Below are 144179 nucleotides of genomic sequence, written 5' to 3' on the forward strand. Positions count from 1 at the left end.
TTGACAAATTTTTAGCTGAGAGGAAATGAATGAATGAATGTATTTTTTTTCCTATGTGCGTGGGAGGCACCCCCCCAACCGAGCGCCAGCTGACGTTCACGAGGCTTTATAATACTATACTCTCATGCGTCTGACGAATTATCTCTTGAGAGGAAATAGTTAACCAAATTTGCACCTGGCTCCCTAACCATTGTAAAATGAACGCATTGTCAAATTTTTATGAAATTAAAGTAGAGCCATTTTAATAGGCAACATTTGACAGTTCAACAAAATTCAACAACGTAACCTAGTAACGACGACATAGAATAACATGATATTTCGTTTTGTTAGAACTGCACATTTGCTTAACTTTTTTCAATTACGATTACATATTTATAATAATAATGACCGATACAACTAATTTTAGGATTTGATTTTACTGATAAACCATTCTAAACATAATAAACAATTTCTGATTTTTATTCCCAAGTAATCAATGCATTCGATTCTAGATGTCAGATTTCGATTTTTAGAGTAACGTCTCTGGTATTTAAAAAGAAAAAAGTTTTATTGACACAAAATTGTACGTCGCTACAATTTTGTGTCAATAAAACTTTTTTCTTTTTAAATACCAGAGACGTTACTCTAAAAATCGAAATCTGACATCTAGAATCGAATGCATTGATTACTTGGGAATAAAAATAAAAAAATGATCATAAATTATTGACATGTGTTTCAAGTTCGATTGACAAATGTTTCAAGTTCGTATCGATTAATTCACTTTAATCGATGTTTTTAAGCAGGTTACCACCCTATGAAGATAAAATTGATAGACGTCAAATGTTGCCTATTAAATTGGCTCGACAATAGTTCAGGCGGTTTCGTGACGTTGATGAATGAGGCAGGACATGTTTTTAGGTCTATTCATATGCAATAAATTATATATTATATAAGCTGTAAGTACCATTCGTGAGCAATCAAGGCCTAAACTATTCAAATTCAAATTCATGGTCTCAACAGCTTATGTGTCGAAAATATTTACATAATTAAAAAAGCTTAGATAAACCATTTAGTTTAAACTAATTTGACCCAATGAAGAGAAATAAACAAATTATTACAATATGCATTGATTAAAAAGTAACTATATACTATTTTTCCATCCATCTTCAACCCGCAATACAAAGGGAAACTAACCACTGCAATTACTACCAATCAGTCAGCCATGCTAATCTATCAATATTCATTCAGATGACATACAATATTCATTACTTTACAGCTTTGCAAATTTACATTATAAGAAAAACCACATAAAGGGACTATAATGGTATAGTTTTATTGCTATTTTTATGGATAAGAGACGATATAGTCATACCTATGTATTTGCTATTTTTTTAAATAAAAAAATCAATAAACACAATTTTTAGTATTTTTATCTTATTTTAAGAACTCCAATGGAATATTATGTAGACTGTAGACTATTAACGTAACGATATTCGATTTTTTTATTGCTAGCGGCTTTACCCGTGGTACATCATATACACATAATAATATATAATGATAATGTACTAAGGTATCACCTTGTATCACGTACATATCCAACTGTGAATGAATTTTAGAAATCGGTCCTGTAGTTCCTGAAATTAGCGCGTTCAAAGAAACAAACAAACTCTTGAGCTTTACATAATCAGTATAGAATTATAGAAGCTCCGTTGTAGTTCCCATGATTAATACAATAGCACTGTGGAATACAGACTTGTTTGACCGATACATCTCGATACCTACGTAGCCGGAGCCGAAATCAATATTCATATAGTCTGACTATGGAATACATGTAACGCGTATGTATATATTATCTAGATCCTTGCAGGTACACGGTATGCATAATAATAATTAAACAATATTCTGTATTTTACACAAAGTATAAATAAGAAAACAACATCGAGCTTACAACGAGAATTTTTCTTTTAACCGCATTATTAAGCTCTTAATTCTTAACATTAACTCAATAAAATCAGTTAATTTCTGTTTAATTCCTAAGATTTCTCTCATCAATCTAAAAGCAATACGAATAAAATCAAGACAAATTTCCAAATGATTTTTCATATTCACCCAGCCTTTACCTGCCTCGAGGAAGGTGATGGAGGTTTTGTGCTCCGAATACGAAATGAGATCAATGTATGCGGCTATGTCGATTGAACCAAAGGGTCCGTTCATTGCAAAGCCTCGTTGAACATAAAGTTACATTGGAAAGGTTCTTATTAAAAAGTAAAAGGATGTTGCCAACTTTAAGTGCTAAAGTTACATGCGCCAATGAGAGCGAGGTTTTAATATCTGCCGTAAACAGTTTGTTCATTAAAAATATGAGTTTTATCCTCATCATTTTATCATAGCGTAGTAAAGAAGCTGTATATAGCGTATAAATAAAATATGAAAAACTGAATTCATAGTAGACGATTTGTTAATAAATTTCCATCGTGACAATTTCAGACTTCGTCAGAAATACTACTTGTATATTAATAAGCTGAATTATATCCACCTTATAACGTATTTGCATAATGCTACCAGTTTTCATAATATTACTTATAATTATGGTCGCCTGACTGGTCGGCATGAAATCATTGACACGACTCATAGCTTTCAAGACGGATAAAAGTTCATGAAAATGGCTTTTATAGGTCTTTCTAGGAACTTCATGTTGTTAAAATATATTTGACGACGCCTACGATCACAGGGTTTTTGAACAAAAATATAAAACTAAAGGACGATGACTTTACTATTACGACTACTTCTTTTATTCACAGTTTTAAGCTATAATATTATTCGGTTATTATGTGTATAATGACCACATTTTAATCAAATCTTTATACAAACTTTATGCATTATGTAATAGATATTCAATACTGACTCTATATCTTTTTCTTCTGCCTATAATACAAGCCAAGAAGCTTATATCTAATACACTGGAGATTGCACTATGACCATTAACTTGTAACAAGAAAATATGACCTTGAATGACGCCTGTATGTTTTTTTATCCCTTTCACACCAACTAGCCAAGTTAGGTGTGAAAGGGATAAAAAAACATACAGGCGTCATTCAACGTCATATTTTCTTGTTACAAGTTAATGTTCATACTGAAATCTCCAGTGTATTAGATATAAGCTTCTTGATACAAGCCATAACTTGATTTTAAAAAGTATTTACTAATTATAAGTAAAAAGGTTAAGGTTATTAACGCTCCAGGAGTCGCACGTCGATTCTTCAGTTGCCTCTTTTTCACTCACGATATCTTTGAATCATGCCATCTTTAAAAATCGTTAGTGTGCAGTTTTTTAAAATTGAATGTTTTGATGGTCACCTATCTACTATATATTTTTGTTTATAATATGATAGCGTTAAGCCCTTACCCTAACTCAACAGATTCGCCCGCATAACTATTATTTATATAGGGTCAAGAAGTCGGAACAAAACAAACATCTACAAATCTATGGCTAGAGTGTTGTTGACACAGCAGTGCTTATATTATTGATGAGTATAATTTATAGCATTGGACTGTATTGGGGAGACACTGAGTGTAAGAATTTATGGTCCCCGCGCTGGGCGTTCCGTGACTACTAATTTTTTAGTTGTATTCCGAAGGGTGCTTTATTTGCTTCGTAAATTATTGGTTATTTTGGTTAGTAGAGTGGCTATATTATAAGGAAGACTTAGTTTATACATCGATAAGAGTTTGTTGTATATTCAAGTTATATATTTTCTAAGTATTAAATGTCGGTCCTGCCAATGTATAAATAGCTATAAATAGTGGTGAAAAACGATATTATAATATAATGTTTTTTACAACCAACATAACTTTTTCCACGAAACTTAGTGCACATACAATGGCTTACTGCATTTTGGAAGATGAATATTTCACTTTCAAATCTCGCTATTACATTATTAGATCCACTTCATTATCCAACAGATATTATGCAAGTATTTATAATTTATTTATAATACTTTATGGTACAAAACAATGTAAGGAAATCTAGTATAATCTAATAAGGTAAATAAAATATACTAAATAAATGATCCTTATTACAATCACAAGATTTATTAAGATTCACATAAGCGAAGTCAAGTAAACACAATCATTAATTACCATCAAATTCCCTTCTAATTCCCGATGCATCAAGAAAAAGATTTATTGGTGCGGCATAAAAAAGCGTACGGAAGTTGTAAGAGGATCTGGGCGAAAAGTAATGTGCCATGAAATTACGTGTTTACCTACTTATCTAGTCAGATAGAAAATTGGCATCCAAATCCAACGCGGCCATTTGCCAGTGCGATCGGCGTTTGACGGCCCCTGTAGGCGTAGTCTCGACACATTAGTCGGTAATTATCGACAACTAATTTATAGTCCCGTCTTCAGCAATGAAAATGATGTCGCTTAATACCTCTCCCTAATTTGATGGAAGAATACAATGGATACATATTTGTTTATAATTTTTATTCTTCACAAAACTTTCCGTAATGTGTCAAAATATTTATATAATAATAGCCTTGTATTAATGTATTTTTATCTAAATTAATAACATCATTATTTCAAATCCGTAGATATATGAAAAATAAATAAAATATAGATTTCATGGATTTGGAAAATCATTTCTTTGCAACACATTCGAATATTGTCAAAACAAATTATTCTTTGACATTGTCAATCGTTATGATACCGACGTTTGATCTCGACAAGATCTCGAAGGCCCTTCTCCCATTACGCTACCGGTATCCTACACGTCCGCGACTAGTTTAATTGGTCGCTTTTGCGTCGCGTTTCGGGCGTATCTCTTTGGTAGAAAGATAAAAAAATCTTATTACAATTTATGTTTCTTTCAATATATGGATGAATCCAGTACCTACTTCCTACTTTTACGTCGTCACTGGAATCGTTCGACATAGCGTCCGTCTACAAAAACGAGGCACAATAATGATGAATTTAGTCATTTTTCAGTCGCATAATATGCGAGCATCGGGCAGCGAGCAAATATCTAACTAGTATTCTACTCGAGTATCGTATTCTAGAAGTATCGTAATGGGAGAAGGGCCTTACGGTTTGTGTGGGTTTGTAGATACGGTTGATAATGTCGGAAAAATTAAAGATTATTATAATTTTATAATAAAAAAGATATTTCACACTTCCGATGCTACACGATTTAACGCAATATTGTTTTCTCTTATTTAATGTTATTGCAATTAAAATAAAATAAACAAATAATGTTTTATTTTTAAGATGGTTTCAAAATTTTATTGAAAATGTTAAGAAGCCTCTTATATTATATTAAATAAATATTAAAATATGTAGTGTACTGCTGTCTGCATTTATTCAGCCTAAATTATTGCATTCATATTCGATTAATTTCTTTCTGAACTTCTAGGATAATAAAATTATACAGATGAATACAAATAAAAAACGATCGAATTAAGAAAAAAAATTATTAGAAAAATTTAATTTAACAGTTTATAATAGCGTAGTTGGCTCAAAACCATCATCTCTCATCAACATAATTCTAGTAACTTGTTCATCTGTAAATTATAAAATTTATAGATAAATATTTATATTTATTACATAAATAATTACCCGTGAACCGCTACATCAATTGCATATATTCATCTTTTGCTTATTAACTGTAATAAAATATACAATGATGCACATAATATAATATAATAATACAAGCTAAAAATACAAGTGATACAAATTATCCGTTCCGTCCTTAGTTTTAGTTCCGTCAATTTCTATGATGTCTTAAAGATTTCTCGAAAGGCTTCGAATTGAGCAGAATTATCTTGTAGAGCTTTTAGAGTCTTTTGATTAGAATTTTATTGCACTTCACAAACAACAAAATATTACTAAACTAAAACTAATAGCTTTAACTATATAAAAACATAACGCAGATTGATATTTTCTTAGGATATTTGTTATCCAATAGATTTATAGGATTTTTATATAAATTATCCTCTTGAAAACACAAAATTTATATTTATTTTGATAGAAATATTATTTTGATTGATTGATGTCAAATGTCAAAAAAGTAAATAAGGAGATTGCCATACATGGAATTTTGGATTCCATGAATATGTAATAAATAGAACATTAATTAAACGATTGATATAAAAAAATATCGAATTTGATTAAAATTAAATTAACTGCCATGTTTTTTGTGCATAACATGTGCTTTTTTCATATGCAATTGTATTTGTAATAATGCGAAAAATTTATGTAACTAATTTTAATTTACTATATATTACATAATATCAAGGTAAATTTCTTGGAAAAACAACACTAAATTTTTTAGGTCTATACTATAGTTACTGAAAATCGTTAGTTACCGACCGATTTCGGTCGAGATCGATGTCGACTAATGTGTCGAGACTACGCCTATTTTCTTATTTTTATCAAATTTAGAGAGGGAGGATTAAAATCGGTTTAAAGTTATTGTATGGGGTTCATTATGTTTGTTCTGAATAAAATTTCAACATTGATTGTAGTGGAAATCTCAAAATCAACAATGAAACAAAATTCAAAGTTTAAAGAGTTAAAGTTAGAAGGATTTACTTTCGTATTTAAAGTTGAATGGGAACTATAGAAGGTAAAACATATTACAATAATGTATAAGTAAATAGTAGCACTAATGTAATACGACATAATCAATACTCCATTCCTACGGCTTTCTAGCTTGTCATTTAAACATTTCCCTTAAAAGCTTTCAGGCACGTACATTATTAATGCAATTGAAAAGTATTTACATATTTAAAGTATGGGCAGTGGAACTGCATAAAAACGTATAAGCTTCGAGTACAGTCGCGCACATTCACATTTAAAGGTTTAAATTTTATATTTCAAATTGGAAATTGAAATGTATATGGAATCACGTACTCTTGCTGACTGTACATGTCACGAGGCGGTACTCTGTCATCGACGAGACAAATTGACACGCATGTCTGCCGTTTTAATTACCATCTTTTATCGAACGGTTACAACTGGAATAAACTTATTTAATGAGAATCTTACTGCTTATGAAATTTATTATCGAGTTTAAACTTTGTTGCTAATTGGACGAAACTTTGTGAGATTTTAGGTGAATGTGGGGAGTTAATTAATGTATGTGGCAATGATAAGATTTCTTTAATAAAATATGTTACATTATACTGAATTGTAACTTTTTTTAGTCTGTAGAATTAAAGCGAGTTAAAGGTTTTTATGGCGACAAAAGGTTCTACTTCTAACAAGCTTTAATTTTATTATTAATTGAATTTATCATACAATGATGACTCTACCTTATTCTATAAACTTTACCATGATATTTAAAAAAATGTTGTGTGGTTTTATGAAACCACGGTAAAAGTGAAACTGTTCGAACGGTTCCGAACACTGCTTTGTGTAGCGCATGTCGCGTGACGGTCGGCTGCCGAGTAGGTATACCTACTCGGCAGCCGCGATACACGCGACATGCGCTACACAGACCAAAAAGTTTGAGACGATGTAATAAAAGTTTCACTTTAAAAAACACGATTTTTGAGATATTTAAAATTTATTTCAGTCAGTGTTGTATGTTTTGACAAAAACACTTTAGTAATTCCGTAAAAATACAGGAATTCATAACTTTAATGTATCAATTATTTTTCAATAATAATTGACAATGCATATATTTTGTACTTATCTGTAAAAAAAATGTGAAACAGAAATATTTCTTTCATTGAAGTAGACTGAAAGAAATCACTTATATTTAGTTGAGTAGTTTTTGAGTTTTGAACATTTGAGTTTTATAAGCCGTAAAGTCGCATTTTGTACATTTTACTACTCTATTTATTATGAACTAGCTGCTCCGCGCGGTTTCACCCCCGTGGCTCCACTCCTGTTGCCCGTAGCGTGATGAAATATAGCCTATAACCTTCCTCGATAAATGGGCTATCTAACACCGAAAGAATTTTTCAAATCGGACCAGTAGTTCCCGAGATTAGTGTGTTCAAACAAACAAACAAACTCTTCAGCTTTATAATATTAGTATAGATTTTACAAATTTTACAAGCGGTACAGTAAATATTTCAATAAATAAAGAGGTTACTATGCATCTACCGCATAGCAGACAAGAGGACATAGGTCTTAACATGGTTTTAATGCACCATACGGTACCTATCTAGCTTACAAATCACTTCAAATTTTCTTACAAACTATCTGTGTACCGATGCACGAGCTCAGCTGTATTATACAAGTTCCCCATTATATTCATTACCTACTTCTTGACATATATTTACTGTTCCTTTGTTTCTTGCCGTAGCGCAGTCGCTGTATGCACAGAACTTAACTGTCGACGTTTGTGAACGTTTAATTATGCCGATGTTTTAATATGAATTTAACTTGAGAATGTAATGGTATTCTTTTTAAAGTTGTGTTGTAAAGTGATGGTATGTACTGAGTGATGTAAAATATTTTATGTACATTTTTGGTGTTAAAAGATGATTGATTTATAAAAGAAAAAAATTACGAATGTATATAACCGAATTTACTGTGACGTAATGTTAATAAAAGTTACTTCGTACATTGGTACCATGTTGTCGGTACATATCTCTTATTTTTCCAAATCAATGAAATAAATAATTAACCTTGGTTTTCAACAAAAACATACATTTGAAAATAAGTTCAAACCTTTCAATATAACCTGAATGCTAATGCTTTAATCGTCTAGAAAATTCATATAAAAATTGCATTTATTACACGAATTAGAAGCAATTGTGTTTAATGATTTCATGACCCACACGAATTACCCCACAAAACTATTAATTCATGATTTCCCTGAAGTTTTAAACCCGCAAAGGGCAATGCATATTTATTGTCATCTATAACACTACAAGAAACGCGGGAAATAATTTTTATGGCGCCATTACGTATAATATGCAAATATCGAAGTCGCGTGGTTCCAGTGACCTGAAATATCGAATGGTTGGCCACCACCTCAAGAACACAAATCTGGGACACGATCTAAACGTATCACGCTATTTAACGTTTTCCGACTTTACGTAATTATTGGTATTAGTTTACTGGAACCGTGCGAGAGCTTAATCCAGCACTCGCATGAAAGTGTCGTGTGCAAACATTTTTACTAAATTATAGCTTTGGTACATTATTTTACACGTATTTTGTTGAATGTAATGGAAAACAAATAGTGCCTTATAAAATTTGAACTCATTATAATATATAAGTAAGCTTATCAACATTAAACAATTCAAAATTTACATAAAACTATAGTCCTCGTATCTTCATTTCATTTCAATATTATAAAATCACTAGCTTTCCGCCCGCGGCTTCGCCCGCATTTTCAAAGATAAACCCGCATAGTTCCCGTTCCCGTGGGATTTCCGGGATAAAACCTATTCTATGTGTTAATCCAAGTTACCCTCTATATGTGTGCTAAAATTCATTGTAATCGGTTCAGTAGTTTTTGCGTGAAAGAGTAACAAACATCCATACATCCATACAAACTTTCACATTTATAATATTAATAGGATTGAAGTATTTTGATAATATACTTCAAAATGCAACCACTTTAAGTTCGCAACTAACGTATACCAGAATACCTATAAGATAGCAGTACGAGTATAATTATGGCAAACTTATTGAATTTAACTGTGTTTCTCGGTTAATCCTTCTCAAGTCCAAAATACTAATGATCTTCGGTGTTCGGGATAAACTTTGGTACTTAATGTATTTGCTACAAAGTGAGTTTACTCACTGAACTACTGCAATAGCGTAAAATACTAGGATATAAATCAAAGCTTACACCAAAACCTAATGACGTGGAGTTAATATTTATGTATCTGTTTCGACTAGAAATTGAAGCAATATGTTAGAATTTATCGTCCGCAGAGCTATGTGTGCTGGCGACGTTCGAGAACTACACTTCGAAACTAATTCAAGGCAAATCTATCTTATTCCTTGTAAGGTAAAACGTATTCTGGCGTGGGGAAGTTTTTGAAAGAAAAGTATTTTGTTCCTTTGTTGTTATATCGTTTCTGTTAAGCTTTATCCACCGCGGTAATCCAGATTGGATGCTGTGTGTGTTTTTTGTTATTGAATATTATTTCGTGTATCAAGCCGCATGTAGATTTTAATTTAATCTAGTTATAACATTGTTATAATTTTTGTTTTAAACTTTCTGCTTAAAAATAAGAGCAGCATGGGTTATATTTTACTTTACTTCGAACATAACGAATACCTATAGACCGGGAGATATTGACACAAAGGAGAATGACCACGGGTGGTATCGGTAAAATTTAAGTTGTGCCACGTATTCGTGATATTGTTAATTCCTATTTGTATTTATAATTATCATATGTATCACTATTAAGTCTTAATTATACCGGATAAATTGAAATAATAATAAAAGTTTGTGTTTTGAAACATGTATGACCACGTATGGTATCGGTAAAATACTAGTTGTGTCACATGTTTGTGATATTGTTAATTCCTATTTGTATTTATAATGATCATATTTATCACTATTAAGTCGTAATTATACCGAATAAATAGAAATAAAAGTAAAAGTTTTTGTTTTGACACATATATCTATCTCTCTTGCAAGCGTCCTGCGTCATCTGTCATTGTGTTCGACGCATTGTTCGATGTTATTTATTTTGAAATAATGTTTATTACGATTTAATTTTCACATTTGTCTTGTAAATTAAAATATTACCTATTTAATAAATGTAAAACTTAACGTTCATCGTTAGTTTAAACTCGATAAAGTATTTTTTTAAAGTGTTGAATAACACTATTGTTTTATTTTTACTGTCGCGAACTGCGGCTTATTTACATAAAAACTTTAATCGTTTCTAAAAGTACTAACATCAAGCTTTAAATTGAGCTATATTTCATCTTGACACAATAAGTTTGATTGCGATACCAAGTGCCATAGTAACTTGGGCAATCTCCTTTCGAGTAATTTGTAACAGGATGGCGGTTCTACAGGGGTCTTAGTACGCAATGACAAAAAGAAAAATGATGGTGTGAACGCTGGTACCGGTGGCTTAGTCGCGTGGGCGTTAGTCGAACTCGTCGGAAAAATAGCGAAAGTCAAACGATTTGTAACACAAAAATTTTAGAATTTACCGATAGCCCATAAAAAAGAAGGAGGCGGTAGTGTCATGCCATACTTTTCCGGTGTGACGTAAAGCCCGCCATACCGACGCGAATGTATTGATTTAAAAAAAAACAATTCAACCATTTGTACCAGGATAACTTTTGCACAGGTAACCATCGTCGTGCAGCCATTTACGAAAATCGCCATGCCATACTTTTCGGACGATTCCAAATGGTCGCCATACCGCCGAAAATCTGCAAAAAATTTTTTTTTCGCCAAACTGTTTCCTGTTAGAACCGCCATCCTGTTACAAATGACTCGAAATTTTGTGTCAATATCTCCCGGTCTACTAGTATTGTATTCGGTTTTAATTTACACATTTCGGTTACATTACATGAATCAAAAAGTTTCTAAAGTCAATTTTGAAATATATGCTCATTATAATGTTACGTAACGTTGTTATTTTCATTCCTCATCAAGTATTATCAGTCTTCAAAACGATTTTTAACAAGTCATTACGCCGAGTTGATGTTTGTCTAAAATATCGGGGGTAACTTGTTTTCTCGGATCAAAAGGCAGAAATGTTTTTCCATTTTTCAAGGTGGTGAATAATTTGATTTCCAAAGAGGGTTGGGAGTTGATTTTAAATTTAACTTCTCTTAATTCAGTGGGGCGAATGGATTTTTTATTTACCTTCGAACATTAACTGTTTATTTCGACTTTGAATTATTTGGATAGATTAAACGGGGAGTTTAATAAATTCCGTTTTCCGTTCGCTATAAATTCGAGTTAGGTTAGGAATTGTAGATTATGGTTCTAGACTTACGCGGTAAGGTAAAACCATGTACTGACTATAATGCGTCGGAATTTACTACAATTGGCTTTGTGTCACATTATATCTCGGTGCCTCGGTTCTACATATCACTGAATAGCTATTATGGCAGTCAATGGAAAGCATTTATAGGTGAAATCTGAGGATTTAGAAATTGTATGCTTATAGGTCGACGTATATTATTTATAATAATTATTGTAGAGAAATAAAAGTACAATAGTTCAAGTTGTATAGTTGAAGAAAGCAGATGTCATTAGCAAATAAAGTTTTATTAAAACTTAAATCTGAGAAATATAAGCCTATCATGTATATTCGCGTTAAAATATAGCGTTGCAACATAATATGAAAACTTTACTATTGAACTACATTTAATAGCTCTCGTTTTGCCAAAATGTAAAGGAATGTGAAGACTTATTTATCGTTGTTCAAAACATACAGAATGGTAATTCCCACACTTTATACGCCTATTTAAGAATGCTTAAGGTGTGTAAATAAAATAGACGCCGCTAATGGCCTCGTAACGTACATTTATTTATAAGGGTGTTCGTATGTCTAATAAGTTTCGATGTTCGTAACATTTGTATGTAATTACCCATTCAGCGTTTATTTCCTCGCATATTTTTGCTTCGGTGAAGGATATGGGGTTTTGTTATGGATGTGTTGTTGTTGGAAATAATAAATGTTGGAGAGTATTGCTTTGAAATACATTCTTAAATAATATTTATGGAATGTATTTGTTGGTAAAATATTCTGAACATTACTTTTAGTTAATAAGTGGATAATTTTCTGATAGGTATACAAGTTATGGATGCTGTAGAGTTTAGAGTTGACTTATTTTTTAACACTAAGTACTAAAATAATTAATTGTACTTATACATTTCATGGACGATCAAAATAAACGAAAGATACCAAGCTTTCACGCATTAAGCATCCACACACTCTCAAGATATTTAACTGCTAAAAATATCGCAAAAAAAGCTGTAATATTAGAGCCAGCGCGCACGAGCAACTTTGTCTCCGCAACTATTTTGTCTCTCCCATCAATTTGTATGGGGAGTTGCGTCGCTACGTGCGCGCACTTTCATACTAGCCCATGGGTGGGAGAGACAAAATAGTTGCGGAGACAAAAAAGTTGCGGAGACAAAGTTGCTCGTGCGTGCTAGCTCTTAACGTTTAAAACACCCTTATGAAAAAGTGAAATTACAAATTATAATCCATCAAATGAAACTAACCCTCTAAACTGAACTATAGCTCCAACAATGAAACGAATCCGACATAATTTTATTTCCTCAAAACACTATCATGTCCTTATTATAGAATCCACTTGAAATCTGCCTCAAAAAACAAACAATTCTTTACAACGGAAAAATAATAGTGCTTTTGTTCATACTCCAATTTTTATGTAAGTTATTGATAGGACTTTTAGCATTGCTCTTTTTTACGACCCTACAATTGTTTGTCATGTTTCCATAGGGAAAATTTATGGCGATGCACAATGGACCAGTTCGTATATTGGAAGCCATTTCTACGTAAATAAGAGAATTTATTCCGTCGAAATGAATGAAACGAGATGAGCTATTGTCTCAGTTATTTAGGGGATATTACAGAATAAGTGACGCTAATCACGATGCTATTTAATTCTTGAATAATTAAGAGTAAATAATGTTCTTTTATTTTGGGTTTTAGCTTTGACAAATTTTCTTTAAAAATCTTAATAACAAGCAAGGTTCTATTCAATTAGTACGATGAGTTTCATAGAAGTTGTAATGAACGCTGTATTTTTTTAGCCCTACACTGTAGTCGCGTGGTCTACATGTGTAATCCTCACTGGACAAAATTGCAAATTTCTAAAAATCGAATAGCTCCAGTTATTTCAAATGAAAATGCCATGCAAAAGCCATGCAAATGCCATACCATGCAAATGCCATGCCATGCAAATACAAATGCCATGCCATGCAAATGCCATAGACAATGGACATGCCGGCGGCCGGCGGCACGGCTGTGCCAGTATTTAGTACCTACTTTGGTATTTTGGTCGGTACCATGACTGCGTTAGAGCCCGTAATTGAAACACACGAAAGGTGTGCAGTACGTGCAAAAAGATTATATGTTTTGAAATTGTAATTGCTTATTTTGTTTGCAAAATACTGATTAGACTAGGTTTTTTATGAATATATTTTTTTGATCTCATATTATGATGTGTATTATGTGATATTACGACTGAAAAAGAGGTATTTTTTGTTGTAGTTGTTTTTTCTAATCATAAAAGATATTATGGTTGTATGTTTTGTGGATTATTTTAAATAGAAAATATATAGTAGGTAATGAAGATTTATAAATAAATAAACTTTTTTTATATTTATTCCTCTACTGTACCAAAGGTTGTCTGGAAGAAATCGCTCTAAAGCGATAAGACCGCCATTTGTACTTAGTTTAAGCTATCTTTAAGTGTTTGTGTTTCTTCTTTCTTATTCTCTTTGAGTGCAATAAAGGATTGATAAATAAATAAATAAATAAACTTTTTAATTTATTTGTGTACTTTTTCTTGTATTACATACTCTTGTACACGTGACCTCATACATCACTTTTCGATACACGAACTACTACTGTAGGGTTAATGGTACACGTTGTAATTACTATATCGAAATATTATTAACTAGCTTTTCGCACGCGGCTTCGCCTGCGTTTTCAAAGAAAAACCCGCATAGTTCCCGTTCCCGTGGGATTTCCGGGATAAAACCTATCCTATATGTTAATCTAAGTTACCCAATATATGCGTACTAAATTTCATTGTAATCGGTTCGGTAGTATTTGCGTGAAAGAGTAACAAACACACACACATACATCCTCAATCAATAATTATTAATAGCTTTCGCCCGCGGCTTCGCCCGCGTGGTGTTTTGATAAAAGGTAGCCTTTGTTCTTTCTCAGGGTCTAAAGATTGTCTGTGCCAAATTTCATCAAAATCGGTTGAGGGGTTTAAGCGGGAAAGCGTAACAGACAGACAGAGTTACTTTCGCATTTATAGGGAAGTAGGGATAGTAGGATTAACTTACACTAAATGGTTCTACTTTATCTTATACACTAAGGTTGTAGTAAGTATATTTGTAAGCACAAATTCATTACATAATTAAAATTACCTTATCACTTCTAAACCTAATTACACATCTCTATCTAACGCAACTCTAAACAATAGAGTACGTTACTAAACCCTGTACCGCTGGTACTTATATCAGTACTGCAAATCGAGTTGGTTCTCTACCGTCAGCATATTGCCCAGACCACGTTCCACTATTATGAAGTCCTATTTTGCAGTGACATTTTTCGTTCAGGAACACCGATTGGATTTTTGAAATGTGTAAATTCGATAAACGCGCAAGGCGTGCACGGAATTGTCACGGTCTTGTGACGTTTTGTTGTAATATTTGTTACTTGCCATTGTGGAATATTTAAATGTATTACATTTTTGGAGATAAATAATGTTCCTAGATTAGTGGTATTGTTTCGTTTGTAATATAATACAAAATTAGGAATGAGTTTGATAGCGAAAGAATACTTACTTTGCAAATGGTACTTTGGTATGAAAATCAGCCTTTTACTTACCTTTCTCGGCCGTTTTACACGGACTTAGAACTTCTTAATAATTATAGCTCTCTACCTATATCTCTACCAATAGATCCAGTTAAAAATAAACATGCGTAACCGACAATTACTTGCGCAGAAACCGAAAAATAGCTCCAATGTCTGCACCAAGCATACGGATACGCGACAATCACACATCGTGAAAACGATTTGAGTAAATCGCTTCAGAATATTCAAAGTCAGATAGATTTGAATTTCACAACGATTCTAGTCGCTTGCACGATCTGTCAAGAAGCTTTGGATCATGAGAAATGTGTTGTAAACGTTGCTTTTTATTATTCTAGCGTTGTAGTCATGCATCGACATTTAAATTATTTTATTTAAAAAAATTATAATCATACGCACCTCTATGTAAAATTTAAGTCTGTATGGTCAGTGAACACCTTTTAATAAGTACAACCTTTATATTTTATCTTATGATTCAATTTAGGTTAACAAATTTGTTTGAAAATGTTTCGTTTGAATTTTTTCTTTATTTCTTTAACGACTATGAGTCATTATTCTGATTCAAATTCCAGATTCAGTGAATTACAAGAACAAGAAGAGAAATAATAAATCAAGTAATTCGATTCAAAATATATTGCCAAATAAAAAAGTAGGCTAGTCAAGTAAAAGTGTTATAGTAATAACTTTGAACTTCATTCTATTTACACCATAATCTTACTATCCTAAAAACATCCCAACATATTACCCACATATTTGCGTGGTCGTGCATAATATCAATAATCTTATCCATTTCTATTCGCCGTACGCTTTGTAAACATTTTCCACTGCAATGAAAACGTTACGTGCGCAGAGATGTTTCTGGACAATACCTATTACCTGAGTCAACTGCAATATTATATGAAATTTGAATGCTGCTTGGACGCTGCAAGAATCCAAATATTCTCTTAATATCTATGAGTTTTGGAATTAAACGTCCCGTGTGATATAACACGTTTTTATGATTTTATTAATTTGAGAATACAGTATTTATTTAGGAGTATGTAAAATCTAAGCAAAATTGGCAACTTGGTCTTTAAATTTTACTCATTTAATGATTAATTTGATAACCCTATTGGAATAGTTTCAATAATATTTTTTATATATAATATGTAGAGCCAAAATTTCGCAGGCTATAAATACAACGTGTAAATCGGCGGGTCAAACCGACAGCAATTTTTTTTAATATTTCGACAAATTAATAGTTTAAATCAGTAAAATCTCATCCAAGGTTACAGAAACTTAAATTAGATTGCCCCCGAGTATGTTTTTCCCAGAGCAATACGTAAATAACAATTTTTAAACGCCTTCCACTTTTCACTAAACCCATGTGAAGCGTAGTATATAAATGAAATCGTTTAGAAAGACCACGAGCATTATTTAAAACGGCAATAGGTACGTGACGTTTAAATTGACTAATATATCAACGAAATTACGGCCAGCTGAATTATATTATTCGGTTTGAAGAATTTAAGCTTCATTCACTGCGGGTTTATTTTCTAAATCGAATTAGGTCATGTGAAGTCAAGATTTTTAAGGAATTTTCGTTTAAAAGAAAATAATAATTATATTACTTGTACAGCATTTTAATATTACGTTTACTTACGTTTCAAAAACGAAATGGGTTGGTAGAGTTTGTTGCTATCACATTTTAGCAAGTCCATAAATTATTGATAGTGATAAAAGTAAAAGTAAAACAATAACGTGATCTTAAATGTATCTATAAAACCAAAATGTTTTATAAACAATATTATATTATTAACTTGTACAAATGCCTCAATTGGTAAACACAAACATAATAAAATACCAAACAAAACATATCTTTCTATTCAATTTTATCATACAATCGTCAAGCGATTCAAAGCTATCTACCGTCAATAGCAGAATGTCTAAGCGACACCCCACTCAGCTCTAATGAGGCCGTTCCATCCATTTAGGTACTTAGTAATTAGGTGCGAACTTAACAGCTACACTCTGAATGAACCAGAGGTTATTAAGATCAATGTTGAGTTACTTTTATTGTAATTTAAGAGACTAGTTCATTGGAATGTAGTTAAAGCACTGGATCTATTTCTTCGGTCCTTATATTTATAGTCCTTAGTTATTCAATCTTATCATGATATTTAAAATAAAATAAATGAAAAGGAACCAACGGACTACTATTTGGCAATACTTGTATTTGTCATTCTTGTATTCAGTATTCATCATTTCACACTGGATCACAGAATAATTTGTGTGTTACAAAGTCGACAAATTGAACTTTAATAGAGAAACCACTAATGAACCACATGCACTTATTATAATTGAATGTTTTAATGCAGTATTTCGCAATCAAATTGTAACAATGTAATACCTACATTACGTCTCATAATATGATCTAAACAGATGTAATCTTATCAGAAACGTATTAAGTGTTTCCTTGAATGGTTGGAATAAAAAAATCAATAAATGTGCAATAACCAGTGGCCAGAGGACGACATCAAAATTCCATCAAGAGGGGCGGGAGGGATTTGTGAGGGCTGATCTGAATTCGATGTGCGTACGGCAAGTTCACCGCTTGCGTAGTACAAATATATGCTATAAATGTATAGAATATTGTCAAAGTTGAAAGGTTTAATTATAAATTATTATGTAGAGTTAAATCTTTATTAAATAAATTTAATAGGAAAGATACTACGAAGAGTATAGACTATCTTTTATTATCTTGTTAGTATATCCAGCAATTATTGCAATAATTTCATTACTAGAATAAAAAAAAACTCATCATTAAATTATAATATTTAAAGTTAAAGGTTTGCAAATTATGATAAAAAATGTATGACCACTTTTACTAGCTATAAGTAACAATAATTTAACATTTTGAGGATAATGCTAAAGCTCTAAAGCTTTTCATTCTGTTTAAGTCGTTACTAAAATACACAATTGAATACAGTAATATTTCTGAGATCAATAATAACGGCAACTGTAGCGATATGGATATCTTCCCACTTGAAGTGTTCAGCGAATCTATGAATTCCTTATTTGGTATACATGAAAAAACACACGCTCACATTGAGGTGGAATCGTCAAGACTTTTCGTGGAACAGTGATTTGTAACGGTAATTTTGTTTACCGCATCTCATCTCTGGAAACCAATTTGTTTGTTCTTGAGGACTTCCTTGAAATATGGTACGAGATGATCAGGAATTTGTCACGTTTTTCCTTATAAGTATAATGTACTTATCTTTTATCTATACATCTATACAAATATTATAAAGAGGAAAGGTTTGATTTTTTGTTTGTTTGTTTGTTTGTATGAATTGAATAGGCTCCGAAACTACTTGGCAGATTTGAAAAATTCTTTCACTGTTGGAAAGCTACATCATTTCTGAGTGACATAGGCTAGGTTTTATCCCGGAAATCCCACGGGAACGGGAACTATGCGGGTTTTTTTTTAAAACGCGGGCGAAGCCGCAGGCGGAAAGCTAGTAGTGTATAAGTACAATAACATTTTTAATTGCAATAACATGTTGTATCTACGTTTTAGCAAATATTTTCATACTTCTGCCTTCAAAGCAGAAATTTTCAAAACACATTATGTTAATTACTTATTGTGAAGTTTATTTAATGCCTTATTAATGCCTTTTCAACATTTAGCTGTTTGCTCGCAGCTTCGCCCGCGCGGTCAAAGGAAATTCCTATGAGAATGAGATGTTTGACCGCGGTAAAAAATAGCCATTATGACTTTATAGACTTCTAGCAATCATGGACACAAAAATTATACCATGAAATAAATCCGTTCCGACGTAAAATAATAACAAACACACGAAAATAAGGATGTTTATTAAATATTCGTTTTCAAATACAATTTAACCAACATTTCCTTATAAATGATTCTATTTCCACGTGAATCGAGCTAAATCGCAATAAAAATTCTAACATTTACTTCGCAAGAGTTCGTAGGGCTTCTTACGGAGTTGTCACAAAAAAGGTTCAAAGTTCTCTTAGAAATAAAAAAATCTTGCTTCAACGTGATTATTTCTTGAGAGTTACTTGAAGAATTTTTCAATTTAATTTTAGCTATAAAGTTAAATTTCTAGGAACAGATGTTTCCTGCTTTTGGTTTTATTACTTTAGTATTGCGGAGGTATAGTTGTCTTCTCTGAAAGTAGGTACATTATAGTGAAACGGGTAATGCATACATCTTACTTTAGCTTTAGTAAAGCTAAAATAGAATACGATTCAAAGAAGTATATTTATACCATATCTGTTACTATAAAAGCTTCACTGCAAATATTATAAATGCAGAAGATCTTTATAACTTAACGATTTAATTTTGCTTGAAAAGATAAATTATATTTTTCAATTAATTCAATTCCATTTTACATTTACCTGTAATTTAGTTTCAAAAATAAGACTTTCAAAATTTGGAGTTGCTTGTTAGAACTAAACACAGAGATCGTATTGTACAGCATAATAAAGTAGAATTGTGGTTAATTAATTCTGCACTGCTTTAATCATAATTTTAAGTAATTTCGAGTTCTCTTTGATACGAATATTTTCAAACAAGTCTATTTACTGCAAAGTCAAAACAACTAACTTGATATTGAACTCAATGAAATAAAAATTGTGAAATCGTAATCGTAAATAGTAACTATTTCTTTTTTTTTTGGTTATTACGGGATTAGGTAACTAATAGGTATATTATTTTATGAATAAACCATTAACAAAAGCACATTTGAATTAAAAAGGCATAAGGTACCCACAGTCCAAATTGAGAACCTTCCATGGTTGTTTATGTAGCGGCGCTGGACATAATATACACCTACATCTTATGGAAAAATGCACATATATCAAAAACCTTGCTCTTTTCCTCTAAATGTACAATTGAGTGATAATTAGTGGCATTCGCGTCCCTCATGCGGCAGAGCCACAGCCTACAAAGTTGAACACGTTGCTTGACCGCAAATTCGAACTTTGTAGAGACACCGCAGCTCTCTGGGTTTTATAAGTGAGCGAATTCTGACCTACTAAATATTTTACTCAGTAACGTAATACTTGACGCTTGGAATTTTCATGTGTATTTCGGTTTATAACGTTGTGGCCTATTTCAGTTTTACTTTGGCGAATTTAAATGCAATTTAGTTATTATGAATAATAGATAAGAATTAAAATCAACATGAATTTACTTTCTATAAGTTTTAGGGGTGTATTCGTATAATTTAAAAATTAAATTTTAATTTTTAACGTTCGTTTTGTGTAATAATTATAACGTCTAATAAATATTGAAATCTCTAAAATAGTTTCTTAGCAGCCTATCATCATACAAATTATATCATAAGAAAGAAATAAATTTTATAACCCGCGAACAATAAATCATTTGTTTTACTATCCTAATCTAATACCCGATCAATGGACAATAAACCTCGTATTTAATGATTCTTTAACGGGTATACTGTGAACGGAATATAATGAGAAATTAACTACTTACCGATATTATACGGCGAGAAAATGAGCTTATAGCGTGATAGTTATTCACCCTAATTATAAAATAGAGGTATTATGGCTTGGTAAAACATTTTTATCTAAGCTCGTGGAATTTAGATCTAGTGATTTAATTATATTTTAAAGTTTTATTACTTGGTAGTTGAGAATTACATTAAAGTTCGTGTTTTAATTATAAAATTTGATTAAATAACTTAACTACTGTAAGTTTAAGGTCATATTTTACATGCAACTGTTTAACTGGTGTTACGTAGGTACAGCATACATAATATTTTTAAATATTACTAGCTACGCCCTGCGGTTTCACCCGCATGGCTACGCTCCTGTTGGTCTTAGCGTGGATTATGTAACATAATCGGACCAGTAGTTTCTGAGATTATCGCGTTCAAACAAATAAACAAACTCTTCAGCTTTATAATATTAGTATAGATATTGGTGGTGTTTATTTTTAACATAATCATCAATATATTATATAAAAATAACTACAATTGTACAAATTAAATAATTATAATGCTTTTTTCTTTTCATAAGTGAAATCATCCGTTGTTTTATTGTGGCATTTCGTTCAATATCACGCGTGAATTCATAACATTGTCACAACGTGGTTGCGGGTTGCATTTCAAAATATTATATTTATTAAAGCATCCGATATTTCACACTCAATGAGTAAGTACTTTCATTTCTGTTTTATTATTATATTATACTAAGTTTCAACGTGAACGAGGAAACAATATTTAAACGTTTGTGAATTTCTTCGTCTTCTTAAATTCCTTGTAATAACGTCAAAGAATAATTTTTTGTCAAAAAAGTTCCTTTTACCAAACAGCGACAAATGATATGTATGTGTTATTCCTAATAAGAATACTTCGATTCCAATCTAAAAACTAGTATTTGTGTATCGATCTAAATAATTAATGTACCATAATGATATACTTACTTAGTCTAATGAACAATTTTGTTGAGATCTTTTAATTCAGAATTATGCACGAATTTTGTCATTTCGAAACCATATTTTCTCCAGCCTACAGAATCTGATACTATTTTATGTAATTTATGAGAAAATAAATGATAATCTTAGGTTAATTAGGAAAGTTTTCTGGTCGCTGTGACAACGAGGACCGGATCTGAGGAAAATAAATCAATGTGCCCTTCAGCTTAGAGGAGCCCCAAAATTTTACTTTTAATGATTGTTAAAGAATAGTTTTTAGAACATTTGTGTGTATTAGTTTAAAAATAATATTATATTACATGGGTATGACAAACATCGTTCAATAATTAATAATCTAATATTACATGGGTATGCTATCTCCATAACCCATTGAGCCCCGAACGGCCCGATCGGTCCACGACACAATAGATTTTCTATTGTGTCTGTGATTCCGGGGCCTGAGTTATTATACAGCGTAAAAACAACAATCCATGTATGTTCCATTAAACTGAAGAAAACACAACATAGTATATACCAAAGTCTGTTTGTCCCTATGTACGCTTAAATCTTTAAAACTGCCAAACAAAGTATGATGAGCGGCTTTTTTAATAGATAGAGTGGTTATGTTTATGTATTTAAACTAAATTGGACTTTTTGTTGTTCATATTTACATTTCATTATTTGAAATAATCAATCCACTTATTTCAATAAACTTAAGATTGAATTTCATATTAATTACCTACTTACCAAAATTTCATCATTAATCTAAATCACGAAAAATCCGCTTGATTGTTATTATGTGCGTGATTACGAGCTATTATCTATTTTCAATGATATAAGAGCCAATCTAATCTACATAATAGGATATTAATTATAAAGAATAATCTTTGTTTTATAATTTATTTAAGTGAGTCAATGCATTCTATAGGTAAATGTATGGACATAAGTTCCTATTGTTTCTTATAATAAAATACGTCTCATTTATATATGTATAATTCTTGTGTCACAATGTTAGTTTCCATACTCCTCCGAAACGGCTAGACCGATTCTCATGAAATTTAGTATGCCTATATATCCCATATCTGAGAATCGGCCAATATTTTTTATACCTACGTGAAATACATGAAAAGAGCGTAAAGATAAACTAGGATAACATAGCGCGCCCCTCCAAATTACTGTTTCAATGTGTGTAGTGAAATACAAATATTTAAATATTATATTATTATTATTTATAATAATATAATAAATATTATATTATTATTATTTATAATAATATAATAAATATTATATTATTATTATTTATAATAATATAATAATTAAATTATTAATTTTTATTATTATATTATTTATTATGAATTTCACAAATACTTTCAAACGTTTGAATTTTGGAGGGGCGCGCCATGTTATCGTAGTTTATCTCTACAGCAGAACAACGTTTGACAGCTATTATATTACATTAAACTCGTAGTTACTATTAATTAATGCCCTATACATTCGAGCTCAACTAGAATTCCATGTCTACAAAAAGTGAATTTTAGAGAGATAAATTACATGAGACTAAGTACCCTCATAATATATCGTCTGAAATATATTTTAAATATGTCATCTGAAACTAGGCCTTTTAGTGGCTGTGGTCTGAGTAATGCCTATGTAAAGTATATTTTAGACTAGCAGTTGCCCGCAGCTTTGCCTGCGTGGTAAAGATAAATTTTCATGGTACAAACTTTCATCCCCTATTTGATCCCCTTGGGGGATGAATTTTTTTTAAAAATTCATGAATTTTTTTTCTTAGGGGACGCCTACGTTATGACATCTACCTGCATGCCAAATTTCAGCCCGTTACGTCCAGTGGTTTGGGCTGTGCGTTGATAGATCACTATATCAGTCACCTTTGAGTTTTATATAATATATAGATTTGTTTCTCGGCTTAAGTTTTAGGTTGTTCTCGTGTACTGTTTACAAAATAATACGAAAAATTTATAAATTACACATCGATTTAGAAAAGTGTCAAAATACCTTTATAACATGGCATACTCACACACAAGGAGTCAGAAAGTGAAGGTATAAATTTGTTCTAATTACTTATATTTAAATTCTCATCATTATATCTGCAGTTGTAGACTACAGGCCCATGTTGAAAAAATTATGGGTCATTTGACCCACCACCTGACCTATCTAGAATGATATAAGAGCATAAAATAATAAGATTCAGCACTATGACGTCACTCGTAAGCTGTCCACCTGAGTGCAGGTGAGAATTCGAAAGTTCAGGTAGAGATTTTCTCCCCTTGTCTCCATGATTTTTGTACGGCGTTGCGGAATAATGGCTTAAAAGCAGTATAGAAATAGTATGACACAGATGCCGTACAAAAATGGTGGTCCACAAAGTCGGAATTTATTTTTATTTTTCGACAGTTGCCGGGGTAAATTTGGTCATTTGATTTTGTACGGCATCTGTGTCATACTATTTCTATACTACTTTTAATCAATTATTCCGCAACGCCGTACATAAATCATGGAGACAAGGGGAGAAAATCTCTACCTGAACCTTCGAATTCTCATCTGCACTCAGGTGGACAGCTTACAAGTGACGTCATAGTGCTGAATCTTATTATTTTATGCTCTTATATCATTCTAGATAGGTCAGGTGGTGGGTCAAATGACCCATAATTTTTTCAACACGGGCCTGTTGTCTATTGCATACTATTTCTCAATACATAGTTACATCTTATTTAATAATACACGTGTATAATTTTCAGTAATTCACAATTTTGTACAATCAAAAAGCCCATAACAAGTGTTCCCAATTTCGTTTCAAATGCTCTACATCTTTAACTAGCTTTCCGCCCGCGGCTTCGCCCGCGTTTTCAAAGAAAAACCCGCATAGTTCCCGTTCCCGTGGGATTTCCTGGATAATGTAGCTTTCGAATGTTTAAAGAATTTTTAAAATCGGTCCAGTAGTTTATGAGCCTTTTCATTACAATCATACAAACAAAGTTTTCCTCTTTATAATATTAGTGTAGATAAGCGTCTGTTTCATATACCTAATTAGTTGAAAGCTTAGTATAATATAACTTAGGATATAATATATAATATATATCTACTATCGTTAAAATTACTGCCTACGTCAGTATCTATTAATAAGCGGAACTTAAATTTTCTAAAATATATTGAAATCCTATGTAAGCTTTTCAAGAAAGTTCTCGAGCGATCTCTTTATAACTTGAAGTTACTTTGAAACGCTTATTTGTGCAAGATCGGTTTCCAATAACCAATTAATTGATTAAATTGTGGTCCATGAGTTTGATATTTAATTTATAAATTGCAAATTAATTAGATTGACCGATCTCTGCAAACTTTGTATACCTATTAATGGAGTGTTATTTTAATCGTCAAAATTAAATTATGAAATGTATTCGCGTTACACTGTGGACAAACATGACAATCAGGATTCTGTTAAAATAATTATTTTAACTTTAAACACATGTGAACGGACACGTTAGGCTTTATTATAAATTAATTTCACATCTGGGTCGAAGTAATTTTATGGGTAAGTAGCACTGTATTTCAACCATCTCTAATGCAATGGCTTAGTATGGCTTGCACCCATCTTCACCCCAATATTATCAATTAAACTGCTAATGCGCCCGCACAAATGTCCTCCTTAACCCTAAAACTCATTTGACGTCCCCTCGGAATGTCAAGTGAAAAGAACAAATCTATGTACAACGCTCCCTTGGGACGCGCTAATCCTAAGGGGTTCTATTGGGGCGAATTTACACTCGATCTCAGTCAATACGCAAAAGTGATATTGATTGATACAATCTAACAAAAATAATTCTTGAATGGAGTCAAAAACTCTATATACAAAACACTTGCAGTAGGTATTAAAAAGTCATTGAAATTGGTATCTGAACATCGTTGAAATTTTAATCCTATCATACCAGCTTTTGTTTGTAGAAACAACATCCCGAATCGATGTTAGATAATTCCCATATTGACCAAAACATCTTCTAAAAGTAGTCTAGTTCAATAATTAATAAATGTTTGAGTTTCGATACAAATAATTGGCGTAGCAAACGCAGTTTATTCGTCCCTAACATTACTAAAAAGGTCCCAAAATGTAAAGGTCTATTTTACTCCTCTTGCACGCCGAATCCCTTCCAAATGAAAACAAGCTCTTAGGCCCTTCGTACACGAGGCTACTCAAATCTCCAAATACTCTACGATTTTTGTCTCCAAGCGAGTATACAAAATCCATTGAGATTCGTACACAAGTCGCGTCGCAGAAGCCGGACGGATGGATTTGTATGGCAGTAGTCGTTTAGAGACCATTGGAGATTTGAGTAGCCATGTGTACGAAGGGGCTTATAATTGCGTAGCCGGGCGCGTGGCTGCATCTGAAATCTCATTGAGACTTTCTTGATATGACATATCATTTTCTCCTCGATTACGCTCGATTAATTTCAAATGAAGGAGTCAATTCGATAAATGTTGAAGGGAACTTGGTAAGTAACGGAAAAATCTTGAAACGCTGTTTTATTCTATATAGATGTACCTTTGCTATCTTTAGATTCAATTATAATTCTAAATAATCATGCTCTACACTTGAATCGATGTCCAATGTGAACACATATATAATACCTTGATGTCTAAAATATATATATGTATATATGTATATGTATATATATGTATATGTATATATGTATATGTATATATATGTATATGAATATATTCATATAATATATTATTATATAATATCTAATATATCATATAATATATAATATATCATTATAATATATTCGTGTTTAATTTTCACCTTTATTTTCATTAATGAAGCATGTTTCATATATAATATTCTAACAAACATATTCTGCTTATATTTTAAGTTTATGAATAATAATGATCGACAACACATTATGTTTACTGTTTATATAGCACTGCACGAAAAAGCTAGATAGTTTATATTGAACTTTTTCATAAAAGAAAGCTAGATAGAATGCAACGAAAACGCAATATTATACAAAGTTTAGTGCAATCAATATCGTTCAATTAGAACCTAAGTAAATAAGTATACTATGAGGGTTTAGCTAAGGGAGAGATATCTCACAGCTGCTCAGTGTCACTCACGCTTATGCATTATTTAAGGCGGTTGATGCGCTTTACGCGTCCCATCGCCTTATTAAGGGGGAGCTTTCGTTTCCGTTAAGTTCTAATTATTTATTCATGATCGTTTGCATTAACTTTGTTTTAGGAGTCTCGATTGAGGCGAATACGGTTTGGAGTTGGAATAAACGTCTCATTGGTTTTAAATTATTCACTGTTTTGTGCTTGAGGAGTAGATATTATGGTTAAAATTTTTAGGGTTCGTTTGGTATATTTTTATGTCATGTATTAAGACAATTAATGATGGAAATTAGGAAGCTTAGCATACAAGTCGCTTAATTATATTCAAAATTAAAGATATTGGTATGTATCTTACCTATTGTTTTATTCAGAAACGTTAAATTGGAACTGATGATAGGTACCTACTGCATTTTGTTTATTTCCCACCCGATACAATTAAATTCTTTCATAACATCAGTTCTAAATCTCAAGAAATACTTAAAAAAGATTAACAGTCCAGGGTTAACGATGATTGCTATTTCGTCCATTTAAATTGGCTAAAATCACTAAAACGTTTTATTTACAAAGTGAACGAACAGTTAACGATAAGCGATTAGTCCAACACATTAAAAAGTTACAAGCAATAAAGACTTAATTACCATAGTGAAGCGTCTTTAAAATTTCTTCAACGTGCGTACGATAAACCCTTAAGTACCTACGTTCCTGTCGAAAACTTGTACTTATCTCGCTCACGTAGTAGGTCGTTACGTACGAATTATTGCCGTGGTTAAACACATGGTACATTTACTCGTAAGTTCATGTTACGCCCGAATAATTTCCAGTTAGGAAGGGGTAACTATTTTGTCCGCACGCACTTTTTGAAGTTCCAACCCGTATCGGTGATTGGTGACGTTGATTTTTCTTTTACGTTTAATAGGGGATTGATCGTTTATTAAATGTTTTTTGTTCAGATTCTTTTAGTAAAGAGACTCCTTTTAATGATGTATGTGTACTGTGTAGACAATGCTCTTTTGTCTGTTTATACATTGTATTACTATTTGTACTAAAATACTAGTTATACATTTGTTTTTCTAACAAATGTAATTCGGAACATATAACCAAACTAAGAGCGTGTACAAAATAAAACTGGGACCGACTCCCATAGTGGTCATCCATCAATTGTTAATCGCACCATGGATTGCGTAACCCCCAAAAGCAACTATAAGATCGAGTTAAATCACGTGAAATAAACGGTTAAATTCCGAAGTAAACAACGATAAGAGAATTACATACCACATTTTCCAAATTCCAATCATTTTCCAAATTTTAAATAACAAAATACTTATACATTCACGATGGCATGAATAGAATACGTACCACGGTTCAGTTGGTTTTACTCAAAATGCTGGGTGATGTTCATCCATTGTTACATGAAAGCTACAGTACCAGCTATAATAGAAGAATAAACAGGCAATGTACTTACAACAATTTTACGTAGACTTTATTTCGAATTTTGGTGCTTTTATCACGAACAACAAATATTATATGGTCCTACGAACATGATGGAAATCGTACTCGAATTTTTATTAACGTTAAATATGTCTCAATTCTGTAAAATAAATAAGAATTGAAGGTAATGGATATGGGATAAGGTAATTATAATACATCTTGATTGATAATTATAATGAATTGCTGACTCTATATATTATGTAAAACGACTTACATAAGTTAGGGAACTCTACATTACCTAGGTAGGTAGACATATTTTCTTATTTTGAAAAAAAATCTATAACTAAAACCTCATAAATAAGAACATATTTTTAATAATAATATAATGTACTATATAAAAACCTACTATAGGTAAAACTTATAAACAACCAAAAATGTCCACTCGTCACGTAGCGGTTACACTTGAAAACTCAAGTAAATCGCATTATAAATTAATAGCAATCGAATGAAAAACCATTAAACTATTGCCGGTCAGTACGAAACTAATTATAATACGCCAATATTGCGCACTCAGCAGAATTTATCAGTGCGCGTAGTCCAAAATGCTTGTAATTAACAAAATAATATGAAGCACATTGGAATATGCAACATCACAGTAAAATATTGCTCATTGCAGCGGGTGATAGTTTTATTATGACAATTTATTACGGAGATTGTTAATACAAACATAATATCCGTGCTGTGAAATGGCTTCCGCTCGGCGTATGTGTCAATCAATATTAATAAGCACATTCAGGTGTGGCTTAAATTTTAAAACAAACAAGCGAATTAATCAAGCTGATATTTGAATGGAAAAAACGGTCTCTCTAGTGAATTTTTAATTGTCAAAATCCTGGAGTAGCTTTGAAGTTTTTGTTCGAGCTATAAGCACAACTTACACAATTCTACGTTGGACCTCGTTGTAGTTGAAAATTATTAAAACTGCATTTGAATTATTTTTTTGCCACATTCCTCAAAAATTTAGAAACTTTTTAAACATAATTATTCTATATTATTATCTAATGCAACCATTTAGAATACAATTACTCTCTTTTGGTATGTATTTCTTTGGAATAAATATGCTTATCTCTGACAAACTTTAGGTTAGAAATATTTCGTTATATTATCTTATACCTTATACTTATACCTCTTATACTTATACCTTATACCTTATACTTCTACTTTACCACGACATTCCAACTCTATCTGACTAGAAATGTTTAATATTATTTTTGTTTACGTCGAAGTCTCAGTCCATTAACTCATTATTGTTATATAAACAAATTGAAGTTAGTATTTTGCACTAACATTTATTAGTTACTAAAATAACTCAAGTAAAAGCATTGGGATAGAGTAAACAAGAAAATGAGACTTTATTTAAAATAAACATAAGGGCTTATAAGTTATTCATGAAAAGTGGATTAAATAGGAATTACGATGTGGCAAAGCTTAGAAGCTGGTTGGTTTATCTAGAATTCATTAAATATTAATTCTACAAACTTAATCCCTGGTTTAGAGGTTATAACTAAACTGAAATTAATCTGCTTATTAAAACAATGTCATTATTATATTAAAAGATACAATTTCAAAACTATTTTCAATCATTTGACTGACCGGTTGGCTTGGTTGGTAGTGGCCCTGCCTTCCGAGCCAGAGGTCATGGGTTCGATTCCCACCCGGGGCAAATATTTGTGTGATGAACATAGATGTTTGCTCTGTGTCTGGGTGTTAATTATCTATATAAGTATTTATTTAAAATTATATATGTATGTTAATCAGCCATCTGGTTTCCATAGCACAAGCGAAAGCTTAGTATGGGTAAAGATCGTGCCGTGTGTGAAAATTGTCCTAAAATATTTAAATATTAAAAAAAAATCTGTAAAGTCGTCTATTTACGACTCTCTGTTTCTTATAACGTCAACTACGCTTCATCCAATATCTTAGACTTGCAAAAACGAATCAAGGGTTGCTACAATCAGTAATCTTGTAATAAAATAATATCCACCAGCATCTCTTATTCTAAAAATAATCACCTTATGAATGATATAATACGTTATTATCGAGAAACATAAAAAATATCAATGAATATCTGAGAATATTAATAAAAAAATATGATGGCAAAATATCATTTAACTTTTATAACATATAAAAGTTAAAAGAAAAATATCATTTAACTTTTATTTAACATTTAAATTATACTTATTATTTCTAACTTTATAACAGGTATCTCTAGCGAGATTGAATTTGGGTCTATAAATATTTATTCCATAAAACATGGAACGAATGTACAAATTTTAACCGTAAATCCGAACGCACTGAAGCTGAAAGGACACACCGACGGATAAACAGTGTTTTATTGTATTAAGCCAATACATAAACCGACGTGACCATAGATAGTAACTTTCAATTCCAATTCCGACAAAGGCAAAAAAGGCCATATCTTCAGTAGGTCCAGGTGCAGTTTTCGAATGAAATGCGGGAACAGAATTGATTGTAGGGCCGTTTTCCATTTAGATATGGAAATTCAAAGCGTGTGTACGACACCGCAAGCTATGTATGGTAAAAAATATTCCACTAGCTATTTTCGTTCATGTATACCCGGCTTAGATTTGTCGCCTTTCACGACTTGTATTGTTTTACAGAAAAACATGAAATGAAAATGTGCGTACATGTCGTTGTGGCACTGCCTTTGTGAATATAAAGCAATATCCCATGGCAATACTCTTGCATAGTGGGATGAAAGGATTAGATTTGAGCATTGAATGTTCGTGAATACATTGTTTGTTCGAAACAGAATCAAAGCCTTTTTGTTGTATGGAAGGGAAATCGTGCAGATGATTTTGCTTGAGTTAACTAACATCTGTAAGGGTCTGGTAGGCTTGAGCTCATTATGTCCTTGAGAACATAATTGAGTATAACTTAGCGAATTATTATAAGCACATAATATAATATGTAAAGACAATAAAGACAATATAGAAATAAAAGAATGTGTTATTTGTATTTCTGAAAGCTTTTAAAACTATTAAATAATTAATATTTAAAAATAATTTATAAATATAAAGTATTAAGTCCACTGCTGGTCATAAAACTCACAGATTGACAAATAACAAATTACAAGTAATGAGTAAACTTACTTTAACCATTTTACCTTATAATATTTTCGAGTCTCTGAATATAATAAAGTAAAACAGTATTTCGTACTAGCGGTCCGCCCCGGCTTCGCCCGTGGTACATATTTACATTTTCTCTACATAAGAACCATCCTCGTACTTCAAGGAATATAATAAAAAAAGAATTATCGAAATCGGTTCAGCCGTTCTCAAGTTATGCGCTTACCAACACATTTTGGGATTCATTTTTATATTATAGAGATAACGCCTATATACGCACGACATTTCAATCACACACGACAAGCCCCAAAATCCATGCAAACACCGCACCTTTCCTCATATTTGACAGCAGTATTTAACAAGGCATTTAGTACAGAGAACGAATTACCTCATCCTGCGCCAAAGGTCCCATAAAAGTAAGAAGCGGAGCTGTAAGATAATTTAGTTTGCCAAGCGCTCGTTATGTCAACGAAGTGGACAGGCTAATGCAGCCTGAGCCTATAATTTAATTATCCGCTGAGACAAATACAAATTAAAGACGTACCTACCTGCTTGATGAGCTTAAATGTTGATGAATTTTTGTCGTAAAGCGTCGCTCAACGGAGACGCCAATTTAATTAATATTGATTACGGAGCTGGGAAAGTTGTTGTTTTTTCGTTGGACTTAGTTATTTTTAAGCTGTCGATGTGCGCGTAAGTCTTTCATGAAGTGTTTATTCGAAAGGTAAAGAGGATGTTTGTAAGGAAAATTATATAATTATAGAGTGGTGTTTTGCAAGGAAAATTACAGATAAATAATTATTAAACGTAGTATCACTCGTATACACATTCACAAATAAAATTTTGATTTATTAAGTACGTTATTAAAATGAAATAGTTTTTTTTTGTGATAGGATAATTATACTTTCTTTTAATTTATTATTTTATACTGGCTATAATATTTAGTTAAAGTCAATAAGATACCTTAATCCAATCTACATCAAAATTGTTTAATAATTTCGGAGATATGAATAAATAATCAAATTCAAATTCAACCAGATTTAATTATTAAAGTTCTCCATTAATATTGGCTTCTAATAACTGATATTCTGTAGTTTATTGATAAAACGCCTCTATTAATAGATTGCTACACGTTCATTACTGAGAGATACCTCGTGTATTTTTTCCTGAATAAGGCGGTTATTGCTTTTTCTTTATTACTAACGAACCTTTCATGGTTAATCGGGTAGTATCTACTGATTACACGGTACTATATAAGTTCTAATTAAATACTGGATTATTGTAGGTTTGCTCAAATACCCAGTATATACCTATGCCTTTTAGTATAGCTACTAGAAAAATAGTTAATTTGTATACGTAGTATATTATTATTAGTCTGTGGTTTAATCTATGTATATTAGTGCCAAATTCTATCAGATCTGTTCGAAAATGTTTAGATATTTTTGATTTTGTTAATGAAAAGTGTGTTAGTTTCAATATAGTTTTAAATTTTATAATTTGTTTCAGGTTGCGGCTGCACTCGAGTGACGTGAACAAGAACCTTATCCATACTATAATATTATAAATGCGAAAGTAACTCTGTCTGTCTGTCTGTTACTCAATCACGCCTAAACTACTCAACCAATTTTCATGAAATTTGGTATGGAGATATTTTGATACCCGAGAAAGGACATAGGCTATTTTTTATCCTGGGAAAATGACGCAATCCCGGAAATCCCACGGGAACGGGAACTATGCGGGTTTTTCTTTGACTGCGCGGGCGAAGCCGCGGGCAGAAACCTAGTGTGCTATAAATACACAAAATATTATGATCTACGTTCAAATGTTCATCAGATTTGCTATCTTTGTGTGAATGAGTGTCATAAGCTTTAGATAAAGTAGAATATTATAATGAACAAATATCCCAATTATAGATAGATGAATAAAACTAAAAATATTATTTTCTGTTTTCTGTCGATTTATATAACCTTTGTTAAGACTTACCCTCATTAAATCACTAGATTCCAAAGTGTATGTTTATTTCCATATACCGGGATCAAATAGAAACTTTTTAAATAGCGCTAATGATGGATGAATACAGTTAAAAAAGTAGGACACTCACGAAGCCTACATTCAGCCAACTCAATTAAAACACTTAAATTGTAATTAGTGAGTTATTATTGTCGAGGCCTTAATTCCACAGTAAATAAAGCCATAATAACTATATTTATGGTTAATATTTTACGGTTTTATTGTAGTTTATGAGTGATATAAATTTTATATGATACGGAAGATTTAAGTTATGAATGATACTGATTGCAGTACAAATATCTTTACGATTCTTTGAATCCTACTAATATTATAAATGCAGAAGTTTGTGAGGATGTGTGTGTGTGTGTGTGTGTGTATGTGTGTGTTTGTTACTCTTTCACGCAAATACTACTGAACCGATTACAGTGAAATTTAGCACACATATAGAGGGTAACTTGGATTAACACAAAGCATAGGTTTCATCCCGGAAATCCCACGGGAACGAGAACTATGCGGGTTTTTCTTTCAAAACGCGGGTGGAAAGCTAGTTGTGTATAAGACGAGTGACAATTCATTTTATTTAATAAAAATAAGTGTCTCTAAATAGTTCATGTTTGTTAAACTTCGGTGAAAAGAACGAAAATTTCTTGGGAATTATGAAATAAAATTCAATACGTATTTTATATATGACTTTAATTTTCCTGTTACCTGGAAATCACTTACAGATATTAAAAATCTTATTCTATAATTTATTTACATTTTTGATTATTGATACTATTAAATTACAATACATACATTTTAGTTACTAGTTTTTATACAGGTGGTTTAAAAACACAACCTTATTTATAATAACTTATTAAATAATTACCTGAGACAACTAAAGTCCCGATCTTATATACTAACTATTCAGTTTCTTTATGTATGGTTTAATTTTGAAATAATTTTTGTTAGTCAAAGGAAAAATCCGTATGCAAAATGAATTTCAGTATCGAAAAAAGAACACATATAACTATTATAATTAGAATATGCCGAAACAGAATATGCAGTTTTGGTTTATTGATGGCCATAGATTTTGTACAAAATATGCATATTCATCTTTAGGTGTCTTTTAACCATCTGTATATAGAAATTATTTGATCAATTACACAGTTCTTCACACTTATGTAGTATTTTTACAACCTATATCACATTTCATTTTATATCTATAATATTATGGTTTACTTTAAACAACACATTCATCGTGTCTTAGATACTAAATTACACTGTGTACAAAATTATTATATTGCATTTGAAAACAATAAGGGCATTTAGACACGAGGCTCATGAAAAATTATTATTGAAAAAAGTATTTCAAACTGTTTCAATTTAGTATTATTTGTTTCGGTGGTTTATTTACATTTATTCAAAGTGATTTCCAGTAAATTTAGCTTGAAGCGAAAATAGTCTTTATAAACCATGTTCACTTTATTCAGAATATTATATTACCATGTATGAACTGCGACGTTTTATACGCTCGTGTAAATAGCCCCTAAGTGAAATCAATATAAATCCTGTAATAATATTCTATAAGTGTTTTATTTATATCTTAATATCGTATTGTCAAGCATTTTCTGTACAATTAGATATGTTATTTGATTAGAAGTGTCTTATTACAAATACGTAAACAAAAATAAAGCCCTAATAGGGAATACAATATTACAACTTACAAGTGAACCATATTATTGAGGTTATCAATAAAATTGATCCTACAAATTACAATAGCTTTCACAAAACTGTACATTCACGTTGTATAAAAATTAATAAAATACAATTTGTTCAACAAAAATTTCCTACAATGAAGCTTGATTACACATGATGAATTATCTATTTATATTAAACTTTTCAACAACACACAGAGTCCACGAATCTAATAAGGAATCGATTAAATTGTTATGGAGGCACTTTCGCCATTTCAGTCTTTTCTTGAAACACAAATTTATTAATGTTCACACGGTTGTCTCTAAAAGGTCCGGAGATTGTCAACAAAAGCCGTCTTTTAAGTCAGGATAACCTAAATCGGGCAAAGCTTTCCTAGAACCCCTATTATCCATACGACTACTCCTGCCTCGACCTAAGCTAGCGTACCTTGTGTCAGCCAATTTATCCCTTTGAGCCACTTCATCATAATACCTCGCGTCGTTGAGCCCTGCGCTATATTTTTGACTAAGGCTGTATTTGTCTATTGTTGCGTATTTTTGAACAGTGGCGTACTGCCTTGTAGATTCTGGAACGCCATTCACTTTCGCTCGATCGTATGGCCTTTCTTCTACTTGTAAGGCACCGTCCAATCTCGCTTTGAATTCTTTATCTTTTTTTCTGCGTCGTCTACATGCGCATAGAGCGATTGCTACAGCGCATATTAATAAGCCAACGCCAGCCGCTGCTGCGACATAAGGCGGTGGCAGTGATATACGAAATGAGCAATTAGAGTCATCTTCATCAAAGCCTGATGGACAGTGAGCGCTGCCATCACACCAAAGTGTCAAAGGAATGCACGCATTTAGCTCTGGGCAGCTGTAATTAAAATTTACATTTAGTATCTATTACTATTTTCAACAATATTAAAAAATAAGGTTAAAAATACTTACTGAAATCGGCAGTCAAGGAGAACCGAAGATGGTAAGACGTTAGTTTCAGAATCATGTTCTATAGATGGCTTTTTCATGATTTCAATCCATTTTATTATATAATCTGCTTGTTCATGTTGCAAAAAATCTATGACATAACTTTTTGCATGTGGTTTGAGAGAAGATTCTAAAGATGTACTAGCCGAGTCCCAACCAGGAGAATACAATTCAAGATTATTAGACGTATCAGGACAAATTTCTCTAGATTTTGTTGTATCGTAAGCTTCATATATGAATAAGCGATTGGGTGTTGTACAGAACGGAGATGATGTGGTTATTTCGTACCCGGGGATTTTAACGTACAAATATCTTCCCTGGACAGGTGTGACGTCATCTCCTCCAGGTTCAATAAGCCACGGTCTATGCACACATGCTACTTCAGCTCTAACACTTTCTGATATAACATGTCTATCGCCAACTATTTCTGGTGTAATAGCAGTTTCTCTTTTATCGTATAACCTTATTTCCCCACTATTTCCCCTAAGGCGTCTATCTCCCCAACCCGTGGAGCAAATCGTTTCGTCTCCAGGTCCAGTTGGTATGAATTTATATTCACCTTCAAAACTAAAATCATCGTAATCTTCAGTAATATTCATCATAGTAACCGTGAAATTAATCTCCACCACGGGGGCCGTTAGCGTGTGAATGTGCAAAGGCTCAGAACGGTTAGTACAAAGGCAATCCCTTTTTATGGGAACTCCCTCCCACGGGTATTCAGTAATAATTATCTGAGCGAGACCTTCGCCTCCTATAGTTCTCTTTGGAGGTCTATTACATATCCAACGACTAGTTCTGGAATCTTTGTGTGTGCTGCAATGTTTGTTTCCGAAATTAGTGTTTGTAAATGTTAATTGGACTCGCTCTCCTTGTTTGGCTTCGAACCTAGAAATAAATAAAACATTCAGATACGTTTAACTGGTTTGTAGTTACTATACAGATTGGGGCGATATTGTCATTGAGTTAAATAAGATTTTGAAATGCACCATAAACTTACCTCAGTATGCAAGTAAGATTTTGCGCTCCACCCCGTCCATAGTAAAATATCGCTCTCGGAGCTTGGAATCTTCCAGAATAGGTTTGTGCAGATTTAAAAACTCTATCGCATGCGGATTTAGAGTCGAGTAATGGTTGTCCCTGCTCGCTGACATCCACGAACTCATAGCGAAGGACGAATGAAACGGGATATAGTGCTGATCCTTGACGTAGCTCCTAGGAAATGGAAAAAATATTTAGTATTTTTTGCATTTTATTTTTACTTTGGACAGACTCATGGACAAAATTATTTTTAAAACTTATGAATTAAAGTGTTTATTTTAATATAATTAATATTCTGGAGAACTTTTATTCACTTCCAATCTGGATCAATAAAAAAATATATTTTTTATGAATTACGATTAGATACATATTATAATATAAAACTTTGCTTTCACAATGTAAAATATGTTATGCATCCTTGCATTTGCTTTTTTTGTATCTTATATGCAAAATTTCTCAACAGAATAATCACACAAGTTTCCCCCTTAAATTTTTTACAAAAGACGTAAAATCCAAGCACTCAAGTATTTAAAATTCGCCGCCAAACGATTTACATTCAAGGTTAGCAACACCGAGTAACATTGTGTGCTGGAGCAAAACTTCAAATATTTAGTTAGGAAACTTGCTAAGGTCCTCTTCTGTGTTTAATATTGAATAATAAAGCAGTTGCCGAGTTGTGACTTTAACAACTTGTTTAAAACCGGTTTTCCTATATTAATACAAACTGCCAAATTAAAACTATTAGTATGTTTTCATAAAACAGGAGCTTTTTGTGCCTTCTTTCAATTGATTAACTGAAATGTTAGGGTATGAAATATGAATTAAGTCCCGTATTCCGCCGTGGAATATGGAGCAATGAAATTTTATACCTATGTGTTTCTTTGAACAAATGATTTTAACTAAACTCATACGTAAGTAACAACAACAGTCTGTGACCTGAATAGCACGAATGGCATTTATCTCTATCGTACATCAATACAACAATGACAAAACAATACAATTAATTACTTCCTACATATTTAACCAAATAATTTCATTACAAATAATTCACGATACAAAAGTTAACACAGCAACCACAATTTAAGTCTGGCAACTATTTGTTTAGTACCATAGCATTCGCTATGTGGCAATAATTTGCACGTTAAATTATTAAATTGTATGTACCATAATTAGTTGTGCCGCAATCATTGGTTTCTGACCAACCTTTGTTAAGGTTTGATCAAATTTTAATATGACATTATTCTCTATTAGATAATTATTAATATATTTATCTTATTAATATAATAAATAGTTAATGTTTTAACCAAAACTGTTCGTTTTCGTTCGTTCATATCGAATTTAAAAGACTACATAGTCTCCTAAAATATTCGATATGAATTATTAAACATACAATAATCACCACGTTAAATTGTTATTATAATAGACAACAAGAATCTCTACAACATAATGTTGTTGTAATATCGATGCGATAAAGTAATTTTGTTTGTGTTAATAAAATTTTCGTTTTGACACTTTAAATTTTATAACAATTATACTGATATCGCACGATACATTTCTACAAACAAAAAGGAGTCTAGGCCTAAAACAGCGTCAAACAGACTTGTAACCAAGCTACTTATTGAAAATGTTAGCAGTACTTGTCACAATCCTTTGAAACCTCGTTCTCAAACACTTGGCTCGGGTGCAAGCTTTACAAGGAGCGAGGTCTTAAGAAACGCGGTCGCGATCATGAGATTTACTGCATTTAATTGTTACAGTTTTGAAGTTTTGTCGCTAAGGTCTTGGCTCCAAATGTGCAAGGGTATGAGGTAATAGAAAACTTAGTATAAGACTAAAAATTTGATCTAAGGCTTCCACGAAATGGTGAAATGAAGTGCTACAGATATCCGTAGATATGGCGTAGCAGTATCTACAGAAGTACTACGCAGGATCTACGAGACATAATACTGGCATAATTTAGTTTTGATTTAAACATATCCTGTTCTAATTCACAATACATTTCTGAGTTTTATTTAATTGATCTCAAATTAAATTAACATTGTCATATAAGGTCAGGTATTCGCTATTCATAATTACAAAAAAGTTAAACTCAAACATTTATTTATTTAATTAGACGTTATTTGACCACCTCATCTACAACGACCAATTCAACACCAAAACACATTGCCAATGTTCAAAACACATTCTCTCTTAGCTTCCATCTATGAAGCAACTAACTTCCATTCTAGTTCATTCGCATCTGAGTGTCGACGCAATCAGTCTTCGTGGCCATTGCTTTAGTCTCAGAAACAAGTGAATGTTGGCATGAAGAGCCAACGTGCTCCTTGCATTATTCACTATGGAGCAACGTGACTTATCTGAGCTCGACTGAATGTACAAATGCTAAGGTCTTAAGGGGATAAAAACTGCGTAAGTTTTCAGTTTAGAACTTTGGTGTGCAATGGAATAGTGAGGTAATGTTTGATTTTGAGGTATATCGTTATTGAGATTTGTCTAGTGCATTCATTGAATTGATGATTCGAAAGCTTTCTTATGAACTTTGATATCATGAGAGATTTTTTTACTAATTTAAGTTTTCTTGATATTTCAGTAGATCAGAGATATTTAAAATGTGCTTAATATGTTTAATCAAATACAAGGTAAGTTCTAAGTAATAAATAAAAAGTATTACACGACCATTTTAAATTATTATATTGAAACTTTTAATTTGTAACATTCAGTAAAGGAAATACTTTTAAACAAACTACAAATATTTTTCGAAGTGTTAAGAATAACTCGACAATTTATCCTTTGTCTTACAAAAGATTCACGAGTGAACGTGTGTGTCAAGGCATTCAGCACGAATCTAATACTTATACAAATTCTCTAAAATATTAAAAACCCGAAGGAATTTTATCTTTTAAGCATATTGCTATAGTTTTAGAGGAACCGAATATTTGATACCTATTTATAATATGCGATAGTTTACGGTAATATGCAGTATTAAAAATATGTATTAAAACATCAACAGACATGCGAAGTTAGGGACCTCATTTTTTTAAAACCTATTAACCATTACAGTCAGTTTATATCTGTAGTGTATTTTATACGTTTTAATAGTTAAAAAATTTAAACTGGGAAGACAAAACTTTTGTAAGTCGGGTTCTAATTCGAATTTTCACAGTTTAATAACGGAACAGCACTTTTTACAATCCAACAGTGTACCATATACTAAAATACACAAACGCTCCTCTATTCACCAATGTATGCATCTAAACAGATGGCGGTAACTAATGATTCCACGTCGCGATGGTGCGTCATATTTTTCAGCAAAATTGCGAGTTTCATACAACCAAGCCATGCATACTTGAGCGGACAGAAATGGAGGTACAATGTTGACTGCAATATGTAATGAATGAAGCGCAACAAAAGGTTCCTTCAGACCTTTATAAGATTCGTGTCGCAGCTGCACTTTCGTGATATTGAAAATTTAAAATGTACCGCTCGATCCGAGGACTTTTTTTGATAAAGTTTATTAATATTGCTGGAAACTTTGTCCTTTGAATATAATAAATAGCCTTTTTATTTTAAAATAGACTTTTTGATATTTTATATTTATATTTTTATATTATCTTATGATCATAAAATATAATAATCGCCATAAACGATAATGACCAATAAAGAGATAACAAATTTATGATCAAAATAATAATGTTGCTATCAACATTATTTGGAGCACCCTTACAATAACATATTTTGCTACTCATTAAAACTATCATTGCGTTAATTATGTATTATTATTATTATTCTAAATTATACAGTAGAAAATTAACCTTATCAGTACAGGATAAGCTCTTAATTACATTGAATGCAAATTTATGCATTTTCTCGTCTTTGTCGGATGCACGCTCTCAAGTGAGTTTCGAGATAGTAATTACATCATCACATTATGTAAGATGTATCTACCGTTATTATTGGCTATATTATGCAATACATAATATTGTTTTACTTAAGTAGTCCTATTTTAGAAGAAAATATTTTATCAGTCTGGCCCCCGAAAAAAAAAGCTTTTCAATGAACACATCCCGTGTTCTTTTGTACAATATATATTTTTAAGCTTATTTCTTTTATTAATTGGGAGTTAATTATAACACTGCCGTAAATAATACATCCATTCCCAATTCTTACCTATTCATTAAATGGCCAATTTAATTAATAAGAGTTCTTAATTCGGTAAAGCAATTTTATTTTCGAGGGTGACAATTATGTCTATTCTTAAATACCAAAACGGAACATAAGAATAAATTTAATTCTTTTTGAAGTGAAACATCTGTAAGCGCGTTGAGAGTAAAATTTCAAGGTTGCGTCACGGCAATACGGTCACGTCATGGAGTAAACCAAATATGTAATTAATCACACATCCTCACGAATTAATTAAATTGAAGTTGGCATATGTTTCGTAACATTAATTGTAGCACAGAGTCGGTTGACGCGGCATGATTGATTCAGCCGACGTTCGCCGCAAATGCATCTTGCATGTTTGGATCTAACACGGTAGTGCAGTTCTGTTCAAGCAATCTGGCACAAATTTCAACTAATAGGACTGAATCTGATGATTGTGGCGGTGTTTGGTTTGATCTTAACCTATATAATACGTAAATGAAAGCGGAGATAGATAGAGACACCACTGTAACTCAGAACAGCTGAACCATTTTTTTTAAACTACTTTTACATTTTTTTACGTATCAAAGTCATAACCGAATAAAGTAAATTAATATGAAAATAAATGAAATAAATTTATTTGTCCATTATATGATTTACAATTAATGTACGACAGTGGGTCCCAAACTAAGTGAAAAAAAATATCTATATTGAAATTTGTTATTCACAAATCTAAATTTAGAATTTAACGTTCTGCGTGAAATAAAATTCTCCGAATGCGTAGGCGATCTATATAAAAGCATCATATTAATTTTCACTGTTCACATAACAATAAATTTAATAAAATATAGTCAATATTTAGAATTCAAACAAACATTGATAAGTTTAAATATAAAAGTCTAAAAAGAACAAAAATAAACATTCTCCACTTAAACATACGCAATTCAATTTGAGATTAAACTAAACAAACACATATTAAAAACAAAGTTAAATTAATACCTACCTGCAAAATAGTCAAAGCTGGTCCAGTCGTAATGTAGCTTTCGGAGGGAGCGCACGGCCGCGTCGCTCTCGTGGCGTTTGATAAGAGAGCGTGGTCGCAAAGACGAGGTGATTCTTCGCGACAGAATGAACCCAATAGCGATTTCTTGTCTGTCATCTCCAACTAAATAAAACATATCCATCGATAAATATAATCAAAAAAAGATTTAATAAAATGAACACATAAAATTATTGTATTGTCACCTATCGTTGATAAGCGTACAAAGTTTGAATTAAATCTGTCCGTTTATAGTGACTCAAAGTACTAAATGTATCGATTACATACAAACATAACGGAGAAGCTACTAAAAAAGCTTGTTGATAATCAAGCGTTACTAAGGGCCATTGATTGATATCCTGGCCAAAATAATAGTAAAACAAGATACATGTGTTATTCCATGGACATATTTAACCCTCATTTCATTCCAGTACAATTAAACAAACTTAACATACAAATATCGACTTTTAAATGCCGTAGTATCTTTCGAACATTACGTATAATTAAGGCAGCTGTCTTTATCCACAAAGTGATGGTTATATTGGAATACCTGTGTTATTACGGACGATTAAACTAAATTAGAGTTATAAACTATTGATTTTGGTAGTTACATGTGTACAGTAAAAATAAACTTGATATTACAGTATCTATAAAGTAACTATAGCTATGTTATGTGAACCTCAGGCAATAGGGACGATATTAACAGTAAATAAGGAAATAAAATATTGCAGTATAGATTTGTTCACGACACGACTTTTGCTAATGGAATTTTCTAGTACTTTGTGCAAACTTATTAAATTATTGTTTGATCTTTTTAATTCAAATTCAAATAAATAAGAATTTTCCACTATTGAAAACTTGTTTACCACATTCATTTATTTTATCAAATCATAGCGATTTTAAAAGATACTCTTAAAAATATTTATTATAAATTAAATACAATAACAATGGCCATTCATGTTGCAATATGAATACCGATCTAAAAATATGTTAGGAAATATAATAAAGCTTCTGCTGCGCAAGTATCGATTTAGATTTAATCTGACCGGCACTGGTTCATATCTCTAACGTTCTCATTGTTCAACTTAATCCACGTAACATATCGGCTACGTTTTATGCTGAATACTCAACCTACTTCTGAAGTATGTATAACCGGGAAGTGATTTGCTCTGGCCAGGTGCACTATTACCTCGAAGCAGAAAACTTCTGATTAAAGTGCCAGCAAAAAATGTTTATCCATTCTTAATGCAAGTGGAATGAATGAAACACCGCAGTGCAGAGTAGCAAAGAGTGTTCAGACACATTAAAGAAAATTAATGTTTGGCTCCGCCGTCAAGTAGCTAGGTAGCGGTTGGCAAAGTGAAATGGCTCGAATGAAGGCGGCAAGCGCGCCACCCAATTTTGTATCGTCGCTCTGTTATAAGCCCCACACGAGTCATTGGCGAGTGTGTCTATATTTCATTACTCTGTTAACATATTACATTGAAAGGTAAATACTGCTTAAATTTTGATGTTTCCGAATATTTGTTGAAACGTGATTCGCATTGATTCGATTTACTGACTGCATACAATTTACACGATAAACATTTAGTTTAAAGTTTGTTCATCGAGAATTATTTAAATATAATTTCTAATGAATTGAATTGTTATTGAGCTTACAGTAAATTTAATAATATGTTAAATACCTTTCTATCAAGATCTGCATCTGGAGCGGCTCCATCCCATATAGTGAGTTGCGAAGAACAATCTTTTTGCTGATCAAAACCGGCAGGTTCTGTTCCTGCGGCGTGATACTTCACGAAGGATACCCAAACCACTTCATTTGTGCGACCCTGTGAATAAAACAAACTTTAATATACATGGTAATAGAAATGAACAAGCAACACGTAAAAATATGTTTAAAATCTGCCTACTAAATAATATTACCAAATAAATCACACTAACAACATTATATCTCTTAGAAGATATTTTATGAAACGTAATAAGTAACAAATTATAAATCTTAATATCTAAATCATTATAAATGATAATCGCCTGACTGCAATAAACAGTATAACAATAAATATATCTCAGAAAATACGAAGAAAACTCTTATTCAATTCCATTATATCATTCTACAAATAGACAATGCTGCTTATAGCGAGATGTAATGTAGAAGATTTCGTATTAAAATAAGTCAAGGAACAAAAAATACAGCGTCTGTTACACAGAGGTAATTCCGAGTCGCGTAACTCCGAATGGATACCATTCATCTTAAGACTTGGATTATACCATATTATTAAAAACGAGGAAAATTTACATAGAAAATGTTATGAGGGAACCATGATAAACCGTTCTTAAACTGTTTATCTTGATTTATTCTGAACACATTAAATTGGTATTGTTACAGTTATAATATTATGATTTTGTTTTTGTTTTTAGCATTCATTATTATAATTACGTAATAAGCAAATCAGTCCCGGGTTAACAGAAAAACAAAAATTAATTTATTTATTACTAATTTATTAATTAATTTAAAATAGAGGTTTTCAAAACCTTTACAATTATTTTAGTACATATCGTTAAATGATAATTATTGCATTAAACACAGAACAAGTTTAAAAGGTATAAATTAAATACGGAAATGTGTTTCTATTTTACTTTCAAACAAATAATATAAAGAGCTTAACACTGGGAAACTATTACTGCTCTCATTCTATTCGAGTGTCTACAAAAACATTTATTTTCATATTCATTATTAAATCTCACTAAAGCAGAATTCGAATATATTTCTACATGAATAAACAATTTAGTTGATGATGTGAATCGATTTTATTTGCGTCATTGGTTTGAAGCAATTTGAAGCGAAGTCTAATGAACCTAAAATTTGTTATAACATACTACACAATATTGTATTATGAGTAAAATGTTATAACTATTACGCGTATATAACAGCGCTATTCATACATCGGTTATCAAAAGTAATGTTCAGATATCATAAGTGAGTTCACATGAAGTTTTTCATAAAATTGTTTATGCTTCTTGTTGTTTATGTTCTTGTGAATGTGGGTGTGGGAAATGGGGTAGCCAAGTATTGATTCGTCTTCTATTTTGATAAAAATTTAAAAATGGCTCTACATTTTTAATACTGTGTAATTTACTAATGCTATTAATCATAAGAAAAGCACTACCTAATATTTTTAAATTTGCAGTTAAAAATTGAGACCCCAAAACTTCTACTATAACTTTATAGATAGTTGATTTAAAGGTATTACCATCACCATAACCAAGTTCTTACACAAATAAATCAATCGCAAACCACACAATACATTCCTTACATCAAAGCAAATCCATACAAACCTGAAAATAATAAACGCAGGACGTGTTAGGAGGCAAGGAGTGGCGAGGATTCCTCAAGACGCCACTCGTATTGTCAGCTGAGCGGAGAACGAACCGACACCGCCCGTCCGAGCTCACGTAGGAGTGCGAATCTTTGTCCACGTACAGCACCTGCCAAGTAAATGTTATATTTTCATGTATTGATTTTGTGTTGAATGGTGCTTGTAGACTGTGTTGTAACGTGTGTATGGTTTTATTGCTTGTCATTTGTCTTGCTTTTAATTGTTATTTTATTGCTGTCTTGTTAATAATGTAGCTACTTTGCAATTTAAAAGTTGAATTATTATTTTTTGTTATAAACACCATTCATGTATAGGATGGAATGCATTTGCATGCAGAGGATATATAGTTTATACCTACTTGACATGTATCTATTGTAATAATATTATCAAGTTATAATCGTATTTACGAAGCCTTTGCGTCAATTTCATTTCAGAAAATATCATAGGCTTGTGATTGTAAAAAATACAATCCTTACATTCATATAAATGAAAATAATGTGAGTTAGAAAAACTTTAGATTCCAAAATTATACACTGGCTAATTCGACAAAGCGTTTAACGTATTCATAATACATTATAAAGAATCCCACCGCTCAAATTTATGGAATTTGAAATATTCTAGAATGTAGCGAGAAATTTTGTAATTAGTCTGCATGTACACTAAATTATGTTTTATTTTAAACAAACTGCTATTATAATTATTTTATCTAGAATAGTAATTTTCAATTTAATTCTGTATTTAGAAAATATAGATCAAAAGCAATTGTAAAGGAAATAGGTTAAAAGTTTGTAATTAATGTTCCTAGTGTATAATTATTCCTTTGACAAATAGATATACAATATGTATACAATCTTGTACTCTATCAAAGTAGTAATTATATAGAGTTATAATGATAGTAAAGGTTTTTCTTTGATTTATTGGTGTAAAATTTTTGTAGATAATATGTTGATGTAGAGTTTGAGTGAGATATGGATTTATACTAAAAATAGGATAAACCATATGAAGTAGGTACTCGTATAATTGCACACCTAAAATTAAAAATGGCTCTTAACAAGTTATCAGTAGATATCTCTGTTTCAATTTATATCTCCTAAACGGCTCTTTCTATGTGTACTTAATTGTAGATAAGAATTACAACTAAACAGTATTTATATTAAAAACAAGTAAGTTACGATACAACAAACTGAACAATTCTATATTTTTGTAAAACGTTTGTGTACATTTCTCACCGTGAAGATAAAACACACACACAAACACATCATGTTATATAACGCGTTGTTGCATTTATCAAATGCAATTCCAAATAGCTTACCTGAACTTCAAGCTCGAAACCAGGCAGGTAACTCAGCGGTACAGGATGGAAAGGATTATCATATGGCGACGTATGAAACTCCAATAACATGTTTGGACCTCGGGTGATGATGTCGGGAACTGCGTCACCTCCACAGAGCCTGACTAGTACAGGCGAGTCGCGGGTCGCCCCGTCCCAGACAGTTAGGTAATCTTGTACTACGTTACATTGGTCCCAGATCCTGTAAGTTACCTTGTGTTAATGTTTGCTTTTGAAATGGGATTTAGATGCAATTCTGTTCATCATAATTTGGGTCTAGTATTACAATAAATTTATAAGTCATCCAATTTTATGTAATACGGTCTAACCGTTAGATGGTATACTAAGACCTGATAATCGATATTTATTTTTCAGTAATAGTTAGCATTCAACAAAACGAATTTTTGTAATGGTATTTACTTGATAAAATCTGTTATTATCTTCTGTTTGATAATAATTAATTTATGTTTATGATATTCAATTACATTTTTGTACATTTAAGTAACTTTTAATTTAACTTTTTTGGATATTTCCCGTTAGATTTTAAAAAAGTTATTATTGTCATTTTATTCATTGGGTAAAGGGCTTTCGATATCAGTTTAAAGATTTTTGATATCTACAATAGTTACGGAATAGTCGCCTGTACACCCTGTATAGAGTAATGTTTACCAATTTTATTTTGGAGAGATAATCTACTTAATATATGTAGAGAACTTACTTCAATACTCGCTGACTTCTATCATATTTGACTATTTGGTCTTTGATATGTATCTTGTGACTGTTCGTTTGTCTGACTGCCAATAGAACATGTTTGTTTGGAGGTGCCTGAAATAATTAATTACATTAGACTCTAAAACAAGAACTATATATATATATTCACGTATTTAAAAAGTAACTATGTTATGTTATGAAAAGTTTTGATATACAACTGTATGTATATTACCTAATCGAAAGAGATTTAATGGAAAGAATATCTGTAGAATGTTGGCTTATATAAAAACGTTCGGACGCCAGTTGCAAATTATATGTATTGATAAATTTTCATGTTAAAACCGTGGTTAAGATGGAACGCACTTCCGTATAAGGTACCTACCTGTTCACTCTACGATTCAAGATGAAACATGTTATTTGTTTTATTTTAATATTATAATAGAGAAAATAATCAACGCTTAAATTATTGAAACACACGTAACAAGTCTTTTATTTATATTCATTAACAACCATATTATAAAAAAGTTCGATCAACGCAAGATTATGAGTGTAAAATATCAAGGCACATTTTCATCTGCGCCGTGCACTGTTAAAATTCGCGAGCGTATTAATATATTATGTGTTGTGTATGTAGCGTACTCTGGTGTGAATTTTAAATTAAATATTAATACAAACAGCCGCATCAACCACACAGCCTATTGTGCGCGGGTCGCTCGTTTTCATGTAAATTCGTAACGATTTTAACCCAGATCTATGGCGCATACGAATTATATTGCTTTTGTTTTTTATTACTCGGTCAATTATACGTCACTGGTTATTTATAGCTTTGATGTCCAGGCTTCCGAGAAAATTCCTCTGCTGATGCGGCTTGCAATTGGAAGTTGAGTTTACATTACAGATCATAATCGAGAGGGTTTTTATGGTATATTATAATGACTTGATGATATTAATAATAGTTAAGGTAACAAAAGCTGTAATTTATATCGTTTGCCGATTGTTCACGAAGACGGTTATTCAAGTGCTTTGTCTTTGAATATGAAATATACCTATATCTACATATCAACTATATCATGAACTATGGCAGTATAAAATCATATCATCAATCAATCTGTAAACATTCTAATTCTTAAACATAGAGCTTTCAGAATCGAAGATAATTATTCTTGTTTTTTTCTTTTGTCGCTTAATTACTTAGGTACAGTTATTTAGAATACCTACTATTAACCGATTTTGAAGGTAAACCGATTTTAATAGTAAAATTTTATTTTCGGTACCTATTTCAATCAAGAACAAGTGTCGATTGCCCTCTCAAGAAGCCTGTTTTAGTGCTTATTCTACCTTTTTCAAAAAATATGCACTTTTTCTAAGTTACAATTGTTAACATACAAAGAACGCATTAAAACGATATTGAATGAATACAATATGGAGCCCTCCTAGAAATAATAATAGCATTCGACATCTCGCGTAACTAGCATATTATTACAGAATAAACAAACTAGTTTAATTATAACGTATTAAGGATAAACACACAACTTCGTCAACCGCACTAAACATATTTACTTGATAAATATACCTCATATATTATTATACGATCAATATTAGCGGGAAGTTTGCCTAACTAGAGAGCGTGGCACGAAAATTATAGTAGTGTTGTAAATTACGTATGAGCTTGTATCATAGTCTAGATTGTATTAAATAATATACTATTGAAAGTATGTAGGTATGCCATAACACTATACATTATTGGATGAGATCGATGGTACTTAACGAGCGAGTAAAGCGTTATAGATGCTGTCCAAAAATATAGGATTATATCTCTGGTGGTTTCTCAGGTATAACATTCACATTTACACCTTTCATAATAACAATCGGTGCGTAAAATACGTGTATTCGCAAAGTAACAAGGTAAGAAAAAGATATGTATCTTCTACTAGCATTTAAAATTTTTATTCTTTATAGTAAAAGTAGTAAGTTGCTTTACAGTGGAGCTTTTAAGGAGTTAGCAGCAAGTCAACACAATTATACCTAAATGAGGGTAGTTGGATCGATACCATCAATTAAATATCCACCTACCAAGGTTCCTCGACTACATTCATACAAAATGCAACTTACTAGTAGTTTTTTTAAAAACTAAGATATTAAGACTATAATGAAGTTTTTCCTTTAATCATTTAAATTAATAAAGCGTTGGTAAAATTCATGTAGCTCATCTTGATCTTCAATGTATTTGGAGAAAATGTTCATACAATTTCATATCACATATTCGCAGTCTGATATATAATATGATATTTGATAGGCTAATGCTAATTTTGCTGTAGATTGAATCAAGGTTTACGTATAACATTGACTCTACCTAACTTACTAAATAAGATTATTAATTCTCATTTGTACGAACTGCACGAATTTAGTTTCCATAGCTCTCTCATTACAACTAAACTTAGTAATACATTACTGTCGTATTAGAACATATTTCATTCGATATATTCGAACAGAAGTGTGATCAAAATAATTGTCCAATGCATCAATGCAATAACCAATCCCTGATAACTTCCAACGGGAATCATAAAACATCATACCATTTCATAATCCGCTTACCTTTGTGTGTTCTATGCGATAGGTGCACGTCGCATTCCTCGGGTACACGCCAGGAAAGTTCGGTGACTGGATACGGCAGGCGCGAATATCGCACTCGCTCAGGATGCGGTCGCAATACGTGCCAGGGACCCGCTCCCCCCTCCAGGCCCCCACCGTCGCGTTGCCGTACCGCAACCGCGCCTCACTCCGTCTTAGGAACTTGTATGCCAACTTGAAGTCGAAATTGTATCCAACACCCTACAAACGGGCTCCATTTGTAATTACTGACGCATCACATTTGCGTAATTTCAATTGTCATAAATGTCGTGTCTCACATTCTAGTTCATTTCGAGCATACGCTACACACAATACAGTACGATTTCAACATTAATTATTGCACGTTCTGTGTTTCAGATTACAATTTACTCCATATTTGAAATTACATAAAATCGAATCGGTTGAAGTATTCGAAACCTCAGGGGATTCTAAACGGATTCCTTGGCTCGAATTTAATTGCCTTTATTAAATTATAGTATTAGAACGTAATAATATTCATTATCGTAATTGAGGAAGCTTAGCGGGCGATCCCGGGAGTGTTAGTAATCATCCGCTAATTAATTGATTGAAAGTTCAACCCTTGCATAGCTAAAATAAGATAAAGGGGCCATTGAGCCGGTAAAATTAGGCCGATGAAATATTAGTCGTGTTCGAGCGTGATCCTGTCGTTAGTTGTGTCACGTCACTGGAACATAAGGGGTTGCTTAGGGCCTTAATGAAGATAAATACCGTTGTTCATTTATATGGATTAACTTTGCAATGTGCTGAAACTGTTAATTAACGTTTTGTGTCGATGCTAAACGTATGTAGTTAGGCAGGCAAACATAGGCAAGCTTACGTATGTAGAAGGTTCGGAATAAATTAATTGAACCCACGTACCGTAGACCGTCGTACAAATTGGTGCCTGTTCTATTGTTTTAGACAGAGCTTTTAGACTTAGGGTTTAACATGACTAAGACAAATTTAGGATTAATGTCCCCACCTTTGAAACGAGTTTACAAATTAAGGGCATTCCTGTCATGATCTCTGCTTTAAGGCTGCTCTTATTTGTATCATTATTCATCGAAACGGATTTTACCACAAACTCTACACCAAAAATTGTTCAAACATTTTAAAGTCTGACAATATTCTAACGCGCTACAAGAATTGTAGCATTTGGACAAATAAATTGACAAAATGGAAGCACGTATAAAATAATATTATTATGTCAATTTTATCACTAGTCTTTCCTTTTTAAAGCTACGGGGAAATAACTTTGACAGAACCACGAACGTGAATCGAATAATCAACTGCGCAGGCAAAGAATATAATGTAGGTAAGTTTAAATTATAAATATATACATTTTAAAATAGGTAGGTACTATAAAATCACACTTGCACGAGAAAAATTCACGAAACAGATATGATATTGTCAAAATTGTGAATTATTTATAAGTTTTGTTTTTTGTTTATTTATATACTACTGTCTGTATCTGTTTCTATGAATATCAATGTTATATATGAATGTGTTTACATCAACATTTGATTTACCACCCACCAGTACTACTTATTACATACACTATTACTTATTACATACCTGTTGACTCAATCTATCAAGTCTCAACGTCATATTAATAGAACTAGATTCGCTGAAGTACACCGTGTACCCCCACGCTGATCCGCACCACTGCCCCGTGGGGGGCGAGGGGCTGCTCTCCACGATCGTCATGTGCCCATCGGGACACCCGTCAGATGTGAACGACACAAATTTACCAACTGTAAACGTGTCGAAAGTTAACTGCAACAATGGGATAGTGGTCAATATTACGTGACAAGTGAGTGGTGTTAAGCCACTGAACCGATTATGTTTTGTATTAGAGTTTACAGGTTAGTATATAATTTTTAGTGTGTATCCTCAAAAATGGGCGCTTTTTGTAATAAATAATCCAAATTCCATAACTAACGCTAACCTCATAGATCATTTAGGGGTAAAAAAATAAAGAAATACATCAGTGTCTGACGTAGCTTGGACGTAGCTGTTAATTTATAATTACTGCTTTGTCATCAATTATTTCATTAATCTTTGCAAAATATTCCAAGGTCGTACATGTTTAAAATAATATATCATTCATTGTAAAAAGCAATTGAAACATCTTACAATGAAAAGAAAAACTGAATTTAAGATTATATTATATCGTATTTCGTGGGTTCGCTATAAGAAGCGAAAGAATTCAACATAATTCTAGACACTCTATTATTTCAGATATTTCCGTGTTCAATATAAAATATGAATAAAATTTATATTAAAGTCGTAAAAGCTCAAAGCTAGCTCTCAAAATTTACGTTTTTAGGGTTCCTTAGAGATTCTTAGAGAATTACTTTGTCTGGATGACATTTCATAATTTAGAAATTAATGACTTTAACGGATTTTAAACGCGATTTTTTCATCATAATATAAATCTGACGTTTCACACACTTTGCAGCGAGCGTGATCACGGGGAGGACTGGCTTTAAAGACTTTAATTACTAAATGTATAATACTCGCGTAAAATAAAACGTTAGAAAATACATCATTTAATAATAATTACCTGTATAATATCACCATAGTTACCGCCGTTGGCGGTAAAGTTGAGGTAGCATATGAACGGCAGATGGTCTTCCCTCGGCCGCCTGACTTCTAACTCGTATGTTCGACCCACGTCCCCCATGTAAGTACGATTGCAAGCTAGAAAAAAATATCATTGCACTTATCCGAAAAGATAAACTAAGTAAATAATTTGTACTTAAAAGCAAGCAAAAGGTCTTAACTTGTAGGAATGGGCCTTGAAAAGACTTATTTAACAAAAAAACTTCAGCCGTTTTAAAATTAAATGTTACGTTATACAAATATCGATCTGCAATTCCGTTTTCATTATAGGCAGATATGATGCTGCCTTTGCCTTGCCTTTTTTTAGGTTTAATTTGTAGCTACAGCTTATTCTTAATATTCTTCCTTATAATCACTACATCTTATCTCAAAAAGCTTTCACCTGTTTGTCTGTTATTCAAGAATGGGTAGAGTCATTCCAGGCATACACGTATAAAATTCCACACGAACGAAGCCGGGTAGTATTGCTATACGAAATACGATATAGTTGCGTGGCACTAAATTTAGCTTGGTCACTACAACATCGTCTATCTTATATTTACACGAGGCGACGTAAGCATATTTGAATCAAACAAAAAGAGACAATATTGGTTTTGTTGAAGGTTGTTTGCAGAACTATTTCAATTTCAAACTATACAGTTATAATTATAAAAGTTAAAGTCAGGTCAAAAGGAAACTTAGTGATAATGAGTCTTGTTATCAAAGTTTAATATCAACATGGAACGTTACATATTAATTTGTAAAATAATACTTTTATTGTAACTGTAACTGTAGATGCTAAGTTTCTAGCGAGAATTAGTAGTTTAGTTTGTGTTGAATCGAAACTAAATACGAGTTTAATATGAATATAATTAAATTTTACTATTTCTATAATAATACCTTTTATTTATCCTTTATAAAACATTTCTAGTACATAATAATATGTAATCGTACATCTTAAGTCGTAAAATACATACTTATCGTACCACACACGGACGGACAGATACAAAGTGAGATCTTGATGGCACCATTTTGATACAGCGCCCTAAAATACACAAAATTTTCAACGAGCTACACTAAATTCTAAGACATTTTTCTCATTCCGAACAAAATAGCCGACCCCAATTCAACATGAAACAGCAAATATTCCTTGTAAATTGTAATCATAAATCTCCGTTTACAATTAACGAAAACTTTCAGGCACCTGGCCCATTGTTAATCCTTTCATAAAAATAGGAAAATAAAAAGAAAAGAATTTAAATAAAGCCTCGAGCACAATAGGAAGCAGCTATATTTTTACAACCTTTTAAAAAGCCTTTTGTCCTACTGACAGCGCATTAAGCACATAGCATAAGAAGTGTTCACTTCGCCGCGAACATTATTGTTCATTTAATTTCTTTTTCCTGTGATCTAAATTGCTTTTACGGTACTGACATTTTCAAGTTTCGAATTTAATGTTTTTGCTGTAAGCTGATTGTAAATGTAACTGAAATTACTGATAGGAATTATAATCTTAAACGCTATAGTTCTCAGATTATCATATTATTTTTGATTTAATACGAACCCCAAAAATAGCTAGAAAAAAATACTAAACAATATAAATATTGACTCAATATTATCCAAATCCTGCCTAAATAAAGAACACAATAGAATTTATTATCATGTGAAGAATTCTTAGCGTTCGAAATGTTTTTCGGATCAGTTTTCAGATCACTCAAACTATATTTGCCCTTAGTTCTTTAAAAATAGAAGAAAAATCGGATAAGGTCGGACTAATAAAACTTTCAAAGTATAAGTACATACTTCTTTGTTGTCCAGTCCACGTCCAATGTCACACATTATATAACTTAAGAACTGCTGGACATATTTTTCTTTGCCTCGAATAATAGAACGGGGATTAAAAATTTCACGAAAAAGAAATAACGAGTTCTGAAGAATTCATGATGCGATTCGCCGGGTCAGCTGGTTATTATATAAACTAAAATAAAAAGTATATTTATCTAGTATGTTTCGTTCTCTATTAGACATTCAGGTCTATGAGCGAAACAACGATCGTGTATAATTTCGTTATGAGACGACGGAAAATGCTCTTACAAGAGCTTTAAACTACTACATTCATATTTCGTATACTTTAACTCAGTTCGATTTCTTATTAATTACAGGATTATACTACATACTAGCTATCCGCCCGCGCCTTAACTTGCGTTTTTAAAGAAAAATCCGCATAGTTCCGTTCCCGTGGGATTCCGGGATGTACCTATCCTATGTGTTAACACATAGGATAAACCTATCATATGTGTTAATCCAAGTTACCCTCTATATGTGTGCTAAATTTAATTATAATCGGTTCAGTATTATTTGCGTGAAAGAGTAACAAACACACACATACACCAACTCACAAACTTTCGCATTTATAATATTAGTCGGACTGAAAATGTTGACCTTATACAACATGTCTGGAAGAAATCGCTGCATAGCGATAAGACCGCCAATTGTTTAAATGTATTCCTAGGTTAAGTTTTATTGTAACTTTCTTGGAGCAATAAAGAATTATTAATAAATAAATAAACATTTGCCTCACATGCTAAAGACGTCAACACTCAGAAGTACAGCTGCTTATACCTTCTTACACTTATTGCAACAAATCATAAACTAAATATGATCTTGAAGCTACTAAAAGCGCACTGTTAATGATAATTAAAACGCAGCTTTGTTGAAAATGTTCAAATAGTGGCCACGTTTTGCTAATTACGTGCGAGCTTTGCTATGGTAATGCCTGCATTTACAAAGTATGGATAACTGGGGTTAAGCTGCTATTAAATATTGCAGATATACAGTTTTATGCTTTGAATTGTAATTATGTGAATAGCTTTCATATAATTAAAATTTTTGATTGGTGGTTTACGTTATAGCGCGTTAATATACTGATTATTGTTGATTAGGTGTGTTTCTGCTGGTAAAAACACCGCAAAATCATAATTAAAATCTAGGTTATAATGGGTACCTTTGTAATAAAGTACCAATAAACCCGAAATATGTTCAAATCATTCAAATCATTTATTGCATACCAATACATTTATACATACATATTAGCAATCTTATACAGATATTGCAATACAATAGGTCATAGGTTATTATTCAATAGATAGAGTGATTGATTCAGTAGGTTTAGATAGTTACGTAAGTATAATTTATTTTTGTTAGTTTCAGTTACATATAATAATATGAGATTGGAAAAACTTAACCACACGAAAATTCAAGTTTGGCGTAGTTTAGCTTCGAAATATTCATATATTGAATAAAAGCATTTTTGGATTAAAAGGAGCTTTAGTTGTTTGTTAAAAGAATAAATAGTTTTTTGGTTTTTAATTTGGTCAGGAAGTTTGTTATAAATTTTTATAGCCATGTGATAGGGGCTTTGATTTAACATTTTGATTCTTGAGAATGGTAGGTGTAATCTATTTTTAAAGCGCGTATTTACTTCGTGGTGTTCCTCGACTCGTGAAAATGTGTTAATATTTTTATAGACAAATGTGCAAATTTCATGTATATATATATCGATGGTAATGTTAATATGTTATATTTTCTAAAATGTGGTTTACAACTTTCTGTGTTTTTTATTTGAGCTAAGATTCTCACGCACTTCTTCTGCATTTTAAATACATCATTAGCATCGACGCTGTTTCCCCATAACATCTGCACATGTTGAGTTATATTAAATTTGAATATAATATGACGCTAGCTCAACATTAAATTAAATAGGTCCAAGGCTTATATTGATGGAAACTCAAATTAATGCTACATTAATTCAGTGCTTTAACTTTAAAAACAAACTAAAAATCCTATCAGGAATTGAATACAACAAAAATGAAACCCAACAAATCCATAGAATCATGACGTGTCATTTCATAGGATCTCCAAGTTGTCACCCAGTTGCAAATCGAGCGTACGCGCGCACTCAACCATAAAACTATCTAACTTTCCCATCCGTTAAATAAATAATCATTTCACAGTCACCTGCTCCGCACATGTATAAATATATCTCGAAAGCAGCGAACTGCAAATAAAAACCCACGCTATATTGCATTGTAAAAGCGTAGAATCTTTCTCTGTCACATTAAAAATTAACAGAGTCTACCCTCACTCGTACGCCGGTCGCCGTCCGGGGCTGTCGTGACAAATTACAAGCAATTCCGTAAACAGTAGCACGGTAAACTTAACACCTTATTAAATGTTACGTGGTTTTTTTGTTAATTGCAGCTATATTTTGGGTTAATAGCCACGTACGTGGACGATAAAAGCAATAGCTCGTTCTCAGCTACCTCCGCAATTAAACAAAGTTTATTTACTGCTTGAGTTTTTGAACGCCGTTTAAATGTACGTGTTAGTTGTGCCTAGTGCCATAGTTGTTATGGACGGCTTTGCTCTATTGTAGATCTGCTTTGTATTGTTGACTTTGCACGAACATTCTAGGGTATTCAAACGAGAAGAGGTTCTTGTCAGTTCTTCTCTCTAGCAGTAAATATATAATTGATAACCATGTTAAACAAATATTAAAACACTAGAAGGCACTAGAGAATAATATATAAACGCTGACTTTGAAAATGATGTGTTTGGTCACTACAGAAGCAGTAAAAAGTGGCTGATTGATTTGTTTTAAAATAATTTTAAGCAGGGATTTATGCATTATGAATCGACTTTTATATTAAGTAGATTCATGTTATAAGTGTACAAGCAGTAAATCACAAATCTAAACTAACGAGACCATTCCCAACCAGCTCATTAACAATATCACATTCCTTCTTTAACACGAACATCAACAAACACCTCGAAGATGAAAGCAAAAAAGTCAAAGGAAATGCTGATTTGTGGAAACCGAGAGTAATCTAGCTCCATCTTTGTGAAGACATCGCAGTCTTTTGTATAAGACAATTATATCTGAGCAATTCTAGCGTAAAAACGTATTTCAAGGAGAAACGACGCGGCGTGGTTTTAATTAGGCGGGTAATGACGAGATACCGAATAAGGGCCGATTTTTCAATCCTTGGATAAAACTTATTCGTCGAATAATGTATAAAACCACCATTTTAAAAACGTATTCTAATTGCCCGTATTTGACAGTTTACGTGACATTTTAATATTATCGTGTAATAGGTACTTTATTGGACGGATAAGTTTTATCCAAGCATTGAAAAATCGGCCCTGAATTATAGAAATGGGAAAATCAATTGAGGTTGTACGTAATCGAATAAATTTTGATGAGCACTTTTTTCCCAGATTTGTAACTTTTAAAGAGTGTTTGTAACATCGATGTTAAATAGCGCTAAGTATACTGAACTTGTTGATAAGCAAGAAAACCGCCCACAAATTGCTCTTCAAAAGTTTTTAGTTTCTTTTTGAGGTACTTTATAATGGATAAAATGCATTCTAACTTTTAGATAACAATACACCCTTATATTTGTGATTGAAGATGCACTCTTAAGGCCTATATTAACTACGTACTAATTTTGATTCATAATAATAACACAATACGTAGAAACGAGCCGAAACACATTAATTAATTGTTATTAAGTACCAGGCATAGCAATTCATTAAACCAACGTTGAATTGCCAGTATATGCAAACAATGTACAAATATTTGATATATTATAGCAAACAATAATTTGCAAATTGTATGAAAAAAAGACAATTCACGTAAAAAATTAAATACCGAACATGAAAGCAGATTCACAAAAAAGATCATATTCAATATAAACTTCAAAAATACACGTATCATTTAAAGAAACATATTCTAATAACATACACGAAAATCAAATCATTCGTCGTTTAATTACGTTAAAGAAAAAACCATTTTATCCACATCAAATAAACGGAATGAGACATTTCTCCTGACGTGGATTTTGTTCGAATTTTAATAACAGTACGTTACGTATTTCCACATTGGTTACGCAAATCCTCAAACATTAAATGTAATATGTTTTGGCCGGTTTTCTGCATAACTTGTTGGGATGGGTGTAACAAAGGCAAGCCAATTCTATCCGCCTGACGCAGCTCCGTTGACGTTCTGGCATGTCTATAGTCCCTTTTGTGATCGTGATTCTTTTGATTTTATGAAAATAACGCAAGATTAAGTATAAAATCCCGTAAAGATCTTATGTATATTATTACATATTTGGCATCATCATCATCCACGTATTCACTACGCACGCGATTATAAGGTTATTGAATATTTTTAAAAAGAACGCAGGTTATTAGAAAAACGTAAAGTTGACTAAACGTTTGTTAAGGTAACTTAACCAGTCTTATGAGTTTAGAACGAATGGGTAGTAGACATTACATTTCATGAATATTTAACGACAAATGATTATAGCGCACAAATACTAAAAAATAATAATGAAGTGTAATTACTGACAGAACAAAACGTGTATAATTTGCATAATTGCGGATTAACAGGCTATTAGTAACATAGTACATTGCAATAATTAATGAAATATTAGTTCAATAGAAATTATATAACGACGACATTTTCATTACTAGGAAATAAAATGTGAAAATAAAATTATAACGTTTTAGCAAAAGTGTTTGAGCTTTAAGTCACCTTTATCTCGCTCTTAAATAAAATAATATTAATTCAGCTACAACATTTACAAAAAGACAAATTTTCTAGACAGAGTCAGGTACTGTTAGAAAATGTAAAGCAGAACAGGCAAAGAGAATCTCAAAGATTCTTGTCACGCGCCTGAAAATTTGGTCTAGTACCGTTATATCCTTTAGAGAAAAATGACTTTTATTTGCCTGTATTTGTTTGAAATATTCTATTTCAGAACGTATTTTCAATAGGCAAATCGTGTTCCTTTGTAGAAAAGAGACAGATGTATTTTATTTGTGTTAAAGATTTACCTTTTTAATAATGATAATTATTAAAAAGGTAAAGATTTATCTTTAAGATTTTCGAAATACATCATACAATGAACATGAAACCCATACAACACGAATAAATATTAAAATAAATATTACACAGTACACGTAATCCAATTCGGATACGGAATACAAGTTGTTGAAAATGCTTTTCTGTGGAAAATATTATATTTTCTAATAAATAATATATTTGTGGGTGTAATGTTATCAAATTATGAAACAAACCATCTCCTATATAAAAATTATAAAACTGGGATCACGGAACTGAATGCACTCACAAAGTGAGCTTTGCTAATAATATCTACTTAGAGCTAAATTTAAGCATAAAAACTTTAATTAAACATTCATCTTTTTTAAAACATTAAAACCCCGCATCCAAATATTCCGTTTAGAACTTTCATAGAACATAATATTATACTTCTAATTCTAAACAGAAATTAGCGCGACTAATTAACTAAGCAGAAAAATACAGAAGTAGAGTTCAAAACAAACAATACGATTTAAAATAACATTAATGGAATGGAAAACGGAAAACATTTTAAGGAAATTATAAAACATTCTAAAATCCAAATGAAGCTGAAAATAACGTGCAATAAAACTAAAACACATTCCATGTCATCAACTAGCTACGCAATAAATTTCATACAATTATTATAAGAGTAGCAAAGTAATTACTTACGAGTGCAAGCCTTTGGCTCGTCGCTCTTATCCCCACAATCGTCTTCCCCGTTGCAGTATTTATCTAAAGATATACACTGGCCCGTATCACAAAGTAATTCACTGAGTCTACACGGATTCGCAACTCCTATATTTCTAGTAAACTTTCTGCCCGCGTTCATTTTTGATATTGTCTCCGCACTATCCTCGAAATCGTCACTTAAATCTTGCGGACTACACAGTTTGAGCGATAGCAAAACTATTATGAATAATATAGTTCTGTTATTTAGGACATCGTAGAAGTACTTTAGGAAATGCATTGTTGGATGCGATTTATTCTTTGTCACAACATCGCGATTGCTGTCCGTTTGAAGAGTACCTGGAATGAAAGAAAAATCATATTTAATTATATAAACGTTTAGTTGTATGCTATTAATTTAAACTAAGCTGAACAACGCCTATGTTTAAGTCTTATATTAAATCTGAAACAAACTTTAGAAAAAAATACCTTTCTATAAAAACAGTAGCGTAACAAAACAGATTAAAAACAATTTAAAAGCGTATTTAAGATAGTTATTCACTCGTTGTGCCTTTAGGAACGTGTGAAAACTGACGTCAAAAAACGCTGCAGGATCTCATCTGTAGACAGAATGGAATTTTTCATAAACCTGTAATGAAACTTGCTCTTCATCAAACAGGAAAAAAAGGCTTTTGAAATATAGCTGGTGTGAAAATTAAGCGCGCGAAATTTATTTACAGGAAAACTCATGAGCATTATTTGTATTACTGCTATGTTTTATTAATTGTTTCGTGTTTGCAATGTGATTATACGTTTTATTTCTATCGAAATTAGGAACATATTTGATGTTTTAATATGTGTTGTGTTTGATATTGTATTTTTCCAATAAAATTGGCGATACTTTAATATTAAATTGTCGACTTATTGTTGAATAGAATAAAATATAAAGTTTAACAACTTAGAAAATACCACAAAATAATTAGCAAATTATGACCACTTATTACCCCGCCTCCAAAACACCAAAATACTACGCAACATCGAATTTCCAAAGCACTCTGACAATAGGAAACTAAAATTCGAAATAGAAGGCACACGAGCAATTAATCCAAATTAATCAGTCAGCTCGATACGTTGTGAAATTGGCTCGTTTAAAATTAACTTTTCCATTAGCTGTGTTTCATTCCCAATACTGTATCGCGGTCCTACTTATGTAGGCTTATGGAGAATTAACAAAATTGTATTTATTATAATCTCTCTTTGACAGTACTCGGTACAATTATTTTAGCTATGAATTATATTTTAATGTGAATTTTAATTTATCAACGATATAATGTGACAAATAAATGAAAATGGCCGAGCCTAGGCGGCGTAATAGCCAAACAATAAGCCCTAAATCTGCTAGAGAGCATGTTGTACCTCGTAAAGGATATTAATTACAACATTAATATGATACCTAAGATACCAAAGCATGCACCTTGCTTTAGTCATTATATTACCTTCCAATCAAAACGCCTTACCAGTAGCCACTCATATTAAAATTCTCTTAAAAAAGAGCCTACCATTATTATCAATTAGTATGTAATACAGTATTTCCAGTCATAGCTGTGTCAACTATTAAGATAGCTTACGACTGTAAATGTCGATTTATACATTAAGCACATCTTTAACGTTATTAAATAAGAAAGGATAGTTCCTAGTACCTTTTTCAAAATATTTTATTAAATATAAATTAACAAGTGTAGGTTTTGTAGATCGTTCATGAGTAGGATTATTTTATTTTTAAATTAAACAATCAAGTTCATGGCTATACAAAGACCTTTATTTATTTTGGAATTTCCACACGATATAATATCTAAAATATTTCGCTAAAACGTATCAGCTCATTGGCTTGTACAAAATTATAGTCATTATTTTGTCTGGCCTTAACAGAGTCTTGAATGGAACAGAATTAGACTTGAAGTCAATGAGCACAAACAATATGTTGTATAATGAATACGATTCTTTATACATTTTGCTCTTTTGTTAATGTGAAGGAACTTTACAGAGTACAATAATTTTCGCCACAAATTTCGTTATACAATTTTACGTTCATAAATGATCGTATTTAAATAATATCCACATACTGCTCAATTTTATTTCGGATACATCATTAGTGAATAAACGAATTCCACAAAAATCATGAAGATTCTGCAAATACAATTCCCTCGTTTTATTTGCAAAAAGGTTTTTTTTTCTCCATAAAATTTTAAAACTTCACTCAATTTTAATATGTTTACGTTATCAGCAACTTGAAAAAACGTATAAGTAAAAACAAACAAAGTTGAGGTATGTTTTCATTAGTCAATAAATAATTTACTTTACTAATCTATACTAATAATATTATAAAGCATCTATACTAATAATATTATTGTTTGTTTGTTTGAATCTCAAGAACTACTGGTCCGATTTCGGTGTTGGATAGCCTATTTATCGAGGAAGGCTATAAGGCTATATATCATTACGCTAAGACCAACAGAAGCGGAGCTACGCGGGTGAAACCGCGGAGCGCAGCTAGTATTATATATTTCAAAAGTAATACGCTATCCATTACAGTACTCAATCACAGTGCTAATCTAGGAGTTAACTCAGCAATACATCAAACCTGTACAATATAAATCAAACAACCAAATGCGTATATTAAATTTCTTTATCTATTCGCAATCTGGTTTCAGGTGTGCTTTATATGACGTGAACACATGTTGGTAAGGGCAGAATGAATTGTCCCACTCACGAAGGGTCGATCACACCATATTGTTTATGTTTGCCTAGTAAGCATTACTGGGCTGGATTTGTTAGTTCATGCCGGTATTTTATAGCGTCGTGTGAGCACTCGCTAGCGTTGGCTAATTACGTGACGGGCAAAGATTTACTTAGCTTACGTTACGCAAACGAGTTAATATTATATGTAACAGGGATGTATAACAGGGATCTCGGCTCGGCTTGGTCTGGGATATCAATATATGCCAGACCAAGCCAATTTATCCCAATGGATAAAGGTATTGAATATGGTGTGGTACAATGAGCTGCTAAAATAAACACACAGAGATGATTAAAATATGTTCAGCTAATTGTGAACAGTGGCAAATGAATACATTAAAACAATAAGATGTAAGAAGTTTATCATACCACATTATTTTTTTCAGGTACTGCTCAGATTAATAATTATTTTATGTATATTTAATAATTATTGTAAAGGGGAAGTATAATAAAATTGTAACACTAATATATTAGTAAGCTTCGAAACATAAACCTACTCCAATAAAGTAGCCCATAATGAAACTTTAATAATTCCCCTGCCCTCGTATAGTGGGAATAAATTACTTGTTCCCGTTAATTGAAACCATTCGATAGAATTAAATATTTATAAACAGCCTATCAGACGACTTAACAATTCGGAAATCGCCGCAACTACGACACAGCAACATGCAAATGACCGTAAAAGCGAATTTGTGTTTCCGAATCTGAAATGCTTACAAAGGGTTTAAATTTGCAATTCTATCATAAAGCGCTGCAGATAATACGTCGCATGCCGAGTTTTGGCAGATTTTTGCGTGGTAATTTATTTATTTTTTGTTTCTGATACGTTCGCCGAAAAGGGAAGGCTATTTATGCGTCATTTTATTAATATCTGGTAATGTGGTGTTGAGAGCTGTGTGTGTCGTTTGAACTCGGTCGTTAGCATTAAATGATTATTCAATTAAAAGATTAACCGTATTCAAATAGAAAACTAAAAGTAGCGACAAAATTGTATGCTTCTTTTTAGCGCAAATCATAAGTTCAAATTTTTGTTTACATTCTCTATTTTTTGTATGACCGCCTTTTTGTAGCATGTTTTAAAAGTTGACGTTTCTTTTTGTAATATTTAGTTCAAAGCAGCCCTTTACCTACATATACTTTTAGCTGATGCAAGTTTTCATACTTTTTGGCTACATTTATGAACAGGGGATCGTTAAGAGCTGTTAGTTATGTTCTGGATTAATTACCGCGGCACAATTTTAATTTTAAGCTGCCGTTTTTGGAACGTTGCCTGGGTTTAATGAACGATGCTAATAACGGGCAATTCTATGGTAATAGTTTGTTCGCGATTGTGTTTAATACGTTTTTCTATTAGTTTTAAATATCTCCTAGTTACTTAGTGTTAAATACTGTAAAACGGGCAACGTTACATCCACGACCAATCACAATCAATATCTATATCGTTTAGGATTCTGCGGCGTTTATTTTTAAATATCACATTGTTTCAGATAAAATATAATCTTGTGCGTTATATTTTGTACGGTGGAGTCAGCATAACAGGCATAACATCATAAAAATCATAATGTAGTCGTTTGTAGCGATAAATATTGTGTTTTTTTTTTAGTAAAAAGCCATGTAAAGCTCCCTAAGCCTGTATTACAAATTTAGAATCAACAAAAAAGTAAGTAATTTGCTAGACAGTGATATATTAACGACTAAATAAACGGTGATAATGATCGAAAAAACGTCGAAATGGTTGACAGGGACACGCTGTAACAAATGAACTTTGTTTCGAAAAAACTGTATTTCCTTCAGATTTATCATTCCTAATTTCGTTCGAACGAATTTACTTTTCATATATTTGCCTTAATGGTTAAACAAAGTTAATTTGTTTTCCATGCTACTACTATGACTATTCAAACAATATATTTTAATAATAATTTATGTGTCCTGTATTCCAATGTATACCTACTGACAATGATTCTTAATATTGTTAGTAGCAACTGCTCGAAACATCTTACTGAATTGACTTCAATCAATATAACGTAAACTTTATTGCAGTTTATTGTACAACGTACCTACACGTAACATGAAGAGAATAAGTACCTACTTGGATTACCGACTAAAATCTTATTTCAATTAACATTATAAATATAATGCAATATCTTTTGCCAGCGTAACCTCATTCCAACAGATATCAACCCAAATGAAAGTTTATTAAGAATTTCATTACCGCTGAAAAACATATTTTAGTAACGAGCATCCTAGGTTTCTTTACACATTTTTGTTTGCGCAAAATGAAAAATTATGCCCGTCGCGAACCAGGCGTTGCTTGATTTTTCCGCTGTCAGAGAACAAAGGAAGCGGACTTACATAGCATTGTTTTAAAATTGTGAAAAACAATACTGCTAGGCGTAACGTTGGATAATATCCTTTGTAGCATTCCATAGAAAGCAACGGAATTGCAGCGTAGTTTCATATAATGAAACGACATAAATATCCCCTCAAGTAATATTGTCCTGAGAGCTGCATTCAATGAAAATATTGAACGTGTTTATTGTGATACACTGAATTGAATCTACTCTATGTACAATGCTTATTTGCGTATACTTTACAAACGAAAGTAGAAGACTGAAATAACAATTGGAATACACAAATATGTTTTGCTCGTGTTTGTAAATTATTTTATTGATTTTGCGTCGATTTCTATGTGATATAAGAAATCGTTTCGAATGATGTTTTCTTTTGTTAGAGCAAGACAATTACGATGTTTTTCATGTGCTTGAATGGAAAATGGAATTGGAATTCTCATTCATGTGGTACATATTTAACGAGGTCGAATTAGTTCGTGAATCTTCGCCTTCATTATACCGCATTAGATCACATCAAAATGTATTAGAATGAAAAATTTACATTGAATGTATTAATTTTAATCAATTTAATAATAATTTCATTAGTAGGAAAAATAAACCTACTTATAAAATAACTTTAAACATTAAAATTAAAATTTAAATACCTAGTAATTAACTACAATGTGTACTTAGTATTCCTACTGCACTTTGTTCCAAAACACGTAATGCAATTGCAAGACACATATAGGTTACACTACGTACATCTAATCTAATATATAAAATTCTCGTGTCACAATGTTAGTTACCATACTCCTCCGAAACGGCTGGACCGATTTTCATGAAATTTTCTGTGCATATCGGGTAGGTCTGAGGATCGACCAACATCTATTTTTCACACCTCTAAGTGATAAGAGTAAGGCAGAACAACGTTTGCCGGGACAGCTAGTAATTGAAAAGATTTCATCTTTAATACCTACCACATTGAAAAAACAATCAAGTCAGAACTATTTATCAACAAACAAACAAACAAATACAAAAGCCATAGCACACATAACAAATGCCGTACATAAATCGAGTCAAGCAATTACGTCTAGTAGTGGCCATTTCTAAGTATTCCTAGACAATTAATTATATCCTCTTATACAGCGACGAAGAGCCGTCCGTATATTAATGTTGAGTATTATTCAAAGGGACCACGGATGAAACTTTGGCATAAAACATTCTTGGGCATTATTCGTCTTGCCTAGCAACTGGTTAAACAGCTTGACTTTCGCTGTACTATGTGCATTGAAATTAATTAAGAGCGTTGTGTTATTGAGCCTTCTCTAAACATTTTTAAGATTTGTAAAATAGGTACCTTTTTGGAAGAAATGCACGCCAATTTATTGTACTTATATTTTTTCGTTTCATCGTTTTCGTAACAGTACTTGTAAAAATTGAATAAATTCTATGTGGTATTTTGTACCAGTAATTCTTGTGGATAAATGTAAAAATATAGCTTCTAGACAAAAACTTACTTTATTTATTTATTATTTATTTATTTAACACTTTAATAATTGTACAGAAACCTTAGAACTACTTACACAATACACATAGAACTGAGTACAACTATTTTGGCGGCCTTATCACTTAATAGTGATCTCTTCCAGGCAACCACGGTAAAAGGTAAACAAGCAAAAAGATCACTAATTGGCGGGACGAGAACAGAAAAAGAATAATTAATAGCAAGAAAACAAAAAAAAAAATAATATATATCTACCTTAAATAATACATATCCATATACAATATCACATATACTATACATATACATACACAATATATAAATATACATATACATAAATAAAATAAACAGATATACTTACATACCAATTACATATTATATAATAAACATAAATAAATATATACTTAGAGGGAAACACACTGATATTGAATAAGATAAAATTATTATACGAATACCATCTATATCTAATACAGAGTACCACGTACATATTGTAACATAATGAAAATATGAAAGAAAAATAAAAAGTTAATAAAATATTACTGGTCCGGATCGGCAGCGGAAAGAAAATGTTGTCGCACAAGATTTTTAAAACCCGAAGGGGTCTGGGCTTGACGAATATTTAATGGCAGAGAGTTCCATAACTTAACTGATATCGCTGCAAAAGACTTGCCATAAAAATTTGTGCGTCGGCTTGGAACACGCAAGATGAGTCTATCCTCAGAGCGAAGTGAGTAGCTTTCACTGTGCAAGAAGGAAAAATTGGACTTGAGGTAGGAAGGAGCGGAGGGATTAAAAAGGATACGGAACAGTAGTTGCAAATAGTGTAGATTCCGGCGAAGTCGGATAGGGAGCCACTTGAGCCTTTTCCTGAAAGAAGAAACGTGGTCATATTTTCGAAGGCCGAAAATAAATCTAATACAGAAATTTTGGAGACGCTCAAGTTTATCAAGATGCTCGACTGCTAAATCAGGAAAACATGCATCTGCGTAATCAAGTATAGGAAGGAGAAGGGATTGTGCTAGCGTAATTTTGGTAGGAATAGGCAAGAAGTTACGAAGCCGCCGGAGCGTAGCAGAAGCAGCATAGATCCTACGGCTTAATTCCTGAATATGGTGAGACCAGGACAAGGTTTGGTCAAAAACCACACCTAAGTTTCTAACTACCGTTTTGTAAGGTATAACAACGTCACCGATTTTGATGTTTGGCAAAATACCCCAGTCGATTTCCGAAATTAGATAAGGACTACCGATTATGATGACATTGCTTTTAGCTGGGTTGAGTTTTAGTCCAAATTCGTTACACCAGCTGGTTATGTTAGCTAATTCGGAATTGGAAAAATGGATAGCCATAGGTAAGTCAGCAAGGGAGGACTGGGTGTAAATCTGCAAGTCGTCAGCATACATATGGTACAGAGACGTCAGCCGGGAACATAAGGAGTTAATGAAGATGGAAAAGAGGAGAGGAGACAAAACGCCGCCCTGAGGCACACCGGCAGAGACCGCACACCAAGATGAGTACTTAGTATCCACCAAGATACGCTGCCTCCGGCCGTGTAGGTAGGAATGGAACCAGTCAATTACGGAAGGAGAAATGTTAAGAACACGCAGCAGACCCAGCAGTACGTCAAAGTCCACAGTTGTAAAAGCGTTGCTGAAATCTAAAAGAGTAAGTACTGTGAGCTGCTTATTGTCCATACCAGCACGAATGTCGTCAGTAACCTTGACCAGGGCTGTAGTCGTACTATGACCGGGACGGAATCCGGATTGAAAATCACTAAGGATATTATGTTTGTTCAGGAAAGAGGTAAGTTGCTGATGTATTATACGTTCAAGGACTTTGGATAGGAAAGGTAATATGGAAATTGGACGGAAATCTGAAAAGGAATTCGGGTTGGATTTTTTGGGTAAAGGGATGACTTGAGCATCTTTCCAAACAGTTGGGAGTGTACCGGTGGACATGGAGAAGTTCAGAATGTGAGTAAGGGAGGGAATAATGATATCAAGGATGGGAATGATCATAGTACGGCTAACAAGGTCACAGCCAACAGCATTTGATGAGATGGACAATATGTGTTTCTTAACATCCCGTTCGGAGACTTGCTTAAAAAGGAAAGGAGGATAAGCAGGAGTAGGAAAGGTGGAGAGGTTTTTGAGAGTACGGTGTTTCATATTGGGGTCAAGCGAGGAGGATGATGTAAAGTGCATATTGAGTTGGCTTATATCAATAGTATTAGGAAAAGCATTAGACTCTTTACCAATCCCCAAGCTTTTCAGAAATTTCCAATTTGTACCTGAATCACCGCTCTCAAGGGATTTGTGGATATGGCGTCGCTGAGCGTCTCTACACAATACATTGCAACGATTACGTATTCTATTATACTTTGCCCGCGCTTCATCCGTTTGTGCGGTTTTTAACTTAGACTTGGCACGGTTTCTTTTTAAAGAAAGAGATTTTAATTCCGGAGTAAGCCAAGGTGCCGGTGTGTGCTTCTTTTTGACAGGTCGGAGTGGCGCAAATTTGTCGTATAGATTTAAAACAAATGTGTTGAATAAGGAGACTTTCTCATCTATAGACTGCGCATCAAACACCTCTTCCCATCTAATGTTTTGCGCATCGCAGCGAAGCAAATTCACGTCCATTCCCCCAAAATTACGCAGCAAAATGGTAGACGGTTTAAGTTTCGGAGAATGGAGCTTGTAGGAAAGGTAAATGAGGTCATGAAAGGAAAAAGCATCGGCTGAACACTGACCATGCTTGGATATGAAGTTGGGTAAGGAGACTATCATTAGGTCAAGTAGAGAAGGATTGCAGCCAGGAAAGTAGTGAGTTGGATTTGAGGAAAGGGCATGGAGATTGTGGGAATTCAGGATGGAAAGCAGCTTATTACTACGGCTATCACCTTTAAGCAGACAAGTGTTGAAATCACCCATGAAAATTAAATGCTCATATTGGGGAGAGAGGTAATCTACAAGGGTTTCGAAGGAGGAAAAGTAATCTATGGAGAGAGAAGGACAATAAAAAACACCAAGAAGGATTTTAGCTTGCGGCAAAAGGACTTCAATAAGGAGATGTTCAGTGGAAGAAGCAGGAGGAGGTTGCGAGGAAGAGCAAATTAATTTAAACGGAATGTGAGAGCGAAGGTAGATAGCTACTCCACCACCGCCCTTGCCAACACGATCATTGCGTATAAGGTGAAAGCCGGGGAGAGAATAAGCTGAGGAGGAATGACACGGCTTGAGCCAGGATTCTGATACAAGGATGGCATGGATATTACTTGATATAAACGATGAAAGCATGTCGGGATAATGTGCCGGAATACTTTGCGCATTAATATGGATGGTATTAAAGTTTTTAGGGACGTTGTTGAAAAAGGAGTCAAGGGTAGCATCTAGAGGAGGGGAAATAGCACTGTGAAAACTATCATCACTACTGAGAGATGAATTGGACCAGTGTGAGAAAAGATCATCATTAAAATTCAAATTTGTATCGACTGACATTTAAATATAAATAAATAAAAAGTATATATATAAATAATAAATAAGTTATATACTAAAATTTCTTATAATAAATAAAAAAAAAAAAAAAAAAATAATAATAATATAGAATAAAATTAAGCAAATATTATTTTTATGCAAGTTCACGCTTGGTTACCTTGTACCCACCTTTACAATTATAACAATTTAGAGCATAATATATAAACCGTTAATTAACTCAAAAATGATATATATAAACTTAAAAAAAAAAAAAAAAAAAAAAAGAATAAAAAGAAATAAAAAATAATAATAATTAAGAGCAGTACGATTAGCAAGGATTATACTGTATAGCTGATATAGTCTATGGTAGTAACAACTTAGGACAAATGACAAACGACATTTGACAGCTGACATAAAGTAACAAATGAATAACAACAACAAGTGACAGTCCAAAGTCCAAACTTATAACATAGAAATAATTAAAACTTGAAACATTTTGTGAATACCTCATATTTACAGTTTGAAAAAAAAAATAAGTTATTATGAAAGAAATTTCAGATTGGATAGATTCAATAAGAACAGCAAGTTAATTGATATAATTAAAGAGGTAGTCAGAGAGAAAAGATGATTTAAATAGTGAGAGAACTTGAACATTGAATAAAACCGAACAAATTTACTGTTAGGACAATCACTTAGCTTTTGTTGGCCTCCTAGAGCGTGATACACCCCTGATGGGTTTTGAAGGGTCACCAGAGGACGCTGAAGCACTTGGATGAGCCTTGTTACTTTCTGCCGCACTGGAGGGGATGTTCTTGAGGTCACCCATACTATCCACACGGTGGCGGACTCCGTCAGCAGCCATAACAAAGATCCTACCATCCCTGGTCCAGCACTTGGGCACTCCAAACTGACTTCTGGCAGCCATGAAGATTTCATGCCGACCCTTGGTCAAGAATTCAGATAGTGTAATACCCGAACCCTTGAACTTTGTCTTGGAGGACCAGATCTGTTGTTTCATTTGAAGTTCCCGAAATTTGATAAGAACAGGACTAGGTTTGCCTTCCTTAATTGAGCCCATCCGATGGCAGCGGCTGATGTCATTACCAGACAGTTGGGATGCGTTTAAGTGTTTGGATATAGCAGCAATAGTGACAGAGGTTGAGTTTTCATCCTTGCCTTCGGGTATTCCATGCACCAAAAGAATTTTGCGCCTGTATTTCATCTCCAGGTTGTCGTGCAATTGAGTCAGAGCATCAACTTGAGCCTGCAGACACTGAAGCGAGGTTACAACGAACGCTCGGAAAGCAGTGAAATCTGATGCTAGTCTTGATGGAGGACTAGCCAAGGATGAAGTAGTGCTGGTCTTCTGCAGATCGTTTTGGAACTCCATCATACGTTTATTAAAAGTCTCAGACATTTGAGCAACAGATTGTTTAATAGACTCCATAGTGACAAAGTGAAGTGAAGTTTATATAGTTGAGATTGTATTATTTAAGAGCTCTTTTTATGTAGTTTTGAAGGAAAAAGTACAGGTGAGTATATTAGACACTTTAAAGCATAGTTTGATACAAGTTATTAATATTAATTAAAAATAAATTTGGGAGCAATTTAAAACACGTGTTTATTTATTTTCTGCCTACCGCCGAAAAAACTACTTTCATATTTTTGTAACAATACTTGCAAAAAATAAGAATAAAATCTGTGTTATTTTTTAACAGTTATTCTTGTAGATAAATGTAAGCACATCTAGGCAAGTCATTTCACTATGTTATGGAATCTACAAAATTTTATCTACATCGTTCATGGCGTTTTATTTTCAAGTAGTTACCTACGTGTACCTAACAATTTATAAACAGACGCGACGTCAAAATACAATAACAAATTTTCCGCTACATCATCATGACTACGCCAAATGTTCAAAAATCGATGCTTAACACAAAAGCGAAAAGGTACCTACGTGCTCAATAAAAGGCTCTGCATCCTTCAACGGCCCTAAACCGCAATATCGATTGGGGAAATCTAAAATTACATTGTGCGAGGTAAGTGGCAATTCACTCCCTTACAGAACGAAGGCAGCTTAAACTTTCTTCGTTATTCCAGTCCCAGTGGTATTGGCATGCAAATTTCCTAAATGCCCCAGAGTCCGGCCGCCAACTGTGAGTAAACTGAGGGCTATCAACCGTCACGAGTTAAATCCCGTCTGCACTGCAATCTACGCAAATGACTTGATGACTCTTGTGAGGGATTTCCTCAATCCCAAGTTAATCTATGCAAAAATAGCGTTTCAATGTAGATTCTATACAATGTGAAGTCTCGTAAAGAACGTGGTATAGAAATATCAAGAATTGAATAGATATTTTCGTCAAGAGGGAGCGAATTCCTTAAAACGGAAGGGTAAGTAAATCGTTGACCTAATAGAGTTCAATCACATAACATACTTATATACATATTATCTGTCGTTGATTTCCTTGAACACATAACATACCATTCTATTAATAAAATTACGTTTACCTTCACTTATAGAATTACACGGAAACAAGCACTATTTTCTCATATAAAACAAAATCGTAACATAACGAGCAATTATTATAGTTATGAGAAAAATATTAACAACGTTTATGATAAAGATAAAAATGACATTATGTAGAATAAAATACAGAGAATGTTATTGTCTTTCTATGAAATATAGAATGAAATATATTTAAAAAAAACTATGAAAGGGTGATAAGGGATCGCTACTGATGCCAAAAATGCAATCAGTAAAATTTTTGTCTGTCTGTCTGTCTGTCTGTCTGTCTGTCTGTCTGTATATTCGTTATAGAAACAAAAACTACACGACGGATTTTAACCAAATTTGGCACAATTATTCTTCATACTCCTGGGCAGGTTATAGTAAAAGAATCATGTAAATCGGTGTAGAAACACCAAAGTTATACATGAAATACGCTATAAGTCATCGCGCGTGAATTACATGCCATAAGGATTATTTTTGTGTATCAGTTGCCGCGTTCGACGCGCTTCGCGGCGGGAGCTATAAAAAGGCGGCGGGTCCGCACCCGTTTCGCGTTGTCACGGCATCACGTGTGAACGGCTGAACCGATTTCGATAATTCTTTTCTATTATATTCCTTGAAGTACGAGGATGTATGATATTCTTATGTAGAGAAAACGTAAATATATACCACGGGCGAAGCCGGGGCGGACCGCTAGTTCCTAATAAACTAATAAGTTGTAAAAATACTAACCCTTGGGTCTCGTAACTGCAAGTAAATTAGGTTCCTTATTCAAAGAACACAAAGATTGTGTACTAGTACTAGTTTTGTACTACATTTTAGTAACAACACGTTGCTCAGTAACACAGTCACGTTATCAACTAAACCCAATCAATTAGAGCATGGTTCTTCTCTGTTGGCAGGTAACCAGATAACAAACTACAAATGAAATGATAAGAACAAAAAGAAAGATTTAATATGAATCTAGCAGCAGTTGAGGAACAATCCTATCCCACCAAAAACATTTTCATGTAAAATGTTGCCAAGACCAGCCCATATGACTCGCACTATCAAAAAGTTATCAGATCTCATGTAGAGCCAAGCTTCTAACACTACACGCCCTAACTCTACAAGGCCTAACTTCACAAACTCTACACCTTAGTCAAAATATGTGGCTTGGCCATTTCGCTACATTCACATCGGCGTAAGGTGAAAAATTAATTCACTGTTCATTACTTTTGTGTTATACAATAGTTCTTGTAGTAACGAACGGCCAAGCCACATATTTTGACTAAGGTGTAGAGTTTGTGAAGTTAGGCCTTGTGTAGAATAAAATACAGAGAATGTTATTGTCTTTCTATGAAATATAGAGTTCGTGACATTCCTGTTTGTATTTTCCTGAATTCACCCCATATTTCCCTTAAAAAGTTTCCTCTTCTTATCCTTCAGTATTTTTGTGGTACTCTTACAAATTTAAAAAATATCGTTTTATTAAGCTTGTCTTGTATAATAATTTAATCTCTACAATTGTATAAGAACGATTCCATATACATTTAAATATATAATATAAATACTAAATATTGTAATCGTGATGAAATAACTATTGAACATAATTATTATATAAAAAGTAAATAAAACTAGCACAAAAAAGATAGAACTAATTCAAACAAATAGAAAATTCATGACATGTACAAAAATTAACGAACCCATTTAACAAACTCCAACATAAACATTTGCACATATTTAAAAAATGTGCTTCAGCTATTTTTGCTAACTGTACAAGTCTGATACACAATGCCAACAATGCTTAGCTGTCACTATTCAACAAAAGCTATGTACATATTTGTGTACATATTTCAATGCACAAAAATATAGAACAAAATTGCAACTGCCACCTATTGGACCCTCTTCACAATGGGCAGTGTTGGACCAACAAATGCTCATAGAACTTTGCCGCCATTAGGGTGCTATTCCACCAGAGATTTGCGAGGATGCATAACGAGGGATGTGTTTGTAAAGAACCAATAGTATCGATTCAAACGCTAAATGAAGCGAGTTACAGCTTGACAATATATTACAATGACGGCCGATCACAGACATTTAGAGCGTATACGCACTATGCGGGTAGCCGCATTGCGGGTAGCCGTCCGGCTGACCGCAAGCACAATTAAGCTGGGTATCGACTTCGCGCTCCTGGCGCGCGCGCCATGAACGACCGCGCCGAGAGTGCGTTCCGCGGAGCGCGTTCCAAATAATTGAAGTATATCAACTAAGCGCACCTGGCGCGCGTGGCAACTGTTCCAGTGTTTGACCGTTCATCATGGAAGCTAGTCGTGTACGAGCAGCAGCAGCATTTTTTTCTTTAACTCCGGCACAGGGACTCCTATTTCACTACTGATTTCTCTCCAACCAATAAATCGCTTAGAGATTCTAAGCGATTTATTATGATGCGAAGAAATTTTACTGTTCGACAAAACTTCTTTCGTACCATATAGCTGAATTAATTTACGGCAACTTTGTTTATTTATATAATATTATATCCATAATTATTACTCGGAGCGCAACAAACACAAAAAATACGACTAACCCGTCTCCATTGGCGCGCGCGCCACGTTTGATGCGCGGTAAAAAACCGACACCCGATGGAACGGACCGCTCCGCGTTCGACCGCTCCAACGAACATTTTGGCGCGCGTTCCAAACTGGTATCCATTTCACGCGGCTGGAGCGCGCGCCAATGTTCGACCTCTTGGAGCGCGAAGTCGATACTCACCTTTATGTACGTAATATTCATTTCTATGCGCACTGCGATGCGGCTACCGCAGACCGCACAGTGCGCATAGAAATGAATATTACGTACATAATTGTGCTTGCGGTCAGCCGGACGGCTACCCGCAATGCGGCTACCCGCATAGTGCGTATACGCTCTTAGGCCCTCTATCTACACTATCCTGATGGCCACCGCTTGCCCAATACTGCCCTGCATTGTGAAGAGGGCTCATAATAGTATTTCAATGCACAAAAAAAAAATAGCGACTCTACCTATAATTTAAATCTGTATTGCCTTATATAAAGTTGGCATTATACACAATAAAGTTTGAAATCACTGACAATATAAAATGTACAATGTTTCAAACTGCTATAACTTTATTATGGGCTCTTTGTCGCCCAATCATGTGCTCACTGGAATCAAAATTATTCGAGCGTTAGAGGAAAACTTATCACTCCTTGAGGAATTCTTTCATAAATATTATTATGGTACTTTTTTGTCAAATCGATATTAAGATATTTTCTGTGATGTCTCAAAGCGAAAAAGGAAAACAAGAATTATTTGATCTTTCAATGCATGGCTTGTTTTTAATGAACGTTTTTAGTTGTTGTGAGATTGTGAATACTTCTTGTTTGATCTAAAATGTGTGTAGAAATTTAACATTAATATAACAAACTGTTAAGTTATAGAAACATACATTTTAACATCAATCTAAAATAAGTACTAAATGTATCATGTTCTTATTATTATTGAAATATGTCACGTTGTACAATTCCTCTTCCTATCACATAAACCAAACCCTATAAGAAACGCTTTATATTTTGTACACTAATGGCTCAAACATCTATTAAATTCAGTTCCCTTCCCTATAAATAATTCCATAACAATGCTAAGTACAATATCCCAAATCAAGTAGTTTGAATTCGTTCCATAAATATCCTAGAAACGACTCGATATCGAAATAAACATAGCGATTCCGCATATGTTGGCCACGCGTCACTTATTTCCCACAATATTGTGTTTTGGCGGCCATCATTGTGCTTTCAAGCATTTGTTTCCTTACAGACGCAGTTAGGAATATTTATTGGACGAAGTTGTGGCGTGACGCCGCTTTTTACTCGATTGTACCAATTTTTGTATCGTCTCATACTTTCGTGATGTATGTACGTGCAATAAAAGTTTTAACAGCAATTCCAATTCACTTTACGATACGTAATATGTTTTATTATTTTTCGAATATATTGCTGAATAAAAGTAATCACTCAGAGCGCTGTAGGGCCTTTCATCCTGGACATAAAAATGAATAGATTTTTGCCGAATAAAAAATATGCGGTATTTATATTGGTAACATTTCGGTCAGATACGCGACAATCACTCGGACAACATTAAAATAAAAAAAATATTTTAAATATTTCCAACGAGTTTCGGTGGTCTCGGTCATACATTTTTAAAATTAAAGTTATTTATTTTTTATAATTCATTAAAAGAAAAAAATGATTGCTTCCAATAACATTTAAAAGCCAGCACCAACCCGACATAATTGAATTTTTAAAAAAAGACCATAAAACTTAAGCAAGTACGATTTAAAACATGCCAATTCAAAAACCCTTTAAAACAAAAGTAATTTTTCGTACTATCCAACGCCTGTCGCAGAACAAAAACTAGACCACTCATATTGTGAGCACAGTCTCTGAAAAGCTGGAAACAATAGTTCCGCGTACACTTTACATGTTTTGTGTTACGAGTTACGACGTGTGTAAAAACATACGCTACCCTTTAATCTTGTACACTTTTCATTAACATAAGCTCCTTTTGCGTAAGGCACCTCGAAAATAAATAGTTTGACGAGCATTTCCTAATCCCAGTGGCATGCGAAAACATCGTCATGTTACATTAAATATTAAATGAGTTTTACCGTAAGTTGAGTCAGAAATACGATCACGCTGGTAATGTATGTTATTTTAATTAGAATTGAGAGACATAAAATATTAATAATTAATCTTTTATAATATATGCAACATATTATTATAGGTAGGTACGCTCTAACATAAAAAAACACTATTGCACAATGCACACAAAAATAACAATTTAATAACTTAAAACCAATGTAAAATTTGGCGGCCTTATCGATCAGAAGCAATTTCTTCCATTCAACCTTGATATACAGGAAAATTAAACAATTGAAAAGGAAGAAAGTAGGTAGGCAATTAAATAATACATTAAAATATCGCTTAACCTACTTCATAACATAAAGGCATAATTAAACATCCCTTAAAATAAATATACCGCATAAAAAATATCGTAAGTGGCACTGCAGCGTCTTTCGCTAAAATCCCGTCTGGCTGTCTGATAAGCCGTATATATCGCCTCTAATCTTTCCGCCTTTGTTTTAGAAAACCTTCTTCCTCCGTGTCTAGGAACATTATCTCTATCAATACTGCAGGACTGTTTTAGGAAAACATTTCGGCTTATATATAGTGAGCCTAAGGATATCCTGTTACGTTGAGAAAATATATTGTAGAATTTTGTAATATACTCTAGAGGATTGGGAGGAAAATACATTAAAATTCATATACATACTTGTAGCAAACTACGCGATGAAACAATATTTATAACTTTGTGACCTGAATTGGTTGGTCAGACTAATATTATAAATGTTAACTCAAAAAAAACTAAGTAAGAATTTTGAATATTATTTCCAAATCTTCTTCATATTTTGAAATATACAATATGAGAGACGAAAGCTTTGATAGTTGGTTTGTTAGTTTATAAGAATGTATGGAATAGCTAAGCTCAAATAGTGCGCCTTTTTATCATTTTTATTTTTTTTTTATTGCGCTATATTCTTTGTTTTATATTTTTGTTTCTATCCGCGATGTAAACCTGAATTGAGCCAAGTTCTACAAATAATACTATAATTTTAAAATGTTCCCATCGTACTTTATAAATAAAAGCAAACATCAGATTGCCAAATAGCACGACAGTAAACTAAATACTTGCTGAAACAAAGTCTTCAGTATCATTTGTACAGTTAGTGTAATCCAGTTAAAACCGGTACAAGGTAAATGAACCTAATACAGGCGCTATTTCACGTAGATAATTGCGCGGCTAAAATGGCGCGTGGCTTACAGCAAATTCGACAATAGCAACAGAACTTTAAGCAATAAAAAATAGTACACAAAATTCGTATCACAAAGTTGAGTAGAGAACAAAGTTTTGCGTTTTTACTAGTATAGATGATACCAATATATTAGTGTATAGTCAAGGTAAGAAGCTAATACAGGCGCTATTTCACGTAGATAATTGCGCGTGGCTTATAGCGAATTCGACAGTAGCAACAGAACTTTAGGCAATAAAAAATAGTAGGTACACAAAATTTGTTTGACAAAGTTGTGGATCAAAGTTTTACGTTTTTGGTAGTATCACTGATAGGTACCAATATATTAGGGTATAGGCAAGGTAAATGAACGTAATACAGGCGCTACTTCACGTAGATGAATTCGACAACACCCACAGAATCACAAAGTTGTGGATCAAAATTTTACGTTTTTAGTAGTATAGATGTTACCGGTAATGGATGATGCAATACTGTAATGGGACTTTAAATAAATCAATTAGTTAATGGAAGTTCCGAATACAGAATTATGGTTTCAGGATAGAGGATTATATTTACTGTTTACAGTGAAAATAGTTGGGTTTTAATCAATGGTTGAAAATGTTATTCCTATTATTTTACAAGAAATATTTAACCAAGAACTTTGATTATTTAGTCTAGGATCATAGAAGTTCTGAAAAAGGAATCCTCGTGCTCGTGGAAAGAGGAATCCTCGTGGAGTTGTCACACTTAACTCAATATGTGATGCCATTACGGTGCATTTACATCAAACGAGCGAATGCTTATTATAACCCCACTATGGCAAATTCTGTTAGTGTAAACAAGCGTAGAGCATTCTTTCATTGTTTGCAGTGCGTTCGAAAAGATTCTATACAATATTCTAATACTGAACTGAGTTTTCGTTTACACTAAATAGCTCTTGCTCTAGCTCTATGTTCGTTTGATGTAAATGCACCGCTATAATGTATCTGGAATACTTTTGTTTCGAGCATCTTAACGAATAAACGAAGAGATCATAATATTATCTAAGGGCCGATTTTTCAATGCTTGGATAAATCTTATTCGTTGAATAATATATAAAACTAACATTTTAAAAACGTATTCTAATTGCCCGTATTTGACAGTTTACGTGACATTTTAATATTATCTTGTAATACTTTAATGGACGGATAAGTTTTATCCAAGCATTGAAAAATCATCCCTTAATCATAATATCTTCTGCGAATGGATTCGCAGTAAAATATCTCAACGTCGAGCCGCCGAATCACATGTCAATAAATACAAATTATTAACGTCCGTCCAATCCATAAAGTACTTATCTATTTCGGTATAAATAACCCACACAACGATTTAATACCACAATTCAAACCCAGCTAAATAGATTCGCTATGAATATTGAATTAACCTATTGCTAACACTACATTGAAAACTATTTGGCGTAACTTTAACCTCTAGGGACATTAGAACATTGTAAACGAACGTTTGTGAAAATTAATTTGCTTATTTATAAAGAACATTAAATTTGCATTTATTCATAGTTCAATTTAAAATAATGTAAAATAAATTATTGTTAACAGTGAAATGGAATCAAAAATAAGCTCTACGACTAAATTACAATATCTAAAATTTCCATCTTACGAGAAAAACGCGTGCGCGTAAATGTGTGCGCTTCACTTCAAAAAGAGATTATTTATTAAAAACAGATCATTTATTTTGGTAATATGCTTTATCTTAATACTATTATAAAGGCGAAAGTTTGTATGGATGTATGGATGTTTGTTACTCTTTCACGTAAAAACTACTGAACCGATTACAATGAAATTTAGCACACATATAGAGGGTAACTTGGATTAACACATAGGATAGGTTTTATCCCGGAAATCCCACGGGAACGGGAACTATGCGGGTTTTCCTTTGAAAACGCGGGCGAAGCCGCGGGCGGAAATCTAGTATATTTTATATTACTTATACCAATTTAAATAGTCTCTATAATATTTAAAGAAAAACATCAACACAAACTAATCCAATTAGAACAGATGTCCATATAAAAATAACCCCATAACGAAGCATCAACCTGCTTCACCCTAATCCATGTTTCAAATTTAAAAATCAATACTCCACAAATTACAATTCAAATACACCTCGCTTTCAAAGTTCTAATAGAGTTTTCTATACACGTGTCCCTAATTCATAGCGTTTGATGAGTGTTTTGATTATAAAGGGTGGACTACATTGTATTCAGTCCTGCCCCACGGTCAGTTGGCGATAATGATCACCCTTTACACCCCACATACTCTTTAACTTATTTGTTATATAAATTAATGAGCTGAGAAATCTGTATGGGACGTAGCTTTATTGAAGATTTTGGTCGGTTTGATAGCCTTTGTGTTTTGATTTTCTTGCAAAAAGGATTTATCTTAGTACTTTCAGCCACCGTGAGGAATAAACTTCTATAATTCGTTTGTTTTGTACCTAATATTAATAAGTAAACATAATAAACAATTATAATATCATTCCTTACTTTTTTCACTTTGGTTGTTTTCTTGAATTTATTGAATTTGCACATTTTTACAATAGTTAGGTTTTAAGTTAGGCAACTTATCGAAGAATAAAATTACTTCTTAAAATAAAACATCACTCAAATTAACCAAAAGAAAAAAATACCTAGTACATAATTATACATGTAAATGTATCATAAATAAGTCGAAAGATTTTATGTTAATTTATAAAAACAAATAATTTAACCCTTCCTATGCAAATTTCGTACGAAATTACGATGTAAACAGGATCCGAGTTGGATACAGATGTATAAAACCTAATAAAACATGCTAAATTGAATTACGCGTCTGAATTATTAACTTTAACATGCGTACATCTACAAAGTGAGTTTTGAATAAAAAATACACGAAGTCTTTTTACTTCTGGCCTAGCGACACTTCGCAAATTTTATTTTAATTTAAGTGTGATTAAGTACTGCTACATAACCTTTTTAAACAGTTTTTTTGTCTATATTTTCACATGGGTTAAGTCACTATCAATATGTTTAAAACGTTCCGATTTTAACAGTACATTTGCAGAATCTGTCCTCACTGGGATCGGGAATTGTCATTCAAGAAAGAGAAGAAGACTTTATAGTCCAGTCTGTGGGGAAATGTAAAAGCCTCTGCTCTACAAAAGGTGGCGTAGAAAATGTTTTGAAACAATATTGTTTAGGTATGAAAGGTTAATAAAAATCCAAGTTTTCGACCTTGACGGACCCAGGCGCTAGCCGCCATCTTGAATTAAAGGTGCTAAAATTAGGTATATTTTAAATAACTTCTCAATTGTTTACTAAATCACAAAAGTGTCTATGAGGGGTTCAAAGAAGACAAAATTACCTACATTTTTTTCATACATGATTATTCTGTAAGTCTTAAAGGTAAAAAGTTACAAGCGACGGAAATAATAATATTTACAGAAATCATATAATTTTAATTTTGTTTAAAAATTGTGCAGCAATCTTTTTTTATTCTTTTTGATGGCCCGGGCTGGTTAATGGTGGCTTCTTCATTATCGTCGCTGAAATTTTCTGTTTCATTGTCTGTATTTTTAGTTTCCAACCATGAAATTTCGTCGATTAAATTTACTTTTTATTGATAACTTTACGAATCGTTCATATCGGATATCTTCTAAGGATTCCTTATCCATGTCCCCTCCGTAAAAATTTACTAGAAAGCGTGCTCCAGCGTCTTCGATTTCTTCTGGTCATGATGACGAAATTTCATGGTTGGAAACTAAAAATACAGACAATGAAACAGAAAATTTCAGCGACGATAATGAAGAAGCCACCATTAACCAGCCCGGGCCATCAAAAAGAATAAAAAAAGATTGCTGCACAATTTTTAAACAAAATTAAAATTATATGATTTCTGTAAATATTATTATTTCCGTCGCTTGTAACTTTTTACCTTTAAGACTTACAGAATAATCATGTATGAAAAAAATGTAGGTAATTTTGTCTTCTTTGAACCCCTCATAGACACTTTTGTGATTTAGTAAACAATTGAGAAGTTATTTAAAATATACCTAATTTTAGCACCTTTAATTCAAGATGGCGGCTAGCGCCTGGGTCCGTCAAGGTCGAAAACTTGGATTTTTATTAACCTTTCATACCTAAACAATATCGTTTCAAAACATTTTCTACGCCACCTTTTGTAGAGCATAAATACCTACAGACTGGATTATTAACAATATCGCTCGATTTCATATTCCATATGAAATAATTTACAACATTCTAAGATTCTTCTAAAACTAACACAAGAAAGATCAAGAAAAACTAAACAAACATAAGAAAACTGTCATCAAATGAATAATAAAAGAGCACGCAAACATAGAATACACAACTTTTCTATAGTCAAATGAATACAAACCTAAATAGTGTAAAACGGAGAATAAAAGATCGTATTTATCAAGCTATTTTGGCGTCTTCCATTGTTATGAGTTTCCTACCTGTCTGTTGGATGTCATATTATTTGGAGTGTAAAAAATAAGGCACAAAAATGCTTCATTATAAGAGAAGGGAGTTGCGACACGTTTTCTCGATTAATCAACAAACTAGACGTACCTTCCTTGAGTATATTGCGAATGTAAATGTCTGGTTGTGTAAATATAAAGAATTGGTGTTCATTTTTAAAATGTAACAATCAGTTTTAAAAGCATTAACAAAATAATAAAGGAAATTATAGATAAAGTTTCGTTTCATTTCGATTTTTTCATTATTGTACTACATCAAGGTTTTATTTAACTGAATATACATAATACACAATTATTATTTAGTGTTAATTATATCTTGACATCCAAAATTTATGAAAGAGAAAGCAAAATAAATTCTAATCGTACCACCTTTAATCAACCCTATTAAAAATGCCGATATTATAAACGAACCGCAGAACGCGATAAAAAGCACGAAGCTATTAAATTTTTCCGCTCGAGTAAAAAATTTCGTAGACAGGTGACGTAGGTAAAAATAGACAAGTCAAAATTGTTTTACGTCCCGAGGAATATTCGGCCTGGGGGCATATTTGACGGTGTCTCATAAACATTCCCTATCCCGTATAAAAATTCATAAGGGTGCTCTTATCTGCCCAGGTATAAACGCTAAAAATGTCGCTGCTTTTTCTTTGCCACTCGTTATGAGCTGCGGCTTCTGCTGTCCTGTTTATTTCGTTAAATCTCAAACTTCTCGTCACATTTTTTATGTAAAATAATAATATTTAAAAAAAACTATTAGATCGAAGATTTTAGGAAGCCTAGTTACGTTGCATAAAAAGCAATAACTCACACAAGCATAATAACACAAAATAATCGTAGATGAAAATAAATATTAAATTAAAATATCAGTATGATTAACAATACTAGGAAGTGGCATTCACGTTAAGAAAAACATACAAAAACCATAAAACAAACGGAACCTTCAAAGTTATAAATTCGTGATAATCACGCGAGACGAAAACGCAAAGAAATTGCTGTAACAAAATTTATAACCGTCATTATCAAAGGTCGATCTTAACAACGACTTTAAGAACATGCTGAATTCCTTTTTGATTTCTGATTTAGCTTTAGTATAATTTATAAGGCCCTATAATTTCGCCTTGAAAATTTCGATGACGAGGAGGTCGAAGGACATTCGACCTTCTTGAGTGGGACTTTTGTTCTTTAACCATCAGCACAATTTTACTTTAAGATTTGTTAACAAGCCGGGAAAAATATTTTATTATGAAGCTATCAGCTTGAACTGAGCACTGTTTATTGTCTATCTAACTATTGTTTGTTTTAGTAGTGTTTGTTATAGTACAGTATGTGTGTTAGGTTAACTGAATTAACCATTTATGTATACTACTAATTTACAAAATTTTTATTGATTATATTAGATTACTAGCGGTCCGCCCCGGCTTCGCCCGTGGTACATATTTACGTTTTCTCTACATAAAAACCATCCTCGTACTTCAAGTAATATAATAAAAAAAGAATTATCGAAATCGGTTCAGCCGTTCTCGAATTATGCGCTTACCAACACATTTTGCGATTCATTTTTATATATAAGAAGATGTATTCACTATTCAGGTTGCATGAATACAAGAAGATTGTGAATATACCTAACTGATATTATGCCTTGCGCAACTCCGCAAGACCGCATACCTGAATGAATCTTCGGACTGAATGCGTCAATTTAGAGAACTTCTATTACTAACAATACTCTAATAGTAATTATCGTATATTATTAAATATCTAGTCTTAAGATTTCGAAAGGTGTTAAGATGTTTAATAACTGGTTAGATTGATATTAGGTAAATTAATAGATTACTTAGGAGGTTCATTGTCAAAAATACATAAATTATACAACTTCTATATATATATAAAACTCAAAGGTGACTGATATAGTGATCTATCAACGCACAGCCCAAACGACTGGACGGATCGGGCATGGCTTGGCATGCAGGTAGATGTTAGGACGGAGGCGTCCCCTAAGAAAGGATTTTGATCAATTCTACCCCCAAGGGGATAAAATAGGGGATGAAAATTTGTATCATGTTTATTTATCTTTTCCACGCAGGCGAAGCTGCGGGCAACAGCTAGTACAATATAAAGTTACAGTTATACCTTTTTATACATTTTCTACATTCCACCGGTTTTCGTTAATTTAAGCCGATTATCGAATGCCAAAGGTCAAGTTTAAGGTCGCAATATCCAAGTCATAAATTGCCCTTTATGTAACGGACCTCACGAATAATCTGAAGAAAAAGCTGCTATGCACGTAATGCAGTAAGTATTTTTTTTGAAGTGAAACTTCTTTATCGGGGTTGGAAAAAAATTTTGTGTAACATTTTTTCGTTACGCGTGACATTTTTCCGTTACGCGCCATCTTTTTCTTATCCCAACCACGCGTGATTCGACGTATTTCTGTAAAGTTGCATAATATAGTAAATTATTTTTTGAAAAATAAGGTCATAAAGAAGTTTCACTTCTTACGTGTGTACACTAGTACACGCCATGGTATACGCACACATTTTTTTTACTTTAACAATAGAGACAACGTTAAGATAAAAATACAATGTCATATTAAATGCAATGTAATTTTTTGAATAGTGGTTTTTATGACAAGTCCTTTGCGTACGTATAAACACAAACACCACAACCGATTCAGCCGAAATTTAGCATGCAAATACTTTCTGAGCTTTGCTGAAATTACATATAAGAAAGCGATCTAGTTTTCTATAATTATTATTAACCACAAAATATCACTATTCCAAAAAATCTATTGTATGCAGTAGAGATCCTACAAATTCAATTTTCTAGAAGCATTTGAAAGCATTACACAGTACACACTAGCGCCAATGATCGCTAGTAGTGTATTTCACGCTGCTACATTAGTAAGCACATACAAATTCAATTTCGTATTGAATGTGCTTTTATTTTAAAGTGGTTCTATGCTCCAGTACTAAGATTACTTCTCTGGGGAATATCCTATTATGATTGAGATATTATATGACATCATATTCTAGAATATGCAGCGCTATGTAGTTTATAGACTAAGTAATAAGTATACCTATAGCTACGGATACTATACCATTGATGGCTGCAGCCTGCAATATATTCTTTTATTTTTTAGCGAAGGCGACGATTTTGGTATCTTTCAATTTTGCCAAAGAAGTTTCACTTCTGACGCGTGTGCTCGGCATACACGCTCTTTATTTAGTTAAAACGGGCAAATTAGCTGCTGGGTTGCTTGAAGGAAGCTATCGCTACCGCCCATGAACATTTTCAGATGTAGGGAATCTGCAAAAACTTTTCCCACTTTTAAGAGATTAGAGATTAAGATTTTTATGATTGAAGGACCTATATAGAAATACACACGAAAGAAGATTTTCCAAATAGTATTTACTACACTCTAAAGTTCTAAACAATAAAAAAAGGTGCCGATATTAACAATAATAAGAAGAAAGTCCCTAAAAAAGTTTAATGAGAATTACGTCAATGCACAGCTATTAAGACTTGGTATATAATTAAAATTCCGATTCTATAAATACTTAATTAATACGAAGCTGCCCTTTGACCGATTTGTGCAATGGGTTCCGACCCTGTCTGCTGCTAATAGACACGAGTTTAATTACCATATAAGAAGAAACATTCGAGAAAATTCTACTTATTTTTTATGAAGGTAAGATTCCAATTTCCAAATCACAATTATTCTGAATAGACTAAGGGCCGATTTTTCAATGCTTGGATAAAACTTATTCGTCGAATAATGTATAAAACCACCATTTTAAAAACGTATTCTAATTGCCCGTATTTGACAGTTTACGTGACATTTTAATATTATCGTGTAATACTTTATTGGACGGATAAGTTTTATCCAAGCATTGAAAAATCGGCCCTAAGACAACTGTAATAATGACCGAAACTTATCATTTAGGTACTCTTAGTCATAATGTGGTCATGATCTGTACGACAAATTACACTCAAACATAATATGAGATATGATAAGGAATTCGAGTATTCTAAAGTCAGTGATTCTTTCATAAAAAGTGAGCTTACTTTACTGTTAAATTTTCAGCTACCATTTACCTTATGACATCACAATAAAAAGAGATGTTTGTTTCTCAATAAAGCAAAAGTCTATTTAAAGTGGAAATAGAACAAAAACTAAAGCTAGTTATTTCAGTGCAAGTTTGCATTTGTTCATTCTTATTTATTTAGAATTTCACTTACATCTAATAAGAGTTGTTCAATACTTATTTACCTTCAACTTTTCCTCGGATTTCAATTAATTTACTCCTACAACAATAAATTGAATGTTGTAGGAGTAATTTCAAGGTAAAATTGTAAATACTATTTAGTTCATTTCATTATTTATTTAATAAATATACCACATAGAAACTCACGTTCCAACCAATGTTCTAACTATTGAGTTATTAAATGTAATAAAGGCTTTTTTTAAATATGTATAAAAATACTATTATATTACAACGAGTTATTCAAACACTGTACTAGTATTCTATATCACTGCAAATTATTAGTAACTAGCTTACCACCCGCGGCTTCACCCGCTTTGTCTTAAACCAAATAAATTATATACAAAAACCTTCCTCTTGAATTACTCTACCTATTAAAAAAAATGCAAAAATCCGTTGCATAGTTGTAAAACATAGAAAGGGACATAGGCACAGAGAAAGCGACTTTGTTTTATACTATGTAGTGATTAGCTATTAACTAAATTATACCCTTTTTCAAGTATATTATATATATTATCCACATCTCCTGTTACGTATTTTTCAAATCTTCAAATACCAAACTTTCCAAATGATGCGCTGCTAAATAAATAAAGTTAATAAAATGCTTTCGAAAATCGCTGGTATCGAGCTGCAAATTTACTGAAACTGAAACGTCCTGTTTGCGAAGTGCCCATTTTGCTCCACTTTTGATCGGAAGCTTTGTCGTGAACACATAAATTGCTCGTTTTTTACCGATACACATTTTAGATATTTGTTGATTTTAGGATTTTATATTTGCACGCTACTTTTTCATAACGGAAATTTATGTGTTCTTTTTGTGTTTTAGGTATTTTTTTTTCTTTGTGGATCTTTTCTTTTTTGCGTTTGAATTATTTTATATATTGACGATATGTTTATTTAGTTGGTTTTATAATAAAATATTGGTTTTAGTTTTACAATAATTTGTTTATACGCTTATACTGATATCATGCTTACAAAAAAATTCAATTAAAACATTAAGGAATATGAAAGATTAATGAAATAACTTTTTAATCATAAACATAAACTTAACTTAATAATTACATGACTAAAATATTTATTTAACATAGTAACAATTTATAACAACGAAAAAAGAAGCTTTATCACAAAACATATTTAACAAGAAAAAAAGTAAAATAAAAATATGAGCAAGAGTCACAACTAATATTTGTTAAAAACTTGTTCTCAAGACAAGCATTCTTGTAACATTCAAACAAAACATGAAGACTCATGACCTTGTTGCAACGTTCACAAAAAGGTAAATATACGTTATAAGGAAAAATCTCGAAAGAACACTTGCATCTTACGACTTGACTATTTCTCGTCATGCCTACGATTTATTTCTTTACTATTAACCAGCCTTTTCCTATAAAACGCAATTCGACTGCACAATTTTATGAATACAACCCGTGGCTATGACATCCAGGCTTCCAATGAAAGTACAGCCAAACAATGCAGTCAATCGGTATTGCTTGTTCTGCAAACAACGCACCAATGACGTTCATTTTCAATAGCAACGATACGATTACGAAAGGCATAATGTGTGAAAGACTGGAATGGATATTACATTTCATCAGAACTTAGCATTAATGGAAATGTAACGCAGCACTTTTAATATGAGAACGATCCCTTTTTTATGCTGCCAATGCTACAAGTTTTTCTATAATGTAAGAGCAACCGGTTCACTAAAATAAATTGATTATCTATAGGTATCGTATCGTCGTCATTATGATCTATATCTAAAATAATTCTTCCTTAATTATTTTATAATGTACAACTCCTCAAGCATCGTGATTATTTAATCATAATCAAAATTATATTTATAAGCATAAATATTTCTTTATTTAGACAACATTTTATTATAAAAAATGTTATTTTAACTTCCATGAAAAATGTCCACATCAATTTATAAATACGTTTGCTATTTTGGGCAAAGTGGTACTGAATATAAAATATAGAATAGGAAATTAGATTAAAACATGATATTATGAGGAACAAAAACAACGGTCTTTTATATTTATTATGTAAAAAGCTTTTGACAAAAGTGAATGTGTACATGCTTAATGCGCCTTAATTTTCGATTATTTTTTCTTATATACCGCATTAGATATAGGCCATTTCAAAAAAGTGATTTAAATGAGTATATTTTGTCATTTTAGTTAACATTTTTACATTATTGTGTAATACTTTATTGGACGGGTGGGTCGTTTTTAGCCAGACTTCTTAAATCGGCCCATATACAAGTTCATAATTATATCACTATAATTTTTAGAAGAAATAGTTATAGATAGCAATTCATCACAACAAACCCTATGAACAAATTTATAAGTAAAATACAAATTTCAAATGTCGTTGTATAAACTTCGCTATCAATCTTGCCAAGTTTCAACGTCGTTATTGAAATCTGAATTGTGTTCTGCGTAATGAATAGAAGATATCGAATTCAATATTAACTGTAGACATACAAATAAGGTGCGAACAAAATATTGCTATTGTGTATTGCTAAATTGAATTTCTATAATTTTGTAACATTTTTATGACCTAAATATAGCGTAGGACTTTAATTTATATCGTTGTAGAATAAAGTCTTTTTAAGTAACTATTATTACTTAAAAGGTTTTCAGAAAAATTATGTGTTCTTTGGTGCTAAAGTTTTATGTGACTTTAGAGATCACACTTTATTGATTAAATTTTCTTTTGAGTTAATCAAACATTTACTTTTAAAAATACATAAGTTCGTTTATCTAACTTTTGAAATAGAGAAATGATTTTTATTTTATATTTTATATTGTTTTTAAAAATGTGCTTCCTAAACACCATTAATAACTGATAAAAATTTATCATATAGAAAAATTACAAATAATTTACCTACCCCATACATTACATTCTTTATGCAGACTAGTCGGTTCAACATTAACATCTAAAGAATAAATCCAGAACTAGAGCATTAACAACAAATAGATTAAAATTATGTATCCAGTACACTGCACGGAACAGTTTGTGTCCAAAGAAAATCAACACTCATTCAATTTTTAAGAAAAACATTTTATAAAATATGTTTGCCAACGCTAACTTGTTTGCTAACTCCATTGGATGCGGTCTCTGAATTTGTTTGTTATTTCAAAGATTTCAGGTTTTCTGGCAAACTGCCTACGAACCTAGTTCGGAACAACGACACTGAAAGATTCGTTTAGTATGTGTCGGTAGGTCTGACCAGAAAAATATAGTGCACTTTGGCACAGAGAGCCATATAATTTTTTATGCTTATGAATAGGATGTAACGTTGCGCAGGATAATGGGAAGTATTATGATTATGGCTGTGTACTTGATTTCAAATGTTATGCAATGTAAAGGACTATGCAAAAAATCGTCCCATATCATCAACAGATGCCAAACATATCTCATTAAATACATCTCGACATTATGATTATTTTTTACTATGGCGACATCACTGTAGGATATGGGGTTATCGTGCAATAAAAAAAAAATATGTTATACTTATACAGTTTTAAAAAAATCGTCCCATATCATCAACAGATGCCAAACATATCTCATTAAATACATCTCGACCACAGATCTCGACATTATGATTATTGCACGCCTCATAAGCGAAGCGTTGAGGTGGGTACTACTGTCACTTCGCGCAAAACATCTGATTTTTCAAACTTAAAATGTCTTTATGTATCATACATTGCACTTGTAAGATAATACATACACACACATATTAAGAAAAAACACTATTTTTAACGTTCATGATATTTTTTATGTCATTTTTGTTATTTAAACTAGTTAAAAAACAGTTTAAAAAAGTTCTGTCTTGGACGCCCGTGTGTCTGTATGTGCGGATCCTTTTTCTTGTTAACACGATAGCGACCGAAATACTTTACTAATCGAGTCTTTTTTTTTCTCTTACGCTTGAGTATGCTCAGGAATAGAACCCTTTCATTTTTCAGGGTCTGATTCGATGTGGTTTAATTGTTATTAAATAAACAAAAATAATAATTAATAAATATTTATTAAAAAAAAATTATGAGGCGTGCACTTTTGGATTTTCTAAATTATTTTTTACTATGGCGACATCACTGTAGGATATGGGGTTATCGTGCAATAAAAAAAAATATGTTATACTTATACTTATACTGGTTAATTAGAGGACGAATACAATCTCGACACGTTAGATCGCGCGTTTATTATTGTTTCATATTAATAAACCGAAGTGAAACTGGCAGACGTGCTATTGAACAGTGGTATTGCACATGCCTAACAGGGGCGCGTACGGTTGGAAGTTGTGCCCATATAATATCAATTATATGGTATATGGGCAAAGGTCGACATATCAACTTTAATCTACCAGCGGCAATGTTATCGACTATTATAATAGATGAATAATATAACGTTATTTTTGTCTGGATAATAGTTCTGTTGTTATTAAGTGTCTACTTGCACAATTGTTTTTGTGTTATTAATACTTAAAATGTCTAGTTGAACAATTGCTTTTTGTAATTATCGTCTAAAATGTAATTTTTTATTTTAAAATAAAAATACTTTATTTTTGTCAAAAGTCTTTTTAAAAAAAAACCCCACGTCGAATTCCGAACTAAAAATTGGTACTGACTTTTCATGGGACGTAATAATGATATTGAAACTTGTCCCATGTCTGTTGATGGGATGGGACACTGCCCATACATTTTTTTGCATGGTCCTTTAACTTGGATGTAGTTGTTACTTCGTTGGTAATTTATTTGCGTTTCTAAAGTTCTTCTGCTTGCATGTATTAATAGATTTGAATTATTAAATAGTTTCACATTGATATTATATGATTAATAATTTGAAAAATTATTAATCGTATAATGAATATATTGTTATTAATTTATATTTATTATAAATTTATATTATATATTGTTATTAATTTATATTTATTTATACTTGCACTGCAAACCAATGACAATGAATGATCATTAAGCTCAATAATATTATGTGAGGAAAATAATATCACCCTCTCCCCGCTTTGATATCTTTGGTATTAAGTTCAACCCCAGGTGAAACCAGTGCAGCAGCAAGTCAAGTATGAATCCTTACCACGTATACATACTTTTATCCTTTCTAATATTAATCTTACTTAAAGTACTATAAATGAGACAGTGTGTTTGTTTGTCTTTATTTCAGGTCGCAGCGGAATGAATTTATGATATAAATTTTGAGATAGCTGCGAAGCTTTAGCATAGGCTACTTTTTATCGCGGAGAAACATCTCGTTCCCATGGGAATTTCCTTTCAACGCGGGCAGATGAAGCCACGTGCGGAAAACTACTATGGAAATAAAACAGGCTCTATGTATACTTTGTGTATTATTTTTTAATCGCACATGATTACAACGAAGAAATAATCTGTAAGGATACGCTTCCAGTGCCCCGCCATGCTGAGACTTTTTATTAATGTCTACTGGAAATCGACCCAGAAACGACCCTAAATTCTAAATATTACAAGTTATTAGTTGTCCAGTTATAAAGATATTTATCTGAACAACTACACTTTTAATATTACAGGGATTTTAAGATACTTAAGCTGTGGCAGTCCTTTATAAAACGGACCCTTCAATCACCAAGATAATCCAATAGGCAAATAGATCATTCTTTGTGTCTCACTATCAAGATTTTCCGTCTATTTTAATCTCGAATATCTTTTATTTAAGTCTCATTATTTCAAAATGCATCAATACTATATCTCTAGTTATTATTTTAGCATTTTTATAACTAATTAGCAGTCCGCCCCGGCTTCGCCCGTACATGTTTACGATTTCTCTCTAAAAGAATCATCGTCGTACATCAAGGAATATTATAAAAAAAGATTTAACGAAATCGATTCAGCCGTTCTCGAGTTTTGCGCTTACCAACACATTAAGCGATTTTTTTAATAAATCGATTTTTTATCTGTAACCATTTTTGAATTGGTTAGTGAATATGTATTATAAAAAAATCTGATAAATACCTTTTAAGCTTCCATTTTAGTTCACGCCTAATATAAATCGTACAGTGAATTCCCTCTGGGACGTTTGCCCCAATAAAACATCCATTATAATATATAAGTCTAGGTCGTATATTATTCTCTGAAATATATTATTCTAACCTTCCTGGTATAGTGGTACTCCTGACTCCAATTATAATAATATTACAGGAGTTTATGTATAGTGTAATAATGCTTATCTCCTGTAAAATAATCCATCCTACCTAGTAGATGTATGTATGTTCCATGTGCCAGCATCAAATGTTAAATCAAATTCCGATATATTTTTATGTAATCTATATATAAATATAAAAAACTCAAAGGTGACTGATATAGTGATCTATCAACGCACAGCCCAAACCACTGGACGTATCGGGCTGAAATTTGGCATGCAGGTAGATGTTAGGACGTAGGCATCCGCTAAGAAAGGATTTCCCGAAATTCTTGCGGGAACGGGGAAAAACGGGGATGCACGTACAAAGTCGTGGGCGGAAGCTAGTAATGAAATATGAGTTAATTATTTATGCTTTATGTTTCAATTTTCACATTCAAACGTTCACAAATCAACCAAATTTCAAAATAATGAATTTTCTCTCTCTCACTCAATCCCGTGCAGGTAACGTTTATGTACAAAGTATTGTTGTTGAACAGAAGTTAAATACAGGAAGAAACCTAATAATTAAAGCTTAAATTTATTATAATTAATATAAAACTTAAGAATATAATTATTTAAATAAAATACTTTAACTAGAAGGTAAAGTACACAAGAAAATTAATTTTAAAATAGGAATGATATTACAATTTGTAATAAATAATATTGACAGGACAGTTATTTACCTTACAGCCACTTTTTACGTAATTCCATAAGCACTCGCTTCAACAGTCCAAATTAATTAAGTTTCACTCACACTGTAACGTCACATAGAAGCATTAAGATAATCCGTCTAAATATTATTAGACGCCTCTATTTGTCGCACACTAATCGTCTAATATGAATTAACAACTTATCGTAAACTATTGTTAAAGTTCCCGGCAGCAGCTCGTAGCACGTCGTTATTCACGAGATGATCTTTCAGCATTATGTCTCCGATAGTCACAAAACCTTTTCACATGACAAAAATAACAAAACGATACGTTCGCCGGCTCTATTGTCCGAAGATGTAGATGCGAGCTACGACGTAGACGCGTCGTAGTGGCTCTACTAGCGGCTGGCTACTGGCGGGGGCTACGAAACCCGGATCGCGCACAACCACAGGCGTACCCTAGCTTAAACGACGTCTATACCCACGCACACTTACACACTCTCACTAAACGCCCGTAAGAGGAAGCAGGAAAGTAACATTTTTCGGGTTGTAAATGACGAACACATCGATGCTTAATCACTCACACAGCGGCAATGTCGCTTGTAATACATATCGCTCTACAGCGAAGCGATTTAAACTTGTAATCCCTAACGATGATTTGAATTTAAGAGATTTGGTTCATCTCTAAAAGAAAACAAATACAACAGCCGCATTATGTTGTAATTATAGAAATTATTCTTGTCAAATTACAGCCGATATACTTAAAGCTTTGTGTTTTTGTTTTTAACATTATTAATACTTTTGACAAAATAAATGGAACAAGGCAAACATTAATATACCATAATATTATTATATAAGCTTGTACTACATGAAAATATTTGATGTATCTGTTTTTTTGTTCTTTGATATTCGTATTACATAAAAATATGACTGAAATTTGCTTTGAATATTTTTTCTTTTGTCGTACATTATTTTCGTATCAAACAAATTATTGTTTTAATCGCGAATATCTTATGTAAGAATTAAATAATAAAAAAATAAAAAAAGTATAAGTACCTACGTACAGTATCTTACTATCACACAGACTTGCTCAAAATAAGTGAATGTCATATCAAATTAAAAAGAAACTCATATTACTTGAAACCATAAACCTTTACACATAAACTTAACTCATTACGAAGTTTATTTGAACTTAAATTCATCAATAAGTGATCTACTGTGTTAAGTTGAAAAGTTCACATGAATACAGAATTTGACTTAAATATTAATTCATATCGGACAAGTTGGCGCCGTGAGAGCAGGTGTGACTAGATAAGTTAAATAAGTTATTTGACGGGTAAAGTACGGAGACTGCATATGTTCTGCCGGGGCAATGACTTTACAAAGAAACTATTTTGACACCAGGATATGCTTGAGGTTTTTTGGTTCACTTTTGGAAGCTATTTTTATTCTAATAGAGATATACTAGATAGAAGTGCGATAGAATGATTATTAAAAAACGATTAGCTATAATATTTATTTATAGAATTATCGACCTTTACATTTTTCAAGTATAAATAAATAATTAATCCCAATATCAAAGCGTTATAAAGTAATTGATGCATTAATTTTGCAATAATTATCAAAATTGACGCTGACAAAGTATCGTTAAATTATATAAATAAAATAGAGAATAATGACGAATAAATAATAAAATTAACATAAAAATAAATCGACATGAAAAATAAATAATAAAATCTTCTTATAAAAATGCATACTTTTTAACATAGCAGTCCATAAAACGTCTCGATTTCACTCATCACTACGTTTAATAGTTGATTGGCGTGATTTTATAACTTTTGAATGACTTAAGTCTAAAGTATCGCATAAGAGACTGATCATGCTTAAACCAAAGAGTAGGAATGGTTTAAAAACTCGATGCTTATTTTAAAAATTTTCCAATTTCCATTATCAACAAAATATGGAGGAATAGAAAAGTGGTATACAGCATCGTCGAATCCCGCACACATTTTTCACATTTTAAAAAATTCAATGTAATGTATGAACTGTAAACAACCACGCATATATTCATTATTGCAAGAATAATTTAATCTAAGTGCTTTGTCTTTTCACCTTTAATATTGTTTAAGGACGAATCAACTTGCATCGTGAAAAATAATTAATATATTATATCAATGTGTTAGCGCTACATTATTAAAATTCAAGCAACTTGTTGCTATTTACACAATAATCAAATGATAAATAATTTGTTATAAACCTCTTGCATTGTCAAAGTTCGCAAGAAATTTTGGATATCAAAGTGGATTGGGAACTTTTCAATGAAGATGTCGCAATTAATTTTCGATAAAATTTAGCTCGTTAACGTTCGAAAATTACAGCTACGGAGGTCCCTAATTGAAATATACAAAAGTTTTTTCATTAAGGGCAGAACAATTCACGAAGGGTACCAATACGTTAGATCTGATTTCGCCAACAAATTTTACTAATTATCATTATGTTTTGAATTTGTTATTTTCTCAAATATGTACCAGCTTTTATTTGTTTTGGACATTATCAATAATTTAGAAGATTTGCGAAAGCCATTACTGGGAATTCGGCTTCCTTACTTTGAAAAGTATCGGCAGTAAGTTAATATCCAATTTGTGAAGAATATTTATAGTATTCATTAAGGGGCTAAAATAAAAACTCTAAGATATAACCTCTAGTATAGTTAAAATTGAAAAATATTTTCGCACAAAATAGTTTCATCCTAAAAGTTAAGTATATAATATTATATTCCTTTCAGTTCGATTCAATAATTGAATAAACGATAATTCGTGCATCTATGATTCGTGCATATAATATGATTTCATCCAAAAGGTTAATTAATTGAAAATATTTAATCCTTATAATTTTACAACTCCCATTAATCGTATATATTTTATGAATTTTATAATGTATTGTTGAATTACAAATTGAATAACCTTGTGCCCATTAGTTTTAAGTGTCACATGACAACTTTGTAATTCATCTTGACCTTTATTTACAACTAGATTTCCGCCTGCGGATTCGCCCGCGTTTTCAAAGGAAAACCCGCATAGTTCCTGTTCCCGTGGGATTTCCGGGATAAAACCTATCCTATGCGTTAATCCAAGTTACCCTCTATATGAGTGCTAATTTTTAAATTTCATTGTAATCGGTTCAGTAGTTTTTACGTGAAAGAGTAACAAACATCCATACAAACTTTCGCCTTTATAATAGTATTAAGATTCAACTTCAAGAACTTTTTTAAAAGAGTAACTAAAAGCTACTAACTAAAAAACTTTATACTATTAAAAATAATAACGAAGTGTACAATCAAATACAACATATACAACAGAAATATGTAGAATTTGGAACGAAATAATTAATAAAAAGACGTGTGGCACTCGGGGACTGCCGCGGCATAGCATGCCTTCAAGCCACACCTCCGAGCCCGTCGGTGTGGGGAGCGTGAGGTTTCGTAAGGCGCGGGACATATACAAGCGGCGCGGCGCGCATCGGGCGCGCTGTTGGCGTCCGAAAATGATATTTATATAGAGTGGTTAAATGCATTTTCTTCATGCATAATTTAGTAAAATTATGTTTTTTGTGCTAAAAGAGATTAACATTAATTTGAAAGTAACGATTTTGTTTTGATAATTCCTTGTAAGTAAATAGCGAGGATAACCCCACGATTGCAAATATATCTTTGTTGGAAATGTTGGAATTTACTTGGAAAATTTTATAGTACTTTTAAAGTAATTTTAAAGTAGTACTGGTGTAATGATGGAAGAAAAGAAGGTTAAAATAACACAAAATTTATATTGTACTAGCGGTCCGCCCCGGCTTCGCCCGTGGTACATATTTCGCAATAAAAGGTAGCCTATGTTCTTTCTCAGGGTCTAAAGATTATCTGTGCCAAATTTCATCAAAATCGGTCCAGTACCTAGTTTATGCGTGAAAACCATACATACATACATACATACATACATACATACATACATACATACATACAAACCTTTCCTCTTTATAATATTAGTATAGATAAAATATGGTTTTCAAACACAGGTTTACATTTAAACCATATAAATCTTATCATTAAAATCTCAGTTCAAAAGTATTTACAGTACTGATCATTCCACAATATTATTACAATTACAAATAAATAAAAAACACAATCAAAATCAGGATTATCTTTATTTCTGACATTGTAAATACATGGGAACTTTCATTATGCTCTTCTTCATTTTCACTTTCCCTACTGCCATCACCTGTGTAAATCATTTCATCGATTAATTCAATTCACCTTTAAAAACAAAACGAAGAAGGGTATGTAATAGCAGCTCTATATAATTCCACACAGAGAGAACACATTTTTGACTGACAGGCTACCGTCTCCTACCACCCGATTTGTTTTTGATTGTGTATGACCGTGAATTGACCTCTATTTGGATGCGATGGGGGAAGCGCGCCTGCGGTACGCCTGCGGTACGCCCGCGGCGCAACCGTGGCGTGCCGCCTCGTCGCCTTTCCAAAATTCTTTCATACAAAATGTATAAGAAGGACGTGGTGCAAAACAGATTCAAGAGGTGCGCTTATGGCACGCCCGCGCCCGCGCCGCTTGTGTTTGACCCGCGCCTTACGGAATTTCTCGATTCGGACCCTGCGCTCAAGGCCCGCGATAGAAGCTATGCAATAGCTTAATAATTATTACAGTAATAAGTCAATATCAACCAAGATATCAACTGGTTTTTGACACCTACTCCAAGTGAATGACGTAATGAACGAAACTACTTAACCTCCTAAGGACCAAGCTAAAAAAATCCTATTCTGCATTACCACCCATTGTTCTCACCTGAGTACATAAAAATACATTAGACCTGCCACCCAATGATATTTTTTTATTTTTTTTATTGTTAGAGTTAAAATTTACTTGTGGGATTTTTTATCTGTGTAAAATATAGCTTATAGAATACATTTCTGAAAAAAAAACTCGATTTATTTTGTTCACTTAGGACATCAGACCTAAGTGAATCCAAAAAATTTTTTATTAAAATAAGGTTTTACTTGTAGATTTTTTTATTTACTTATGTTATAAAATATGAGATTATACAAAAACCTCTACAAAGTATACAAAAGAATTAAAAACAGTCTTTCTTAAATTCTGAATGTGTAAGTTTACTACATATTAGGTAATAAAATATCTAAACTATCTGAACATATATTAAAAAAAGAAATAAAAACATTGGAAGTACAATATTAGGAACTTGAAATATCAATGAGCTAACTAAAAATCGATTCGGAAACAAATGGTGGGTCTCCTAAGTCTTCAATCACTAGGAATAAAATCTCCGTCAGTTGGCTAGGAAATCGATGATATTATCATCACGAATAACTGAAAAAATAAGGAAGATAACTGTATATTTTGATTGCAATAGTAATTCCTGTTGACAGTTTAAATAAATTATAATCATAAAACAGGACAATTACACTCAAAATTATTGTAAAACAACAAAATAAATTATTAACTAATTAAATGTTTTATAGTCATTGACTACCAATGTCTTCAAATGAGTACAAAAAAAATGAAAATAATATTGTAAGTAACGACCAATGTTCACACATGATCACATAAAAATTATCCGTGAATTTTAAAAATACCATATGAATTGTTTCGTTAAATTTAATTAAAATTCGTTCCTGTACTCTTTTTACTATTCATTTTTCAATACCAAATGAAAATCAAGTGAGAGATTAATATGATAATTAACGATTTAATTTACCTCTGTTACGTTGACCAGCCATTTTCAAAACTTTAACTAAAGTATTGTAAAATTCTGTGATTGGATAACCCATTACCTATCAAACCTAATAGTTCAATTCAGCCAATCGCGTTACACAGTGATCATAGGCAGAAAAGCGCGGTATTTTTTAAGTTATTTCGAATTTTCGATTTTGTCATCGGATGAGGACAGTGGTTGGTAATTTAGTTAAAACTTTTTGGTGCTTTGGGTTGTAATGGTGATGGTGTTTAAGTACTTATATGAGGCCATTGGTCCTTAGGAGGATAAATTATAACTTCACTTCCTAGCTAGGGTTTGTCTGTTTATAATACGTAAGATATATCCATAAATAATATCTCTTAGAAACGAAGGGACCATTATACGAGATATCAATCATCTTCCTGCTCAGGTCAGTTTGTATAGACCTCTATTCAATTCACTGAATGCCTCCAAGGTATATTACTACAATTAAATTGAGGAAGTACCCCTCATATATATAACAAAGGCTTTCGTATACGGTTACCAATCCCTGTTTGATCTGCACCACAATTGTATTGAAACACTGGTAACAGTATACGTATTATTGGAATAGACCCTAATTGTAGGGAGTAGTAATCAATACTTTGTGTGTGATTGGATTGAAACTATTTTCATAATAAGTTTGATAGTAAAATTACCTATTCGGTTTGACCTACGAATCGTTAGTGTCCTTCTGGGTGCAAGTCTTTCTGAAGTCTTTAAAAAGCCTGTAGGCTGGCATGTTGGTTCATTTGTTTTATTACAAATTAAAAACAAATCGGTTGAACAAAAACTGTAACTAGCTCGCCTAAACAGATCGGAGCTTCGTATAGAGTTAAGAGCGATTGTAAAAAGTAGTACCTATTTCCAAAAATAATACTGTTTAATTCTATAAGAATGATAAAAATATCCATGTTAATAGAACGTAAAAAGTAATTTACAAGTAAGTACATTAACGATCTTCAATGCCTTTGCCAAAGGAAAATAAGATAAATCGGTCAAGCAGTTAAATGAAAGAATAATGAACATACGTTACCATTAGCTAATACAATTAATGTTGATTAATTACTCGTACTTGGCGTAAGAGACCGATCAATAGGAGTATATATCGAGTTTATATATTCTCATTAATTAATACACGTTCTTCTCTTTTACTTTAATATGTTACTTGACTTTTATACCATAAAAATAAATTATGTACTTAATGAAATTGAAACGTGTATTTTTCATTAAATTGTTCATAAGGAAATTTTGAAAAAAGATATGAGAGGGGTCTAAGATGTTAACAGTTTTTGTTGCGATCAGTATATTTCATATTTTAAAACATGTCAAAAGTTAGGAGAAACTCTAAATAAGTAATGAGAAGAAGTTTTAAATGTATAAAATTATCTAATTAGCTACATGAAAAGCAGAATTTAATCTTCATTTTTGTTAAAATCTAGGAAACATTTTAAAAAAATGATCCATAAAATATGTATTTTTTTTTTGTAATTTTATTAAAATCTTACTGCCTACACATTTTTCTTTTCATTTTTCTGTATCAACAGATGTTATTTTTATATTAAAACTAGCGGTCCGCCCCGGCTTCGCCCGTGGTACATATGAAAAATAGATGTTGGCCGATTCTCAGACTTACCCGATATGCACAGAAAATTTCATGAGAATCGGTCCACCCGTTTCGGAGGAGTATGCAGACTAACATTGTGACACGAGAATTTTATATATAAGAAGATACTTAGCTTTTATATTAAAACTTATAACTTACCTACTAATCCGTCATAATCTTCCATTATTTCGCAGACTGGTTCGCGAGCTGTATTAAAATTGATATTGATCAAAATAAATAGCTTATTTTGTGATAATGTAGTTTTTTGTAGAAAGCATTTTTATTATTTTCATATCGATAAGTATATGAATATATCTTATAAAGTATAGATAAATAATTTACTATTAAAACGTCTTAACAATTGCTTTATAATAATGTAGTTTTCTAGACATAGGTTGTGTAAGTAGCTTAAGGATTATTGTTAAAAAAATATCATCTCTTCAAAGAGCTTATACCTACCTACTTTAAAAATTCTTCGTCGCACTATTTTTCTGAATACATATAAAATTAAAGATAATAATTTTTGTATTACATTTGTATTAGGTACATGTTCACATTCATATTCTCATCTTTAAACTAAAAAATATATTTATATTAAGCTATTGCATAGCTTCTATCGCGGGCCTTGAGCGCGGGGACCGAATCCAGAAATTCCGTAACGAAAAAACCTCACGCTCCCCAACCCGACGGACACGGAGGTGTGGCTTGAAGGCATGCTATGCAATAGCTTTACCGCGGCAGTCCCCGAGTGCCACACGTCTTATTTTTAACAATTTCTTTCAAATTACTCATATTCATAGGCTGTTTTGTGAATGCAGAACAGCCTATGAAATTACACGTTTGAAATTAGTACGTACAGCGCTTTACACTGATAAAATTATTTCAATAGCTTTGAGTACGTGAATGATTAAGGCCTTTTACGTGTAGTACCCTCTTATTAATAGATATGCTGTAAATAAAAGGAGATCGAGTAGGTTGGTAACCTTGCAATATTCGTATATAATTTTATACCAAAAGCGGTTGTACCTAGTATAGTATTATAACCCACCAAAATTATAGATTTGCCTTACAATTATGGTTAGCATAGTTACGTAAGGATTTCGTTTTCAGCTCAATTGAAAATCACTTTACCCCATTTATACATTCAAGGGATTATGCGGATTCACCAACTAGTAGCTATCCAGCTAATAAAAGCGAAAAGTCCTAAAATTTAAGCTCTCTGAAAGACGTAATAAAGCGCCTATTCACCATTTCGGTTCGGGCATTAACGACTATTCTTTTGACGTGCCACTTACCGGACCTTTCGGACGACTACAAGAAGGAAACGAGTTGAAATGGGACTTGCGATGTTAGGAAATGTCTTTTTTCCTCCTGAAAAGCGTGAGGCATCGCGGATTGAGCTCGCCTTAAGTGGTATATATTGTGCTGCGAAATTTTAATAGAACGTATAGGCGTAGTCTGTAGTTGTTCTATTTCTGGAGCCGTTCGTTTTGCAATCAAATTAATTTTCGAGCCACGTTGCAGTTAGCTATAAATAGGCTTTGGATGAAAATGGCCTTCCCACGTATGCGGACGTCAGTAAAATATAATTTTCCATATACCTATCTTCAATTGAAGTCAAATTTGAGCTCTATTTGTGTATTTGTGACCGTTCTGCGAAATATGATATATGTATTTCTGTATACTATTATTATCGAGAGAAAAGCGATGATAATTAATTAGTAGAAGTACTACCGGAATACAATATAATATGCTTCCTATTTACCAATAACACTTGCATATTCATGAAAATTATTAATCATCGAATTATACGTCAGAATGTAAAGATGTAGTTGGAAAAATATGGATTGGTAGAATAATAGAGCCTTACGTTTTATAGACTATTGTAATATATAAAAAGACAGAAAGATACAAGGAAAGTTTAAAAATACTCACACTGGACCGTTTAAAAATACAGAAAAATGTGATCAGCTTTAAAAAGAATGAAAAGAAAAGACGGACCGGACTCCAAACCCGTTAAGATATTGCGGCCATTGAGGGGCCCTTTGAGACATCCTGCTGGCGGAAATTTAATTTATTCCCATTTTCTTTCCTACCATCCACGCCATTCTCTCCGCTTTTAACGGATTTTCCTCTCAAAACATTGTTTGATTAATCCTGACATATATAAAATCAAAGAAACCAAAATACGCTTTCACATCGAGATTTATGCGAAATTCTGAGAAATTCAACAATAATTCAAATGACAACGATATTTAGTGTGATTTTTCATACAATGAATTAATTGATATAATAATCGATGGTTTTGTTTTTTAAATAAATGAGTTTAAATGTTATGATAAAACGCTGGTTATCGTTTTTAAACAATAAGATTTTCTACAATGTATTTAATATTAAATTAAACGCTATTTAAATTGCATAGTTGTGTATTTGAATTGGTACCCATAAACATAATATTGAAAACTGAACTTAGACTCTACAGCAATTCATAATTTAAATTTTAAGATCTTCGTTAAAATCACCTAACAATTTAGTTTAAAGGAAAATTTGAATAGAGCTTCCAATAGGACGTTTAAAATATTACGGAGTGGAACAAACAAAGCCAAAACAGGACTGACTGAGAGTTTGGCAAACAACAATCATAATCTTTGATACGTTTACAAAGCACCAGAAGGTCTAGCAGTTATCGTAAAAGGAAAGTCAGTGAAAATGTCCAAGCTATTATGATACCTATGGCTATAGCCATTCATAGGTCAACTACACCAGAATAGATTAAGGGGAAATTGAATTGTCTAATACTGATGGTCGAACACTTCACTAACACGTAACTTTAGTTCTATTTTGGGGTTCGTATCGGAACTGTATTGATATTTGTAAGAGTAGTTCCACTTAATAATTGTAGTAGACGTTTATATTATTATGTTTTGATTAGTTTGAAATGCTTGCATTGTTAACAGAATCTTCTGTTTATTAATATCAAAAAGGCATTTAGAGAACTTATGAATTTATAAAAAAAATCAAAGCAATATTTAAGTTTTTTAATTTGATATCGAGTACGTATTGTAAAAATTTCATTGAAAACGAATAACGTCATTTTCAAGTTGATACACTCAAACCTTCCATAAACAAACTAGAAACCTCGCAAACTACTCAAACGACAAAGAAAAACATTTCTAAAATAGCGACAAACACATTAAGCAAACCGCTAGAGTGTATTTTGAGCTAATTTAAGTTTCAGAACAGAAATACAATCGCCAGACGTTCTTCCAACGCAGTGCGGATTGCACTAACTCACGGGCCTGTTAATTGTCAATTTACATGGTTTCCACGTCCAATCAGTGAGCTATTTTGAATCCAGCCTTTTAAAGTATTAAAAAAACATCGTTCCGCAAACGGCGGTGGACGCTGTGACTTTTTCGTTGCGTTTACAAGATTTAAAATGGGATTGTATGTAATAATTTTCAACAAAAGTTCAGATATGCTTGAAAAGCTTATTTGAAACTTACTTTTTAATGACAATTCGCTCTACAGCATATTTATCCACAAAGATCTCGTGTCAGTGAAATAATTGGTCAAAGATCACGAAACCGAATATTTTGTAGCTAATATTGTTACAACCAGTCATACAACAAAATTGCAAATCAAAACTCAAATTTATTGAAATATAACAATCTGAACAAAACACCCTTTATCCATTGGAATAAGAAATTGCCTATAGTATTTATTCAGATTGAGTAATTTTAATTAAAAAGGTACCCAGCGAAGCAATTGAATGCCAAAATCAAGTGTTTTAATTAATACAGTCCTCATCGTCTTCGTTTCAATTAATTTGAGGGTTGCTCGGACTTAACTTTGTCTAAGATTAGGTACGTAACGACATTGGAAAAATACGGGATTATCTTCACGATAGCATTTATTACTATAGCTAATAATGAGACATTTTCTTCATATATTGGGTCGAACGTAGGGCTAATCTATGTGCATATATTAAGCCAGAGCTGACCCAATTTCGTAACTTCTTATTTTTTGCTAGAAATATATAGAGCTTCAAAGATTCTTACGTTACGTTACGAAAGCTCTAATTTATCATATCAAAATAATATTATGAAAGTCACAATCATTTACTTATTTAATTACTATACTGAACAACAAAATTTCGGTCAACCTTGAAATGTTACCACTTTATCGCGAATGTTGTATGAAGGATGTAATAAAATCCCTTTATAGCTAAACTTCGAAGAGATTACGGGTGGTCACAAAATTTAGGGATATCTAGCTTATGCCATCTTTGATATTACCATTATTTATATTTTTAATACCAGAGATTATGAAAGTACCGCTTTTCTAAGGCTTTACTGCTATAAAATAATAAAAATAAAAGTACAATAAAACGTATCTGTCAAATTTCATGAATGTAATAGACCTTTTATTAAGGTAATAGACACAGTAGGAAAACTTGATCGATATTTTCAAGAAATACGCTTTCAAAAATGATTCCTATTGAAACAACAACACTTTATTTTTCTCACGTTTAAAATCTAAAAATATAAACGCGTTTATAAATAAGATTTTAATTTATTATTTTAAACTTTTTTATTGTATATTTGTATTATTATGTAATTGTAATTATTATTAATATATTATGTAGATTATTTTAAACTTTTTTATTGTATACGTTTAGTGTATACTAGCGGTCCGCCCCGGCTTCGCCCGTGGTACCTACATGTTTAAACTATCCTGTCTCTCAAGTTGGATCGAACTGCACATGGTGTGCGAATTTTATTATAATCGGTTAATTCATTCAATTTCAAATTCAATCGGTCCATTGAGGACAAACATTGTGACACGAGATTTATATATATTAAGATATGTGTTTTGCAAAAAAATTATATTATTTACGCTACGCAAAGAGATTCAATACCTCTAGAAAGCATAGATTTATTATACTTGACCTTTTGACTTACTATTGAATATGGATAGTTCAGAACGAAAAACAACAACTAACTTTTTGTCAAACTTTCCTTATGATAATCAAATATAGATAGATCAACTACATAAAAGTTACCAGCCATTTCGCGAACGCTATGAAGTTAATCGACCAGAAGCCTGTGTACAGATAAGTGCTAAATCATGAAAATACCTTGGCGTTCCGTCTAACGAAATTAATTACGTATATTAAGAAATAAAGCTGATATTAAAATAAACTAAGGGACGTCGCTTCTAGACTCGGGAAATGAGTCTGCAGATTATTAGAGCCAGGTGAGGCTTGTGTTGCGATGGAATATTTTAATACTAATGAGCGATGTGGACACTTTTATGAAAACTTTAATAGTTTTAATGAAGACTAGGAGACGTTAAATGCAGATTGTCAGAGTCGCTTTACAGTTTTTTCTTTTGATATGAAGTTATGTTTATTTGTTTACGATCCACGTTTTTTAATCTATTTGTCTTAGAATAAACAATGTTGCCATATTGTAAGTAAATATTATATCTCTTTTACACGAAAAGAAAATAAAGTAACATTTTACATAAGATGAGTCTAGTCTGATTATTAATTCTAAAACCTTGCCTCCAATAAACCGATATAAACCAAAGACCCAAAACGTATTATCTAACGAGTTTAATTCAAAGAAAATTTGGGTAGTTAAAATTTTATTAGCCTTTTTTGAACCAAAACGGGGCGCTCGCAAAGCGCGAGCTAAATATCAATGACAGTTGGTAAGATTTATTATGTTTCAAGAAACAGCAAGGAGCAAGTTTTGCTGCAGTTGGCTAACCGATAACTCGAGACCGGCAGTCGTTATTTAAGAGCTTTTAATCTGTCCTGTGTCAGTGAAAACGCTCCGACTTCAATGTAAATTATATTTATTCACTCAATTTATGGACAAAGTTTCGGCCTGGAGTGAGGCAGATGTATTGTTGGGGAGCAGCTAAATCATGCGTTATGTCTGTTTTTATGTTTATGACGTTGATTATTTTTTGTCTTTTTAGATCTTACGTTGAAGTAACATTTATTGTTTCTATTATCACATCGTGAACGCTTTTGGCAATGTTCTATGAAATCAAAATAATAAAAAATTCTGTAAGTTGTATGATATGTAGTCGTAACCAAAGATGAAGAAAAATAGTTTTCGATCGTTCGATCTCGAAGTGAAGGTTTCTTTTCTGCACTTAGATTATCCACTTTTTGATTTATTTGTAATTAAAGTATAAATATATAATAAAATGGCGTTTTAATAATAATAATCACATTCCAAGTATATAATTCGTTACAAAATATACAAGCGAAACAAAAGCGTCCCCTTCCATTTAATTTATTACAGTACATTAGATTCTAAGTCGGCCAAGAAACAACAATTCGGAAAACAATTCCATGGAAATCCTTAAAGAATTGTTAAAACTTTTTCATAACATTAAGCAAAGTCATTGGTTGAGTGGGGACGACACTCGTTGGTCCTTCCATTAATGAAGATGGGCTCAGTCGCGAATCAATCCTTAAAACTGAAATACAATGTTGAAGATGACTGAGAATAAATATTACATTTCCACGGGTTTCTTTAAGAAGTAATCGCGGGATAGATTCTTACTTGCTTATCAAAAGTGTTTAATAAGGATATTTGGTGTACCTACGCTTATTTCTTAAATATATTTAACTATTTATTGGCTCGAGATAGTTCATATAAATACACAACTATAAAAAACTATAAAATATTAACCAAAATATTAAAAAACTATAAAAACTATAAAAATTAGTAAAACCCTATAAAATATTTCATCGAAGCTTTTTACATTTCAATAACATCAATTTGATTTTGTTTGAAACATTATTTTATTATTATCAAACATCTATATATTACAAAAACAGCAATGTACCTATATCAAGGTAATTTTTCCTATGTGCATTATATTGTGTATAAAATTATGTCCCTGATATAAACAAATAAAGAGCAAATAAATAGCGACAAATTCATTACACTCAAGCACACAATCAAGGAACAGTCTCATACCGTATATCACATGTACTACGTACACCGCTTAATTTGTAACATAAATATTTAGCTCACTAAGACCGTAAAACCAGCGTAAAAGCCACCATAGTGCACTACTTCATCAAGTTTCTTACCTTATCGCATTAACTTGCTCCGCACGTAGCAAGACACAGGCAACACCGTTCGACCAATCGCGCAATGTTAGAAACGGGAATACGTTAAGCGACCTACTTGCTCGAATTAAACATTTAGATACCGAGTCGATTCGTGAATAAGATTCATGTACGCTTCATGTACGTATTCAAAAAATGGTTAAATAATTAATGTTTGACAGGATTTGTCGCGCTGAGTGTACGAAATTGTGACTGTTCAATACGTAATGTGAAGTATAAAATAATGAATAACATGGAACGAAGTTCTTTTTTGACCAAATAATGTTTTTCGACATTATCATACATACCTTGCCGTTCCAGTAATAGAATGTTTGATGTCTTAAATCGAGAGGTTTCTTAATTCGCGATAATTGCATCTAGAGAGTCAGACGAACTTTTATTACCACAATAAGCGCGTGATTTTTGACTGAAGATGATGGAAACAGTATTAATTAAAAACTTATTCTCACGCTTCCATAAAATTATTAATTTGCATAAAATTCATTCAAATTGTGAGAGAGTTCTTGACCGGACAATAGGATCTGTCGCTCTTCTCGAATCTTATGTTCAAGTCGTATATGCCTGGAGGCGTCCCTTTCGGGATGTGAACTTTTTAAAACGATAGCATACTCTCCGGAATCAAGAAAATGTCAAATTCTTTTATTTTGATTAGTGCGTTGGAAAAGATTCTATGCAATGTCTTATACTAAATAACACTGAATTAGAGTTTTCTTTTACACTAAAAGATCACGAAAGTTTGCTTTTGCTCTTGCTGTATGTTCGTTTGATGTAAATGCACCATAAGAGTTGACTTTTCAATAATCGTATTCATGTTTAATTTGCTACATACATAAGGAAACTATACGATACAGTAACAAATTCATATGCGATCAGAATTTTTCATACACAAAACACATTTTTAAACATAACATATAAATATGTTGGTATAGATTCGTAGACGCGTCAAGTATCACATTTTACATACCCTTCTCAAGAATATAAAACAATAGAAAACTCTTTACCAGACCGTAATAAAATAGCCCAGTCAAATAAAAATGTATCAAACGCCCTTCAAACTTTTTTGTATGAACAAGAAATACTCGAAACTTTGTTTTAGGGTCCCTTTTTGTTTGAGCATTATTTTATTTACAAAACAATCCTTGGGATAGTTGAGAAATGTTTTAAAGCTTTTTGTAATGTAGCTACTATTTTGTATGTAAGGATTGTTGTTCGCCCTAATTCTTACATTTTTGAACCTCTTTTTCTTACAAGTTTTATAAGAATTTATTAATTTTTTTAACTCTGCTTACTTACAATTGTATACATACAATTACTATTATTCACTTCATTTGTTAAATATAAAGTAAAATTAAATTAATACTTTTTAAATAGTTTTCTCAAAAACGTATAATATTACGTATGTACTACGTTTAAAACATGCTAAAAGTATTTTTCACTGAACGTACAACCCAAACATAGAACCTTACACAAATATTAAATCTCTCCTTGCTTGAATTCCTACTCAACTAATGAATCTACGAAACGCGAAACCCGTAAAAATTACTCGCCTTGAAAGTCTTCAATTTCCACCACTCAAAGCCATTAATTAAATCATCTCATTCATCCAAAACCCCCGTAAAACTTTTTTAATGATCAACTTCAAATCTGCAGTATCTATTTTCCAGAGTTAAGAGTAATTCAAATCGAAAGACGCAAAGCGGCCAAACAGATGTGAACAGAGATGAAAAAAGTTTCCGAATTGGGTACGGAAGATGATTACAGTACACAGAATGGAGTTGCGGTATTTTTATGAAGTCCCCTTTTGTACTGATTCCGAATGTTTCCTTTTGCAACTCTGAAAAAACTTTATGATTTAGCCGAGCTCGTACTGAAATAAAGTTTAATTCCATCGAAATCTCTTAATTTTTAATGTTCTTTTGTGTACAGTTCGTCTTAATACCGCAATTTCGTTTTCCATTTATTGTGCGAGAATTTTAATTATTCCGGATTAGTGAGTGAAATATTATATTGAATAGACCGTAATGAGACGAAGTTTTCTTTCAATTTGTAGTACAATAGATGGACAAATATAGGTTTACCTTTAACTTTCAAATTGTTGTTGGAATGTTAAGAATAATATAATTAGGACGTTATTAATATTTAGATTTTTGTATATAACTCGTTTGTTGATATTTTCTTCACGGTTTTTTTAATCTGTACTAAACATAAAAAGGGTTAGATGGTACGCTTTCTTGCTAAGGCAATGGATATTGCATCGCCAACATACCTTAAAAGTAACCCAGCTTTCAAACAAAAGATGCACTTTTATATTAAACAATCTGAAATAAATAAGATCAAAATAAATATAGCAACAATTAACCCACAATATTCTCCATTCAACCAAAAATCAAAACACCTTGAAACTTAAAAATAAACCTCTTCATAACAGCTCAATTATGACTTGTGACAACTGTAAAAGTTCTTAACAAGGCACTGAATTAAGTTTGTTCCCACCTGAAGTACATAAAATTGATTAACTAACGAAACTGGCTTCCATCCAGAGCATCCAAGCGTTACGAGAGCCAACGTCTTCCCCTTGCCAAGTGATGTGCTTAAGTAACCAGCTTTTATTATTTTTAAAATCACTACAGCTAAAATACATTTACGAAGAACGTTTGTACGATTAATTACTGGCCAAAATAGAATGATTCCACGCGTTTTAAGCCCATATTTCGAGATATATACTCCATTTTAATCTAATAGAAATCCCTCAATTAGACTCAGGAGCCACAATTTTATTTTATCTTTAGCTTCTTTTTATAAAATGAAACAGACACGTGTTTCACTTGACTTTTCATCGTATTTATGCGACTTAAAATAACTCTGGAAAATATTGAGATAACGCTCGTTTATTTTTATATTGCAAATCGCTTTCACTTGAGTTGTTAACTATTATTATGGAGCTAGCTTGCTTATTGAATAAGTAAAATAACTATCTATGAAATTGAAACAATGCGTACAACTAACGACTTATCACTTATATGCAGTTGATAAAAAAAATGGATAATTTAAACATCAAGTTACCAATGGTTTATGTTTAAATAAATGCCTCTGAAACGAGATGAAGAATGATTGAAGCTATAGCTGCAAAAAGCACGTGCAGACAACACCAGTAAAATATAAAGAGCAAAATTCAAATAGTACTCTATCTAATCGAATATCTTAATCCAGTAAGTAGCCACGTTACGGAGGAAGACACAAATTAATCTTATTTACCCGGCGGAATTACCTGATCTGAATATTCATAAATCTGTAATATTTCAGATATCTTACCTTAAACGCTAAGTAATTGCACGCTATAGATGGAATACTTTTGAAAACGATGAAGAGCTTTTGATAAATTCTGAAAACATTTTGTGTATTAAATATTTACTTGGCGTTTCGAGACGATCGATATCATTTCAATAACGAAATGCTTTGTACTTATATAATTTTATCCACATCTTGCAAGTTTCAAATTGTATTGGAAGTATTAAAAAATTTTAATAGTTATTATCGATCCAAATGGAGACAGATGTAACAAACCTAAAGTCAATAAAATTTAATTTACATTTTGGTTACATTGCAAAGTCAAACTGTTTTTGACTTTGCAATGTAACCAAAATGTAAATTCTTTATATAGTTCTGTTACTTTCATTTATAGGCATAGCTGTATAATTAATTAATCTTGCTTAATCTTATTATATTTAATATGTAAGAAGTTAACTTCATTATTCCTTCATTCAACTTCACTGTTACTAAAAGTAAAAATAATTAAAACGGAACAATTGCTCTTAATTAAAGCCCCTAATAGAATAAAGTGAATGACGATAGAAATTCTTATTCATTTAAAAGCACACCGCAATTATGTCTATCAAATTGGTCAAGTCAGACCGATAAAGAGAGATAATTAATGAGAATCTGCGAGTGCAGAAACTGTCAAATTTCACGCTAGGTAAGTCTAGGCATATTCTATTTTATACCAGAATGTACAGTCGTGAACAGAATTTTTATCATAATTAAAGTGTCTTTTTTATTACGTCATAAAAGAGTATTGGAGTAAAATTTATTCATATGGCATAATAAAGCATAATATACCTACTTCACTCTAAGGCATGTAAAACTTAAAGTTAAATTGGGATCTAGACTGTGGTATATCAAGATAAATAAAGTGAAGTAAGGTAAGAAATAAAATGACCATTTGGATACTTTTATCGACATTGTCTTATTTATTTTCCATATAGAACTCATTTATAAATAAAATATAAAAAAGTTAATAATATCATCTTGTACCATCGTGACATAATCATATTTAACTCCCAAAAAGGTTTTTCCTCACACTGAAAATAAACCGTTCCAGAATTAATACTCTACGTGACTGTCCGAATGCAGTGGCACTATACAGGGACCAATGGTGCGTGGTCCGTTTTATCTTCACCATACACTTCCTGATAAGGAGCTTACCAGCAAAGCTAATAAGAGTTGACACCTCACATTTATGCATGGGAAAACAATCCCTAAGTCTTTCAAGCTACGGGCTTATTTAGATTAAATTAAATGCGCTCAGGTCACCTGGGTAACATCGCTCGGTTCAGTTTATGCATAACGTTGCTCCAGCTTTTTGGGTATCAAGTGCACAATAGGGATGTAATAATGGTACGTGCTGGAACCCAGTTTTACCGCAATATAACAAAAGTAAATTTTGGATGCTAAATGTGTAGAGTTTGCATGAATAATGCCAACAGCGTTCAATTCGTGGACTCCGTTTTTGTTTCTAAACGACACTAGTTTTGAGGCATTCAATTTATTGTAATTGTTTGTATCACTCTAATGCGTTCAAATTATGCACTGAATTCAGTTTTTAGATAAAGTATTAATAGATTGTTCATAAAATACGTTTATAAATCTGCGCGCGTCAAATAAAATTCTTCAGTAAATTAAAATAGATTGGGTGAAATATGCTGCGATAAATAAAATTCTGAAAAACAAATATTTGTTTGAACTAATATTGATTGAGGAAAACTATGATAAAGGAAAAAATATACACGCGTGCCGGGAAAAAAATTTGACCTCGATATAAATATGTACATTGTACAATAAACTCCCACCATATATTTTCAACGCAAACGTGCCATATAATTAACTAGATTTACAACCCCGGCTTGACCCGTGTCGTCAAATAAAACACCCATAGGAATTAACATCTCATCACTACAGTAAAAACTAGTTTATATTGCTGTCTTCTGAATTATTTCCAGACACCAAAAATCATAAAATCGTTTTGTTGTTTGACGTAAAAACAGTTCACATATATAGCTAAAGTTAGTAGAGTTATGGATGGTTATCACATGAAATACCATAAATTATTTTGTATATTGAACTATGACATTTCAACCACATTTCCACTCTGGGTGAAAAAAAATTAACCTTTGTATTATTTCCTGGTATAGGTAGATGCACGTACTTTATAGAATTCATGTTCATTAAACTACAAGAATAAAATACATTTGTGTTCATATTAACCTCCGTCAGCGTTAGAAGAACTTTTCAGGAAAGTTTCAGGATTTCAGTCCTTGAACGTCTACTAAAAAAATATACATATCAGGTAACCATACTTGTAAAGGTATACTGCTGTTTAAACAGTATTTACTTCATACAAAATAATATTAACGTTACGATTATTAATAAAGTCAGTTGACAAAAACCACCAATCCCAACTATACGCCAACTTAACCGAAACATAAACAACAATCATAAATATAATCAGACAGTTGGCGTAAAGAATGATGAATTCGTGTTTCGCAACAAAGTTTATTCTAATTTAGCAATACAACGTATACGAAGTGTTTACGACAGGACACGTGAAGCTCCCGCGGTTTTAATATCAACTGTAAATTACAGCAGCGAGAGAACTACACAAATTGGCTTTGTTCAATCCGTATAGCTGTTTACTATATCGTCGTATATCATCTTAATACCATTAGCAAATGTAGATATGGGTTTTGTAGCAATTGCGAATCGTATCGGGATAAAGGGAGCTCCAATTTAGCGGGGGTGTTTATGTGTAATTTTAGTTATTAGGGCTTAAACAATAATATGGTAACTAGCATTTGCAGTGAAAATTTTGTGTTGGTTATTGTAGAACTAGCACAGATTACTAAATAGTTACTTAGTTGTCTGTTTGTTTCAGTATATTTGATATAAAACTGTCGCACAAAGAAAATATATTAGATCATTGTTCACAGAAACAAAGCCGAAACTAACTTCGTTCTATTTTTTCCAAGATATCATTTTGATACAAGGATCTTTTTCAATGTGTCAAAATGGAACTCCAGACTTTTTTCTTCGAAATATAAAAATTATTTAAACTGATTTAAAATCCTAAGCTTATTCTAAGCTTCTCCGACGTTGCAAATATAATACTCTAAAATAAATAAGTTTTATAAGTTGAACGTTAAAAACCTAAACGTGTTAGGTACTTACCTAACACGTACTACTTAGTAACCTGAATCTTATACAAAGATATATAGAAATATACTTAATTTTATAATTTTCTTACATTTCACATAAATCAGCCGAAATACGACCTCCTTCACTTTATACATAAAAGGGTCTTAATATCAAACGGTACTCTAAAAATTTTCGAAAGCCCATAAATCTAACAGAAAACTCACCTTAGGAAAGTATGTTCCCGTCTGAATCGTAATTAAAACAAGGTGAGTCATAAAATTAAATCATAAAGTTCTGACACTAATGTTCGAATACAACCTTTTATTCAATCTAACTTTGCGAACGAAATAGGCTCGGGTAATTCGATGTTATTTCCTCATTAATGTGTCTCTGAAACTTGGGGTTCGGATTAAAAACTCCCGTGGGACCTCACGCCTGCTCAATTACCTCTGTCCAACGAGCCAGGTTTGTCTCAACTTTCTAATTGCGAAACACATCGTTAATATTAACCTTTCGTCTTTTTGCTCTCTGTACGAGTAAACGTGACGATAGAAATGATCTTAATTCCAAAGCGTTTCTTAAATGCGGAATTAATTTCCCTTTTTGATATACTTATGGTATTCTGTATGGTATGGTGTATGATAATATGTATGTTGTATTTATGACATATTCGAGTATCAAATAAGTTAATAAATCCTTATGAATGTGAAATACTTCAATAGCATAATTTAAGCCAGATTTACAGAGACATCTCACATCTTAGATAGAATTTAGGATTATTGCATATCAGTATATCATTATAGATACTTATAACATAAATATAGACTCAACATTTACACATTAATTTAGTACATGAAACTGTACCTAGTCTACAATCCGACCCAGACCTAAGTGACAGAAGAGACGCTACAACTACAAATCATTTGTTTTTCCACATGAGTAAACCTTACAATATTCCATTGTTTTCGAACACAATTGTTATGCGTATGGTTTTATCCATCCAGAAAATTGATGACGAGTCCTTTTGATACGTTCGGATACATTTTACAATCTTCAAATATTCCCAAGGGTTCGCCCGAGATACGTTCCCTTTCTTCCTATTACCCTTTACAATAAAACTCGGTCCGTCATGAATATAATTCCATATATGACAATATCTGACAGTAATTTTAATACAGCTTTTCGGTCATAATATTGCTAATAAAATTTGTACGTGATTTATTTTGGAGTTGAGTTTTATTTTTATTTTTTCTAATAGTATCTAAATATATTCGAGGTATCTAAATGTGTATGAAATTCTGTAAGAGATTCTTCAACTTAACAAAAATAACTTAGATAAAATAAGAATAAGTATACGATTATATAAAAAGTTACTGCTTATAATTAATTATTGTTTCCAAAACGTTTAAGGGGTCAAATAGTTTATTTTACGGGCTGTATTACGCTTCATATACCTAAGTTACTATTGTGTTTAATATAAATAAGTAAATATTCATCATAATTACATTATTATGAATAATCAAAAAGCACATAAAAAGAAAAAGCAAATGTAGCGCCCAGAGCTCAAGCTTGTACCCACCATGTATTAATATAAATATATATAAAAGGTATAAATCTCTAATTTCTAAATACAAAAATAGACTCCCATAAAGTGAGGACCGAAAGCATCTTGTTAAGATCTCAAGATCTGATATACGTCTTCGTGTAACCACGAAACAGGACACTCTCTCCAAGATTTCTCGTGTAGGTAACAAGAAGGTAACTTTGAAAATTAATACCCTTGCTAAGAGGATAATCCCTTAAACGTCAGGAATGGGTTTAGAAAGCTGAGCATCCTCAATCACATCTATTACCTTTTTAGTCACAATTCCACACTGAAATCTCATCTCATTAAAGGAAAATGTTTGACTAGTTTCAATACTTTGATTGTGAAATTGCGCAAGATCTGTTCAAAGGAACTTATTACTAGAAAAAACCTTTGTGAAGATGTTCTTAATGCTTCTTTGATAAAGTTGAATCCTCAAAAGTAATTAGCTAATTTGTGGTACAATTTAATAAAAGCATGTGCCATAATTAGCTTAATTTCAAAAAGAAGCGTATCGTTCATAGATTAGTAAATATGACTACTACTTCAATTCAATCAAGAATAACAATAGCATTATTCATCAAAATATATTATGTTATTGTATTTGTATTGCATGTATTTTATGTAGGTTTATGAAATGGTATGTCGTAACGTTATCAACCAGAAAAATGTCTCGTAAAAACGTAATCTATTTTTTCTCTAAACGACCTTTATCATAAAATGAAAAATTACTTACACGTGTAACTTATCTACTACCGTGTACTTTACATGAATAAAGAGTTAAAACTCGGTCACAATTTCACATCAATTTTTTTAACAGTATTACAATCCAATATCCTTAATCTTAAAAGTTCCTACAACCTTCAACAACTAAATCAAACCAACATTCTTAATCCTAAAGGTTCCTACAGCCTCAGGCACTCACCACAAATTACGTAAATTAATTATTTGGGTAATAATAACAATTAACTATACCGCGATGGCACACGATTCATTACCTTAGTATAAATTAGCCTTAATACACCATTTAGCAAGCTCATGAAGTGCATTAATTCCCCATTATCCCGATCATTGCTTACGATTAATAAGATTATCGCACCCTTTATCTTTCAAAGTATAACAGGGTTAGGTTACAAAATGTTGAAGGATTTCTTTTATTTCAAGAGGACTTTAGGTTTGCTACTATAGTTTTCAATTTTAAATTGTAAATAGATACAAACGAACTTGATAAAATGTATAATTTCTGTGTCAATTTTGAAGAGCTATGGTGAAAGTTTTGTAAAATTTCAGACTATTTGTTATCTGTTTGAAGTCATAGATATTATATTATATAATTTATCAATGTTTAAATGTACAAACATGATAACAAATTACGTAATTTAAATCTCATTAATTAATTTTAATTAAAAGTATTAATTATAGATTTCAATGTATCAATTAGTAATGCAGTAGAATATACGAAAATTCAAATAAAATGTTGATGAACACATCGTTTCAAAACCCTTAACTCTCATTCGAGTTTCCACCCTAAAATTGTTTTTGAGGGTCTTTACTCTCCAGTACTTTTTAAACGAATACTATTTGAAATACGTACAGCTTTTTTATTCAAAATTCTGTTTATTAAAATTTAAAAAATATAACATCAAGATGTAAAATCCGGATTTCGTTGGTAATTCGTTGTTATAGTTCTAGCGTTATTTTAGTAAGTTTACTTATGACAGTTATGTTCTACGTGGTCCTACGGCTATTATTAAATGTAAAATAACTGAATGAAATAATTATGTATTAGTGCGTCTATATTTTAATTAAATTTAAAACGCCTAACCTAGATGTAATAGTTAGTGCGTTCATTTTAATTCGATCGGCTAGAAAGTAACAAGTCATCGAGCTGTTTAAGTCACATCTTAACGGGCCATTAGGAGCAGATTGCGTGAGGGGAATACTGGTTATTTGCTTAATGTTCCTGAGAAAAACCAATTTGTATCCTAACGTCCGCCATTCGAGCTAAATCCTCGTGATCCGATAGTTTTTAAATTGTTTCCAACGACGTAAGAATCTTGTACTGTTTTAATTTCGTGAAAATTGTGAGCTTAAAGTTATGTAAGGACTGTGGCAATGCGTATCTTATTTCAAATGTGTTTATGTAAAACATATTTTCAGACTTTCAAAAAATATTCATTTTGATAAAAATATGATTTCAATACTTAAATTTACAAATAAATGAAATTTATGCTATCTATAGGCTTATAAAAATATAATAACTTAATAATCAGAGGTAATAAAATTAAAATTAAAATTTTAACCACGCTACACAGTCTCAATATAAAACCTAACAACAATTATACTCTATAGGTACCTTCAGCTATTCGAAACGATTTCGATCATATCACTTTTTTATTCACAAAACCTGTCTATTAGTCCCTCAGCGCAATAAAAACTAGCAAAATACACACACACCAAAGTTGCGAGCGTGTGAAACGTGTTTAATTCACTTAACTCGGAGTTTTCATTAAACGAGGGAAAACTAATTTATTTTACAATTCATGTTTTCAGCGCTCGCTACGGCACAGTACACTAATTTCACCTTGTATCGCCTAGGTACTAAAATTTCCTGTCTTGTAAGTCAGCTTATCAACAATCTGGTCTATTTTATAAACCCATTGCGGGGTTGGCTGTATATTAACACCTTTGTAGTTAACTATGTGAGTAATGGCACTGACGTATGAATATTTAAAACAAGGTTGAATTAAAGTATTTGCACGAGGTGAAGGAATAAATTAAAATAATATCTCTGACGTAGAAGAAATTTGCAATTTGTGGAAGTAAAACTAGTGTTAATATTTCACTGCTCCGAGTTGTTAAACGTTACGTAATTAGTCTCTACTATTGTATAGAAGTAGTAGAAATAGAATTCAATCGTGACAACACTAAACTATTAACACAATAGATCAACAGTATCATTGCACGCTGAATCAGTCCTTTCAGCGATTCAACAGCGCTTTCTATTTATCAATCAACTAAACTAATTAACTGTTCCCTCGCAACAAAAGCGTTCGATTGTACAATACAATTTATTTTTAATGGAACTAAGTCCATTACTTTTTCCCTCAAACGTTCCACTAATCCGTAGTTTGTACAGTACACTCGATTCCCAACTAAGTGGTATCACGTTAGTCTGAACTCACTCGACATGAAACCCTTGACGGGCATCTCTTTCAATTAAGCGAAGAGCCCTCGAATGGTTTTGAGACGAGCCTTTTCAAACTCGGACATTATTATGATTTACAAAATAAGATCTGCAAGGGTCATTCACGTTGTGTGCTTCTTTTGTTTCATTAATTTTTTGATTCTCCAGAGTTAGGGTTGTTGAGATCGTAAAGTGAAGTTTATGTATGTTTAGTTGTCTGCGCATGGTTTTTGTTTAATCATTTAATTTCTATAATATCATACTGTGTTGTATTTCAATAATTATATAATATTTAAGTATAATTTCTTTATAATCTGTAAAAAATTAAAATTAATATGTAGGTACTAGGAAAACATAGCAAAACAACCATGTTCTCCGAACGGATAAACATACTTTAATAGTACACCCACATTTTTCCGGTTATGTTGAGCTTGTGTTATATGAAGTGTACAAGACAGTCATAAATCTAAAATTATAAGAGATACAATATCGAGAATGGAAGAAAAAAGCCATATAATCAGAACACCTATAACCATTCATTAAAATAAGTAATAGATTGTTTTATTCGTGACATAATTCAAAAATACGTAACCCACATTCTTACTCAACGAAACAGAAAAAACAACCTAATTATGTACTAAAATTATACATATAATACAAACCAAAAACGTCCTTTATATTTCAACTTCACCAAACATTCGCTCACATTATATACCAATAGAGCACGCTTCATTCGTGTCGAAAATGGAAAATCACTTGAGATAGAAAATTTATATAACCTTCAGTTTATAAATCTTTTCTACAGTGGCAACACAGATGGCAATTCAATTAGGTGTTTGTCATCGCTTCACTAAACAAGGAACACTCGTGCGTAGTTCCCAGCAGACGATCACGTACGACCCTTATTTTTGTGTTATATACGGTAAAAGAAAATTGATAAGTGGATAATATGACAGATAGCAACTCTGTTTGGGAAAAATCCACAAACATGACAGGGGTCATTCACTTGTTTGATGTGGCTGTGATCGTTAAATAATTATGATGGAATCTCTTTTATTGGTGTGACACGACTCAATGTTAATATTAATATTATTATAATAGATAATTTTTCTATTGAAACGTAAGTACTTCTTGATACAGATTTTTGACAAAAAATACATCAAAGTCTTCGAAAGCTCTACAATGGCTCGTGTAATATATTTCTTTAAGTATAACCACATTATTACAGTCCAATAAAACGAAAAAATAAATATCAGACTGTTGCTGAACACGCATTATAAGATTCTGTTAAAAAATACCCAATAGTTAATAAATTTGAAATTGTTATCATACAAAAAATTTAAGGAAATTTCCACAAAACAAACTTCCCAGTAAATCGCCGACAGCTGCCACGTTAATAACAACAATTTATTCATATTAAGAGTAAACTTGTACACAAAATACACTCGTTTCTAAGAAGATCATACAAAAAGTACAAAGCGGCCGCCCACACGGTTCTATTTGAGTGAGAAATCAATTTGTTCCAGCGTTTTCATTTATGTGATTCGACTTTCCATTTATTCGAACGCAAATTGGAAAGGGCTGGCTGGCTTGTCAAATGCGACTTATGCAGTCTACTCCACTTTGCTTGACGACCCAAGACGGTTCCATAATGAGCTGGCTCAGCATTGCAATTGTATTCGTTTTTGTAACGTCGGATTATTAATAGCATAGATTGTGTAAGCGAAAATAATGTTTTCATTTATTAAATATATTTATTTCTGTTGAATATCGAAACATCACTTCATGTTATGAAACAAAATCGTACGCTGTGTACCTACATCTATATGTTTATAAACTTCGGCACCGATTTTCATTTTCTTTTCACCGCATTTATATCGCATCGCATAGCGTGGAAGATCTTAGTATATCTTTAGTTTTCATTAAACGTGGGCAAAGCTGCGGGAGAAAGCTTATATTATTGTACGTATTTTATTTGACGATTTGGTCCGCCCACAGTGACCACACTGTTATAAAGAGAATGTGACACAGGTCACATACCGTGCATGCCAATAATGATATGTCCAACATGCCGCTTATTGTCCCAAGCATGATGGAGACAGATCGCAGCAAAAAAAAAATTAAAAAAAATATTTGACGACTGAAGAAGAAAAATGGTAGAATTTAAGTACCAAACGGAATCGTACGTCAAATGAATTTAAACCTTTACGATTGTTTCTGGGCTTTATATCTTAAGCAACGATCCATGCGACAGCACCTTTATCGAAGGAAGACGATAGAAGGACTAAATAAAATTGCTACTAGTATTACTAAATTAAAATGGAAATGCCTAAAATGCCTCAAACAAGATGGACAGACGACCTGATCAAGGTGGCGGGGAGCCGCTGGATGCAGGCCGCTGGTGATCGGCCGTTCTGGAAGTCTTTGGGGGAGGCCTATGTCCAACAGTGGACGTCCAATGGCTGACGACGACGATTACTAAATTAAAGTATTAAGTACTGTAACGATCCACAGTATTATAGTGGCTAAACTTTTTCAGATAAGCTACATTTTTCTTTGCAGCAAATGCACAAAAGAGTATGTAATTTCATAATGAGATTAAATGTGGCTTTTGTCTGTAAAACGTTCATTTCTTTACTCGGATTTGCACTTTTTGCTATATACTTATATGTGAGTGGATTGTTTGATAATGTTAGAGGAAATTGGAGTCTGATTTTAATATCCGGTACTATGCCCACATCGAGGCGATTATACACATATATAAGTATGTAATATACACAATTATGAGTGTGTGTGTTTTCAATAACATTCATATGCAATAACTGAATGTATATTGGTATGTTATTATACAAAAGATAAGGATTGCATTGACTGGATAGTATTCAGATATTTGTAAGTAAGAATTAATATAAGAATGACAATAATTTGTTTCGTTTTCTCAGAAAAATCCATATACTGATCGATTGATTTTCGTATGATTATGTTATATTACAATTGTTATATAATTGGTTAAGTGTACTTACTTTATCTTTAATCAACATTGAAATATTAAATATATTGTGCAATAGGGAATAACTCACAAAACCATTAATTACAACACAGGTAACAACAACACAATGTAGCAAGCGTGACTCATCCAAAACGAACCAAAAACTATCATACAATTTGTTATTAAAACAACTAAAAAGCTCGTGTTAGTTTCAGATGAAAACCATAAAAAGATATCCTATATCTTTGTAACAAAACTATAGCGTGTTTTAAATTTGAGCACGATTCCTGTCTGTGCTATGGTTGCTACGTAAAAACAGATATATTTTTTATAGCCTGCAGTGCTCACAGCTAATCGAAAAACTGTAATGAATCAAAGGCCCGTTGCGTAGTTCAGACAAGTTTTTGCATTCTTTTTTATCCTGGCAGCTCTCGTTAGATGGGGATTGAAATTATCCCGTTATATCCAATTTTATACGTTTCAAAACCATTATGTATTCGTGTTGCATTCGTACCTCATGTATTTATTTCCCTTTGAATTTCCTAATTTAAATAATTCATTTGGGGTTCGGGTTTCGTGAAGAAAATATGGATAAGGATTGGTAAATGCATTGATTGACTGATTTCGCTTTTGATTCTTTTCAATTGAATTACAGAACGGCGGTGGATGGATTTTGTTTGGCGCGTGTTGAAAGTACATTAAAAGTAATGTATTCTTTATAATTTATTTCTTGTTATCTCTCTCAGGGAGTTGTTTATACTTAGGGAGTTATTTATAAAGAAAATCCAAAGAAAATGTAAATTAAAATAAAAAGCGCAAACAATAATCACAATGTTGGATTTTAATTTTTAATAAATATATTCGCGTTTTATTTTCCAAGAACCAAGATTCTACAATAAAAATATTATATCAATCGAACAAAAGGGTCGAGAGATAGCAATTAGAACACAATCGAATGGCATCGAAAGGACGCAGAAAAGGAAAACTACAACAATGTGGGTCACATGCGTAGGTGGGTATAACGAAGTACTATAATTACAATTAATACAAAGACCCTTGGAACGGGGGAAATCGATCTAATTTCACTTATCTACATACAAATCGGACTTCTGTCAGATGCGGCTGTGAGCATGTCCTTACTACAAAGACTCCGCTCCCCTTTTTGCGGACGATCTCTTTGATAATACGATTTTGAATTTACTCGTGAAGCTGTGAAATGTTTAAATAAATTTTTGTATAGCATATTGGGGAAAATATTTACGTTTCGCGGTGCGGTTGGTTAACAAATACATTTTTATATTGCTTTAAAGTTTTATGAATATTTGAAAGGCAATAATATCATATCACCTGAATTAAAAAAATACTTAAGCCGAAATTTTGAAGAATCATTTTCCAAATAATCATTTAATATCATAATTTTGTTCATTATATCTTCTATACATATTTTAACACTGACATTATTAGTTAATAAATATTATTCATTAAATTCCACGATAACAACGTTTCCACGAAGACAGCATTAAACCAAATTCCTCTTATTATTTATCACTCGAAAGCCTGAAATTTCTATAATTCTCGCGCCTATTTTCTACCACTTAAAAATTAATACACTCCCTTTATTCTGAGGTCGTTCTATTCACAGTTTTTGTGAGCCTTCTTGTGACACTTCATTTATAATTCTGCTTAATCCAAATGGGTGAGTTTTTAGTGAATGAATGTGTAATGCGAAGATTAATGATGGCTGCGCCTTCTGAAAATCTTGAGAAGTTATTTTCGAAGATTGTATTACCATATCTATTATATTTTTCAAATGCTATAAGCTTCGTATAATAAATGTCTGCCTGCAAGATTGTGTTTACAAGACTGGAATAAATGGTATCTTATAATAAATACATTACCGTATCTACTGTATCGAAGTATTCAATTTTAGATTCGTAGTTTGTTTATGTGATGGAAACGATTATGGAAACTATGACTGTAGCAATGAATATTTATTTATTTCAAACCAATTCTCATATTGATATAGTCTTATAGATAAGTGACTGATCAAAAACTCAAATTGATCAGCCAAATTGAATGTAGCTCGCTAAATAACTCTCTTACGAAATCTTTTCACGTAATATTATATTGATTTAATGTAAATTAAAGATGGATTGAAAGACAAACAGCAAAACCAACCGATCCACGCCACTCATTCAAGTATTTTCCCAGCGCGAAAGTAAATTTAATTGTCGAAGTTCAGATTGAAAAAGTTATGATGGTCACATAATTCAACAAACCGCAGTACTCCACAGGGCAATTATTAGATATGGTTGTTGTGTGCAATTTGGTTAATGTTGCTTTCGCTCGTTTCGGCTCGATATTATACGATCCTTCCGTTTTAAACGTACGTGAAAATTATTTCTTACCGTTTTATTGCGTTGGGGTCGTAAAACTCTTCTGCTTAACTGAATTTTTCCCGATTTACAGCATGAGCAAGGTAGATTTAATGAAAAAGTTTTATGTACGCTCCAGTTGAAAGGTTTATTCTAAACTATTTTGGGTTCCTGTGACCTTGTATGTAGATAATATTAAAGGGACATAATAAGTTACGGTGATAATTTATGGGCATCATTATAATAATTATGTCCCCAACAATATTACAAAATACAAACTGTTACTTTAAGTTAACCTAATTGCTATTAGTTTATAATTAATTAATTAAAATGACTTCATATTCGCTTGACTTATTTCCCTTTAAATTTCAAATTCAATAAAACAAATCAATACTAAAGAACTAATGCACTACAATCAAAAGTTTCCGAGCCACCAACGTGCCACAGTCAAAATTAACTCGTTTAACTTGCCAAGCCATCTGTATGTAAAATCAGCTGCAACCTAATGAGCCCAAAATAACAGTGCATGCGGTCCTGCTATTTGCATAGCGTTTCCAATTTCGCCCTTTTTCTTTTTGGAGTCACGTGAAATAAGTTGAAAATGCGCAGCTGCGTGTTAACTTTCTTTTTGTATTTTAATGACTGCGAAAATGAAGTCCCGCTCCCAATTTTATATTCAGTTTTACGCAGATGCTGGGGATTAACGAAACTGCAGTTATTGTGACGGTTCCCGCTATATTGGGCTGTTTTGGTGAACTTTGCGCATTTAGTACTGTTTTAATTAAATACTTGGGTATTTTAATTACTTGTAAGAAATGTTTTTTTTAAATGATGTTTGAATATCATTTTCAAAAGAATATCTTTCTTTGGAAAATTATATGTAACTCGTTTTCAAAGCATAGTGTTTAACAAAGCAATGAATTTTAAATTAGTCTCATTAATATTTAAACTTAATAGAATCCTTAATGCTTTACTTTTTTTGTAAAGGAATTTTGCTATACTAATTCTGTTTATTTTGCTAACATAATTATAAAATACTAGCTTTCCGCCCGCGGCTTCGCCCGCGTTTTCAAAGAAAAACCCGTTCCCGTAGGATTTCCGGGATAAAACCTATCCTATGTCCTTTCTCGAGTATCAAAATATCTCTATATCAAATTTCATGCAAATTGGTTCAGTAGTTAAGGCGTGATTGAGTAACAGACAGACAGAGTTACTTTCGCATTTATAATATTAAGTATGGACATAAATCAAATAATTAACAATGCTATCAATATGATATTGTTAAAGAGAACTGTATCGAATGCATCGAGAACATTCATTTACGTCTAAACAAACAATATATTTGTATCCACATCCAAAATCAATAAGGATTATTTGCGGAAAACGGGAAGTATACCTTAAGCTTAGTATCGACGTTGCAGAGTATAAACGTACAAAAATGTCCAGTTACTTTGAAAGAAGATACGTAAGCTGTGCCGTTTGCAAGCTTTCCCATTGATTTGGTTTCAAACTGCTGCGATTTTAAACCAAATGAAGGGATTAGGGAAGCCTCGTTTTCCTATTAAAGCCAAACATGTTATAGACACTGTCGTGTGTATTGAAGGAAATAGAGATAAGCTCTTCATTCTCCTAATTTTATTCAGCTTAACCGAATTTCGCGTTTTTACCCGATGATTACTAGCTATGATTAAACCGAATGGAAATAAATTAATCTCTTTCCATTAATGCTAGTTTCTTTAATTCACCATTCAGAAAATTCGAGCTCAAAACTTCAAAGCTGCGCTTGTTAAATAATAGTTCAAATAAATACGAAAGCTATTTAATCCTCTTAAGTAGGTGCTCGTCTTAAGTATTTTTCTACAACGGGGGTCGTAAATAAGCAAATCATTAAATGAACAGACGTTCTTTGTAAATCAATAGCGGGTTGGAAGCGCTTTGAATTAAAACTTGCCGCTTATATAAATTACATATAACTTTGAAATGAGACAAACTATTTGAATTTTCCGACTCTGCAAAGTTGCAGAATAATACAAATTGAAAATTTTATGAAGCAATGCCAAAGTGTTCGTGGAGGTGAAGCACCTCTATAATTTGATTTTATTGTCATTCAAATTGATCATAGAAACTATAATGAGACTGAAAATACCTTTGTGTTCGAGTGCTGACTGTAGAGAATAAATAAAATCGTATGTATTAAAATTGGATGAACCAATCATACCAACTTTGCATTATTTATGAAATTCATTATTGGATGTATTTTAACGTTCTTGCAAAACCAATATTTTCTACAATTTTATAAAGAACTGACTTTATTCCGTAACCGATAAAATATTCTGGCGTATATTTTATTGTAAACGATCTTCATTATTGTTTTCTTGGAATTCCATAGCAGTAAATCATCCAATCACTGATCATTAATTCAAAGCCCACCGTGATTAGTAACGTTAAAGTTTAATCCCCACCGTCTAGAATATTCGTCCGAATCCGCCGTATACGTTGTTAAATATATCAGTATTAGTCGCTTGTTTGCCCCTAATCAGGTGTATCGCTTACTAATGATCGGATCGGCTCTAATCTAGTTTTGTCAGTTCGAGGGACGGAGTACTTTTTCTTCTTAATCCCAGCATTAGCGCGTCTGCTTAAATCCTCGCAAAGTGCTCCTGTGATAAGTATGTATTGAAAAATAGACGGGATTTCTCTTTGTTGAACGTTTCTCACAATGTTGGGACAATGGCCATGTAAACATGGCGCATATTTATAGTTATAAAGTCATTAGAATTAGATTATATTGTATTGATATCAAGTATACAATATGTAACTGATATGAAAGGTCTTTTTACTTTTAATAGCCATGATTCCAGAACAATATTTGAACCACGCAATCCTGAGAAGCAAGCAAGTACGGAGAATATTTTCTTAGTAATACTTTATCATGTTTATCCGAAAGTTGATACAAGTTTATGAAGTTCTCAAGGCAATATTGAGATAGCATTTAATGCTACATGCTTATTTCTTCGATCTAACCCTCTGAATTTCTTGAAAAAATAGAAAACTAGACCGGAGTACTAGAATACATTTATTGTTATGTACAAAGATTGGGTGAATCGGAAATAAGTATTTTGTGCTTTAAAAATAACGTAATTCTATTCAACAGTAAAGAATATATTATGTTCAGGGTTATTGTAAGAAATGGATTATTTATTCCTCTAAAGAACACTTAAAAAGGTAAATATATTAATCTAGAAACTTCCAATCTTCTAGTTCCAATCAGGTTTCGATCGGACGGTCAGCATCTAAACATAAGTTGTAATAGTTTATAGATATTGGACCACATTTCTGTCATTATCGTAAAAGGAGCGTCAGCAAAGAAAACTATTCCCTCTTTCCGATTACTTTCATAATGCTTAAGTGGATCGGATACTTGCGTAGAGGAAATTGAATCATTTATTGAAACGGCACAATAGCGTTCTATTAGATAGATTTTAGATAGACATATTGAGGTTTGTTTGCTTCGAGCTCGACTTAACCCTTCGCTCTCGTAATGGTTCTTATTTCTATTGCAACCAATAATATTGAGGATACATCGTAATTTGTGTTCCTTTGTATTCTTCGTACTTCGCCACAATGTGCAGAGAAATAGCTTTGATGAAATAAAATACTGAGGCTTCTAAAAAATCGGTGATTGTTTTGCTCGTAACTGTTATTTCTTCTAGTAAGTGTTTAGCAATTTTATAGAGGAATGTCCCGACACAATATTGAATAAATGAAGTGTTCACTTGTAAGCAAATTGTATGTCTTTTGACTATAGGACCAGAGCACACATTGATTAAAGGCTTGTAGCAATACTAGCATCTCATTTTCCCACGTATCTATGATTTGCTCCTAGCTTTGCGCCTACAAGCTAATCAATCCCGATGCTTCTATTCACAGCTTCATACGCACCATTTCTTTGAACGCATTGTAAAATGAATATAATCCGGTAAATTTTGAATAACGCAACGTCATAATAAGCTGCACAGGTTTCAATGTCATCTCCAAATATGCCTGATAAAATCCGTATGCAGGCTGACATTCAAAGCCTACCGAAGCCCGCTTTGTCTCCATGCCTATCCTGCAAATGGATTACACGTCAAAGTTTCATATATTTAAACCGAACGAAGCGCGTTTGTAAAATGTTACATACTAGCTTTTGTCCCTTATGCTGTGGAAGTTAACATTTTACTCATAACTCTCCGTAACATATTATAAATTATTATTCTTTCCCTACCCACTCTAAATTTGGTGATTCTTATAAATAATTCAACTTGAAATTTAACTTAAGACTTCAAAATTTCTATTGAAAAAACTAAACTATTCTATTGTTTCAAACGTACTGTTATAAGTACTAATCAATTAATTTCTTATAACAACATTCACAAAATAAATAAAAGAATATTGGAGCCACACACCACGCAAACGCTCGAGTAATATTATCAATTTTATACCGCCAGCAGCTCCAGCGCATTCATGCCTCGCTTCCAATAACACAATCGGACATCGATCTGGTTTCCGAACGATGATATTTCAAATGTCAGTTTCATTAGATAACATCCCCTTTATATAAGATATATTGAAACGATTGTAAGTAAACACACGTAAAAAATCCTATTCGCTTTATTCGTGACTAGGATATCAATTTCGATAAGGATACGAATAGTCCTAAGAGAATCCTCTGAAATACGATACAAAAAAATTGCTTTTATATTATTAGATTAGATTGCTCATCGATTGTCGGTCAATTGTATAAACGCCATCGTATTATACACAACGTTGATATGAAAATGTTTTCTTTGCAGAAACTTTTAAGAGGTGAAAAACTAAATTTCATTTTCGTTACTTGCGTGTCATCGTAATAAGGAAATGTAAAGAAAAATTTAAATTTTCCCTAGTAACCGTATTTTAATTAAAACTTTATTCTATACAGGGGGATATGATTAATGATTTATATTTTCAAACGCAATAAAAATTACCTCTACTTTGCAAAATATGCTCAAACAACTAGCCACCAATACAACTGTATACATTATAAATAGTACCCACCTACAAAAACAAAACACTACACTATTACCTACCACTCTTAAAGCTTCCACTACAGTTATTACTTAAAACGCCTTCCTTACATCGCCTCACCCATAACACAGAGCCAGACAATGCTACTCACGTAAAAAAAACACCAATACTCACTACACTAAACAATATTTCGAACAAAATCATATCCTATTATCTTTATGGGTCGGCGAGTACGAAAGGAAACGCGCTATCATTGTTTACGGAAAGTCATTCAATCAGATGGCACAAAGGGAGCATAGCGTCCAGGTCGATAGCTCTCGTTAATCTTAATCTACCCATTGTGCAGGTCACGATTGGCTCACAGCGCTCCCGTATCGCAGATCTTAGTGTTTGCCGATATGAGATGCTTTTTTGAGCCGGTTAATGAATATTAGAGTTTGGTGTAAAACTAACTGATTGGATCTTAGCTGAATCCTGTTGGTTGATTATTTTAACGCGTCTCTGGTCAGTTTTCTTTATCTGATTTAAAGTCGTTAATATAATAGTAATTGCTTTTAAATGTGTCATAAAAGATACAATTTATAAATTCAATATTAGAGAGAACAAGCTCGTTCGCTTATAATAATAGGGCTAGATAGACTTAACACGTTCACTGCGGCATGTCCAGTATCGGGCCATCAGCGACTACACCACAGTGCGGCGCCCAAAATCGCAGTTTTCACCGTGGTGCGGCGAGGTTTTTTATATGTTAATCAATGACTAGAAAAGAGACAAATATATTTTTGTGATCACAGTTTGAAGTAGGACTCAATTTCGTTTAAAAATCGTATGGCAAAATATTGGACCAACGCATAGAAAAGAAACCGTTTCTTTTGTGTGCGGCATGTCAAACATTTTGCCATGGACAAGCACCTCATGCCGCACTGTACTGCGAGCGCGCCGCGTGTCAGTCTCGCATAGTGATGCACCAGGACCGAATCACTTTTCTTTTGAGTTTTTTTAAATTACAATGATACCTTAAAGGCTTTAGTTTTTTTACTTTCTTTTATTTCGTAGCATAAATGCAAAAATGTGATGACAGTTGTGAAAATAATATAAAACATTAAAACAAAAGTTACTGAACAAATTAAAACAAAAGTTACTGAACAATTTCCTGATAGTACTCTATCAAGTACCTTGTTTTATATGTGTTTTTTTTGTATGGACGATCTCGTTATCTGTTAACAAACAGACTGAAATATACAAAATTGATTTATATCGATATCGATGTTTTATTTTACAGTGTTTCCCATCGCTATTACTGTAAACATGCCGTATCAACGCAGTGCGGGATGGCAAATAATTTTTCACAAAATCAGGGGTTTGCATTTTCCCTCATATCTTTTAAACTATTCGGTCAAACTAAAAGCTATTCATGCGGTATATACTAGACTATATATTCTATTATCTGAAAAAATTTTTTTTGAAATATCTTGAAATTTCATGAAATTATTAACCTTTAAAGTCAGAAGGTGCGATGTGATAAAAATGGCTCATGACGCACAGTGGTGAACTTGCCGATGTGAAGTACAGAAGACATGCCGCAACAACGGTAAGTTTGGCATTTTAGGTGCCGCAGTGAACGTGTTAATATGCTTTTACTAAAGTCTGCGTAACAGTAACCTAATTTAACAACAGAACATAATATAATTTTACGTATACTTTGAAATTTAGGTTAGCAAGGATAATATTATATAGGTACCTACTATGAAAAATAACATGTTAAGATATTATTTCTCTTTATTATAACGCGTATGTTTGATGTTATAAATCATATGTGTTCACATGTCTAATATAATATAGGTAATAAATACTTAGAGAATAAATACGAGTAATGTATTAACTAAAAAACAACAATATTTATAAGAGCTTCTGATCTTTGAGCTTTCTAGTTTCAATAGAATAACATCTATCAACTTTTTCACTATCATCGTCTCTACTGGAGACATCAAACTTGATAAAAACATTCTTACTTATCAAGCAATTAAACGTTTATTGAATACCGTCTAGCTATTTCGATTAAGGCTATAAAGTACACCTGAAATTTCACTCAGAGCGCTAAGGTAGTCCTAATGTCAAGTTTGAAAGAAGCATCATTAAAGTGGCTCTTGTGGCAACCTCATTATTCCAACGCACGGGCTCTTTGTATAGCGAAATAAGGTTCTTTAGAAGACCTTATCTTTACGATTACTACGATCTAATGGTACACAGAGTTCCAAAAATCTTTTTCACTTTGTAAGGAATATGGTATTACCTTTTTTCGCGCAATGCTGTTTGTGTTTAATTTTGATTATAGCCTTCTAGGTTTCGTCTAAAAAGAACCTTTCGTGCTTACGTGTTATTAGTATTAAGAGATAAATTTGTTGAAGTTTATGGAATTAATTAACTGAATTACCTGAATACCAACAATACTACAAAATTCGTAAAACGTAATTTTTTTGAATAGTTTTACTGGTACACAACAATTCATTATAATAAGATACACAAGTACACAACTCAACATCTACCCAAACCAGTTTCAACCAGATTGTAATTACCAAATGCGAAGTGCGCCTCGCAGATTTCTTGACTATTCAACATTTTAAAGAAACAAAGCTACAATACAAGCATGTCAAGAATCCCAGCACAATGCAACGTACAGATACGCGGACCGCAGACTCCGTCTACAGAATTGTGATGAAGTAAAACAATGAGCGCGTCGCTCAAACACAAGTTAGTAAATTATTTGAGCAAATCACTTCCAGTACCTACGCTCTTCGCTTTCAATAGCGTGAAATAGAATACTCTAAATTTAGAGATATAAAAATCATTTCTGAAAAATATGAATAAATAAACAGAGTATTAAAAAGTTATGATTATTTTACCTCAAATTATGCTCGCCCACGCTTCGTTACGTAAATTCCTGTTCATTTTATTGTTTTCCGTAATAAGATATTTATATTTGCAGTTCTCAGTTTTAAAATGGATTTGTGTTTTTGTGAAATCCTTTTAAATTTGCTTTAAGACTTAAATGTAAAAAAAATACTCTTTTTTATTGCAACAACGTGGGTTTTAAAACTCCTACATTATTAGTAACTTGGAAACTGAATATTGTATCAAACTGCTCTTTTCATATGTCTTACAATATAACTTTTACTGTTCACGTTCTTTAAACAGAATCTTGATTGAAAAGTTCCTCAGAAAGTCCTGCTGTCGATGGCCGGGTTTCTTGGCGTGGAAGAACTAAGAAATATTTTTTTTGAGGGAAAGGATTCATTTTGTCAATGTTGGCAATGTAATTTTGTCTGATCTTTTGGCGCATCCACACATGCCACCGGCTTATGCCGCCGGGTTTCAGACCGCCTTGCCGCTGAATGTAGGCAAGTACTGCACTATCATCCCAGTAAAAGAGCCGGCGGCACGGCCGGCAGCATTTGCATGCATTTTCATGGCTTTTTCGTCTGTTTTCCATAATTTTCTAAATAACTCTGTTTTTACCTGCAACATTATTTTTAAAATCACAATATAATATTTGTAAAAAATAAATGAAACAGTCACAACAAAAAAACTTACGTAGTTGGTCGCGCGGCATACGTACGTCGACCGCGAAATTTTGCGGAGTTTCTGTTGCACAACCACGTGCACCCGACTCTCCACGCTGCACTGAGTGCATGCGGCAATTATTAAACTTAGAGTACACGAAGGATGAAATAACTGGAGCTATGAGATTTTTAGAAATTTGGAATTTTGTATCACTGGATTACACGGGTGGACCACGCGACTAATGTAGGGTTAATTGTAAACAAAGTAACGAAGCTGTAACAGCTAGCTTAGATACAAAAGGCAGATAGCGGTAAGAAGTTGATTAAACTGTGTTACGAAATAGGATTCTTGAAGAAAACTCCTGAACTTAATTTAGTACTGGCTAAAAACGTCCTCCGCTCAGAACAAAGTAGTTACACGATATTAAAAGTTAGATTAAGGAGTGCAGGGTAGTTGGTAATCTAAAATGTGGCCAGAACAGAGATAAACTTTTTGTGAAGCTAATTTTCGTATGTACGCACGGTATCTGTACTTATAATCTTTTCATCCAAGGACTGAGATTTTTGTTCTACCTGTAGTGTAAAAATTCTAAATTTTTGAAATAAATGAAAGTTTTTGTTTCAAGATTTGTTGATTGTCACTGATAGCCTATTTAATATTTTTTGACATGAATTTTCATAGATTATATATGTTTTAACGGACAGGTACGCTATTTAGAGCTAATCTTAAGATTTAAATCATCGATCAAATACAAATTAAAGTCCATTGTGTTTTTACTAGCGCTATCTTATGTATAAAGTAATATAAATAATATATAAACAACAATCCATACTAATATTATAAATGCGAAAGTAACTCTGTCTGTCTGTCTGTCTGTTACTCAATCACGCCTAAACTACTGAACCAATTTGCATGAAATTTGGTATGGAGATATTTTGATACCCGAGAAAGGACATAGGCTACCTTTTATTGCGAAATATGTACCACGGGCGAAGCCGGGGCGGACCTCTAGTATTATATAAGCTTATGAAGGAAAACAAAAAACGTAAACGTAAAATACAGCGGATTAAAAATAAACACAACATCGAACTTCAATTGTGCTTCAGTTCGTAACTGATACAAAGTTTATCTTCAACTAATACAGACAAAATATTCAAACCTCAATATCGGGAATCTCAACGTTTTCCTCTTTCCACTTCATCGAACACCGGAAAATTATCTTACGATTGTACAAAGGGCCCTCCCAGTGAATATTGTTTTACATAAACGTGTGTGCTTCTGAGTAAACAAGGAAGCAGACGTTATACATGCGCTTACTAAAAAAGGGAACCCACATCAAAAAGACCAGACGTCGCAACGTCACTCAACTGTCTAAGCTAACAAATAAGGAGTGAAGAGAACTCTGAATGAATGTGTCAAAAGAATACGGTATACATTACACGGTGGGCTGGTTTAAAAAGAAATACGGGCATTACAAAATTCCAGCCTATGATTATTCTATGGAAAGGAGATTGATAAAGATTGACTGCAGCCCTCAAATTGGAGAGCGTGAAAGATCCGCCTTCACTGTGCAATCTCATCAGAAAATGTTACAAGAAATACAAAACAAATACAATTTCTTTACTCGTAATTACTTGTAAACTTCAAGATTGTTGAGAGTTTTCAAACCAATTCGCAATGTACTGGAATAGGCTACACAATTTTGTGCTTATATATTTGAGTGTAAAATTGAAAATACGTACAGTTTCGTTTTATCGCATATCAGTTCAATATTTACAACCACATACAACAGTCAATGAAAGTTGCATAGCGTCAAATTTCTCCAACAAATAAACGTACCGCGATATTCTATTAAAATCCACCAATTACGAGGAAATACAATTGAAAAACAATAATCATTGCAACTTCACCATTCCACTCATTATTTTCTCTCACTCAATTTCATGAGCAGCAAACAATAAAAGAACCGCGGAAACCAAGCGAGTGACAAAACAGTCACCCGAAAATTTGTTGCAACAATGCGAAATCCGCTTTATCCAAACGTCGGGCAGGTGTGACAAGCGACGAGTTTATTTCGCGAAAAAATAAGCTCCATGTATTCGGGTTCTCTGGCCATGCCTGTTTTGAATTAGCTTTCAACTGTTATGGTGATAGCACGGCCCGATGCCGTCATAGGGTAAGCGTTTGCAGCGATTACGTCACAAATACCAGTTATCTTATCCACTACAAAAAGACTTGTGCATTTCGAGGAATTGCAAATAGGAGGATATGGGAAATCCAAAATTTACCTCTGAATCAAAGCATACGTATGCACTTAATGCGTGTCATCGCGGCTACACAGGTAGGCTGAAAAAATAAATGCGGCGGGTCCACAAAGAGCGAGAAGCGTCGAGACCCGTTATGAAGAATTACAGAAACCTCATCAGGTTTCTGTGATACTTAGTTTATCAATACGCCGAACTATGCTCCGTTCTTATTGAAACCATAAACAAAATCCTACAGAACCATTCAAACTTTCTCGATACGCGCTTAGTCGAATTTGTTTGTGAATCGTTTCTCTATGGACGCGAAAAAATATAATGGTGCGTTATAAATTCCAAAGGCACATATTTCTCGGAGGCGAGCGTACATTTCTAATTTTAACGCCCAGGACCAAATTTATGCTCTGTACATGTGTTACCATATAGAGAAGTGTCGTTATATTCGGTGTTTCAGAGAAACACAAGCATTTGTTTTTGTATTTACTTACCACATTACAATTCTACGATAGTGCTCTCATATTTTAGTGCTTTGTAATGAATTCTCGGTATTACATGATAAGAAACTTTATACGCAAAGAAACTAAACTATTGCTGGTTCATATAATAAATCGGCTTCATTTTCGAGCGAACAAAGTCTTTCAAAACCTTTACATTTACTTGTGCAACAAAATACAGAAATAAGATAAACTAAACATTACAATATATAAAACTTACTTGAGTATCATCTCAACTCTTCTAGTCTCTTCAATCTAACTTTTCACTTTATAAATCGTATTAATTATATTTAGTGTTATTTTACGTTTCCCTCCTGAAGTTCTTTATATCAAAAGACTTACAGGCTTAGAGCATTGTTCGTTTCATGCTTCTAAGCCTATAGGATGCAATATCCGTCACACGCACACAACTGCTTACCTTTCATTAAAAGAGAATGAACCTAGAACATTCTAGATAGTTCGAGAACACACTAGTTTGTAAAACCCGGAACATACAGTTTACAAAGCCGTAGCAGTTGCGACAGCAGAAATATTATCCAACGACTCTACCGCTGTGAAAGGTGTAGCCTATTAACATTTGGAACGCTCGCCGGATTTATAGCGTAAACGCCACGCTATAGCCACAATAGCAAACGAGCTAATAAATTATGCGGCAGTAAAATTGGTTAGGAAATTCACACTACCCGTAAAAATCGGTATCGGTAGGTACTTCTATCGGGTTTGGATGCAATTGTGAGTTGCAATAAAACGTATAAAACATGGATTTATTTTTATATATTTAAGGAGAACTATAAAATTAAAACATATTTAAGGCGCATTAAAAATCTATCCAATCCAATAATAATATACGTAATTACACCACTCGAAGTATGTATTTTTTATTACATCTGCGAACAAAACTAGCAATTATTGCTTTAAACTAGAGCGAATATACATCAACATAATTATACATCCTTATCACACAATGTAAAACTCAAATGTAACATATTGACACATCAACACATACACTTAAAATAATTGGATACCATTGTTGGAGCAAACAGCTAAACCAAAACAAAACACCAAATTATTTCCTCGTACAAATGAAAACGTAATTAAAACTTCATCATTATTCCTCGTAGCATATGTTGTCGTCACAAAGATAATAAATTTATTTGCCAAGTGTAAAGCCTTTGTGCTCGGATATAATGCATTCCATCAAGTGGCGTGAAATTCATTTACATAAATACCTCCCTGCAGTGGGATCTTTGTTTCATAACGATGGATTTTCATGTTATGTAATCGTATGCGTATTTGTATTACATACTTGTGAATTTCAAAACGTTTTGTTGCATATAATAATTAGTTATGTAATTGGGCTTTGAAAAACTGAGTATATTACTATTACTTTATCTTTAATTAAGTAGCGATCTGACTCTATAACGCCTATTTTTTCTTATATAAGTAGGACTTTACATTAACATCTATCCCTATGAAACCCAGATTTATATGCAAACAAAATCTTATTATTAACGCCAGGACAATATTTGTGTCTGATAGAAAAAAGTAGTATTCTAAAACAAATACGAAAATAGCGAAAAGTGCTTATCTACTTATAAATACTATAAAGTATGCTTTTATCGTCTTAATCCATCAGTCCTCGGAATCACAGACACAATAGAAAATCTATTGTGTCGCGCCCCGATCGGGCCTTACGGTGGTCAATGGGTTAAAGGTCCGACAAAGCATCTGAAACATTGAAATCATGCAAATGTTCGTAAGAGATGGTCACTTTGCATCGAGTGAATTCTTTATTAGTTTCATCTTATAATTTAAGGTAAGGAAAACGGAAATACCTACTAATGTGACTGGGGATTCCCTTCGACTCACCCTAAAAAAGAATATCATATAATTTAAAGTTCCATTTAACATTTAAATACGTACCTATAGTCTACATGTTGATTTTTCCATAGTTTCGTTTGTCGAATATCATTAGGTAATCGAATATTTACTCTATTCCCCGACAAATCCACAGAATCAACAAATTTTTTAACCCAACCAATAACGAGGCAACCATAACCACATTACCAACCATACCTAACTAAAATCATAAGCCTCCTTGGCTTTACATCGAGTTAAATACCCCTAGCAATTAATGTCAGGCCGCGCCACGAATCAGTGAAACGCTTGTGACTTCACGAACCCATGATTTGGCGCACAAAACAGTACTTGTCACAAGTTACCAACGTTCCATGGGAAATGTGGAACTACTCATAAATCGTTCTAAGTTCAGCTAAATCCGGTTTGCTGATTAGGCAAATAAAAGCGTTACGATGCGCGCAGTAATGAACTGCATCCTGATTTCACATGTCTCAGTTGAAACTGCGCTTGCATAAAAACTTAACTTGGTATGACGTTGTTAATTATGCAAGTTTTTAAAGCTGCTTTGAACGAATTCTAACTATATATATACGATATGTGAATCAGCAATGTATCAGAAATATTTAACTTTTGCACACATATTAAAATCTATATCATATTAAAATGCTTGCAAATTAGTTTAAAAAGATTTAACATGTAAGGTAAATAAAAGTCCCAAAGACACAATTACCGAACACATTCATGAAGCTACATCTAACTTGTAAGGAGAATTCATTATAGAGTTTCATTTATTAAAATTTAGGAAACTCAAAAGATTATATCCAAGGTATTGTTAACAAAACTCCCAACTCCCAGCATTTGATGCCTCAAGGACAGAATAAATTTGTCATTCGCAACGGCCTTTGTTTTGTTAAAGCAACATTTCGATTCAATTAATGGTGCTGATATTTTACTGTCGACTATCGTTTCATGATTAATCCTTTCACTTTGCGCTAACGGTACGCTTTATCAGCCCTGATTAAAGGTAACTGATTTATTAATAATTTTCTTAACGTCCATCATGGCATTCGGGGTAAAATAGAGACGGAAATCAAAGCTTTGCTGCTTGTTTATGTCAATTTTGATTTACTAAACTCTGACCTTAAAATTGTTAGTTTCGGAGTATGATTGTTTTATAAATTGCGATACTCTATTTAAGTTAATAATTAACGAATTAATGACTTGACTTGATCTTACTTGTAGATCGTAATTATTTGCTTTTGGGATGTATAACGATAATCGTGCGCACAAGTTAATTTTAAAGAATACGTAAATCTTTTTTTCGCATTATGATTTATGACTGCTGATTTCCCTTGCCTCGAAAGCCGTACAAATGTTATCAAACACAACAAAATCAAAGGAAACTACGTTCGCACAGATTCAGCAGCAATATATCTTATTTTCACGAGTCAGGCGTGTCTTGTCCACATCCGCCAACAAAATCAAGTTGTATAGCAAAGTATCAGGATACATAAAATGAACTTGTGAATCGATGGCCGAATTGGCGAGAGTCCAGACCCCGCTTACCAATACAGAGTATTACAAAAATCTGTTGTAGCACCATTTGGCAATCCCCTCGGTGCAGGGGATCACGTACCAACTTTATTTAAAAGATTTTTGTATAAACGTTCGAGCGATTTGGCTATTAATTTAACGGTCGGAACGCTTAGCTTTGAATATCAGACGTGAAAGAATGGCTGCGCTGCAAGTTTTAAGGGAGCGAAATAAAATCCAGCAGTGATTTCGAATCCTTTAATCTAAACGTGATATGCAAGGAATAACACTTGCCTCTAGTTGGACGAAAGCCAGCCATTTTATTTTTGAGATATTGGAAGGAATGGTAAAATGACGTCAGATCTCTTAATTGCTGTTGAATCATTCAGGTTTTTGGGTGTAATAGCGAAGCGTCTATCTTTAATATGAGTAAAATCGTATTTTAAGCACTGATACATAATAGTAAAATAAGTATTCACATATTCACGAGCTTTTAGTTAATTATCATTTTATACTCAACATTCGAATGCGTCAGATCTTGTTATCTTAAAAAATATCACTCGATAGATTTTTCTCAACTTTTTTCCTACACGTTTCAGAAAACAAAAATAAGAATATAATATCAATACTAACACACGTGTCTATTTTTTTTTAATATTCATAATATCCGTTTGCAAGTAATTATTCTCAACGAATATCAAACATGTGTGCTTAAAATTTATTCATAGATATTTAAAATATAACACCATTGACCTGAAAACTGGTAGCAGAATTAAATTTATGCTCGATTCAACGCATCTTAAGAGGAAACTTGCGGTGTATCGGAGAGAAATATTAATAAAGATTTATGATATTCTTTTAAGAATTCAATTAATTATGTACTTTGGAAAAAACTGTTTTTGATTTGGAAAAATCTGCTTTAAATCGATTACAATTTTAAAATGAATTACTTAATAGAGATAAACTATAGAAACGACTGTACTGGATTGAGATATGTACTTTTGAGCTGGAATATTCTATATAATGTTTTTTATTGCCAAACTAGGCGAACTATGGCCTAAAGCCTACCTACTAAGGTATGTAATAAACGTGATTATATGTTTGTATATTGTACAACCTTTCAATTGTCTAAAGCTTAATCTTAGCTCTTAAATAATTGACGTACGCTGCACATTTAAGGTACTTCTATAACGTGCTGCCATCGCACTTATTGAGTTTAGACATAATGGCCTCGTCAAAGTTTCTGTTCACGGGTGCAGAAACGAAACGGAAGGGGATTAGCGAAACTTGAGCGCGGAATGCAAATAATGCCGGCTAAACGGGAGACGTGCCTTTGACTGGCCTGCCCGTGAACTGCGAACCTTTATATTGTTCCAACGTTTGGTTAGCGGTATACCTATGTAATTTATTTTCGATTTTTTATTTTGACACAACATATTGTACTTCTTAAGTACTTCTTAAGTTATAGGATGTTTATTTATGCAGATACACAAATTTTCTCAAATAAAACTTACACCTGAACTTTACTTGTGATACCTACACTTTTTGCTCTATCCTTGGATATGGTGACGGCTTACACACGTTACGACAACATACATTTTGTAATCGTATGTTTTCTCCTTGTCTTATTTCAGATAGCATCATTTTATATGTATAATTTGATCTCGTGAATCGTGAATTACAGAAGAGCAACATACCTACGAACTAAACTACTTTTTTTACATTTTATGTGAACATTCAATAGAACTCGTGAAAACATTAATTAGATTCAGTCTTCTAATGTTAAAGGTAAGTAAGTATAAATCATAAAGTCTTATAACACCAACGATCTGATCACGACACGATATCGTATCGTCGCGTCGTCGCACTGTACTCACTCAAGCACTTGTGTAGAACACTGCAAATAAAAGTCGCTATTCGGTTACTTGCGAGTCACTTACGCGTTTTTACGATGTCGTAATACCCTCCGATGTCGTGCCCCACTTGGCCCAGTAATCATTAAAGGGACTAGTATTGAATAGAAAACGTTGAACAATCTAGAAAGAACAAATAATTTAAACAGAATCTTCAAATTATACGTAGAACGTGTATTCAGTAATGGTAACTTACAAATTTTATCTAATTGATATATATTAAATTTACGAAATATTACCGGTCGGTCGCCACACATAGGTACAATGATTTAACGAGCAAATTTAAGCAGAAAATATATCTATCATAGAAATTAATAAAAAATAAACTAAACATAAACAATAACATACAAAAAATACACTTTTCATTTAAAACTTTAATTAATTTTATTGTTTGTGAAGCTAAATCCAATGCAAAATATTTCATTAAAGAAAATATAAATACTTAACAAAACCGCAGCACTGAAAATGCTGCGACCGGCCATTGTGATCAAATGAGATAAAAAATAACAATGCATTTCCCGAGCGCATCTATAGCAAATTGAATTAAAAATGCTGTGTGTAAATTAAATTAATAAATTGCCAGTCCTGCTTCGCTAACAGTAATCTATTTTTACGTTGCAGCTCACGTAAATCATGAAATACCATGAGATAAATGTATGTGTATTCTTTATTTGTGATTACATATTTACTCGTAATTATACAAGACGCAAGCAAAAATTCAATAACACTGTTAATTCATATAATTTGTAATTGTCAACAATAATGAGGGAATAATGAGTCAAAAAATATATTTTCGCAGTTAAAGAGCGTTTTATATTTTCCGCATTTTTCACATGCATAATATCCGACCATTTCGCCCGAGATTACGGATTTAAAAGACTTTGGGGAAGCCTCGAAATCTCACTCATTACCATATTTTGTTACTTTCTTACATTTTTACTACGTTACATTAAAATTTTGCAATATTTGATAGAGATGGAGTATATTAATTAAAAAGCTTTTATTTACGTGCCGGTTCTTTTTGCACGCCTCATATTTTTTTTTATTAACATCTCGCCGCCTAATTAAGCATGTCTTATACAAAATATATTAATTTAGTGTAAAAATTTAATAATTTAATGTTTGTTGATTTTATTCTGTATTCTATGTTTTTCTTGTAGAGATTGTGTGCTTATCGGAGATTTAACAATCATTAACACCTGCTTGTCGTACGGTATTATACTCTCGTGTCGCCCCGAGGCCGTGGGCATGAGACAAATGCATTTCACACCTGTTTCTGTGATCGATTTTCTTAACAGACGAATTCAAGACAGAGACTTTCTTATTAGTTTCTACTGAGGTTTAGATATACCTACCCAGAGGGTATATGACATTTTTACAAGGGTATCGGATATTAAGGAATAAGATAAAGTAGTTATATGGAATAAAATTTGAATTATTGTATCGTTAAATAATAACAGAA

The 144179-nt window shown here is 32.4% G+C and overlaps 1 protein-coding gene across 1 annotated transcript; it reads right to left on the bottom strand.

Moving 5' to 3' along the window:
- Window positions 1-35117: 35117 nt before the first annotated feature.
- Window positions 35118-95248, bottom strand: LOC149903292 (uncharacterized). Its single transcript, XM_090108667.1, has 13 exons — window positions 94908-95248; window positions 60808-61164; window positions 53173-53309; window positions 52182-52382; window positions 50571-50807; window positions 47983-48089; window positions 47247-47466; window positions 45894-46043; window positions 44240-44386; window positions 42519-42680; window positions 37335-37549; window positions 36302-37222; window positions 35118-36227 (listed from the first exon to the last, which is right to left on the bottom strand). The coding sequence occupies exons 2-13, from the start codon at window positions 61103-61105 to the stop codon at window positions 35693-35695; spliced, it is 3330 nt and encodes a 1109-aa protein (XP_089964793.1). The 5' UTR covers window positions 61106-61164; window positions 94908-95248; the 3' UTR covers window positions 35118-35692.
- Window positions 95249-144179: the final 48931 nt, after the last annotated feature.

This window comes from Colias eurytheme, chromosome 13 (assembly GCF_061535395.1).
Source record: "Colias eurytheme isolate Ceu_HAF_F1 chromosome 13, ilColEury1 Martin Lab GWU primary, whole genome shotgun sequence".
Lineage (NCBI taxonomy): Eukaryota > Metazoa > Arthropoda > Insecta > Lepidoptera > Pieridae > Colias > Colias eurytheme.

Coding starts and splice junctions, on each gene's coding strand:
- LOC149903292 (XM_090108667.1), bottom strand. CDS start 61,105: ATGCATTTCCTAAAGTACTTCTACGATGTCCTAAATAACAGAACTATA. Junction 50,808..52,181: donor TTGATAGATTGAGTCAACAG/GTATGTAATAAG, acceptor GCCCGTTTGTAG/GGTGTTGGATACAATTTCGA. Junction 47,467..47,982: donor AGAAGTCAGCGAGTATTGAA/GTAAGTTCTCTA, acceptor GGTAACTTACAG/GATCTGGGACCAATGTAACG.